Source organism: Ascaphus truei, chromosome 2 (assembly GCF_040206685.1).
Source record: "Ascaphus truei isolate aAscTru1 chromosome 2, aAscTru1.hap1, whole genome shotgun sequence".
NCBI classification, from domain to species: domain Eukaryota; kingdom Metazoa; phylum Chordata; class Amphibia; order Anura; family Ascaphidae; genus Ascaphus; species Ascaphus truei.
The window spans coordinates 92,973,213-93,117,391 of NC_134484.1; the positions used below are offsets into that span (position 1 = coordinate 92,973,213).

Consider the following 144,179-nt stretch of genomic DNA (forward strand, 5'->3'; position numbering starts at 1 on the left):
GCAGTTTGCCAGTTCTGAGCAGATACCATTAGAGTGATATTTGATGTCAGTCAGTCTAGGCTCCATACTAATCCATGACCAATAGGTGTGGATATAGCCTACTGCATACCACTTATTATGGGGATTTTACTATGTTATATATGTGTTTTTAATATTGTGATTATGAAATAAAATTTTATTATTTTTTCTGATCCTCCCGGTTCTTAAAGGGCTAATAGACTGATTCACAGTAATTATCTGTTAGACTGAACACAGTCTCTATACTATTATCCAGCAATGAGTGCTTGAAATAGGGGATATATTTTCTGATCTGTTTCAGATCAATTCTGTAATAAGCCTTACTTTGTTCCCAAAGCATCTGCTACAATTGAGTGTATACACATTATAAGATATATAAGGTGGAAGCGGTCTCATTTCTCTATCTTCAATTTTCAAATTACCAATGAAAAAACTGCAACTCTTACTTTGAGAAACCAGTTCTTTGGACATCACTACCAGTTTACACATTACGTTTAAACATAAGCTCATAAATTATTATTTTTACATTTCATGCTGTTTATAAGTAATTATTGAATGTTATTGCTAAGGGGAGCAATTTTATTTAATGTTATGTCATCATTTGTTTTTCGTGGGGCAATAAGAATTGCTGATTTTACATTTTTTAGTTGAAATGTCATGTTGATTTGTTTGTCAGAATGTATGACTTTAATAATTTAATTTTACTTACATGATGTTGTTTTTTTACCTGTATTAAGAACTTAGTGTTAAATAATTACTAAAGGGAATGAGGCCGCTCAACCTATGGTGTACACAATAATAAAGTATCGATAGCAGGTGCTTATGGGATGATTAACATTTAATTACAGATATGATCCAGAGAGGACCAGAAAAGAATCCCCAAAGAAACAAAAGCACTCATGCCAAATAAAGTAGAGTTAGATAACAATGATCTGACAGGTTCAAATTACCTGCATTACAATGATGAAGCGTAACCCTACGTGAAACGGCCGTCGGGAAGTAACGTCACTAGTTGACGTCATCTGAGGTGGCGACATCCCCGCGATCCTAAGACCCTAGTGAAGACAGGCTTATATATACAGCGGTGCTGGATAAGAGATACACTGGCAATGAACCGCCGAGATCACAGATCATACCATTGGGCATAATGCATTGTCATCTTAGCTAGAAGAGGACTTATAAAGGTCCTAGATGTATATAGTCACTCTATTTCTGAATCGAAATACTGACCCACGATACAGTTCAGTTAGATGTGACAAGTAACTACAGGTTGTATCCATTACAATTAACTCAATACATTGACTGTATATACGAACTGGACACAGTGGTACTGCTATTCAAATTTGTATGCAGCACAGATAATAAAGTTTACCAGCTGCACACTATATAAAGATATACAGCCTGTTGTTTATTTACAACCCAGGGGATTATTTAAGGATCTCATTACTAGTTCGGTAAACAATAGATTATACCGACAGAGATGTCTGTGAGTCAACAGGACATACGTTAACTTGGGTATATTCCTGATACAATTGTTGATCACAATAGCCACCTCCGTTTTGAGGGATTTTATAAGTATGAATGTTATGTTCGTGTTTTTAAATAATTAACTAAATAAAAATTTATTATTTTTCTGATCGGACCTGGTGGGACTCAAAGGGTTACTTAATCCCCATATACATTGTAATGCAGGTAATTTGAACCTGTCAGATCATTGTTATCTAACTCTACTTTATTTGGCATGAGTGCTTTTGTTTCTTTGTTAAATAATTACACAAGCACTAGACATTAATGCTGTTGAACATAGTTTGCAGAAAAGATTAAAAAAAAAGGTTATGAATTGAGAAATATTATACTGTAACGCTTATGTATATAATGTATACCCTGTTCATTTATGTAACTGTATTTGTAACCATGTATTATTTGTCTTAACTCTATGCCAGGACATACTTGAAAACGAGAGGTAACTCTCAATGTATTACTTCGTGGTAAAATATTTTATAAATAAATAAATATGCTCACCACAAACCTGGGCCGGACCGCAGGGCTGAGGTGGGGATGTGAAAACACCGACCTTACACCACGAAGCCGGGTCCGAGTTGCGTAGTCCGTAGTCGTGCGTAGCCAGGTCAGGATTGGAGAAGGCAGAGTAGTACATAGGCAAGCCGGGGTCAAAGCAGGCGGCACAGGAGCAAAGGTCGAGGTCACAGGCAAAAATTCAGCAACAGGAAAAACTTCAGCGAAGGCGCTTCAGCGTAGGTGCTGTGGTGGGTATAGGAATGGAGAACAGTAACAGTGTGGAAGGTAGGCCATGGGAAAAGCAGGAGTACAGACACGCCACAGGAAACACTGAGGAGCAGTGTAGCCTCTTTAGCGCAGTGAAGGCGAAGTCTGCCAGGAATTTAGGAGAAGAGGACAAGGCACAGAAGGTAGTCAGGCCAAACAGAGCTGCATGTAGAAAGCACAGTTACTTGGAGAAAGTATTATGTTCAGCAACTTCCTGGGGGGGAATGGCAGCAGGTAAATAGCACTGGCAGCCAATGGGACCAGAGCTGCATAGGAGGCAGCAACAGGCAGGCTGCAGAGTAATACCAAGAGCAGGTGATTCTGATTGCAGGTTCAGTGAGAGATTTGTCTGGAAACTCTAAAGCACAGGAAGAATGAGTTCCAGCCAAACCCAGGAGCAAATCCCGTACAGTATCCCCTCCTTCAGGAGAGATCTACAGGCGAGCAGGGGCAGGATCCCTTACATATACAAACTCAATATCAGTTTTGAAATATTTAGTCCATTCACGTTAAAACATTTTGGAAACTGATTATTGTAGAGGGAGAGGGGGATTGGCCCGGTATTAAAGGGGTTTCACCCCATATGGCCACCCCTGACCTCACCAGGGAGGCAAGGGGTTAACTGGACTGTGGTCCAGGAATGTGGTTTTTACCTTGCTGCAACATCCAAATGTGTATTCCCCTGTTATAATGTATTGTCACCATTTCAGTGTCTGCACCACACACACACTGGGATCCGTTCGGGAGGAGAAGGGTTAATAGTTAGGAAGTGATTATAGCCCTTTGTTCCATGTTCCCGCCTTTTCAGGCTCCATTTTGCAGTTTCCCATAGGTCGCCATTGCAGCTCCATTGAAACCTATGGCGAATTCGGCTGTTTGGACCCGTTTCCATCGAAGACCAACAGGTGGCGCCCGAGAGGAGGAGCGGCGGTTCCCCATTGTATGTCAAAGGAGCCATTCATTTCAATGGGGATTCCTTGACGCCGACCTCCAGGAACGGGTTGGCAGCCATCCAAACCGCAAACCGCAGAAGCGGATACAATGTCTGAAAAAGAGCTTTTATCACACTAGTTCAAGGTCAAGCACGATTGGCATAGGAAACTTAGGTTCTAGGGCACCCAGGAATAAAATTATTTTTGATCCTAGGAACTCCCACACTCGACCACCCCTGGGTCCGAGAATCAAGGACCCCCGTAAAGGGTCGCACGCGCCAAGAGGGTCGCGCCATTGACTCCAATGGCGGAGAAACGAACAGCGCGACAAAACGGCTAAGTCCAAAAGTATAAAATGTGTAAGCCCATATCTCTGGTTCTGTGAGGACCAGAGGGCTGGGATTTGGGTTGCATGTAGTCACTGTTCCGGCATGACTGCATGGCCATTCCCAGCCCTCTCCGATCAACCAGACGGAGTGTGGGCCAAGGTAAAGAATTGTGGTTTTCCCTATAGACTTCAATGGCGGAGTTGCTCCATTGAAAGCCTATAGCGGCGGAGCCCATTGACTTCAACGGCAGAGTTGCTCCATTGAAAGCCTATAGCGGCAGAGCCCGTTGATTTCAATGGGAGAGTGAAAAGCAGAGATTTATTGTTAGAGCGGAGAATCCTGCATTAAAGTAATAAGGGTTTTAAATTGTATTTGTGTATCTCCGGCCCGGAAGGTCGCAGCGAGTAGAAACTTGGCCACCATGGAGAATCACCTCCGGCATGAGGGACTGGCAAGTTTCAGCCTGCTCGGCCCAACCGAACAGATTATTTTAATATGTCTTGATATTAAAAACTAGATTGTATTTCGAAGCAGGGATAAAAGCCCGCGAAGATTTCTGAATCTGTGGACTGTAAATGCTCAGGGGGCGACCCATTGTCTGCAACAGACCCCCTGATCAAAGGCACAGTCACTCTAGCTGTATACATTAGGGCGGAGAAACACAGGGCTTGGGTGGTCGTAAGTGCTATAATTCACACCTACAGACTAAGGGTTTCCTGACCAGATCCAGGTCTGGTAGACATGTAGGCACCCTGACTTTTGTGTGGGGCTAAAGAAATTAGACCCCCAGGGCCAGAAGCACGCATGTGCCAACTAGCTGGGGGGCATGGGTTATCAATGTTCCCACGTTAGAGATTGGGTGCAGGTAATTGTTCTCCAATGACCTGCACTCAATGATAAGGTATAGGACTGAAATTACATATAAACCAGTGACAGTCCTATACTCTTTGTCTTCAATTTACCAACTACTTGATGCCTGATTGCTGTTGAATTGCTAATCCTGTTTCCTGATTACTTCATCATTCCCATCCCTAAGTAAGTGTCATTTCTTGTCTGTTATTTGTACTATCCTGTGTGTTCACCTTCTTTAAGGAATAAATTCTCTTTATTATATCTAAGTTGTGTTCAGTTCAACCCAGTTATTTGGTGTATATTATATCCTATCACAAGTTACTGTGACAATTGTATTTTACAAGCGCTTTTGGGGGAGTTGATTGTGCTCCTAAGGATTACCTGGCTCTTTCTGCTGTACGTGGGCCCTGTCTTATACAGGCATACCCCACTTTAAGGACACTCACTTTAAGTACACTCGCGAGTAAGTACATATCGCCCAATAGGCAAACGGCAGCTCATGCATGCGCCTGTCAGCACGACCTGAACAGCAATACCGGCTCCCTACCTGTGCCAAAGCTGTACGCAAGCGGGGAGACTATAGAGCCTGTTACACATGTGTTATTTACATCAGTTATGCATGTATATGACGATTGCAGTACAGTACATGCATCGATAAGTGGGAAAAGGTAGTGCTTCACTTTAAGTACATTTTCGCTTTACATACATGCTCCGGTCCCATTGCGTACGTTAATGCGGGGTATGCCTGTACTGTAGTTGTTAGACATGTTGTGTCCTGTGATTTGATTTTGGTGGATTCTGATGTACACATTGATTACTTTCTTGCCGGGTGGAGCGGTTATCCTAATGACAGTTATGTCATATTTTAAAATGCTGCACATCACATTTATTGTAGCTGCTATTTTCTCAGTTGCTGAGGTCTGTCTCTCCATCAATATGCCTTTGTTGATTTACAACAATATACAGTTGTGTGAAAAAGAAAGTACACCCTCTTTGAATGCTATGGTTTTACATATCAGGACATAATAACAATCATCTGTTCCTTAGCAGGTCTTAATATTAGGTAAATACAACCTCAGATGAACAACAACATATGACATATTACACTGTGTCATGATTTATTTAACAAAAATAAAGCCAAAATGTAGAAGCTATTTGTGAAAAACTAAGTACACCCTCACTGCTTCCATAGGATTTAAGATGCTAAGTAGCAGACAGGTGCTGCTAATCAAATGCCCTTGATTCATTGATCATCAGCAAGTGTGACCACGTCTATAAAAGCCGAAGTTTTAGCAGTTTGCTGGTCTGGAGCATTCAGGTGTTTGTTAACACAATTTCAAGGAGGAAAGACATCAGCAATGATCTTAGAGAAGCAATTGTTGCTGCCCATCAATGTGGGAATGGTTAAAAGGCCATTTCCAAACAATTTAAAGTCCATCATTCTACAGTGAGAAAGATTATTCAAAAGTGGAAAACATTCAAGACAGTTGCCAATCTTCCCAGGAGTGGATGTCCCAGAACATTCACCCTAAGGTCAGACAGTGCAATGCTCACAGAAATTGCAAAAAAAAAAAACAAGAGTTACATCTCAGACTCTACAGGACTCAGTTAGCATGTTAAATGTTAAAGTTCATGATAGTACAATTAGAAAAAGACTTAACAAGTATGGTTTGTTTGGAAGGTTTACCAGGAGAAAGCCTCTTCTCTCTAAAAAGAACATGGCAACACGGCTTATGTTTGCAAAGCTGCATCTGACCAAACCACAAGACCTCTGGAACAATGTCCTTTGGACAGACGAGACCAAAATGGAGATGTTTGGCCATAATGCACAGCGCCATGTTTGGCGAAAACCAAACACCGCATATAGTAAATGTTATGTAACTATTAAGTGCATGTTACTTTAAATAATCATCCCATAACATGTATTTCCTTATCAGATTAAATAATAAAATCTCACATGTATATAAACATCTTTAGAAGACAGTAAATGTCATACAGTACAAAAGGGAACCTTTCATTGATTCATATTCTAATATATCTTTGTTATAGATTCATCCTCGCTTGCAGCGCCGTGCCTACCTGTCCACTGAGCTTGTTTTCAGAAGGTAAGCAAATTATATATAACGTCTGTGAACATTTTATCAATAATATTGTTTACGTCACATACAGTACGGTACCTGAAAAATCATATACATGTAACACTGTATGTGACTGACATGACATCACAATATATTTAGAGAACAGATATTAATGATATGGCCTTAATATTAATAATCAATAACTCTATATATAAATTATTTGTACATGTTACGGATATTTTTAGCCCATGTTAATAGACATTTGAACCATATATACTTATTCCACACATGATTACAATATTGTACATACCGTACACATGTACTTTAATGTCACTACATGTACATCTATGAAAGCATCACACATCATGATGTACTGAACCTTTACAGAATAAATTAAATATTACCTTCTTATAGGTCAATCCAGGCATACTGAGCTCCTCTGCACCAGGTAAGCACATTTTTAAAGGAGATATGAAGTAGCGCCAACCAACCTACCAGGACGTAATGCAATATATATCAATAAATACAAATACAATATCAAAAATATAAATTTATAAATGTAAAATAAAAAATGTACTCAGAATCCCGCAGCTAGAGTCCAAGGAGGTAGTTCCAATCCCTTCAGAAATAGATTGTAGAAAGAAGAAATAGTCCTCCAGCGCGTAGACTCAAGTTGTTATCCCAGGCATGCAAGATGGGAAAAGAATGAAAAAAAACAGAAACTCAATGGTATAATAGAAGTTAAACCATATATATACTATACCCTAGATCTAAGTAGCATACACTTACATGTGCCTAGGTCTTACAGGGGTACAGCAGTATATATACTTCAGATCATCCAGTAAAAGTTATCTTGAAAAAAGTAGAGAATAAAGGGCATGGCATAATAAAATTTAATAACAACAGATAGTTAAAACAAGATGCACTCACAAACAGCAAATTCACATGGGCATTTGAATAGCTTTCCAGCATTGTCTTTGTCCACCTCGAACCAACTCTTCCACATCTCTCTCTTCTCCTTTAATGCTGTGGAGTTTGCAGGGTGTCCGTTTCAGCCGTCCTCACTCCCTTAAGTCCTGGTATGGCAGTCCTCGTGGTTCCCAGACTTGTGTTTAGCCAAGTTGGAGCCTTGCAATGCTACTGCTTCCTATGACTCAGTCTGCGCATGCACGCGGACGTCCGAGGGGATGTATGCCTGATTGGACGGTTGCTGTCTCAGTGGACGACGATGGCTTGTAGTGCTCAAAATTCATCAAACATGTTTCGGTAAAACCTTCGTCATTGATGTAGCTCAGTAGGGGGATACGTTATGATTATGTAAACATATATCAACCCCCCCCCCAATCGCAGATGTGGGTGGTGCAAGGAATTACATGTTACCAGGTGTGGTGCGTATACCTGCAGGTTCACAGGAGGCCTGAGCCTCCACTACTGGGAACCTGGGGTGCTTCTCTGGAACGTTCTCTCGTCAGTCAGTGCCTCCACCTATGTAGGGTTCTACAGGAATGTAGAATGGCCCTAGCATAGGAACCCACCCAGAAACCACATACACCATACATATAAACAAATTCATACGATCAGCTAGCACTTAAAGCATATGAAGTGAATGTAAAAAAACTAACTATAAAAGTATAAAATGGCAAGATATCAGCCCACACTAAAATATGAAATAAATCATAATAAAATACAGTTAGATATTCCACAGCAAATTGTAATATGTTAAGTGTACAAATGTTACAAACACTATTGTTCAATAGTCACATACTGTAGCGGTAACATAGAGTAACAGCTGTTTCACAAATAGTATGTGATTGTCCACTGTTAATAGTGTCCAATAACAAGTCATAAATATAGACATATATCTAATACATTTGAATATCGCATGTTAGTTGAAATAAATATTACAGAATATGTATGTAATAATCAGATAAAAGAATAACACCTGACATGTCTATCAATGTCTTTAGAAGACAGTACGTCAGTATGTTACTGCATCACACTTACCATAAAATAGAGAATATTTAACGCATAAATACTCATTTATTTCCTGGTTATAGGTCCATCCTTGCATGCAACGTGACGGCCAACCCGCTCAGTGAGTCCGTGTTCAGCAGCTAAGTAAATGATATGTAACGTGTGTGAACATTTTGACCACACTATTGTTCATTAGTCACATATCTGGAACAGTATATACACAGAGTATGTGAGTAACTAAACATTACGTTCGATTATATTACTAAAAAATGTGATATTATGACTATTTGTTACTGGAAGTGAATATTTGTACGCATCCTAAAAAAATAGTAATAGTTTTGCCCATGCAATGTTACAGTATTGCACTATACAAATGTAACGGGTATTCCCCCCCACCCAATCGCATATAGTGTGTGTGCGGGGAATCTAATGTTACCTGGTGTGGTGCATTATACCTATCAGGCTCCCAGGAGGCCTGAGCCTCCGCTAGTGAGAGCCTGGGGTGAATCTCTGGAACGTTCTCGTCGGTCAGCGCCTCCACCTATGTAGGATTCTATAGGAATGTAGAATGGGCCTAGCATAGGAACCCACCCAGAAACCACATACACCAGGGTTATGGCTTAAAGGTTTACTGAACGAGCAAATAACACAATAACATCACATCACATCATATTGTATAGCAACACAACACAGATTATCATACTTTCACAGTGCAACATCATCAGTATGCACAACAATATATATGCCACCCTCTGCCACTAGCTGGCAGCTATAACCTTGCTCCTAACTGGGCTATAACCTCCTTACACAGTATCCCCAAAGTCCTTGTACCCAAAGTCCCAAGAGTCCACAACCCCACCCACGTGTGGAACAGCGCTGCCCACTAAGATGAAGTGTATAGGTGGTGCACTTGGTGACTTGGATAATACCTGCCCGGTGCTCCTGCAACCGGGTGCGCAGATGACCTTTGCTTGGAATCCCTTGCTCCAGGAGATGATCCAAGATGCCTCCGCCTCAACGGTGGGTGGCTCCCGCATGGAGTGATCCACCTTTATAATGTCTCTTATCTCTGCTAACACAGAGGATGTATTACCTTCACAGCAATTTCCAGGATAGTCACGGTTACTGGCAGGACCCTCACTTGTCTAGGTTCTACAGGACCCTGTCCCTAGTCTAAGGGGAGTCCCTGTAGTAACCACAACCTGAGGTGAGTAGGGCCTAGCTGGGGGCTAAGGGGAGACTTCTGGCCTAGTGCAGGAGGCTACTTTCCTCCCTGCACAAAACACACCCTCCCCTCTCTGTGTCCCAGCTCCTAACTGACAATCCTTGTCTTCACACAACATTGTTGCAACTTTGCAGCATGAGAATCTGTCAACCATATTGGCTGTCTGGCTGCCTGTGACCAGGGTGAAAGTGCAGTCCCCAGAGGCTGCTGGGAATTGTAGTCCTTGGTGGCTCTCTTTAACATTGGGGCCTCGTGCGCGCTGTGTAATGGCCGCCGCCGCTGCTAACTGCGCATGTGCGAACTGGGGGATGTCCCTTTCTAGGGAGCGTTTCTTCTCACTCCCTGTAATGGCTGCCATATCGCACCTGAGGCTATACTGCACGCGCGCAAACTTCTGCGTATGATCAAACGCACAGAAGATGGCGGCGCCCTGTAGCTGATGTCGCCAGGAGCCCCCGGTGACGCAATCACCACTGCAACTGCCCTCCCGCTGTCACAGGTGAGAGAGAACCGAATGTCTGGGGAGCCACAGGGGACCTGGCTACACAAATAATTGCTTTTTTTTTTAAGTTAATACCACATTTTTTGGTTGTTGCAGTTTTACAGTATGTGTCTGGGCCAAAGAGCAATAGCATAATCTCTTATGAGTTAATGCTAGAAACAAGATTTCCTAGAATATGTACACTAATCCACATTCATTAACTCAATATTTCTGTTTTTTCCCTTCTGAAATTCTATGCACTATTTACAAATAAGAGGAATACAACTGTAGCGAATGGAAACAAAAGAAAACAGCGCACAACGCCAAATAGTGAAGCAAATTCAACAATATATTATAGAATTAAAAAGGGGGTAATATATCTGCGTACATGAAAAAAGTTGGTAAAAGGCATGTAGTGTGTATCACACTGTTTACCACTCGGCAGCTGTTAGCTGTAGATTCAGGTGCTTGCTTCCCTCTGCTGCTGCAGCTCAGTTGATTCTGGGGCAGGACGTCAGTCTTTTCACTCCCAAGGGGATTTCCCTTCATGCAGCCAGGTTCAGCAGCTGGTACTGGGGCTCGGTGAAATCGCTCCTGCTTCCTGGCCGATATGAAGCTGCTCCTGTACCTCGGCAGGTGTATCCTCTGCACAGAGGTTAAAGCGCAGCTTGCTGGGGTGCCCTCAGTGTGCCACGATGCCGCTCCGTCGCGGGACACTGTGTAATGACGTCACTGTCTACACAGCAGTGGTGGATTCAATAGGGAAGTTTGAACAGTCTTACAAAGTCTCTCACAAGTGTCCAAAACAGCACACAGGATGAAATAAAAACAGGACAGGCCAATACATAGACAAAGGCCAATGTAAGCAGATATAAGGCAATAGAATGTTACATCTAACTAGAAGTAGTTAATTCTACGAAACTAGTTGAGACAAAGGGGAGGTCCTGCTGACACCATAAGAGGCAGGGCTGTACTCTATTTAGTAGTCTGTTCCTGTGAGTGACAGTCTGTCTGTCCTGGGAGCTGAGAGAGAAAGGAGGACAGCTGTTATGTCCTGTGAGAGGAGGAGTGTGGTGAGGAGTTCTACCCTAGGAGTATGATCCAGGAGACAGGAGGAGACCCTCAGCCAGACTGAGTAGAGCGGATAGCACTATATTGTGTGGATCAATGCCCCTCACCCTGCTGAGGGGGTGAGGGGGGAGAGATCTGGCCTCATCCATAGGGCCTACCTTGGGTGGAGGCAGGGGTATTGCAGCCCCAACCAGGCCATCCTGCAGGGGTACATTCCTGGAGGAAAGGAGAGGAGAGGAACAAGCCTGTACACCTGTGGAGTGCATTGTGCATATGAACTGCTGTGTACTGCTGCTGTTGTGTGCTGCCACTGCTAAGCTGTAAGGACAATAAAGAGCTGCTGCTATTTTACATAAAGACTGTGTGTGTGTGAGAGAGCTGGATCATTCGCCCTGGGACCAGGGTTTTCTCTGTAAGGGTCCTATCCTACATCCCTGGGACTTATGGAGATGGAGGCGCTGCACCGTTGATGAAGGCAAATAACCCAGAAGCCTGGTCCTGTTGTCCCCAATACCAACGCGGGAGACTCAGGCCCTCCTGTTACAAGCAGGTACGCACCACCCAGATACACGTAGCCAGCCCTCACTACACCCTAGAGGGACAATCTGTGTCCGGGGGGGGGGGGGGGGAACATGGGCTACACAACTATGATATAACTAGAAATGAAGTGTGATGCTGCATGTGCAACTGTTTATTAAAGAGAACACAGAAAACGTATCTCCATTAGCTGTGCTAATTTAATTCTTTAAAATTGTTTTAAACTATGTAGAATTAATATTTTGGATGTGTCAATATTAGTAAACCTATCCTCTGTTCATATAGCATCAGTTCCTTTAGTAGCCTTAGAGCAGGGGTGGCCTACTGCTGTCCTCAAGGGCCACCTCAGTCATTGACTGAGTCACAGATTGAGACACCAGTACTGATGCAGGGGTACGATTAAAACCTGACCTGTTGGTGGCCCTTGAGGATTGGCATTGGCCACTCCTGATTTAGAGGAAAGGCAGGGGCAGTACCTTACAGGTCTTCCCCCACAGGTTTAATTTTCTAGTTGTGAATGGTGCAGTACCCTCTCTGTGAATTACATGAAGTAACAACTTTCAAACATGTATGAATCAATATACACAACACCTCTGTAAGCTCAAAATCCAAACCCACCCCATCATACAGGTAAATATCAATGTCAAAAAGGAGTGCTATTGTGTTTGTGACAATGTTTACAACAAAAGACAGCAAATCCCAACGCTACATCCAGCCTGACAAATGTATCTTGTTGGATGGAGGATTGGGATACTGTATTTTGTGTCTTTTGTTGTATGAATAAATATAGCAGTTGGGTAAACTGTAGAAAGTAGGGTTGCTACTGTAGCCAGTAGCCACCAATAATCCAACGATATCATTGTATGAATTTCCTTTAACAGGATAAAGCAAAATCTGTATTGTATTTTTTTTAACTTTGACAAAATAATATGTAATAGCTGCAGCAGTAGCAGAGTTCAAATTGTTTCTCTCTCTAATAGATACAGACACCAACTCAGCTTGTGTATGATTTTTTGAGCATATTTGTCATTTTTTTTTTTTAAAAACCAAGTGGAAATACAAGCAGTGGTAATCTTTACCCCTTTAGTGCAATCGCGCTTCAACATCTAACTACAGTACATGTATTTTCTTCATGCAAACTTCTTTTTCTCATTACTCGATAACAGTATATATATTTTGTAAGTATTTGTTGTTACCATGTGGCGAATCACCTTTACTCCTCATGACATCAATAAATTGATAACAGTATGAATGAAATGTATTTAAAAGAATAAATACAAAAAAGCAATCATAACTTGCATAACAATACTTAATCGCGCTCAAACCATCATAACTAATAATACATTATACTGTTTCAGATAAATCACAAATACAGTCAATGGGGTTTTGCCTCTATTTGTAGGAAATGCACAACAACAAATAATTGGCAATATCATGAATGTTTCAAGATTGGACGTAATACATTTTTATGTCAAATAATATGGTTACGTTTCATATCATTTGTAAGCATCATTTTGATTTATGGCATTTTAATTCAAGCATTCTTTGAGGCATTTTTTTCAAAGTTGGAAGATGTAAAAAATTCCCCTATGAGATTTGAGTTGTCAGGTAATGACTGTTTTATCTCTTCTCGCTATTATTACAGATGCATTGAACTGGACATTAACACGATTACAGCTGTGCCTGGAGTGCTGCGGCATTGTAAAACAGTTTTAAACTTTAGCTAAAGCTACAGCCAAAGTCCACAAAGGAAAATGAAATTATTTATTTTCTCTGCTTTCGAAACAAGGTCTCCCGCATATTAAATGCACACCTGTAGCTTTGACGCTTGCCTAAAGTCCATACAGGGCTTACATTATGCTGGACAATGAGTTACAATGCCGGCTGATAGCATGGCTTAATTTTTGGTGTAGCATTCCTTCTATTGTTTTCATTAACTTCCATTTTGCTGTCTTTTTTTACCATCTTGGATATCTACATTTCTATAATGTTTTTAACGTAAATACTAGTAAACACAGGTTTTCCGAAAGCTTTTTACCTAGAATCCATACTGTACTTTGTATATTTTTATTAGTTAGAATAATGTAACACCCTAATTCCCAGGTTCAGAAGTCACATGGGAAATGTTAGAAAAAGACATGTTCGGTCTCTCAGGCAAAGAACATGGTTGTAGGTTGTTTCGAGGCCAGATGTGCTTGAAGTGAATTAATAACTAGGCGCCAGGGACTTTTGTAGAACTCACATCAAAAATCATTAATAGCAAAAATAAAAACACATAAAATATCTGAAGTGGTGAATCAATCTCTAGGGTGTCCAGGACCTCACCCTAAGGAGATACTAATCTTAGCAGGGAGTTTGCATGAGGAGAGAAGTTCCATAAAGTCAGAGTGTGCGAAAGAAGGGCATACCTCTGCTGCACTATATAGCCAGTTCTACCTTGAGTGGAGCTTTGAGGGTACAGTATATTGCTATCTCTGTCCCAGGCTAGACTCCATAATTTCCCTTTAGTTTATGAAGTATCCTAGTGTATTGTATAAAATAAATTGTACAACAAATAAAAATACCACTTGTAAGCACATTCACATGTCTCAGACAAGCTCACAAACCTGCCTTTCCCCATTTCTTCTTGGCATACAATGCTTACACTGCAGCTAGGGATTCTGGGTAATGACATACGCATGAGAACTTAAATACAGTATAAGCGGAGAACTGAACATTATAATTAAATCTTATACCTTCAAGGAGTAGCTACGCATAAAAGAACTCCACAATGTAACCGTTTATGTCTTAAACTCATTAACTGCTTGGAATTCGACTTTGAGGAAGCTACAATTATATGAGTTGACTTGACTTTATATAATACTAGAGGTAAGAACAGGTTTCCATATTGGCAGGCACATAATGCATTTCCAAAATAAATTCAATTTCAAACTATCTGAGCTAAACTGTACATCCCTGGTAGCACAGGCTAAGATAGTCATTGTGGAAATATGTACTGTACACTGGCGACACGTTTTATTGAAGTGCGGCCGGTTCCGCAAGCCGGGAGATTTCCCGGCTTGCTAGTGGCATCCCCTCGGCGTGCCGCGCGTCACCGATGCGCGGTCACGCGTCATCGGGTGCCTGCGCCCCCTGCACGCGCGTCCAGGGCTCCCCGAGGGAGCCCTGGTGTCCCGCGATGTGGGGGATGGCAGCAGGGGGTTCCGGGGGACCCGGCGGACCCGGCAGCGGGAGGAAGAAAGCCCCGATCGGAGGGCGCTCCTCCGCTGCTTCGGCGCGCGCCCGGCACCCTCCGGCGCGCACCAGGTTACTGCTGCGGCCGAGAACGGGCAAATGCTCGAATAAACTCGGCCGCAGCAGTACATAGTATACATTGTATAAGATAATATCATTTATAGATGGTCCCTTATATTAACAAGTGTTATTCATAAGGGAATTTAGAGAAACAGGGGGAGTTATCATGTAATGCATCCAGGAATAAACTAAGCTCCGATAGAAAAAATCACCAGTGTTTTTAAATCGCCATTTTTTTACAGCGTTGCTATCACGGTATGCAGAAATCCCCGAATACCAGTGATAGCAACATTTGCAAAAATAGCAAGTAGCTAGCGGCGTGATTATCGTCTCTCTGAAAACGAGAAAATGGTGTGGCGAGTAAATAAAAGTTTTTGCCATTGTGCGACAATATCACGAGACAAGCAATTTTTAGGGTGGCCTATTTAAATGGTCGCTTTATTGTACTCTTTCTCTGTGTTGTTGGGAGTGAGTGAGATACAGACAGAGCTAGGTGTTTGGAGGTTTGAGATTGCTAGTGTTGTTGTGAATTTTGATAAGCTTGTCCTCTGTTGTTTTGTTTTCTTTACATATTTTTTGTCTTGTGAGTTTGAAAGTTTTTTGTGAGTGTATCGTTTAATTTCATTCTCTGTTATTTGTGAGTGGTTGAGGTATGGACGGAAGGTATGGGAGTCAGGGGAGTGATGGTGGGGTGACTGGCGGTGTGAGTGGTGGTGTTGAGGTGAGTGGTGTTCGATTGAGTAGGCATGTGAGTGACTGTGGGAGTCAGAGAAGTGATGGTGGGGTTACTGGTGGGGTAACTGGTGGTGGTGGGGTGAGTGGTGGTAGGGTGACTGCTGGTGGTGGTGAGAGTGCAAGGCTCCTGCAGTCTGTTCCATTGGAGAAATGGGAATCCAGTCAGCAGTAGCCGAGCTCAGTGGTTGCAGCTGAGCATAAGAAGCGTGTAGAAAATAAATCTTCATTTTAATGATGAGTGAAACATAGCCCTTGTCACTGGTATTTTGGAACATTATGACCGGCTGTATGGGAACTTAGTAGGTAAGAAATTAATTTGCAATGCCTGTCACAATAATTATTGCCAACTATTAGCTAACATTTCTGCATACACATATAATTGACATTTACATATTAATGTCATTGTTTAGATATCCACATGCTATCATTGAGTGTTGGCAACCAGGTTACAAATCTAGGAATTGTGCAATTGTATGTGTGGCCAGGTCTCCCTATGGGTTCCTCAGCCCCCCCCCCCCCTTACCTACGCTGCCAGCGGGTGGTGCGCGGGTGCCTCTGGTGTGTGTGGGAGCTTAGGCAGGGTGACCGAGTCACCGGCGGCTCCCGTAGCAGGGCATTACCATATTAAAATTGATTGCGCATGCACATAAGGACCTCGCGAGTAGCGCCATTGAGGTAGAGAGACTCTGCGTGGACTACAAGTCCCATCAGGCACAGGGGCAGCAAATAAGGTGACGCCACACAGACAATTGGGCTGCAGCTTCTCTCTCTGCATCACAGAAGATACATTTAGCTTGCTGGGATACGCTAGTCAGCTATAATAGGGACATCTGAGGAGCAGGTAGTGTCCAGGGAGCAGTTCTCCCCTGGACTAGGCCAGATCTTCCCCCTTAGGCCCCAGATAGGCCCCAACTCACTGTAGCTTGTGGCTGCTATAGGGAAAGCCTATAGTCAGGGACCTTTCCCCAGTAGCGGCATATAGTCAGGTACCGCACCGGTGAGATGCCACGCGGTGACTGCGGCCTGTGGTCAGGGACCAGACCAGTGACGTGGTAAAGATGGTAGGAATTCACCCCCACGAGGAGGTGGACGCCATTGCGTCAAAAGGTTTTTCAAATATAAAGAGGAGATGAGCAAACCAGCAGACCTGGCATTAATTGTACACATGCAAAGACACATGTGGCCGAAAAAAATGAAAAATAATATAATAATTGAAGACACGGTTAAACGTGATAAAAGCTGTGTAAGTTTTTATTTTTTTAATCACCATATTTGACTGGCTAAATACCAATTTCAGATAACCCAAATTTCCCGCCAAGAGTAGAGAATCCCCACTTTAAAATTAGGAAAGGTAAAAGAATACTAAATGTCTTGATGTATGGGACGAGGGGAAAAGAACACTATGTACATTTGAAGAAATCAAAAATTAATACAATCTTATAGATAATCATATTTTTGCTTACATGCAGCTAAAGCATTACATAGGTCACATGGCAGCAAAATACCCAGGGTATGGGGAACAAAACAAACTAGTCAAATTAATAACAAACCCAAAGATAAATACATTTATGCTAAAAACTATATACACCACTGATTAGGGAAGGCAAAAAACACTATGGGTATGAAAGAGAGCGATAAATGACCTTCAATCATTAGAAGAAATGCATTTAATTTATTTATTTGTAGCACATGTATCCCCACCCTCTGTGAGATATATGTATACGGTGTACGTGTGGTGCAATACCTGTGGCTCACAGGAGGTCTTAGCCTCCGCTGCAGGGAGCCTGGTGTGTATTCTGGAAAAATCTTCGTCAGTGCCTCCACCTTTAATGGTGCCCCTGATATATCAAACAGCTAATGGGACAGTGTCCCTACCTAAGGGCCTGTCCCTGTAGCAATCACAATCTAAACAGGCGAGTCAGGGCCTAGCTGGGGCGTAGGATGAATCTGGCCTAGTGCAGAGGGTCACGGACCCCCGCCCCTACCTCCTATCCTGACCTTGTCCCAGCACCGACTGGCTTGCTCAGTGCATGAAATGTATCTTTTTCCTCAGTGCAGGGAATTTTGGCACCCTATTGGCTGCTGTGGGCCACCTGGTATCAGCCCCCTAAGGCCCATGGGACTTGTAGTCCCTGCATGGAGCCTTCCCTACCTGTCACCCAACTTGTAATGGCTGCCGGACTCCCTTTTGCGAATGCGCGAACCTCCGCGCATGCATGATGGCCCACAAGTTGGCGACGCCCTGCAAAGTGAGCCTCCAGGAATCTCCGGCGATGTGCTTGCCTGCACAACCACTGTACAACTCCCGCCACGGAGGTAAGGGGGCACTACTGGGAGCCCAAGGGAACCGGGGCTACATATTTATCAAATGTTTTACCAGGAAGTAATACAGTGAGAGTTACCTCTCATTTTCAAGTATGTCCTGGGCATAGAGTTAAGATGACAAATAATACAGGGTTACAAATACAGTTACATAAGTGAACAGGGTATACATTATATACAAGACATAGCATGTACAGTTAGAGATAATATATATTATAGGCGTATGTAACATTTACAGACAAGATTAAAATGTGAGACAGCTTTAGTTTTGAAAGAACTTAAACTGGTGGTGGCTGTGAGTCGATTGTTCCAGTTTTGGGGTGTGCGGTAAGAGAAGGAGGAGCGACCGGATACGTTGCTGAACCTTGGGACCATGAACAGTCTTTTGGAATCAGATCTCGGATAAGTGCTGCATGTGGTAGGGGTGAGGAGCTTGTTCAGATAGACGGGTAGCTTGCCCAGTAAGTATTTGAAGGCAAGACAGTAAAGATGAACTTTGCGCCAAGACTCAAGTGATGACCAATCTAGTTCTTTGAGCATTTTGCAGTGATGTGTGTTGTAGTTGCATTGGAGAACAAAATGGCATATTGAATTATAGAGGGTGTCAAGTTTGCTAAGGTGGGATTGGGGTGCCGAGTCATATACTAGTCTATAATTGGCATTGGTATCTGCTGTGCGATACGCTTTCTGACCAGCAGACTTAGGGGGATTTGTTCCTGTAAAGTACAACTAGTTTGGCATAGGTTTTGGATGTCGGGTTATCAATGTGCATCCTGAATGTTAAATGGGAGTCAAACCATATGCCCAAGTATTTAAATCTAGTAACAGGAGTTAGGGTGGTTTTAGCGTTGGTTCTGATTTGGAGCTCAGTCATTGGAAGCTTTAAATATGTAGCCTTGGTCCCAAATACCATTGTTACAGTCTTGTCAGTGTTTAAAAACAGTTTGTTTTGGGAAATCCAATTTTCAAGTCCCAAAAAGTCAGATTGATGTATGTGTTCAAGGTCCCAGAGGCTATGGCTGTGTGCATATGATTGTGTTACCTGCATACATGTGTATTGAAGCTCCCTTACAAGCTGTAGGAATATCATTGATGAACACTGAGAAGAGAAGGGGCCCCGGAACAGAAATAACCAAAGGTATGGTGGCAGGAATAAAGAGTGTATCTTCAGCCGCCTTATAAGAAATTATTGTAAAATTTATGCACATAGCGTATACAGTATATCGCCATGGCGAAAACATCTATACGATCATCAATTAATGGCAGTTGCCTGAAATGTGAATGAGGGTAGATTTTATTTACTGTGTGTGAAAATGCAGTGACGGCATGGCCTTCAACGGCTCAGCACCTCCTCACTGATATCCTACGGAGGAAGGAGATATAACACACGCTGATCTACTAGTGATCTGCCTATCCTGGTTGCACAGAGCTGGTCCTGGTAACATTTATTATTTTGCATTTAGGCATTGGGTTAGTGAGGGGTTTAGTCTCCTCTACTTAAGATTTTTTTTGGGACTGTATTTTGTGTAGTCCTTTTGCCTGGACTCTATTTTCATCTCAGAGAGGGATGCACACCAAAGGACATTATGGGAAGAAGCACAGCTTACTTTTTAAACCCGTGGGAACGGGCCAGAAGGGGCTCACCCCCCAAAATGTTGCCCCCGATATCCCTCCATATTAACTTTCTCCCTCCCCCTCCCTTTCTGTTTTTTTACTCTACAGTCCCATTCCTCTCCTTTTTTTTTACTGCTTATATGTCCGGTTTTTTTTTTTGGACCTCTACTTTTTAGCACTGATCCTGTGCATGCACTGTGTTTATTTATGAATGCTTATTTGTTTATTTCTGTTCAGTAAAATATTTTCTTTTTTGATGTATTCCTGTGGGCTTGACCTATTATTTCTTGCTTGTGTGCTAGGAACGCTAATTGTTTTGTTTATATATATATTATGATAACCTGCAGATTTATTTATATATGAAGGGAAAAATAATTGTACATCCATATTTAAGCTATAAAGATCTTGGGTATGTCAGAAATATTCATGGCTGCTTCTAATTAAGCATGATTGAGGTGTATTTAAAAGCCCTTCCAGGATGTGATTTTACTCCTTGAAAAAAAGCACAGTTGGGTGTGAAATGCATAGTAAGGATTCTTAGATGAGTCGCTAAATAAATGTTGATTTTTAATTGATATTGGTCTCTTGAAGATTCGTTGCTAGACTTCATCTGAGTTCAACATCTTTTATTGAAAATGCATAACAAAAATTGACACACAGAGATAGAGTTCGATACATCTCATTAAAATCTGTACACCATGGAAGTCCTCCCTTACTCCTCTTGACACTCCCTAAATTACAGAGTAAAGCACATGGAGCAAAGACCTTCATACATTTAGGCAAAGAGACGAAATGGTACAATTTGTGTCCATATGTCACCATATTTACATTGCTAGTAAGAATCCCAGCCCTAGTTGGTTTATCAGAAGACCATCAGTTTATTAAGACCATACAGTGCAAGGACGTATTTTGTTGTACAGTAAGTTTCAATTGACAGAAATTAATGTTAACGTTTTCTAAAGGATGCTCACTTTTGCCCATACAAGTACAAAATATTTTGCCAAAATATGTATTGAATCTGTTATACTGTACATGATATTTGTTTGATTTTATTTGATATATAAACAAAAATGTGAGCTTGACTGTTAAAGAGCACATAGGAGGTACAGCATGTAAGCAACATTATTGCAATGTGTGGCACACCAAAACACCTGCGGAAGCAGCTTTTGTTTTGAATCAGTCACTGGCAAGAAGGGGGTGGGGTTATCACTCTACATCAACAGTGGGAGCGCTCCACAGGTTACAATAACATTGGCTGCACCTGTTTATATGCATCTCTAAGAGAAATGATTGAAGCTTAAACAAGTGATACAATAAATTACATCTACTTATTTGAAAATGATTCTTATTGTGTATTCAAAAAGCACCACCATACTCTGCAGCAGGAAACAATGTGACTGAAAGACAATAAAAATGAACATTACATTAACATACATTGGTACCGTAGGTATGGATGGTCCTACTTACTTCAATGAGCTTACAATCTAACATTAAGTTGTGAAATATTTTCGTTTTTATATCTACTATATATTAAATACTGTTTGTACAAATAATACATTCCTTAAGCTACTTTGTTAGTTCTTGGAACTATTATACTGTATTCTAGTACCAGAATGGAAGATCACCTTTTATAAAGCAAGAATTAAACCAAATCACACAATGTAATGCTTTGTGCAGCAAATAGAGCTCAGTCCAGAAGTTGAAGATAAGTCCTTTTTTGTTTAAAATGTTTGCTCTGTTTCAGTGCCTAACACAGCATGCTGCTCACAAGCTATTGAAAACGTTCTTCCACAACATTGAAAATACTGGTTTCAAAAAGAAATGATCTGCTTACAAAAAATAAATAACAGATGAATGAAATGTCAAGAAATCTAAGGTTTGCTTTGATTTCATAAATGTCATGATTTATATTTCAGATGGTGTGCTGATTATACAAAAATCAATTATACATAGTATCTGATTGTACCAAATATGTGTAGATAATTGAAAGAAGATGTAAAGCAGTGGAGGGAAACAGAATGAAGTTTTGCAAGTTCGTCAGTTATGAAGTATTGCCAGATATGAATATAGTTATTTTGTATGTACAGTCTATAGATATAGTCACATAAAGTAGGGCAGCGTTTCCCTTTTTGCAGTGTAGCTCTGTGAAAACAGTCACTCTACAGAAGCATGCCACTTGGACCCAGGGAATTCTTATTCTTTAGAGACATTCATACAGTCATGTTGTATGTTAAAAATTAGACTGGCAAATGTGTCTAAGAGTGGTTCACAAAGTGCTTAACTTATTTTTTGTGAATTTCCCTGTCACACAATTCCCCCAAGAATTTGTAGATTCACTAAGCCTTTTTAAGGCCAACCCTGAAGTAGGGCTTTTGCAGGGGAGAAGATACAGTATTCAAATTCATATCTAGATATTCATATTTAAATTATTATCTGCATTTAAATAGGCAAATTAGTGTTTTGCATTTTCAAATTAACTTATCACTTGGGTTTCCCAGGTGTGCTCACAGGTATCTCTCCACATGTTGTATAGAGGAGTGTTTGGAGTGGTGTACTGTTCATGTCACTTGGTATTTTACAAAAAGTAGACTTGTTATCTGTCTTATGGCTATGATATAGACATCCATATTCCAAATTTCTGAAACCTAAACTACAGTACAGCTAGGTGAAAAAACCCTGAAATGTTATGCCATGCAATCCCGTTATCACTAGAATCAAGTGAATAAGTACTCTAATAAATTGGTCTCTCTTTTCTCTCTCACTTTTTTGTTATTTAGAAAAAAAAGCTCCTCGAGTACATTGCAACCTACTTTGAAGGCTTGCACATCTCAAGTTAAAATCATGGCACCAAGAAAATATTTCAGGTTGTTTGGTCCAGATACAGAAAAGGAGTGAATGGTCAATAGTGATATTGTCCTTATTTCATAGTTACATAGTTACATATAGTTACATAGTTACATAGTAGATGAGGTTGAAATAAGACATAGGTCCATCAAGTTCAACCCATGCTAAATTTAGACAACAGATACTTTATCCTATACTGTATCTATACTTACTTATTGATCCAGAGGAAGGCAAACAAAAAACCTCATTAAGGGGAAAAATGAATTCCTTCCTGACTCCAAGAATTGGCAATCGGATTAATCCCTGGATCAACATCCTTCCCTTCCTTATTTCAGTTAGGTCAGCTAAGAAATAGAATACGAAATGGATTTGCAAAGATCACATAGCGTTGATGGAAGCTGCTAAAGCTGGAATTAACCCAAAAAACGTTCTGAATTTTTACAGTGGTTGATATATTTTGACATTACAACACATGTCAAAGTATGAACACTATATGCAGCCTCTTTACCATAACACATATGCAAAAAGTCTAACAAACCAAACTCCGTTAACTGTAATTAGTGGTGGTAGCAACTACTATTTAGTAGAATGTATTACACATTAATTGAAATTGAACTGAAAAGTTGGTCACAAAATGGTTGCCTTGAACTTAAACTGTTATTCCAGCTGTGAACTTAGCCCCGCCCCCTGAACTCCCTCAACCAATCAAAAGTCTATACAAACACTATCATTTAATTAACCCTCATCTAATTTAAGGGTAAACAGCAACTCAGTCATGACCCATTCCTGAGGGGTACATCAGTCACTTCTTTCATGAAAATTGCAGCATTTTCTAAGAAACATATTTGTCGGAAAGTAAGACCATTTCCTATAATTTAGTGAAATACTGCTGCAATATACGGTAAAATCAAAGAAAATTATACTCCCAACTACAGTGTATAAATCATCATAAAGTTGATATGAACATATAGGGAGAGATTTAGTTGGGGGCAGTATGGATCACTTTAGAAGATGTGGTATGGCTAAGGTGCTTGAAAGTGGTCTGGAAGAAGCACTACTGCGGAATTTACTGACCAGTCTTATGGAAACCATAGCTGTCTTGTGGAAATGCATTAGCATAGCGGGAATACATCTTCTAGCCACATAGCGTCTTTGAGAAGGCACTTTCCAGACCACCTGCTTTACGTAGGTGCTCGTAAACTATAGCGCATTGCCTTAAAGCTTTTTTAATACCATAGAATTAATGTAAAGCAGTTTATTTATAGGCCTAATAGTTTATAGTCTGTGGTATTTTGTAGATTTTATTATGTGGTCATGGTAGGTATTTTAATAAATGTGTATTGTATTTAGGAATTTCGGTTTGTGGCATTTATTTTTCCAGTTTTCATTTTATAAAGAAAATCTGTGTTTAGTGTTAAATTGACGAAAATTGACACACATTTAAATTCAGTGTTTATCTCTGCACTTTGTTAACTTTACATATTTCCTTTGTATTCTATCTGTGGCTGAGTTGCTGTAAGAGGCTAATCAAATACGAAATCAGTTTTAAATGGAAGTGCAAGATGTGTTTTTTTTTTGGTTCACTTAAAACCGGAATCCATAATTGTATTTTAAAGAAATCATAGCCTTTATTATACTAACTTGTGATCTACGAAAGCCATTTAATTATTTTTAAAGTGTCCCTTTAACACCACACACCTATATGTATATATCATGTACATCAACATTTAAGACATAAGTATATTTGTTCAATTTACCAGTGTGAAAATATTGCATTAAAATATTTATAAGTGAAATACAGAAATCTATCACTTGATTCTCTATAGATTGAGCATTTTTCACAGAAACTAAACAATGCTAAAGTCCTTAATACGTTAGAATAGTATTAAGGCCACTTCTCAGAGAACCCCATTCAGAGCAGGTTTTGGGCATTACAATCACATTATACATTCCCATACAGGACAAGTGCATACATGTTTGCATAGTTATTCTATGGTTTAATTTGTGCCTAAAATCTAATGTTGCTGGTGACTAAAGGAGAGCTGCTTTAGGATTGTACACCCAATCAAGAATTAAGTCCAATTCTGGTCACTGGGAGTTAATACCAGATTGGGTGCAGTAACCTGTACTGGCATTGATAAATGACCGCACTGTACAGATGCAGCGGCCGTTATTCGAACATTTACCTGGGTACATTTTGCATTGTGCCACATGTAGGCTGCGATACTGCTGCGGCCAGCTTCAGTCTCACACTTACCCGTCTTGTCCCGCAACTTTTTTCGGGCTGGCGCCAAGCTTGGCCGCGCGCCAGCCGCATCTTCCCCGCATCCTTCCCCTCGTTCCCCTCCCCTCACGACCTCTGCCTCTGCCCTGCTTCTCCGGGTCCCCCTATGCTTCCCACATCCCCCCATACCCCGCCACCACCTTCGGGGAACCCTGGGCACGCGTCGGAAAAAAAAAACAGCCGCGTCTGCCCGCACATTGCGGTGGCGGCCGCAGAAGACTCAGCTCGGCCGCCACTGTTTATTCACAAGTTTTGACGCTGCCGACATAATGGCCCATCGGATTAACACAGCAGGGGTCTCTGCTGTGTGAGTCCTACCGGAGTCTGCCTCTCTGTAATATACGCGCAGTAAGAGGCCAAATCAGTCACTCTAACTGCGCGCCTTTCACAGGCGATCACGAGGGTTTATTTAATTTTAAATATGACAGTATTGTAGCAGGGGGTCTCGGGAGCTGAACCGCATGGTTTAAAGTCCGGGGACCCCCTGCTTCCTGAGATACAGGCCCCGTTATGGGGTGCCAGTATCTCCTATGCATTGAAATGTTCTGATCATAGGAGATACCGGCACCCCATAAGGGGGCCTGTATCTCGTGAAGTAGGGGGTACCCGGACTTGAAACCAATGCGGTTCAGCTCTGGAGATTCCCTGCTACATTACTGTAATGTTTAAAATAAAATAAAACCCCCGTGATCGCCTGTCAGAGGCACGCAGTTAGAGTGACTGATTCAGCCTATCTCTTACTGTGTGTCTATTACAGAGAGGCAAACCCCGGTAGGACTCACACAGCAGGAACCCCTGCTGTGTTAATCCGTTGGGCCATTATAGTCTACAAAACTTGTGCAGATCACGGGGAGATCTCGAAATCCATTTCGAGATTTGTTCGAATAACGGCCGCTGCATCTGTATGTAGGAATCATGACACAATATTACATTGATGTTTCTGCTTCAATGCAATAGCACTCAAATGGTGCAACATACAGTAACAAAAAATGGAATCAACTATAAATAACTGAATGGAAGATTACAGCTGAAATTTATGCTCACAATTAATTTTTTACTATCTGAAAATTAACTTGGTGTTTAATGATAATTTCTCTATGCGCTTCCAAACAATCAAAGACAATTTACAGTTGTAGCCCAATAAAGGGGGTAATTCAGTAAGTTCCGATTCAAGTCAATGGCAGTTACCCCGATCCGGTGTTGTGATATTCCACATTGGGTGTTTAGTGCATCTCTGGATCGCAGCAATTAAAAGAGAGCAATTTTACTAGGTCAACCCAAAAACACACAGGGTCTATGTGTCAAGGAAATTTTGGAGCAACACCGAGGCAATTTCACACTGTATTAATGCATTTTGCTCCCAATGTGTCCGGTCTGCTCTAGCTGCACATTAGGGAATGTTAGTAATAGGAGTTGGGGAGGAGTTAAATGATGCACATATAATTAGATGAATCACATTCTGCTTCTCTCACCATTCTTTTTGCCATTTATTTGCCCCCAAATTCATCCATATATGAAGTGGCATAAAGCTAAAAGTCTGCATCCGATGTAAGAAACTGTTCTTACATATGCAGTAGCACTACTCAGAAAAAAGAAACGCTGATACATAAACCTCACAGATTGGTATGCTCTTAATGCTGAATCTTTAAATGAAGGTGAAATATAAAATTTACATCATTTAGTTTGTTTTTCGATACAATCATTATTAGCATGCAATTGAAAGAAATTCAAGTCTGGTGTTTTCTCCATATCAATTGAGAATGATCTATGCATAAAAATTGCACAGGTGGATACCTCATTTGCACGAGCTTTTTGCCAGAGAAAGGAGAAATGGACAAGAGAGACAGTGAAAGAGAGACAGTACCGGGTGGTCAGAAAATACCTGTAAACATACCTGAGAGATACCTGGGAAATAGGCAAATAAAAAAATATGTAAAGTGTATTCAGATCATTGTATTGCATATTCCCCAGGTATCTGTCACAGGTGTGTTTCCCACACTCCAGAAAATACTATTTTGCATACTGTACCTGAAGGAATTCCGACTGTGACTTTCTAGTCAATATGCAAACTAGCATGGTAATGATTATGTAACGTTGCGAGTTTCCTTCATTTGCATACACAATATGCATAGCGCAGAATATTGCATAACCGACACCAAATCAAATACTTTTTTTTAATGTTTCGTTCTGTTTGTAAATGCAAGAAGAGCTTAATGCATAAAATACGGCTGTTTTCACCTGGGAGTGCCTTTACTGCAGATTAATGAATAGACACCTAGAAGTGATATAACCTTCCAGTTAGTGAGAATGACTTCCCATAATTGAGATCACCTTTCCATCAGGGTGCTTTGCCACAAAATAAGTTGTTCTCTGATGAGTGAGGCTACATTTCTTGTGAGACCATTCTTCTGGGAGCCATCTTTGAATTAGATCATTTAGTGATACTTCCAATAACTGACATACTCTCAATCAATAAGATGTAAGATAGTTTTGTTGATGCCTCAAGTGTACTCATCCAACTGGAGACAAAAACAGATGCGGTTTCTACTTGCTGTTGCTAGGGTCCCATTACCTTATTGAGTCATTTGGCCTTTCAGGATAATAGTCACAAATCAACTCGTAAATGTTTCTGTTTAATTATTATTTTAGTCATTAAATGTATAATTTATTGTGAAGTACATACATGGTTCTGCTAATACAAACTGAAACTTGTAATTCCTTTTTAGAATCGCCATGTCTTTATCCCACTGTGCTAAACACAGCAAGAACAACATGGTTCTTTTATCACATGATCTACACACACATACAGAAAAACACACACAACTTAAGTTGGATATTTGAGAAACATCATAAAATAACACAATGCATAACTTACATGTATTACATTATTTAAAATAGAAGAAAAAAAAACACTGAAGCTTTACTAATTACAAGATTTAATTACGTCTAACAAGTACACGGGCAAAAATAATGCTCTCAACAAAATAGTAAATATCAAAAGATTGACAGAAAAAAATTCAGCAGCAGGGAAAATTCAACAATATAATTTGCTACCTTTTTAAAGCAGCAATTTCCCGCAAAAATATATATATATTTTTTAAAGCTTACCTGAAGCTGAGGGTCCCTGGGCTCATCCGTGATCCCCTGACCTCTGAGAACCCCCAGATTCGACATATTTGTATTTTTTGTGCCGGTTTTGACACAGAAAACAGCCATGGCTGAGAGACACGAATACAAAGTCAAAGTCCTGATGACTTTGTGACTTTATATTCGTCACAGGAGCAAGGCCTGACCACGCGGCCTTTTTACGTCCACCAGGAAAGTATTCTTGCACCGTAGACAACACAGTTCGGTAATCGGGAACTGGGTTCAGGTAAGTTTTTAGACAAAAAAAAAAAAACGCAAGCAGCGTGCATTGCTGCTTTAAAGCACAACAATACAATTTTTCATAGAAACATAAGTAATATTAGCACTGATTAGCTTTATATACCATCATGTGGTAAAATTAAAAATGAATGCCATTTCCCGATGGAAAATGGTGAGATTGTATATTGAAACGAAATTAATATTAATTGCACTAAACAACAGTATGCTGTACACTTCCTGGCCTGCAGGAATATTTGCCAGGCTATATAAAAAAAAGGGTTGAATGTTTTATGTGGAAATCTCATTGACAATACAAAAAACATTTGGATAGCTCGCGTATCTACCTAAAAGAATATGAACAGTATTTACACAACCTAAAATCCTAGACCTCAGAATCCAACAACAATTAGTATAATAATAATTCTGGCTGCATGACTATTTTTTTGGATGAACTAGCAGCATTCAATGGCCAACTGCAAATGAAAAAAAAAATGATATTTAAAGGTATTATTCTAGCATTGTTCTCTTAATTTAAGACGAACATTTATGTAATGGGAACAAGGATTATTTGTTTTAACATAGCGTTAATGTGGAGGTGCATCCTGGTGGCTTACAATGCCCATACGCTTTCCAAATGTGACTTTATATTGTACTGTGCACTCGCTTTATTGAGCATCTTTTTTACCCTAGATAAAAATACTGAATTTGTGTAATTTGAATACATTATATAGAGCTACATACAGGCGTATCATAGTCAATGTACAATAATTGTGCAGGTTACACCAGTAGGGACTTAGATCAAATACGTCTCAACATTTAAATAATGATATATTTAACTTTTCTGATTTAAATACATGCCAGGGACTCAAACTGCCACAAAGTATTGGGGTCAGATCCAAAAAGTACTATTAAGCCAGAGCTTATAACGTGAAGTTATATAAATCAAGAACACATTTTATGTTTCCTGAGGTTAACACATATCCTCAAAGATATTTCTATGTTAACATGCAATGGCAATTTTGCTTCTCATTAGCATAGACTTAAAGTCAATAATATTACAGTAACTTTCAATAAGATGATACTACTCTTGGCGTTACTCCGATCAAGACCTTTAGCTTGTTTCTCAACTTGAGTGAGACAACTGAGTAGAGGTAAAAAATACTGGAAATAATGCTACAGGTGCGCCGACGAGTATTCTAAAACTTGCCTTAAACTTGCCTGGGAAAATCTGGGGCTATCATGCTGCAACATTTCAGTGACATTTCTGCAGAGACTAAGGGCCCATCGGATTAACACAGCAGGGGTCCCTGGCCGTCCCATTCAGTTTGAATGGGACGGCCAGGGACCCCCGCTGTTAATCCGATGGGCCATTAGTCTCTGCAGAAATGTCACTGAAATGTTGCAGCATGTACCCTGCATGTACCTGGGTCTTGTTGGTGATTGCCCCAGATTTGTTTTAGAATACTCGTCGGCACTACAGTATGTTAGTTAAATCATGCTTAACTCAGGTGTTACACCCATCCAGAACCTGAAAAAGCCCTACTTCATGGTCTGGATCAGAGTAATACAAAGATTAGGTACTGTATGACTAACTAATTTAACATTAAGTCCATGCATTAACCATAATGCACAATTGTGGTTATGCGATAACAGGGTAACAACTCATTTGCATATACTTTGCATTTAATTATTACGGACAGCTGTTATAGGTACTACTATGCTCTTTATGGGAGAAAACATGACAACAAGTTCGATTAACGTCACATTATGTCACTTAAAGCTTTATGGATCCGGGCCTTTGTGTAATAATTTTAGAATTTTCTCCTAAAAAGAGCATCAAAAATCGATGTAGTGCTGAAATAACCCTTTAGAACAACTGTAATCTGAATGTTTTCATTTGTGTGTTTTAATTGATCAGGAAAGGTCTAAATAGCACTACAAGATACAATGGGGACTATTCTAGTAGCTGTGAAAAATGCATAACAGTGTGGAAAGATCCTTTTCCGCTTGGTTATGCAGGTCGTCGTATTGTAAAAACACTTCCCGTATGTCCAAATAGTGCTAGAAGAGCTCATTTAGATTCGATTTCATTCTGGATCTGCAAATCCATGCGATATGGCCATAATGTCTCATTCTCACACATTTTCCAATTTGCTGGTATTCTAAGACCTCTGTTAATGTCCAAAATGTGAAACCAGGTGGAAATACTTGTACATTTGATGTCGCTACCTCAATGGTGGTTTGAGTGCCCCAATAGAGGCAAGATGATCTATTTTAGCTCTATTGGGCTGGGACTCCATAATTTAATTACTTTAATTACTTTGTCAGACACTTTTCTAACTTTTCTCGGTACTCACTACATAATTATGTATATTACTGCAAAAATGACTAGTCAATAATGCCCTGGCTGGAGTAGTTGAATGGCCTATTTGAAGCTGTATGTCTATAACCCAGCAAGGTCATTAGTGGCCAGTAATGCCCTTCATGTCGATTATTAATATAATAGGTTATATGTATGTGTTGTATGACCCTGCTCTGTAGAATTTACAATCTAATTGTGGTGGCACAGGGAGACAAATGGAGATAGAATGAATTGCCATGAATTGACAGGTCACAATGAGCTCATACTTAAATTTGAACCAGCCTCCCCTGCTTCCTCGGCAGTGTAATTGGTTTCAGACTCCTTCAATCACTGAATCACTGTGTGTCTCTGTGTGTGTGTGTGTACAGTATGTATTTATATATATACACACACACACAACAAATATAACACAGCGCTAAAGAAAATAGACAATATTGATGAAATGACATAAGATCAAAAAACTCTAATAGTCTAAATAAAGAAAATATCAATTGCAAGAGAACATAATTATAAGCTGTCAGAAAATATAACTTGGTTAAAAAATATACTAATATATGCAAGAGTCCATGCAATATAAGTGAACACCCCAATGGGTTCTGTTGGAGTAACAGGCTGCCTTCTCCACAGGAACAACAAATCCCATATGTAAATCTAAAGAGGGGGAGGGGGAAAAGAGAGAGAGGCACACTATCCTAGTATAATATTGCTGGAACAATTTAATAAAAAGCTAAAAACAACAACCAAACTCACAAACAACATGAGTAAAAAAGCATTTTTTAGCGTAATACTCAATTCTCCCTGGTTTCTCCTCGTGTCAAGTCCGTGGCACAGTGTTTGTCTGGTGAGCCAGAAACCGGAAGTAATGCGGGTACAACAAAAACACAGTCCTCCGGCAAGAAGAATCTTTGGCTAGAAATTCACCCTTCTCTCTCAATAGATGTTTAACTGGTGAACCGAAACGTCCTTAGCTGAGCTTTAATCCATTGTGTAATGCAGCAGCCTTGATTGGAGCTGAAAATCACCTAACGCGTTTCGTTGCGTTTGTGCAACTTCGTCAGAGGATAAGGCTGTCTTGGATCACCCCACATTTATATACGTGATTAACCAGCAGATATACATTTAATAATAATTACCTAGTACTGTATATAAGATCCATGTAAGTGGTCTATTATCAAAATAGCGGGAGAAACATGACAATCTTATGAAAATGCCCAACATGAATACATAGTAAACAATAGAAAAGTTACTAATAATAATGAATTATTTTCTTTATGCATGTTTAAAATTAAAATCTAAATAATTTAAATACTCTCAATAAAAAAATAACGAGACATTTCTTATCGGTGTCTCGTTATTTTTTCATTGAGAGTATTTAAATTATTTAGATTATATAAATGTAGTGTGATCCAAGACAGCTTATCCTCTGACTAAGTTGCACAAACGTAGCAAAACGTGTTAGGTGATTTTCAGCTCCAATCAAAGCTGCTGCAGTACACCACAACGGATTAAAGCTCAGTTTAGGACGTTCCGGTTCACCAGCTAAACATCTATTGAGAGAGAAGGGTGAATTTCTGTCAGAGATACTTCTTGCCGGAAGACTGAGTTTTTGTTGTACCTGCATTACTACCGGTTTCCGGCTCACCAGACAAACACTGTGCCACGGACTTGACACGAGGAGAGACCGGGGAGTTCATGCAGCCAGGAATGGGGGCTGAGTATTACACTCAAAAATGCTATTTTACGCATGTTGTTTGTGAGTTTGATTGTTATTGTTTTTATTTTTTTATTAAATTGTTCCAGCAATATTATACTAGGAGAATGCACCTCTCTTTTTTATTTATATATATATATATATATATATATATATATATATATATATATATATATATATATATATATATCAACTGTAAATATTACTGTATGTTCATTTGCATGTCTTAGACAGGTCTGCTACCCTGTCTTTCCCCATTATCGCCCAGCATACAGTGCTGGGCGATAATGGGGAAAGACAGGGTTGCAGACCTGTCTAAGACATGCAAATGAACATACAGTAATATTTACAGTTGCTTTATGCTTTACTGTGGAGGATTTTGTCACTTTTTTTTACCCACCATAACCTTAATAATTATATATATATATATATATATATATATATATATATATATATATATCAATATATATATATTGAGCTAGCTGGGAATGTGTGTGTGTTAATCAATTTCTGACTGGTAACAGTTAAATGGAGGTAGGTGGCACCTCCCCCCAGAGTTCACCCCTCCCCACCTTTTTAAATTGGGAGGTTCTGGCATTTTGCTGAATGGACAAGACTCATTGCAGTTGCTTCCCCTCATACAGAGGTAAAAGGAAGGGATCACAGTTTTAGTGTTAGGACCTGCATTAATTTGGTTTACCTTGACGTGGTATGCAGGCTTACAACGCTTTGGCCAAAGGGTTTAACTAAATAACCAAGTAATTACTATTATTATTGAAGTATTTAAACTTTATACTTATTACTATATATATTTTATCAATTTGATGTAGCATTGGGCACCTCTGTCTTTTGTTATATATATATATATATATATATATATATATATATATATATATATATATATATATATATATATATATATATATATATAGCATAGACCTACTAGGCCCAGGCCTAAAGCGGCAAATTTTAAGGTGGGGCAGCAAATTTTGTGGGGACCGGAGCTACGGTTATACCGGCCCCGCTCTTTCCCCCACACCAATTAAACTGATAGCTGGAGTTGAGCCTATGTAAAGATCTGTTACTTCCTCTTGTAACATCGTCCTCCTCCTTCTGCAGCGTCGTGGCATCTTTTCGTCACATGGCGACGCATTGCCATGGCAACGTGATGTCACATGGTGTCCTGTCGACATGCAAAAATGTCGCAACGTGAAGCCGGGACGCTGCAAGAGGAGGAGGCCAGGGCATCAAAATATTAAAACTGGCCTTGTGCAGTGACGAACCATTTGGCAACAGCAGCAAGAAGTGTTTATAAGAATTACATTTTAAATTGTCATTTAAGAGTTTCTTTAGCAGTGGTTTACAGTATCACGTGTTAGAAGTGTCTAGTCTGCTAGATGACTTAGAAATCTTTCTGTCATGTATGGAAAGTCAAAAGTTACAGTATGTAAAATGACATTAGTGTTGGATACATATAACTTCCTTTTATCCTGTACCATAAACAACATCTGCAAAATGGCAGATCCCGTTCTTTCCCCCCCCGCCCCCCCCGAAATGTTTATCACTTAATTATGCTTTTAAAAAAGTTTAAAAAGGACTAAACGTATTTTTTTTTTTTAGAACAAGAAGCGTACTTACAGATGCAGCCACCAGTATTAGAACACTTGTACCTGTGAAATTCTGGGAGGTTCTGGGGCAGTCTCACAGTAAATGCCTCAACATTTCTGTGAGATTCTTAATGTCCCATAGGATTAACATAGCGGGGGTTCCTGCAGTCCCATTCAAAATGAATGGGACTGCAGGGACCCCTGCTGTGTTAATCCGATGGGCCATTAAGAATCTCACCGCAATGTTGCAGCAATGTTGGGGCAATGTTGCAGCAATGTTGGGGCAATGTTGAGGCATTTACTGTGAGACTGCCCCAGAATTTCCAAGGCAAGAGTTGTAATACTTGTGGCTGCTTCTGGATATGTTTTGGAGTGAAGCCTGCATTTAATATATTGTGGATTCTTTATATGTTCAAGTTGCCTATACTGTGGAATACAATTTTGAATAAACTAGTGTCATCACATAACAACAATATTGAATAGAATATAAACTTGTATGAATTAGGGTAGAGGCTACAAAATATATCAAGAATTAACAGCTGACAAAAGTGCCAATATTCATATTACCGAATTTACCCACCAGGATCCACATACTCATTTTTGGGTTAATACAATTTTGGTATTATGTTCTGTACAATAACAATATATCTTTATACAAACTTTAAAACATATACTCAATGATCTGTCATTTTTTAAAGTGCTCATCTTTGAAGGTGCATTCAAATGACAGCAAACACTCTAAACGCCTTGCTTCCCGTCGGATTATGTAAACTGAAAAACAAAATAACAAAATGTAAATCAATAGTAGTTTGTGAGGATAAAAGGTAATCAAATATATTGATACATTTTTCCTGTACATGATACAGTCATGTAATCCACACAGCTTCTATTCTCTCAGTACCACCATTCTTGGCGAGCTACTATAATTTAATTATACGGTATTATAAAAAAATAAAAATAAACAGGAAAGATAAATGTAAAGATAAATATACACCAGTAAATATCTCAGAAACCCATAAAAACAGTGGGATTTATCTCAGGGGAACCCCCAGTTCCCACTCTGTTAAAAATGGGGGCTAAAAACATTGTTGTTGACAGGTTTCAATGTAGTTGTAAAAATCAAAAACAAGCACATCCACAAGGTAATCATTAAATACATTATCAATGCTTGTGTGATTATATAGTAAAGAATAATACCAATGCAGTGTAATATTTTTATATAAATCTATATAACTGAGGAACAATTAGAATTGTATGCGCTTTGTGAGCAGTTCGGAGAATATTTTTATATTTGACTAACCTAGTTTGCATTGTGATATGCGTTTGACATTACAACAGAATTGTTTAGTGCAGATAAATGACCAATACTCCAATGGACAGTGTGCTCTTTAGCAGATATTTAGCATTTTTTTTTTCCTCGCATACCCATAACAAAATAATCTTTAGATGCTTAGAGGAAGGAAGGCAAATATTGCATTATCCACTGTAGGAGAAATAAACCACAGAGCGGTTTTGACCTATAAGCAGCTTGTTAGGGTATGATTTATGAGATTACAGGAGACAAGCAGTTATGGTACCACGGCTCCGGGACTCCAGTAATACCAGCAGTTATACAATTTTATAAATAACAATTGCTAGTCTATTCCAACCTTGCAACAGTCACAGTATAAAGTATGTGCGTGAATTGTTTTAAAGTATTGTTAAAACATGGTTTACATTTGTATTATCTACATTAATTTTCAGACTGGCATTTCAAATATGGATCACCACTGAGACCATTCCTGATAGAGACATTATGGAAAAAACACATCAAGTATATGATATAAAGCAAGAGTGGTCCTTGAACCAATAAGTTATCATTACATGAAATCCAAAAATAGTACATTTTTATTTTTTCCAATAGTTCATACCTTTCTGAAGATATTCCGTTTTGAAATGATGCAACATAATGCTTCTTTTTGTCAATTGGCATAACATCTACATAGCCTCCTTGGTGATTGCGAACTACACCAGCATGCAGTGCTGCCTTGCAGATGCTAGATATCTATAAGTAATAGTAATAAAAAAGTGCAGATCAATTTTCCTCCGTCTAAAGAATCTGTATCAATAACAGGCTTATAATGAAGCCTTAATTTTAAATAAGTATATTTGTGTTCAAATACAACTTTTCTTCAGTATGAAAAGAAGTTTGGTGTGATGAAGACCTCTGAAACTGAATAATCATCAGACTATCCTCTACTTAAAACAGAGAAAAAGGTCAATCCTTCAAATGTGCGATATGAAAATGTCGATTAGATTAATATGTCAAAGGTTCGACCTAATAGGAGAGAACAAAGTTTAATTTGCAAGGGGCATGTAGTTGCACTGTAAAGGGCCTGATGATTTTAATATGCTGTATTTCCATGATATATTTGACAATGCATAAAATACAAAATAAAGTGATAAACATGCTAACCCGACGCAGTGGATGTTCTTTAAAAGGCTTCTCTACTGAACAAAAACATCTTGGAGAACATAAAACATCAACTAAAAAAAAAGATAAATGTTTGTTTAACATTTAAAGACAAACAATTCTTGGTTCTGTCTTCATTTTAGTTTGAACATATCAGTACATATAGGATGTGTCCTAACAGCTAATGTTATTGGTCTCAATCTAAGTAGTTCTTCTAAACAGATATTGTTAAGTAAATGTGACCAGCTTACATTCAAGGCTATCATCTAGCGTTTCAGTTGACTGCCAGAGGTCATAGAATCTTAGACTCCAAGTCAAGAAAAGGTAACTTTTTTAATAGGATGTCATGTACAAAACATTTGTCTGGAGAAATTTGGTGAAAGCCTACAGGGTATTTCAATCAGATGCATGTATCATATATCGTTAGAGTGCACTTTGCATGGATACCCTGTTATTTTAACCCGACAGGTGCCACCGAGAGCAGATTTCTGACTGGATTATAAAGATGTCAAGGATATTCTAAAATCCCCACACTCAACTGTCAAAACATCTATTTAAAAACGTTCACAGGAAGTATTTGGAGTGAATGGTGCTATTATCTGGGGGAAACAAAAATATTTTTTGTGCTTGGTTTTGGCTTTCATGTGCCTCTACAGAATACTGCACTGAACACAACAGTAATTAAGATAACATTTAGATTAAGTATATCTTTCTTTTTTTAAGCATACTTTTTTTTTTTTATAATATAGTTCTATGGCCAGGGGAATCTAACCTTAGTGCAGCTCATGGAATTTATGAGTGAGAAAAGCTAACTTCTACTACCTTATTCACACAATCTTGCTCTTTGGCAAGGCTTCCTAATTTGTAGAACCTTTTTATTTATTTATCAAATGTTTTACCAGGAAGTAATACATTGAGAGTTACCTCTCGTTTTCAGGTATGTCCCGGGCATAGAGTTATGATAACAAATACATGGTTACATTAAATCAACAGGGTTATACATAACATGTAAAGGCATTGCATGAACAGTTACAGATAATATATGATTATAGGCATATGTAACAGTTACAGACCAGATTAAAAGACCTCTTTAGTTTAGAAAGAATTTAGACTGGTGGCAGCTTTGAGAGCCTCCGGTAGATCGTTCCAGGTGTGAGGAGCAACGGTAAGAGAAGGAGGTGCGGCCTGTACACTGGTAAACCTTTAATAGAATAAATTATTCGATTTCTTAAAACTAAAAACTTCTGATATAAAAGAGTAAACCCTGGTAGTATTAATTCCTAACTTTTAGTCATTTTAATTAAATGTAAAGATGTAGGCCCTTATTTACTCAGCAGTGCTATACCATGCAACCCCCTTCCAGACCATTTACATGAATGGGCCAAGATTTATCTTCCAGCACCAGAAGGCAGTCACAAATATGTACAGCAATGTACGACTCTTTCCTTTCAGTACACACAGTAGTAGAATGAGGTACAGTACAAATCAGCTCTATTTATCTCTTTAGTATAAATGGTATATAAATATATATGTTGCTTCTTACTGTAGGTCTATTAGCGTAAGATCACTACTTTATTGTAATGATGAAAGCAAGTACATTTATACAGGTCTTTAAAAGTGAATACTAAATGTAACAAAACACAAACGCTTATAAGAAATGTTCCTAGCTTGTACTATCAGTGCTGATGTATAGACAGCTTAATGTATTTTGCAAGTTAGTATAAACATTTCATACGGTATTACATGACTTTGCATTAGTGCTGTGTTGTAAACCCTCTGGCATTCGTCAGTATTTTACAGGTCATGGAATCTAAATACCCAGCTGCTTAATTATTTTCCTTCTTTTTACTACTCAGCAAAATACCCAAACTCTAAACTACCATATCATTTCTCTACAAAGACCTTTTGAACAAAAGTTAGTCTCTTGCAGTCAAGCCATAAAATCGCACTATACAAGCACTGTTTTGTATAGTAGGCAATGATTAGAAGTGAAAGGTTTTTTAGTTACATTTCATGATATTTGTCCTGCAGATTTGTTAAACGTGCACCTATACTTGCACATCTTTCATATATTTTAAATGCAGCTTTTACACTATTTACGGTATTTTTACTTACCCTTTTTTTATCCTATTTACACGATACAGTAGCCCGGTGTCATTCTTTTGAGAAATATCGATCAAAATATATTTTTGGAGGGGGAGAACCATTTTAATTTTATAGAAACAAATTTACATTTCCCAATTGATACTTTAACTTTTTGCTCATTACTTTTAAGTATAAACCCTGAATTAGTACCTACTCTGCAATGTCATGTTTACATATTTGTACTTATGTATAGACTGAAATATTGAAGGAATAACACATATCATGATCATTCAACCAAAATGATCTGTTTTCCCTTTTGGGAATACAATACTGTCAGTCAAGCAGTGAATGTGTTGCATTAATTAGGACCATAAAGAAAAAGGGTGAATTCAGTGAATCAGAATGAGAAAAAAACATAAGAACAATCATTGTCAATTATATCATTTTTAGTAGTTTATAATAAAAGTGTTATTTACTCATGTTAGCTAAGACTTAACTGTATACAAATATGCGTAATTTTATTGTGCTTTACCACTAAATTACAAATTATACCAAAGGAATCCTGTGATAGAGCAATTTTTTAATTGTAAGGTTATAAATTATGCATTGAATTGGAAGTTGGAACACCCCAGTTAGACCCATCTCAGGGTTTTGTGCTTTTTATATTAAACCACTAAAACAATGTTTGAAAGTTTTAACCTGACACCAAAACGGGAGATTAGATTATGACCTTCTACAAAGGATGTATTATAAATAGTGCTGACAACCGTACATAAACAATTAACAGAAAAAATAAGAATTAAAATAAGATTTCAAGTGTATAATATACATTCTTACAGATCAGTCTGCATATCTTTTATAAATGGTTTTTTTCCAGACTGGTTCCCAAAATAAGGCTACACTTTTCTATTTAATGCCCATCACTAGTTATTGTTGTAGTTCAAGTCTATAAGTACATGGTCCAATTTTATTTAGAACAAAACTATTTACTGTTGGCTTTATATCTGCATATGTTAGATACTTATCATTCTTTTTTTTTTTTATTGCAACAGGTTCATGACATACAGTATGGGGTCTATGCAGAGAGCAGCGCTATTTCGAAATTCGCCATTTTTTGGAGAAAATCGCGCAGAAAACAGCAGAAAATGGCGAGTTCCGAAAAACGCGCCAATTTTTCTTTTCTATTTGTAAAACTCGCCTCGCGGCTGGCGAGAACCTCAATCACGCCAGTTTTAAAAATATCCTAATGCAGAGAGCCGCGAACGGCATCTAGCGGCTGTTCGCGCCAATAAAATGGCGCGATTGTCTCCTTTTTGCCTCGCCAGAAAAAATTGGCAAGAAGCTGCCGCTCGCGGCCATTGCAATGGGAAAAAAAAGGCGCGAATTTGTTTTTACACGTTTCTGAAGCGCGCATCTCGCCAATTTAAACTCGCCACACGCATCCATGTTAAACATAGCAGAATTCGCACTTTTCTGCATATGGAGAATAAAACTCTCCAAAAAAGCTACTTTTTACTAAATTCGCCATTTTTAAAATTCGCTGCTCTCTGCATAGGCCCCATAATCTGATAATCTGAAAACCCCACGCACATAAAGGTTGCAATACTTTAAAGTATGAAAGTTCTGTTGACATCTAAAACAAGGTCAATCCGCTATTGTGTTTAACGTTGCTAATTGGAAGAATTCCTGTTGTGGCAAAATTGTAGACTAATTTACTTCAAAGTAAAAAATGTCGTACACAATGAACTTGTAGCTTTAGTGAGAGTCAGACAAAGCTAATAAGAGCAGATCATTTCGTGCAGATTAATTGTATCCACAAATAGGCCGTAATCAGGCTAAAACTATTTTTGTAACAATAGTTCTTATGCAGTGCTGAAAGTGTATGCAGAATCTTACGCAGAAGAACTTACAGGCACAACATACTTCTGCCACAAATAGCGTACAAAATATATTTAGTGCCTAGAGAACAGGAAGATAAAGTGACTTGGCCAATGCCACAAGGGGCATATACAAGCTGTAAAATTGTTCTGGTTTGTCTGCAAATGTTTTACTGCTAAGGCTTCCCTTCTTCTGCAAGAGTGAATTGTATTTGAATTACATATGAACTTATACTAAGAAATAATTATTTAATGTACAGATAAATAAATCAGCAACATCAACGTGTATTCCAAGGTACATACAGTAAGCAAAAACAAAGGTTTCAGTAAATAATTACAACAAGGAATAATGTACATGTAAGTAATAAAAGGCAGATGGAGTGTGCAAAGAGATGTTCAAATGTACTGTATTTGCTGCAATAATAATAAAAAGCCAATGTTTTCTAGAGTAACATAATTCTGATTAGTGATCAGATTGACGTGCTGTATACTGTAACTTTGATCATAAAGTTATTTAAATAATCGTCTCATTACTTCATAATACATGCATTGCTTTAACAGGCTACTTACATCACTGTAAATTCGGTTTCCAAACACACGTGCATAATGTGGACTTGCTTGTGCACAGTTACGTGGACAATAGACCCTAGGAAAAATAATTTCTCTGTTTAAAGAATATTCCAACTACAATGCCATAAATGCAATACAGAATTATAACAAAAAATACTATAAACTAAATAAGAACATTAAAATAGGAGCATTTCTTTAATATTACAATTTCGGAAGATTTTTAAAATCAAATTAAAATACATGTACAGACGAGGCCACGATTATCCTAACGCTTGCTTTAAACTAGCCGGGTTACATTCAGGGTATGTGCTGGGTATGTGCTGGGCTAGTTTGAGGTACATTTAAGGCATTTCTGCATTGACTAACGACCCATAGGATTAACACAGCAGGGGTCCCGGGCAGTCCCATTCAGTCTGAATGGGACTGCAGGGACCCCCGCTGTTAATCTGATAGGCCATTAATCAATGCAGAAATGCTGGGGCTAGTTTAAGGCACGTTTAAGGCATGTATTCAGGCTATTCTGGGTCTTTTTGGTGATTGCCACTGGTTTGTGTTAGAATAGTCGCAGTCTCTACTGTAGTTATCAATACGGCCACAAAATCCACTTGCCATGTAGGTTAACACAGGGGAGCGCAGTCTTTTTCTCCTGCGTCCCCATGCCGACTGTCCTGCTCTCCACGCGGCCCCCTCCCTCCCTCCTCCTTACCGTGGTTCCCGGCGTCTGGGCATCATGTGTCCATAGCAACGTGATGTCACATGACGCCGCGTTGCGTCTCCAGATGCCGGCTGAACCACGGTAAGTAAGGTTTAGAGAGGCCTTTCGCCGCTTCCCCGGGTATTAATTTAAGTCCCTTAGGGAAGCACGTTGGGCCTCTGTAAACCTCGCGCCCCCCCGCAGTTAATCTCGCACCCTCCCTGGGGGCGTGTCCCCCAGTTTGTGCACTGCTGGGTTAATGCCTAGTTCGGTTTAGTTCTAGATAAGCTATAACAATGACATCCGCCCATATGTAAAGTTTTAAAGTAAAAAAATTAACCAGCTGTATTATATATATGAAAAACACAATTAACAGTGACACATAACAGCTGCACATACCCATTAACAACATATGCTATTGTGATAGACAACCTAACACAATCTATACATTTTCATTTGTCAGGTGCAATATGAATTTTGGTTGTTTCCACAAAAAATAACAAACATTGGGTTAATATGTTAAACATTTAAAACATTCAAAGTATTAAATAGAAATTAAATGTCGTGTTCATTACAGCGAAGCTGTATTGCATATTGCTGTCAAACAGTTGAGTGTAGAGTTGTAGTAACTATATTGGTCCAGGAAAAAAGCTCGTTATCTGCTAGTAGTGAAGGTAGGTAGAGTTTTGTACACTAAATACTGTAAGTCTATCTATTAATCTAATTCATGTAGCGCTAATGTACCCGGCATTCTGCTTTTCTTACCGCAGTTCCGGGGACAGTAAATCTGGCTATATCTGTAAGTTCCAAGGAGAAATTAATAAAAAAATAAGTGGGCAGGTATATATTTATAAGATCACGTCTTTGTGTTTTTATTAAATCAATTCTTTGAGGATTTTAATTTTAATAACTTGGGTCAAGAAGACATTTTAAGCATGTTCTAGGATCTGCAGAGTTCACTTTGTGTGGATCCCACCAGTAAGTCATTTGCCCTTTCAATGCCAGATATACATTGCACCGTAGGCAAGTTTGGCAGCTAAAAGGTTAAGAATATGTGTTCCCCATACATTTTGTTTCTCTAGTGGTGTTGTAGAGGGCCAGGAAGTACTGTATTTAAGACATGACAGAAAAGGTGTAGGGCAGTAATTACTTGAAGTAGGAAATAATTGCTTTTAGGTTTCTTTTCTGTAAACTATATGCTCAAATGATTGCATGGGTGCATTTTAAATCGCTATTGCTTCATGCTACAACATATTAATTTTCCTAGGGGGAGGCAGAACATGAACTGCTCCTGTAATATATAGTTTCTATAGTCAACCACAGATAAAAAAAAGCAACAAAAATGGAGTATGTATCAAATTACTTAATTTAAAACTTCATTCTACAGCGAACTGTAAGTCAAAATACATAAAATAGCCACAGGGAAAAAAAACCTGCGCGTAGGAGGGGATTTCAGCAGACATATAATCATAACAAATAACAGTTTCAAATTCCATCTGCTAGGGAATTTGGAGCTATCCGCTCTGCCTCAAAGGCATTTCATGGATAATTTACACATTTTTCTTTGAAAGATAAACGTACAAATTTCCCTTTGACAGAAAACTTCAAATAAGGATTTGAATGAATAATGTTAAACTTCACTATCGTTATCTTTCTTTTCACTACAGTATGTACCAGTGGAATATTATAATCAGTGGATATATGTTTTGATTACTATGATAAATAATACTCGGTAAGGTGTCTAAAGTGAAATTTCTTTTGGCCTGTGCTGAGCAAGAAGCAGTATTCTCAACAGTTCTTATTATATAATCTATAAAATGTTACCAACAACATACTGTACGCATAATCATTTTAATACACTACTGCAAAGCAACTAGCGGCATCAAAATGCTTACATTTTCAGCAAAATTTGGCACACCACTGATTAATTAGCAATGCAATTAACATGCAATGTCTAAATTACACCTGCATTGTAGTGTGGATAAATTAAATCTCTCTCCATTTTGGATCAAGATGTCTACATGTTCAAAGGATCATAGGATCTGCTACCAATGGAAGTGGCCAACTGTTTTTCTTTGACTACATCTGTATATATATTTTTAACGTTCTCACATTCTACAAAAGTATCTGAGATGCAATTAACTTTGAGCAAATTACCAGGTGCTCAGAGATCTGTAGTTCTTCCTTCCTCTAGTGAACCAGTCTTCTGGGGATGACAGTGCAACAACCTTGTTTTTGGTACTATATATAGTGTACATTATAATTAGCATGTGACTTCTGTATCATAACTTGGTAGAAATGCATGCCATTGACTAACCAATATTTACAGACAAAATATATGAATACATAATATGTTTAAAAGTATTTATATAATGGTAACGACTGATAATCACCTGGGACAATGTGCAGCTGGTTGCTGAAAAGGACATAGCTGTTCCACTGTTGTTTCACATGTTACAGCCTGAACTACAACAAAACCAAAAATATAAATACATTTTATATGTTATGAAATATAATATTATTCATATTACATAGATCAATTTTGCGCGAATAAGATACTCACAAGCAACTTTAGAGATTGTGAAAGAATTTGCAGATTGATATTTGCTGTTGGGAGAGAAAAAAAATCAGCTACAGTTCTTTTTTAAATTAATTGGTGCAAAAAGTTAAACATTTTAGCTGAAGTTATTCATGTTAATAAGTTGTTACTGTTTTCTGAATCTCTTTAGAAAAAAAGCATTATGCTTTATTTAAAGCTTCCTCACACCCCCCACCACGACCCATCACCTGCAGCTGGCAACACTGGGGCTGCAAATCTCCCAGGGAGGGGGGAGTGGGGGGAAGGGTGTAACACTAGTCATATTGATTTGCAATGAACTTGAGATAAAAGTGTAATTCTTTGTGACAAAATTTTTTTTTTAATATCAACAGAAAGTGGTGAAATCTGCAATATCCCATAGCCTTTATGATTGCTTCATTTTTTTAACAGCTTACCCAATTGATTGGACTCCATTTCTATGTGATTTGATGAAATAATTTTTTCTTCCTTGCCTTGTGACATCTACCCATCCTCCGTCGTTGTCTATTACACCAGAATGTACAGCAGCTCTGCAAATACTTGATTGCTGAAACAAATAAAATAAACTGCTGATTTCTTCTTCATTCTCCATTCAATTTCCCCCCAAAATTTGTTTTGATAAAGGTAAATAGTTATAGTAGATGAGTGAAAATAGAAATACTGTATGTCCATCAAGCTCAACCTAAGCTAAATTTAGACAACAGATACTTATCCTATATTTGTATTTAGAGTATTTTTAGCCAGAGGAAGGCAAACAAAAACCCCAGTGAAACATCATCCAATGATGTTTCATAGGGGGGGGGGAATAAATTCCTTCCTGACTTCAAATAACTGCAATCAGATTTTTCCTGGATTAACATTCTTACCAGGTTTACTTATTTTGTAAATCCCTATTCCTTTCTAAAAAGATGTCCAACTTTTTTTTTTGGAGATATCTATTGTATCTGCCATCACAGTCTCAATGGGTAATGAATTCCACATTTTAACTGCCCTTACTGTAAAGAACCCTTTTCTTTGTTACTGGTGAAATCTCCTTTCCTCCAACCATAAGGGATGGCCCTGTGTCTTTTGTACTGCCCTTGGGATGAATAGTTCTTTTGAAAACTCTTTATATTGACCAAGAATATGTTTATAAATAGGTATCATATTCCCTCTTTGACACCTTTTTCGAATGTAAACAAATCTAATTTAGCTAGCCTCTCCTCATAAGTCACATTTTCCATCCTCTTCATTAATATGGTGGCTCGTCTCTGTACTTTTTCTAGTTCCATAAGGTCTGTTTTATGGAGTGGCGCCTAAAACTGTACTCCATATTCAAGCTGTGGTCTTCCTAATGCTTTATAGAGGGGCATAATTATACTTACTTGCCTTCCATCCATTAGGCCTCAGGCATGGTCAGCGCCCGTGCTGAGGCGCGCTGCTGCTCGGCAGTGAGCCCCTGCAGCCGCAATGAGAGCGGCTTTAGCAGGGGCTCGCTTACGCAAGTGTGCGGAAGCGTAAGTCTTAGTAAAATGTAAAATTTTCGCGCTCATGGGAGCGCAGGGCCGGTCACATGAGCGGTTCGCCCAATGAGGGCGAACCAGCTCCGTGACGTCACTGGCCCGCCCCCCGACGGCACGCTAACCAAGGCCAGGGAAAGCACTTGCTTTCCCTCAGCCTCAGCGCGCCTCCGCATGGGCTGAGGCACCATGGACTCGGCCTTACCCGTTTGATGCAAGATAAGATGGTATTTGCCTTGGCAGCTACTGCATGAATACAGTTACTGCACTCCTAAATCCTTCTCCATCAAGGATTCCCCTAATTTTGCCACATTTAATTTGTAAGTTGCCTGCTTATTATTGCTTCCCACATGCATAACCTTAAATGTATCTGTATTAAACCTCATCTTCAATTTACCTGCCCAAGTTGCCAGTCTATCCAGTCCTCCTGGGGTAAAATTACATCCTGCTCTGATTTTACTACCTTACAGAAATGGACAAATGGATTTATCCACCATCTCCTTAATTCTTACAATAGCATAAGAAAATAATACTTTGTAATCCAAATAGTTTATCTGCAGTCTGTCCTCTGACCTGCTGTTTTTTTAAACATTTATTTACATAGCAAAAACAACATATACAGTGCTCTACAGAAATATTATATAAGTTAGAATACATTAAAATATAACGCAACATTGATTTGGATGCATCAAACCTTTACCAACCCAAGTTGTTGGGAGACTTGAAGAGGGTATCTGTTAGTTCATTGTTTTATAGCATGGCTAGGAGGGTAAGAAAATGCATCATATGTGAGTTTTGTAGTAATATTAAAAAGCAGGGCTGGAAAAATATCCCTGGTCCAATGTGGGAAGCAATTTATCTATGGCAGAAACTGGTGCAGGAAAGATCATAGCTGTGCTGAATGTCTTCACACTTCTGCTTCCCAAAGTCGTACCCCACAATGCCTTGCATAGCACTAAGCAACGCTATATGGGGCGTGACCTTGCGGAGCAGAACACTGACTGACAGGTCTGCTACAGCTGCTGTTAATTACCTCCACATGTTCCCCCCAATCTTCCACTCGGCCTAGACGGATCGAGCAGTAGAGTTTTCCAGCCCTGTTAAATAATTACAGAACTAAAAAGTTTCAGTAAAAGGAGCTTTAAGTACAGTGAGGATAAAAAAGTTGCAAAGATGTGGAACTGCAATTGTTAAAGAAATCCAACGTGTGGAAGTAATAGATACACAGAGGACAAGGTGGAGACAGCCCTGGCAAGACACAATCTTAACAGAGACAAACTAAATCTGAAATATAAGGAAGGGGAAAAAAAAAATCGTACGAGTGAGGAGGTAAAGGTTGTAGTTTAAACTAATTATTATTCTTTATCACTCTAGAAATATACTCTACAGTATACAGTATATATATACTTTAAAACTAAAGAAAAAAAGGAAATATTGTTCATAACTGGGCAAACGTAAAGCTCCTACCAGAATTAGACAAGCGAAGTTATTTCATCTGCTCAATTAAATTAATTACACAGTATACCTTACACACATAATGAAATAACTGTATGTTATAGTGTACACAGTTAACGAGTTATTGTTTGCAAAGTGTTCTAACTAGTGACAGAAGCATAATACAACATATACAAAATATTTACCATTTCATAATGTACACTTCCAATAACTTTGGCATTGTTCTCCAAACAGCCAGCAGAACATTCATATCTGTCAATTGACATAGTAAATAAAAGGAAATTATTTAACAATAGCAACTTCATTCTGTTCTTAAACATGCTTTCCTACAACAGTTCAATGTCCTAATTGTTCCATTTGTTTATTTATATTATTATTACTACTCAGTGACTAATCAGGTCAATGCTCAAGGTACACTTCTATTTTAATATTTATACAACCGGGGGCAACAGTCTGATGCACGAAACCTGCAATTATTTACTAATCTATGCAATCATATTATGATACAGATGTAGCAAGACTTAGGGGCCTATGCAGAGAGCAGCGAATTTAAAAATTGGCGAATTTATTAAAAAGTAGCTTTTTTGGAGAGTTTTAATCTCCATATGCAGAAAAGTGCGAATTCTGCTATGTTTAACATGGATGCGTGTGGCGAGTTTAAATTGGCGAGATGCGCGCTTCAGAAATGTGTTAAAACAAATTCGCGCCTTTTTTTTTCCCTTTGCAATGGCCGCGAGCGGCAGTTTTTTCTGGCGAGGCAAAACGGAGACAATCGCGCCATTTTATTGGCGCGAACAGCCGCTAGATGCCGTTCGCGCCTCTCTGCATTAGGATATTTTTAAAACTGGCGAGATTGAGGTTCTCGCCAGCCGCGAGGCGAGTTTTACAAATAGAAAAGAAAAATTGGCGCGTTTTTCGGAACTCGCCATTTTCTGCTGCTTTCTGCGCGATTTTCTCCAAAAAATGGCGAATTTCGAAATAGCGCTGCTCTCTGCATAGGCCCCTTAGTGTGAGCGTTGCTTCCCGTGGTCCAGCGATTGTGGCCCTTATGGATTAATGCTGCAGGGGGTCCAATTCAGAAACATGGACCCCCCGCTGGGTAATCATGGCAGACACTGTCCCCAGCACCGCAGAATTTTGCTTGTTCGGCCACTGCGCTCGGGACAGTAAGTCTTTCTACATCTGTAGAGAAGGATTTCCTATTCCTTTCCCAATGTCAGGGCGTCAACGGGCTGCAACCCTGCGATCACTACACAAGTAATAACACAGTTAGATTGTTCATAGTGGTCTTGTGCTGCGGACAAATCACAATTCCAGGGGTAAACTTAAGTATGTGAATATATGAAAAAATAAATCACCTGTTACAGGTTGTTCCTTTACACTGGTCCCTCAATCGAACTTCACATGACACAATTTGAGCTACAATTAGAAAATAATCATATAATCAATACAATAAATACATATATTATTATAAAGACATATTAGATACTCAAAATAATCTATAATCATTTAACTTGGGCTATATTTCACCTATTAGGTGGAGTTTGGTACAATCTTTGAATATTTTTGCTACTGCATCATAAAGGGAACATAAATAAAATCCAAGGATATTCTTAAACACACAATCAGAAATGACTCTACAAGGACAAAATCCATGTCGTGTTCACTTCCTGTTTAAGAAAAATAAAGACATTCCTTGTCTTGCTTGTATTACTACACGTGTTGCCCTATCATTTATTTCATGGTAGATATTCATCTCATTACCACACATTTAATACATAAAATGTACAGTATAATCCCAACGATCAACATTCATTCTGGAATGTCCTTGCTGTTAGTTAAACCAACTATGCGAGAAACAGAGAGAGACGAGGTAGAATAAAAATATATTTCACAAAATAGTTTTCCAAGAAACGAAGCATGTTGGAGAAATGGAATCTGCGATATTTAGAATAACACAGCCCAAGTTCTTTGTAATGTTTTCAGGTATGATCAGGCATCAAATTTGCTTAGGGTTTTATATCGGCTCCTTTAACTGAACGATATTAAAATTTGTATAAATGTATTACATGCAATTCAACTTATTGTCTCTGTAATTATTTATTACTTGCGAAGTGTAACCGTGATACATCAGCTGTTTCCAAAAATTGATATTTGTAGAAAAAAGAAGGCATTTCCAATTTCTCATTCAAAACAGCTACTGGCAGCCCTAGACGCTTAAGTTATAAGCCCGTTTAATGAAAATAAAAATACTTACACATTTGTTCGGTACTAACAACTTCATTGTTACTATAACCATCAGTCCTAGTAGAAGATGTTGGGGAGTGAGTTCTAGCTCTGCTCTGTGAAGTTGTATCCAGTACTTTTGAACGTTGTCTTTCAATCTCATTGGTCTCTTCCTCTGGTTCAGGAAGGGGATAATGCCTGTCTGAACCTTCTGTGAAAGTGAATACAAATAGCATGACATTGTGTTAAAGGCAGAGTAAATGAGTACTTCAGTATTAGGTGATACTTTTTTTATTTGGACTAACAACTGTTATTATAAGACAAGCTTTCGAGAGTTCTCTCTTTTGCTCAGGTTAGGTAATAGCGATAAATCTCGAACACTTGTCTTATAACATCATTTATTACATGCAGCAATGCTATATTCAACTCTTACAAAAGTTATGTATTTAAAATTCTGTAAAAGATGTTAATTTTGCCTTCAAAATGAATCTGCAGCAATAGCCTCATCAGCAGCAACATTTTCATTGCATTTGCATTTTGGGAAGGCCCCACGCTCCCAGCAGTATATTTTATAACCTCAAGTGACCTTATTTGATCTCTAGGAACAAGCCTACCAGACCAGTAATAAGCATCTTCCCTGCACTGCTGCCAACTGTGTAAATCTCAGCCTAATTACTAGTTGTGGTTTTAGAAAGAAGACTCTGGTTCACTGGAGACTGAGGTGAGACCACCAAACTATTTCTCCAAGGGACATCAAGATGGCCATTAATCCTTGTGTCAGGAGGTATGACTCCAGTGCTGAAGAGCATTACAAAATAGGTGTTATTCTGTATGAATACACAGAAATATAAAATACTCAGCTCTTTCACAGCAATAGGTAAATATTCTTATCCACAGCTGAACCATTGGTTATTTAGAAAAACAATGCCTACGTGCTATTTTTAAACGTTGGCTATTCAATAAAATAATTTGAACAGTGACTGTATTCATTTTGCATACAGTATGCATGACGAACTTGCAAAGTTTTCCATTAATAATGGCAAAATCTTCCTTTAAAACAGGAATATACAGTTATCCATTTCTTACACAAGTAAAGTGTATGTCAATATCTTAAACACATGTAATTATTTCTATTTATCAAAGTCATTTTTTTAGAGTCATTCTGTACTAAAATAGTTTTTCATGTCCTAAACGTTCCATTTCTGATTCCCATTGATGAATGTTGCAATAGGCATCCAATTATAATCTGAGTTGTTAATTAAATTGGCACTGGTATTATCACTCTATTTTAATACAGGTATGTAATACTTTTTTCAAATGGAGGTTATTCATTTAACTGCAAGAGTGCCAGTCTGGGACTATCACATTGAAAATGGGAGAAATATTTTCAATGTAAAAGAATCTTGTAAATAATCCTAATATTATTTTGCCCTTACACAAGAGAACATATCAAACTGTAAAACTGTATATTGACCTGGCTCAGATTCTGCCTTTGTCATGTTTATCAGAGACAGATAAGGGTAAATATACAGTACCAAGCACATTGTTGTAACACTATCATTTTATCAATGCATAACGTAACATAGTTTTTCATTTTCATAATTAATACAGTTCATTTGTAGAGTTTAAAAGACTTCAGCCTAAAACTTTGAGACATATTTAAATGAAATAAGCAGGGGGATTACTGAAAAGAAACGTAGACCTTGATATTTACCATTTTCATACATTAATCAAAGTAAATTACACCAGAAATACTTTTATTTCTTCAAATACCATAGTATTCAGCATTAGACATATAGAGACAACAATGAGACGTCCTCTTTCCCCACATGTAATTTGCCTAAATTAGGTTCAACTAAAATGCATATCTAAATTAAACCAAACAAGCATCATTGAGATTTATTCTATAATCTGCGGAAACACAGAATCGGAACTATGGCACTTTAGAGAATACGGCCCATTATGTCACAGACAATTTGGTAATTTACCCAAGGGTATATGGAATGCACATTTTTATAGGCTCATTGTAATGTTATTGAATGTGCTGTTATGCCCAGGTGCTAGTGATCGCAATAACCTAGTGGCTAAAGGACGTCCTAAATCACTAATCAAAAGGTACTGTAAGATTTGCAAATACAGTTTTGAAAGTTGAGGTGCATTTCTGTACTTCATAAATGTTTAAATGTTTCAATGATACAGCTACTGTACATGCTAAAAAAAATAGCTGTCATCATTTTATGTTCAGTGGGTTAAGATTTTCTTGGTAGAAAGCACATAAAAAATATCACTTGTTAGCACATTCACGTATCTCAGATAGGTCTGCAACCCTGCTTTTACCATTATCTCTTAGCATGCAATGCTTTCACTACAGCTACTGTAGGGATTCTGGGAAATTACATGCAAAAGGTTACACAGTGGTAGAAAGCAATGCATCATATAAAAAGAGCAAACGTTTGTATTTAACTACACTTTACATTAACCAAAACAATTTCTCATATAAATAGATATGGATGTTATGCCTGTTCTAATTACCGACTATGCAGTATTAGAATACCATAGGACTTTTCCATTGACTGACAAGTACATTACATTACATACCTTTGAAACAAAGATTGTCCTTGCAGCCTCCTCCATAGCTGGGCGGGCAAGACGAGCAAGAACGGCCATTTTTATAGGGAGCATGGCCCCACCAATTACCCCTTAAAAAATAAAGTAATAATACAATAAATGTACAATACTTTATTTGCTCCATACAGATGTGACAGTCAATATTGCACCTGCTGGGGAATTAGTCACATACCTTTTTTGTATTAGCTATGCCCCTTTTACACGCGTGGCTAATGATACATTAGATACTACAATGGCACCTGTTCCCGGTGGCGCTAGATGTGTGTGTGCCATTGCAATGCGTCAGCGGGAGCAATAATGGCTGCTACATCTGTATATGATATTTTTTAAAGTGTTGTTGGGGGAATGAGGGGGAAGGGGAAGAATGTTTTTTTATCCATACTATTGCTAAACAATTGTAATAAAATTAATATAAACTGCAATGTTGCATTTTAATAGTAAATACTTCAAATCCTTTCTGCAAGAGTGTCCCCCAGGGGTTGCAGCAAAGAGTAATGAAAGAGTGCTGGATTTCAAGCTTTTCATTAGCAAAGGATTTAAAGGTTACAGCATAAAATATAAAAACATATTTAACCATTTGCTACTATTTGATTTTCTAACTTGAAGTTTTGCTAATTTTTCTTCTCTCTCAAAATACTAAGGCCCTGATCCACAAAAGGGTGCTAAGCTTTATCACGTCTTTACTCCCATTCATTTGATGCATCCTTTTGTGCATCTGGGCCTACTGTAAGTGAGCAGTTCAAATGCTTCATTGGCAATTATTTAACCCAGCTTAGAGGGCAGTGTGACGGTGAAGGGGTAACCAGGCTATCAATAAAGGTATTATGCCCGGCTGGTTACCTCTGAGCCCTGTTTCAGATTTTAGAGTGTCAACTCTTCAACCTGTGTATTGTACCTGCAGTCAATGTAATTGTATGGCAATAAGGATTTTATGTGTGTTTTACCTTTCCAGGAGTGCTAACCAGTGGAGATTTTTAGGCTATGAGTTTCCGGGGGAACTTTGCAGTAAAAGTGTTGTCAGAATATGTCTAGGTAGAAGGGGTCCAGGGTTGCTGGTCACCCCAAAAATGTATCCGGGAATCAGGTCAGATTCCCGGGGACATATAGACACCTCACTCCGGTTAAAATCCTCCCTTGAAAACAGTTACACGACTCACCGCCAGGTTGCCCTGCTTCAGCACAGACCAGAAAGGTAAAGGAGGGCATAGGGATTTATGTATCCCGGGTACAGTCAAGGTTCCCTAAGTTAGTGAGGGTCCCCCAGCATATGCCCAGGTACCCAAAAATCAGTTTAGCGGTTCTGGGGGGTTTCTCCAACTGCATATTAAGTTTTGAGAGGTTCTATGAAACCTAAGTCCTAGTTCCAGTAAAGGAAAGATATACAGCCCTGGGAGTGTGCCTAAGCGTTTTTTTGGTTCTAAAGAAAATTAGGTTTTCTTAAGGGAAGGAGCTACCGTACAACTCTGAGATTGAAGCTAAGCATCTTTTCATTTCACTGTGGGACTTAGACAAAAAAATCGGAAATATTTGTCATATTTCATAAAATGTTTAATAGCCAATGTGGCTATAAGGTTTTTACAGTCTAAGTCAGGTTTACAGTGGATGAGGGATATGGCTAGTGGGAATAAAAGTATGTAGTCCCATTCAACCCCTCATAGCCCAAAAGACAGACAAGGTAAAAGTGTAATAGTATATTTTTATTAAACTGAGATGTTTGTAAATGTATTATACTTATAAGCAGGGACTTTTAAAGATGTACTCTGAGGGGGGCTAGTGGGCTACCAATTTGTGGTGCCACCGAGTCTGCCCTAGGTCCGTACTTCAAAGCCACAGATACTGCCAGAGGTGTTAAAGCCATTTGGGCAGGATGGTTAGCTGGAGTACCCACGTCCGGGAAACAATGCCGGCTATCACGACTAGCATTTGCCTTCCCAGACTTGGAGGCACCCAACCCAGCGGGTGGCTTCTGAATATCAAGTGGCTAAGGTGGAAAACTCACGCATGCCCTCGTTACATTCAGAAGAACCGCTTGCCCGCTTTGGAAGACTGGCAGCCCTCTGATTGGCTGGTTGTAAAGTTCCCAGGCTCGGATTGGTTGTAGTATTTTATGAATGAATCTCAAATACTATAAGAAACCCATCAGCCAATCCGGACCTCAGATTCACACAGATTCTAAGCGCCAAGACAGCAGGGGCAAATTTGAACTCACCAAAATATGCTCTTGGAGAAATAGATGCGAGCCTGCGTCAGAAATTTCAAGGCTGAAAATTCCCACTTTTCGGGGGCCAAGTTCTGAGAAAGGAACGTAGCGGTTGCTGCTGGAACTACACGCCGAAGAGAGTACCAGGACTTTTGGTACTATCTCCCGGTCAAGGGATTTTGGCATCTCCGAAAGAGATACAGCGGAGGCGTCAGGAACTTCATGTCGATTTGAGTTCCAGGACTTTTCAGGCTAAGTCCCGGTCAACCTAAATACTCTGTTTTTTGGACTACTTCAATTAGGAAAGTTTAGTTTTGTAGGCCAGACCCCCAGTATGTGTTTTCTCCTGTATATTGTAATTCATTGTGTGTATGTCTGTTTCTAAGGAATAAATCGCAATTTGTTTTACATCTTGGTTTTGCTCAGTGATATGATCCTAATATAAAAGTGTAAATCCCTGGTCTCCGGTGACAGGCAGTGAAATGAGTCAGGATAGATTCAACTGTCCCCCCACCCACCCTCCAAGATGTAGCGCTTAGATGGGACTTTACAGCAGGAAACATATCCTGGGGAATATTTCTTAAATATACTGCAGCTAAAATCAATAACAAAGACAGAAGGAGGTGTACAGGAGAAAGACAAGGGATTAGGAAAAGCAGTAACAAAGTTATTTGGACTATTTAAGGTATGTACACAATGCTCATAGTTTAGGAAATAAAATACCAGAACTACAGTAATTGCAATAACGTCAAGTTACAATAGAGAAATTGTGGCTATTAAAAATTCACTGCACAATGATCATCATTACTGGTAAAATGTTTATACTAGGTTAATCTCTATTTTGAAAGGATGTGGCAGGAAAGAAGAACAACATACTGTAAAAGCTACTGAAATACAAGGTACTGGAGAAAAGAATGAGATTTTGAGTAACCTTCAAAACTGGCGAGATAGTTGTTCTTTCTTTTCGGATGATCTACAGACCTTCAGGACAGGAAGAGTGGACAAGGTTTTAATGGAGGTTATCTCTAAAAATGGTAGTTAAAGGAGATAATGATATTTATGGAAGAGTTTAATCTGCCTGATGTGGACTGGAGTTGCCAGTTCAACCAGAAGCAGGGACGCTGGAATTTTTTCAGGGGGCATCTCTTAAGCAATTAGTGAGAGAGCCTAAGCACTAAAAAATATATACAAAATGAGACTTAATACATATTACTATAAGGTGTAATTGTCAGTGATAACATTGCTTCCAGTGATCATAAACCAGTGTGGTTTAATATATAGACAGAGGCTAAGTCACACTGCACAAAATGTAAGGTTTTATATTTTGGGAGGGCTGACTTTTCAGAGATGGGGAGATATTTAAGGGACAGTTTGGCAGGGTGAAGTTATGTAAGTGGCGTGCAAAAGCAGTGGGAAAAACTAAACGATGCAGTGCTAAAAACAACAAACTTGTGTGCCAGGCAGGTTAGTTAAAGCACAAGGAAAGAACATTGATATGTTTCTCATACCAACTTGGTAGGTATTGTAAAGACAAGAAGCTTAAAGAAAATATAGATTCGAAAGAAAGATGATAAAGAACTATAGTATATCAAGTCATGCAGAAGTAGGCTGAGCAAGTAATCAGATGTGCAAAGGCCCAAGCAGAAAAGAAAACAGACTTTTTCAATTAAGATGTGAAATTAAAACTGGTGATCCGTAATTTTTTATTGTTGACATTACAAAAGGTCTAGAAGGGAATGTATACCTTTTTTCAGATAACACAAAGATCTGCAACAGGGTTCACAGTTCATGGAGGTAAACACAATTATTCATTAGGTAGATTAGAGTTGTAGATTTGGTAGATTAGTGGTCAGGGGTGTGGCAACTACAATGTAATGCCCCAAAAGTTTAAAATAGTGCATTTGGGTCACAAAACTCCAAAGGCAGAATACAGGATAAAGTGAATTTAATGTCAAAATCTATAGAGGAAAGGGACATGGGAGTCATTATATTATCACATTTAAAAATGGTGAAACAATGCAACAAAGCAATAGGACAAACCAGCAGGACGCTAAAATGTATAGGGAGAGAAATTCGCAGCAGAAAGATATTATTGGTAAGACCTGAGCTGGAGTACAATCTGTGTTCAGTTCTGGAGGCCATACTGTATCTCAAGAAGTACATAAATGAATTAGAGATTGCGCAAATAATTTATACTGTACAAATAAGGTGCATGGTCTACATAATAAAACTCAGAGATAACTAAAGGACATCAACATGTACAGCTTGGAGGAGATAAACGAGAGGGAATATGAATGAAAGAGTTTTAACAAGGTACAGGAGGGAGGGAAGCAAACTTTGAAGAAGAAAGAAGAGGTCTTGTTCTGAAGGTGGAGAGTGACAGCCTCAGGCGAAATGTGCGCAGGTGCTTCTTTACAGAAATGGATTTGTGGACTAGCCTCCCAACAAAAGGTGCTTGAGGTTAAGACAGTAAATTTTAAAATGCTTGTGATAGACATATGGTTATCCTAACAATGAAAGAAAGCCACGAATCAAATAGGGTTTGAGTTATACATGTAACCCGATTTACTGTCCCCAGAGCTGTGGGAAGAAAAGCAAAATGCTTCAGTGAAAGCTGTGGCTGCCTGCAGGGGGTCCGTTCTTACGAATGGGAACCCCCATGGAGAGTTTTCCTGAGACCGGGGGAAGCCACAGTTAGGATTCCACTGCTTCCCCCGGCAGAAGGAACATTAAGTGTAGATACATCTGTAGGCCGAATGGAAAATCGGCAGAAAAGATGGGCCAAGTGGTTATTTTCTGCCGTCAAATTATGTTTAAATATTTTATTTTAAAGACTACTGTACATACACATGAAAGACTGTTCACAAGTAAGATGGCTACATGTATTTGGTATTGCTAGCACAATGAGTAATACTAGAACTCTGTATTCTTTCTTGTTTCTCTATCTGTAACTTTGTTAATGTGTGATCTCACAAGTGGCCATTTAAAATGGCCATTCCATGAATCTTGGATCTTTAATCTTTTTCATCATATAGATACATATGCTATGTACTGGAGAACAATATATATTTTCACATATTTACTAATCAGTGTTATGCCATAAGATACCTTCTGGATGTCGATGCACCTCGCTGCCCATTGAAGTGGTTGGGCATTAATGTGGTTGGGCATTAAAGTAGGTCCCAGTGCATAAAGGTGTCTTAAGGCAGAACCCCGCTTTGTAAATATGATCCATAATATCATCCATATAAGCAGTGGTTGACAAATCATCAAAAAATCTACTCGCCACACAAAAAAATCTACTCGCCACCTAGTAACAAACGTGTGCTGCTTGGGCCAATATTTACTCGCCCGGGGGTTATATCCACTAGCCCGGGGCGAGCAAATGTATAGGTTTGTCGAACACTGCATATAAGGATGAATGTCACACATTTATACTTCAATAAATAATGTGCATATTACTAATTAAAATTATATTATATATACACTTACTTTGGAGAGTAATTGCACACTAGGTACACGGCTTTTGGCCAGATCTGCCCCCAAATGTTCATGTTATGACACAAGTTTATGGCACAGCCAATTCTGCTACTTGTTGCCCATACCAACTAGATAACAGGATAAAAAGATTAGGAACATCATTTAATTATACACATAAACATTTATATACAATTCTGTACAAAGTAGAACAATATAAATACAGATCAATAACTAACTTAGGTTATTGGGACCCACGTGGTAAAGGTTACATTTGCTTGGTGATGTTCATATGGCTTACCAATACCAAAATGACACATTTCTATAATGACTTGTGAGCAAAGGGATACTGTAGTTTACTTATACATGATATTCTGGGTAAGCAACTTGGTCTTGCTCTATTTTGATTCCAACAGACTGTGCATGTTAACCGTAAAAACTCCTACCAAAAAGGGAAAGGTTTGTCTGTATAAATAATACCAGGTTCCTGTCCATGGTATATATCTTGATCCTTGTGCTCTTCTACTGTATATTTTAACATTTACCTTCTCATGTTACTCAATTACTTAATCATTTCTTATGCTCTTTGACCCTCACATTTGCTACATATTATATGCTGTTATGTGTAGTAATGATTTTTATTTGGAGAATCTCTTTAAAAAAAAAAAAAGAAATGGCCAGCCCAACAATCATGCCATATCAATTTCCAACAACTGTATACAGAACATCCACAGGTATATATACATCCATATAGCTTTTTACCATTTTCAACAAAGTGCTTTAATTTGTTTCTGTTAGTATTCTAAAATGAATAATTGGCCTGTTCAAAAGGCTAAATATTATATAAAAATTAATCATATTGAATAAAAGACGTACCTGTGTATAATGGGTGCAAACAGGACCAGAGCACCTGAATGGACAATATGGATTGCATTCTTGTGGATAAGGGAATGTGTAGTCTCTCACTTCATCATACCAAGCCTGGACATGATATGTTGGTGGCCTGTATCTATTTTGATGCATGAATGCAAATAAAAATGTCATTTTCTTAACCATTTACAGTCTGAACATTAAAAGTTGTGTAAAATGAATTTGAAGACAAATATTGAATACTACTATATATACCTCCCCCAGTGAGCACCCAAATTTTGTCCAATGGATGGAAGCAGGTTTGCAGGCCCATGTTCCCATAAACAAGATTCTGCCCAGGCTTCTGCAGATCTTTCAAGCTCCACATCCCATATCTGAGAAAAGAAAGAATATTTTCATTAAATCTCTATGTAGCTGAAGTACAAATGTAAACAATTCTCCCAGCAAAACAAATGAAAAAAAGATGTCCTGAGGCTGGAACTGGATACAAGCTGCTACTTCCCTGTGTTCCTGCTATGTACTTTGCTACACTAAAGGTGTGTTTGCATCTTACAGAATGCGAGTGAGATTGCTATATTTTTATGTTTGCACATTACAATTTTTACATACTATACGATATATGGATAGTGCTTGTGTTGTAGAGCTCACCAGTGCGTTCTTTTTTTCTCAGAATGTACCAAACGGTTGATTTGGCCTCTCCTAATGTTCCTGCTATCTCTCTGATGGATTTTCTTTTTTTTTTTACAGCCTAAGGATGCCCTGGTTCACTTGCATTGAGAGCTCCTTTACCGCATGTTGTGGGTTCACAGCAACAGCTTCCAAATGCGAATGCCACACCTGGAATCAACTCCAGACATTTTACCTGCTTAATTGATGATGAAATAATGAAGGAATAGCCCACACCTGTCCATGAAACAGCTTTTGAGTCAATTGTCCAATTACTTTTGGTCCCTTGAAAAAGTGGGGGCTACATATTAAAGAGATGTAATTCCTAAACCCTTCCTCCAATTTGGATGTGAATACCCTCAAATTAAAGCGGATAGACTGCACTTTAAGCCCATATTCATTATTTAACTGTAACTTGAATTTATTTTGGTACACAGCCAAAATAACAAAACTTGTATCAGTGTCCAAATATTTCCGAACCTAACTGTATCTGTATATATAGTTTAAATTACATAATACAAGTCTGAACATTAGATGCATGGTTTAGTTCTGTACGAAAACTATAAATGTACAGTGAGATGGCATATCAAGATCTTGCAGTAATGTGACATCAAACCGAAGTAACAGTGTGCCGGTCTTTACAAGGTTTGCAGCCCTTTGTAGAAAAAAGGGAAAAGGCATCCGGAGCAGCAGCAATGAACTAGTAATGATGTCGATACGAACCCAAAGTCTGATTATTGGCTTTATTTGTACACGCAAATAGGACAGGCAAATTCCATGTCCTCCCTCTACGCATTTCACGTCACACCATTGCTTCATTAAGGAGTAGGGTGTAATGGACTGAACACATTTAAAAAAAAAAAAAAGCCAGCGAAATCGCAGGTGCATATAATCAAGTAAAACCAAAACAAACAAGCAGCAACCAATCGTGCTCCGGTAGGTGTTAACCCAACGAATGTATCATCATGTAAGCACGGTGGATACAATCAACTATGGGTAACTAATTTCCCAAGCATCTATTAGTTTGAAAAATACATTCAATATTAGAAGGCATAATTTAAACCTTTAAATGTTATCATAATGATGTGTAATATTATTTAATTGAACAGTGAAAAATATTTCACTACAATGAAAAAGATGCCATTATAGAGTCATCAAATAACAAAGATCTTCTGTTTAGATACTGCATGCCCAATTAAAATATCCACCTAGCTTGTGATATACTGTACAGTATAGATAATTAGTATCCTGTTCATCCGAGAGAGAGACAATGTATCCAATTGTGAGATTTCACTGTAGCGAAATACATCCATAGCATAAATTGAAACGATTAAGATATAGTTCGTATCTATATTTGCTATATCATTATTATAGTCACTCTATGTCTTAATGACCATGTTTCTATGTCAGAAGGATGTTGCAATATTAACCTAACAGTTGCTGGCTGAAAAGATATACTAAAAACCGCAATGCATCCAATGCAGCAAGTACACCTCTAGAGATACCTCTACAGTATATTGGGTCTGGTAAAGATTGGTAGTGATCAAAATCAAAATCATAAATGACCACATAACCATAACAACATTTTTCAAATCTCATTACTTGTAAGTAAATGAGCTTTATATTTCCATTAAACCAGATTAAGATATATACTGTACTTGAGGAATTGAGCAGAAACCAGAGAATAAAAAGAAGAAAAAGGAAAGAAACGGGAAAGAGAGGTGGGGAGTGGGGGGGTAGGGGAGGGAGTGGGGGAGTGGGGGGGCGAGGGGAGGGAAAATAGAAAAGACAGGAAAAGTGGAGGAGAGGGAAGGGGGAGGGGAGGAAGGGAGAAGGAAATGGAAATTAAAAAAAAGAAAAAGAAAGATGGATAAGGAAAAAGCTGCTCAAGAAAAAGGTGTTACGTACTTTCCATGCGCTGGTTGTTAAACCTACGTATTATTTATGACAACCGCTGATCAGAAGATATACCACAAAATTGGTCTGACAAGATATAAATATATTCATCTTAAAGATCTGTGTGTTATCCTTATTATGTAAGGTTTTGGTTTTAATTACATGCGAACAAATTTTCTTCAAACGCGGCTAGTCCTTTTAAACAGAATTTGCGGCCACTGGTGCATTGTGTGTGTCCTGCTGCAACTCGCTACCAGGAGAAATACAGTCTGCTTTATCTGTGTATATATATTTATATATATATATATATATATATATATATATATACAGTGTTCGACAAACCTATACATTTGCACGTCCCGGGGGCGAGTGGATTTAACATCGTGGCGAGCTCCTATTGGCCCAAGCAGCACATGTGTAGTACTAGGTGGCGAGTAGATTTTTTTGTTCGGCGAGTAGATTTTTTGGTGATTTGTCGACCACTGTGTGTATATATATATATATATATATATATATATATATATATATATATATATATATATATATATATATATATATATATATATATATATATATATATATATATATATATATATATATATATATATATATCACACACACAGATAAAGCAGACTGTATTTCTCCTGGTAGCGAGTTGCAGCAGGACACACAAATGCACCAGTGGCAGCAAATTCTGTTTAAAAGGACTAGCCGCGTTTGAAGAAAATTTGTTCGCATGTAATTAAAACCAAAACCTTACATAATAAGGATAACACACACACACACATATATATATAGCAAATGTTGCAGTCGGCACTCCAAAGGTCAGCATCAGCTTACAGGTGCATGTCCCATACAAATAGAATAAAGATACGAAACCGTTGTTACACGAGACCAGGAGATAGCACTCAAATCTTGATGTACAAGGTTTGTATTTTAAGGCAAAAACAAGGCACACATGTGTGAGAAGTTTCGGTCCCCAAACGGGACTTTTCTCAAGTATAGGTATATATATGTAGCCCTCTTTGCTATGGCTCTACAGTAACTACTGGTACTGCACACACCTGTTGGCTCAGGAAGATCTGGGCCTCCGCTAGCTGGGAGCCTGGGGTAATAGTAATAGTATTGGCAGCGCCTCCACTTACCCAGGATCCCCAATGAGTGAGATTTCCCTAGGCAAGAACAATAGCAACACACAGTAGTAACTCTCATAGGAGAAATGTCACTGTCCCGTCACCGCGTGCCCTCACACAGTGTCCATATGAAGTATAGATATGTATATAAGCTCAGTCCCTTGGTCACTCAACCCAGTGTCCCCAAAGAGTCTTTCCCAAGGCGGGATCAGCGCCTATTTGTACAGGTGTTGGTGCACTTTAGTAAATACCTTCCGGTCACTGGGGTGACCAGCAACAACTTCAAAAAGGATCTGCCGATCCAGCGCAGTCTCTCACACGTGGATGATGCACAGCAGCCTGGGCCCAAACGACTGTCACCAACCGCAGCAGCTCCGCAACACTGTATCCCTATCTGACTATGCAGTAAGGTTAGGTATCGCTACCAATATAGGGCGTCCCTGCAGCACCACAAGCTATGGTGACTCAGGGAATACACTGGGGCCTGAGGGGAAATCTGGCCTACGCAGGCGGGTCACTGACCCCCTGCACACACACACTACCTCTCCCCTTGCGCCTCCGGTGTCCTCTGGCTAGCGTGGTCTCTCCCCCACGCTTCCCTTTCCTGCCTCTCGCAATTCCTGCGTTCTCATTCGCTCCCTGGCGTCAGGTGATTTCGCTGAGGCTCCTGGGGGTTGTAGTTACTTGCTGAGCCTCTTTTTGATTGGCCAGCCATTCGCACGCTTTGCACTGCGCATTCGAGAACTCTCTCCGCTCTGACAGTCGCTTCTGACAATTACGCAACAATATGGCGGCGCCCTGTGCTGCCGAGCCGCTGCGGAACCTTCCCTGCAGAGACACGCTGCAGCGAAGGTAGATCAGCGAAGTAAATCAACGATATGCAATATAACAGCGAAGGTAGAAGCAAACTGAGACATCCCTACATATATATATAGTTTAAATTACATAATACAAGTCTGAACATTGGATGCATGATTTAGTTCTATACAAAAAATGTAAATATACCGTGAGATGGCATATCAAGATCTTACAGTAATGTGACCTCAAACTGAAGTAACAGTGTGCCAGCCCTTACTAAGGTTTGCAGCCCATTGAACTGGAAAGCTTGATTTTTGCTGAAGATGTTTCATTCAGTATGGGTTGTGATAAAGTACATTAAAGTTGAGTCCCTTATGAAGTGTCACAAGATGTTAGAAATGAATGGACAAATCCAAAGCAGGTGCCTACAGATTAAAAAAAGTAAAGTAGGATCTGTAATTGCAATAATTCGGAACCAATGTTAATTGTCAACTTAATTAGAGTTGTTCAAGGTGAAATAATTGGTCTATAGAAGATTATATCCAGCCACTCGTGTTTGGATTTATAATTCCTATCATAATTTAAAATTGCTGCAATTTTGTCTGCTCATTTTACCATAAGCATTTTGATTTGGGACACAGACATGGATTATTTTAAAATAGAGAGTTGGCAGAATACATTAAATTGTACAATGTAATTATTTATAAAGTATATAAGCATTACATTAATAATAAAAATAAAAAAACAGCAGAAACATTATTAGATTCTAGAAGAGCTTTATCTTACACAAAGTTTCCTAAAAAGATAATGCCAAGTTAAGCATTTTATGGACTTCTACAGTTAATAGAGCTTATTTAATAAAGTTTGAAAGTGCCAATTGGGCACTACCGCATGTAGATACCTCTTCACTTGAACCCAATTAAAATTTATTGAATAATCCATAATATATTTTATATTGCTTAAATTAACTATATTTGAGTTGACTTGAAATGTAAGGTTATTCAGCACATATAATATAATAGGATGCATCCCAATCCCTGGTCCTACCTGTTGTGAAGGTGGCGGAGGCAGCATCAGAGGCAGCAGCTCGACGGCGGCAGGGGAGGAGACCGCAGCTCTGCGGCAGCGGAGGAGACAGCAGCGTGACTGGAGTGAGGGACAACTTCCGCTGCCTCCCCCGAGCTGCTGCTTCCATTACCCACACCACTGGTAGGGACCAGGGGAGAGAGAAGGAGAGAGAGGAGGGAGGACAGTGAGAGAGAAGCAACAAGAGTGAGGGAGGAGAGTGAGTGAGGGAGACGGAGAGTGAGGGAGAGAGGAGGAACGTGAGTGGGAGAGAAGGCGAGTGAGTGAGGAGGGCAACAGGGGGAGAATTAAAAAAGAAGGGGTGAGAGTGAGTCAAGTGGCCCTCCAGCCAAAATAATTGCCCACTCCTGCTATAAGCCCTTTACAGAAATTTGATACAGAAACCCAATGGTTGCAAAATGATATCTAAATGAAATCAATAAATGTGCAACATAAGAAGATGTCAGAAATGGGCACTCACAACTTTGTGATGTAGCAATAGGAAATCTAGTGCAGATACAGGTAAGATGAGGATCTGTGGACACATCAAGATAGTCGAAGAGAACACCAAGTTCTGGTGCACTCCAGACGGATTCTACAAAATTCAGCTTGACTTAATCATAAAGAAATGTATTGATGCAGAGTGAAGTTACAGTGGCAGAAGCACAACGTTTCAGGTTAAACCTTTAGTCCTGATGAAGAGTTAGCCTGGAATATTATGCTTCTGCAACTGTAATATCACTCTGTCAATACATTTATTTATGATTAAGCCAAGCTGAATATTGTGGAATACATCTGTAGTGCTCAAGAACTTGCTACAGCAGAAGGTCTTCGTGTTCTCTTCAATACATCCCAGCTTCTGCACCTATATAAAAAAAAAGTATGGCTAAGGAAGTTAAAGAGAAGAGTTCAAATATTCTAGTCGAAAAATTAAGCTACCCAATATCAAAAGAAGGCAAATCGCGAATATACATTTTAGGTGTATAATTTAACAATACACACAAAAAAATCTATGTGTGAATGATTAAACACTTTCTATATAAAGTACATTGTTGCAATTTCTTGCTAAGCCCTAGTACAACTCCTTACTAATCCTCCTCCATCTGCCTTTGACTCCTCTCCAGTTATAAGGGATGCATCTCTCCTGCTGTTCTTCTCAACCTCAACCACACGCAGCCTCGACTCCATTCCCTCACATCTCCTGAAACCTCTCACTTCTACCATGATCCACATCCTCACTAACATCTTTAACACCTCTTTGTTCTGGTACTTTTCCATCTTTTTTTAAACAAGCTATTGTTCAACCTATTCTTAAGTAGTACCACAGAATAACATACTAGTCCCTACATCGACTTCTCACGTCTCCCTCTTGCTTCTAAACTTCTGGAACAAATTTTTTTGTTACACATATATGTACTACCTCAACTTCCATAACCTATTTGACCATCTCCAATCCAGCTTCGGTACAGCATACTCAACAAAAAACACACTCGGCAAGCCAATATGAACTCCATATTGCCAAATATCGCGGAATCTACTCCATTCTGATTCTGGACTTCTCAACTTTCAATACTGTTGATCACCCTATTCTCCTCTTGGCATCCATGGCACTGCCATCTTCTGATTCTCCTCCTACCTCTCTCATCGTTCCTTCAGTGTCTTCTTTGCCAACTCCTCCTCAATCTCTATGGAATGCTCTGTAGGCTGTAGACTGTCGACATTCAAGGCTCGATTTTAGGCTCTTTACTCTTCTCTCTTTATACTCTGATTGACTCCTATGAATTAACCTATAATCTCTATGCTACTGATACACAACTATATTTATCTATACCTGACCTTACACCTGTAGTCTAGCAAAAATTACAGTGTGCCTATCAGCAATATCGACCTGGATGGCCCTTTTTTACCTTTATAATAAGGGAACCTTGTAACTGGCTATGGACAGGTTTTAACTGCACTAAATAACAAATATGTATATGTTTAATTTATTTAACCCCTTCAGGGCACTTCACAAAGTTTAGTCCATAGGACAATATGAAATTGCATATACTGCATGGACACTGGAAGGTGGAAGTTTATCCCGAAGATAAGGCTAAGACAGCCTTTGTCACAGAGTATGGACTATGCAAACAAAACAGACCTTTCAAGCCCTTTGGACTGAAAAAAGCAAAAGTGTTCTTGTGTGGAATATAAATGAAGATGAACTCGAATCCCCAGAAGAACGTGCACCTCAAGAGATGGGAGACAAAACACAATATACACTACCATAGTGCATTACCCAAGAGCCAGCATACCCAAGTCACCTGTCCACTGTTGGCTCCATCTTGGGAGTGACTCTACCACAACTAGCAGAAGCCCTAACCATGTCTTCCCAGTCTCAGAACTATAGGAAGCTCAAGGCTTTCTCTGGGGTAACACCCACTCCCGCAGGAGAAGAAGGGATTGCTGCCTGGTGAGAACACACCATAAAGGTGTTGGAAGAATGGTCCTGACCAAAGCAGTGCCTGCGACCTCCCACCTCCACAATCGTGAGAATGCATTGGGAGGAAAACATGGTTGTAATGGGTTGGATGCTGGTAGACTTTCTACATGAGGCCTACGGTCTGGAGGATGACGAAAGTGAGTTATGGGCCAGATACTATGGCCTCCGCCAGAAAGGAGGTGAGGAGCTGTCGGCATTCATCCACCGCATACAATTGGTGTTGTGGCCGCTCACTCACCCGCAGACTCATCCCTGCCTCCGGTGTGGATGCAGCCCGACATAAGCAGTTTCTACGAGGGGCCGGTCCAAACCACCATATAGCCAATATGCTTCGGTGTGGCATCATGCAAGGGAGTCCCCCTATGTTCACGGGACTCTTGAATCAAGTAAAGGTGCATGAGGCGCACGCTCGGCTGCATGCGCCAAAGAAAAATAAAGAGACCAAGGGGACGTCGGCCCCGAAGCCCACAAAATCATGAAGTGCCGATGCAAGCCTCCACCCAAGGCACTTGTCTCTGCACCCAGAACACCCTGATGAGGATCTCCTACCTCCAGGACCGAAGCGAATCAGAGTGACGTCATCTGCTACAACTGTGGCCAGAAGGGTCACTTCTCTCAGAACTCCGGGCGCCCTATTGGCTACTGTGGGCCATGTGTCTAGCACTCCCAGAGCCTTCTGGGAGATGTAGCTCCCATGCGGAGCTTGGTCTGTAATGGCCACCGCTCTCTGGTGATATTGCGCATGTGCAACTCTCCTCCAAATGGCAGCTGCAACTAGGAAGCCACCGTGCATGCGAAAGACATCACTGCGCATGCATGCGCATATTCAAGGTGGCAGCCCCCTACCTGCGTCCCACCGCAGAGCCTCCGTAGCACTGCCCGCACTCCCTTTCAGCTTCCCTGCACCTACGGCGGTCTACCCACAACCTCCGGCGGCACCCGCACCAGGGTCCAGTGGGGACTGGGCTATATACAAATTACAATATAACATGTATAATACATATGAACAATGTATTACCCTGGTATTGCAGATAACACTCTTCTGGTCTTAGGCATAATGCATTTATTTGTCCCTACTTAAAGTAATTTTAGTGCATCACTTTTAAAACTCTTTCCTCTTGTTCTTTCACTAATATTTTTTTCTTTAGGCAATTTCCCGCTTGCTGATTTTTTTCCTCATCCAGGAAAAGGTTTTATATTCTCCTCTATACTTATCTTGGCCCTTCTTCCCTACCCCAGGCTTGCCACCTTGGCCTCAGAGAAACTTCTCTCACCTCTTCAACTGAGCTACTTCAACTTGAGAAAAGTATCTGTCCTATTTTCATATGTTTTTAAATTACAGGGGCAGAAACAAGGATTCTTGTTTTGTAACATAGCAACACACTAGTGATCATTCTCTCTTCTTTTCCTAGTACATTCTCCAAATCTTAGGAAAGTTGATGAAAAAAAAGAAAAAAGACAAAATACTATTTATAGATGTATAGTATTTAATCTTTATAAATAATATATAATATATATAAAATACGGTTTTCGACTCATTAATTAACATACTTATTTAACATCACTTGTATTTTGCCCATTCAAATTATTTTACTAAACAATGAATTCAAAGTAAAAATAATAAAAGTAAAATGTTCCAGGAAGTTTCACATTTCTTTTTATGAATGTTTGGAATGTCTTAAAATGAAAATGTTCCAATGGACAAGAATAAAAGAAAAAAAAACTATTTCTTCCTATTCATTCTAGTCTCCTACTGCAGCCAAATTAGAGAGAAAAAATACAAATTATTTGTAAATGTTTCCTTTCGGAAGCTGATTTATAGGAATATATATGTATATACTGTATACTGTGTGCAATTAAACAGCTACTGTAACCCTGAGGGGCCTATGTATCAAGGCAAAACTGATGCAATTCTGGAGCAAAAAAACCCCAAACATGCATGACGAACTATATCCGAGACTTTTTTTTTTTTTATTTGATATATTTGTTTTATTTATTTTTTTAACAGAACTGCAAGATTTTGGGATTGTACATGGGAGCAGATTCATCCAGCTCCTATGCAACTGCCATTGTATTGAATGGTAGATAACGCTACACAGGTGTTATACCTCACATTCGAGGTTGATGAATCTGCCCCATAGATGCCAAAAAGATTAACAAAAAAGGTATGGATATCAACATTGGCGGATTTAGCTTTTTGTTGCCTGTAGGCTGGGGAGTGGACCTCCTCCTCACCATACGTCATGACGCCGCACTGTCATGGCAACACAACGTCATGTAACGCCACGTTGTCATGGCAATGCGACATCATGTGACATTGTTTCGCCATGACGACGCACCGCTACAGGAGGGGGCTTGCTACAGAAAAGGGGAGGCAAACAAACAAATTACCTCCCCCCAAAAATGCCACTGTAGGTTATAGCCTTCTCCGCTCTATGGGGAATCCACCCCTGGATATCAAGTCAGTTCATATGCTTGCAAAATGTTTGACAGTGAGGTTTGTGGAGAGTGCTCTATGTGAGTTACTTTTATTGGAAGGCAAAATCAGCTTCTCTAAATGTATTCAGGCTGTAGTAACAACTTATCTGAGCCAACAAAATATGAAAGCTTTTAGAAGTGATGGAGAAAAACAAATCAGTCTTTCTGATTCCCTGCATGAATTTGATCTGTTAAATCATATCTAAAGGCTATAAACCAAAACCACTAGGATTTCGGCAAGAGGAAGTAAGGACTCTCTCTGGATTTTCCCAAGCATGTGATTAGGAATCGATTTTCTGTTGGCAGCAATCTGAGCTTTATTCAGGCTTAAGATAAACTTGGTTCCCCTACCAACACAGACAGGGATAAAAAAATAATAATAATATAGCAGTAGAAATGCTACATACTGAAAAAAGGAAGGAAAGAAATACCAGCTTAATATAAGCATGCAGTATTCAATTAGTTGTCTGAATGCACAAAAAAGCATGTGCTGTACCTAAGGTAATGTTATTTTCTTTTTAAGAATAAAAATCATTTGTTGTATTGAGGTTAGCAAAGTAGCAACATATAGAAAAGTAACAATATATATAGAAAATATTGAAAAATTAAAGACATGCAAAATTACCACAATCACTATGAAAAATATATAGGGAGAAAAAAGAAAAATAAATAAAAAAAGAAAAGCCCTGCTTACAAATATAAACATGGTCAATATGGACCAGACTGACACCTTGGTAAAGAGAGTCGATGTTTTGGGCCCACAATGTCCCTCTATCAAAGAGACAGCTCTACTGCAGTGAAAGCTTCTTATCAAATGGGAATACAGGCCTATCTTTGAAACAATCTCATAAAAAACAATAAATCGTGTAAACGGTATCCAGTTCTTGAAGAAAGATTCTGATTACTGATATTTGGGACTTAAAACATCAGAATGCTATTTAAACATAGTATTCTTAATTATTTGTTTATTTTCTTATGGCAGAAGGTTAACTTTTCCTCCAAAAATAGCAGAGAAATCAGATTTATGCAATTTTATACAGTAGAAAATCTACCATAGGGACGCACAAAGATTAAGGGGAACGGTTTTAGTACAACTGTTTACCACAAAATGTTCCTTTAGATACACAAATTATTTGCTCTGACATATGAAATAAACATATGCATAGAAATATATTTATTTTTGTTTAAACAGTTGAACTCAATGTACAACTGCTGTTGAATATATATATGCTTCCAAGCATGAAATACTTCCTTTAGAGAATCACAGATGAATGCACGTGTGCAGAAAAAGTTAAAAGTTTATATTAACAATGACAACTTATTCTTTTCTTGGTTCTTCATCACAGCGTATTGTGTTTTGGGTTGAGACTCACGGATAGTACAATGCATTTGCAAACCTATTAATTTATTTTATTGATATCATTTATAGAGTTCAGTGCAGTGCAATTTCATTATGTATTATTACAGATGAGAGCATGTATATAAACTCTAAAAAACGGATGTAGGGCTTAATTAAGGGACATTACAGGGTAGTACAGTATTGCCTGCTACCTTTTTAGTTTAAAAAAAAAAAAAAAAAAAAAAAAAACACAGACAAAATGCTCTACTGTTCATTTTCATCACCATATTATTGTTTCAGTGACAGGATTGCACTTCATACATCTCTAAATCCAATAATGCCAGGTAAAACTAGCTCCAATTTCAGTTGAAAGACAAGGCTCTAATATTACAAGAAGAATTGTTGGGTGTTAGAAGCATGACTGTTTTTTTGAAGAATGACATGCATTAACTACTTCTTAAAATATCTGTTAGCTACGATCACTCTTTTGTTGCTCTGCTTCACTATCCTTTTTCTAAATTAATTCGTGGGAAAACACAGTTATGATAACAGACCACAGAGTAAAATGTGCATTAACCTAATGCAGAAATGAAGTAGGTAAATGGACAAGATCGCTAAACCGTGTATGTTTTGTATAGTCAAATCTCAAAAAAAAAAAAATGTTTTGCCATATGCAGATATATAATTGATTTAATGATGGGATTCACTGGACTTACTGGAACCAAACATGAGATGACTTTGAAAGAAAAATTAACTTTGCTCACCACAAAACCCCTTAAGCACATCAGTTCATAGATGGCTACTGAAAGCAGCTTTAACATACTGTATGAGCTATAGAGATGTCCAAACTTTTCACTGAAGTTCACGAAACTGAAGTTAAAAATGTAATGAAAAGCTTCAACCTATGCAAATACAATTTTGCAAGCATTAAGAGTCAATGTGTAAGGTCCCGTGACCATTTATATACTTTATTTATTTATAAAATATTTTAACAGGAAGTAATACATTGAGAGTTACCTCTCGTTTTCAAGTATGTCCTGGGCATAGAGTGAAGACAAATAATACATGGTTACAAATACAGTTACATAAGTGAACAGGGTATACATTATATACAAGACATTGCATGCACAGCTAAAGAAAATATATATTATAGGCGTATGTAACAGTTACAGACCAGATTAAAATGTGAGACAGCCTTAGATTTGGAAGAACTTAAACTTTAGTTTTGAAATAACTTAGACTGGTGGTGGCTGTGAGAGTCTCCGTCAGACTGTTCCAGTTTTGGGGTGCACGGTAAGAAAAGGCGGAGCAGCCGGATACTTTGGTGAGCCTTGGGAACATGAACAGTCTTTTGGAATCTGATCTCAGATGATAAGTGCTGCATGTGGTAGGGGTGAGGAGCTTGTTCAGATAGATGGGCTCTGAAAGTATTTGAAGGCAAGACAGGAAAGGTGGACTTTGCGCCTAGACTCGAGTGATGACCAATCTAGTTCTTTGAGCATTTCGCAGTGATGTGTGTTGTAGATGCATTGGAGAACAAAACAGCATATTGAGTTGTAAAGGGTGTCAAGTTTGCTAAGGTGGTTTTGGGGTTCCGAGCCATATACTATGTCTCCATAGTCGATAATTGGCATTAGCATCTGCTGTGCGATACGCTTTCTGACCAGCAGACTTAGGGAGGATTTGTTCCTGTAAAGTACACCTAGTTTGGCATAGGTTTTGGATGTCAGGGTATCAATGTGCATCCCGAATGTTAAGTGGGAGTCAAACCATATGCACACGTATTTAAAACTAATATAGTTTTGGTCCCAAATACCATTGTTACAGTCTTGTCAGTGTTTAAAAACAGTTTGTTTTGGGAAATCCAGTTCTCGAGTCTCAAACAGTCAGACTGAAGTATGTGATCAAGGTCAGAGAGGCTATGGCTGTGTGCATATAGGATTGTGTCATCTGCATACATGTGTATTGAAGCTTCCTTACAAGCTGTGGGAAGAGCATTAATGAACAATGAGAAAAGTAGGGCCCCAGAACAGAGCCTTGCGGGACACCACATGTGATATCCAGGGGGTTGGAGTTAGAGCCTGAGATGGACACATGTTGGGATCTACCTGATAGGTAGAACTGAAACCAGTTTAAAGCATGCTTCCCTATTCCAGAGCTCTGGAGTTTTTTAAGCAGGATAGCATGATCAACAGTATCAAAAGCCTTTGCAAAATCTAGGAATATTGCACAAGTGAGTTGTCCCCGTTCCATTCCACACTGGATTTCATTGCAAACGTTTAGCAGGGTAGTTACCGTGGATTGTTTGGGGCGGAAGCCAGATTGGAATTGGCTAGGGAAATTTGTTTGGTATAGTAATTGCTAAATTGGGAGTGGACACATTTTTCCATGACTTTGGATAATATTGGGAGAAGAGAGATTGGCCTGTAGTTTGAGACAGTGTTTTTGTCCCCACTTTTGAAGATTGGGACAACTCTGCAGTTTTCACAAAATTATTTTGAAATGTGAAATTTTTACACAATAGATTACATTCTGGCAACATGTTGACCATTGTGATTTTTTTTTTTTTTAACAACTCACTTTATCAATATGATGGTCTTCCTTAGAAAAATACAACAATCCTTAAATTAAACTTTTCACCATTTTGCTTCCTGTGTAAAATTCGGTATTTTAATGTTTTTTTAAGCTAAACAACAATGGGATATAAAGTCTGAATCCACAATTTCCCTGTACAGGCGGTCCATGCTATCTGTCGTATCACTTTTCAACAAACAGAATATCCGACACATTCAAATGAGCTCTTTTCCAATGCCGAAAATGCCTTATCCGACGCCCACCACCCTTCAAATAGAGTTCCACTTTACAATGCTTTTAATATCCAACACTAGTTTCCAGAATGCATTCTGTTGGATAACCGTTTATATACAACAGTTTAGAAATAGTCCTATTATCAGAGATTAGGTAAGAAATGTAAAATCCCTCCAATGCATTAGGCTACTATGGAAATATTAAAAGTTAAAAAATTATTTTAAAAATACTTGTACTTTAGGGCACATGCGGGGTTGAGACCATTTAAGCTTCATAATGTTTAACATCAACTCTTACCGAAGAACGAATCCCTATCTAAATTCCAAAACCTCAATGATGTCCGACAGAGATAGACAATCATACACAACAGTAGAGATGGGCAAAACTGTCAAAAATCCGATCTGCAAATAATCTGCACTGTTGTGTCCAGATCGGATTTTGGTAACAAGAATCCGAACTCGGATTGGGCACTAAACAAATTCAGATTTGATCTTAAATCCGTTTTACCCAAACCCTGAAATATGGCATAATCACGGTCTAGTTATTAGCATGCAGGTATATCCCATGAATGTCAGGTGTCCTCCATTTTGTGCACAAGAAACATTGAACTGGCAACCCAGAAGTGGTCTGCTTTTAAAAGTATGTTGTAACAGAAGGGCTTCCCAGGAGCTGATTTAGTTTATACGGCTAGAGCTTCTGCTGAATAAGAAGTTAAGGGTCCTGATCCTTTTGGGATTGACACCAGTACCCACTTCCTCACAAGGGGCCTTAGGTTTGTCAATATAGGTATTATGGAAATCTTTTTTTAGGAAGTGTGGCATGAGTCATTTATATGTACTTTGCATATCTCATTAGCATTTCTCCCAGGTATCTAAGGTAGGTTTCAGGTGATATATACTTGGGACTCCCTTTATCCCAATACTCTGCAGAGTAAAATTTCCCCAAACATTTCACCCATCTCTAATCAACAGATGAGATTTACACCAGCTGCTGATCAATATTAAGAATGGCTTTCAGCAAGATGTCAAGAAGACCCTGAATGAGCTGAAGTCAGATCTCTCTAGTCTATGTGAAAGAACAGATAACTGCAAGTATAAAAGGAATGAGTTAATATGGGCTCAAACTTCCATCGACCAAAACAAGGTGATGCAAACAAGGACTTTGACAAGATGTACCCTTCACATCTGTGGTGTCCTGGAGACTAGCTACTGGAGCCCCTTCTGTTTAGACTCTTCCGCCGCATAATTCCCATTCTTACTGACATGCAACTTTCCCTTGATTGGGCGCATCGAGCTTTGGGTCCATAGTCACCTGATGAAAACAACAATCCACAAAACATTATATTGTGTTTTATTTTCTTAAAAAAAAGGAATCCATAATCTTCGAGTAGAGAACCAACCATATGTAAATTTTTGAAGGATACAAGATTCTGATATTTTCTGATCTCTCCCTAATCACTCTAACTAAACGGAGGAAGTTGATTATGCCACTCTTAACAGAAACTCAAATTTATAGGTAGATACTATTCTGGCTTACAACCTCCAGAAACAGAATCCAAACAGCTCTGTAATCCCAGAATGACCATTGAAGTCTCTCTCAGACTTTGGGTTGCAGAAAACCTTTCTGTTGGAATGTCATTGATTATCTCTTGCAAAATAAGAATATAGCTGAACAATTACAAAATGAAATTCCAGAAAACTCCTCTGAAAGAAAAATTACAACCTATCAGCTCACACTGCATCAAAAGCACATAAAGCTGTCCATAGGAATTCAGAACGTTGAATACCAAAGCAACCCCTATAATTGCTTACTACCTGTATTTATCGGATAAATCATCTTCTACGATTTAATTTTCTCCTGCTGCTTCCTCAATGATCCTGGCTTTCTCCCTAGACCACAATAACTCTAGATTTTCCCTTTGGACGAACAGAGGGGCAGTTAGACTTTTAGACCCACTAGATCAAAATAAAATCAAAGGACTATTACTCTCTCCATTCTTAATTTCAGTTTCCTAACCCCAGTGCGTCACTGTGTAGCCTCCTTAAACCTCTCTATGCAATTACGGCCATTTCAGTGTTTAAAAATGTTTGTAGGAGAGACCAGTTAAGGTAAGCCCTCATTTACCTACTTTCCCAAATGTTGGTTCCATTTGGGACCAAGATTTAATTTTCCTTGGAGATAGATATTGGGGAAACTTAGACGAGGACTGTACTCACATTTTTCTTAACCCTGATAAGTTTTTTTACCTGTACTACAATTAAGGAAAACAGCTATACCTGATTAGATCATTAGTATCCCACTACCCCCTTCCCAAAAGCATAAGAAGATTTATAAGACTAGATCCCCTCTTTGTATCAATGTTTGTTTATGCAGATCTGGTGATCCTGTCCTAAAACTGAAAGTTTTTTGGCTATAATCTATAACTTTATGAGTACTGTATTTAAAAATAAAAAAGCACCCTTGTAATTGCTTTTGGAAAAATCTATACAAGATTTCACTTCACACTTGGCAAAATATTTTTTTTACATTCAGTCTGCAGCACTCTGGTCTACACCCCTTCTATGGAGCAGGTTTATTCTATTATATGAAAAGTAATGACTAACATTGTACCTTTGACATACTGATCTTCTAAAATATATATATATATATATATATATATATAATAAGGTGCGGACACTTTCACTGGACTGGAGCAAAACTAAAGTTTCTCCCATCTTTGGAACCTTTATTCAAAGGATATCAAGTCTTTAAAATTCCTACGTAAACAAAATGAACGACTCTTCTTTTTCTGGGTTTTATAGGAAATGTTATGAGAAACATTATTTGATATATTGTGAAAATGTCACTTTAGTTTGGAGCATGCATCTCTGTCATGATAATATCATGAGATATTACGTGTTCTAATCAATTTGGTGCTTCAGGGGTTAATATAGCAACAGTTTGATTTTAAAAATACAATATATTGGTTTTATGACAGGTCAAGACTTTTCCTGGGTCTGTCCAGCGCTTCAAAGAGGACTTCATTGGTGGGTTATCACTTATGGCCCACTAAAAGTACAATGTGTTGTATGGAGCTGATAGAGCCTCGAGATAAAATCAGTTGTTTTGCCAGAGATGGGATTAAAATATGTCTCTCTCTTGATAACTTTCTAAGTATGATGCTTTCAGAGCTACTTTCTAAGTATGATGCTTTCAGAGCTACTTACAAAGGCATTCTCTGGAGGATTCTGCAACGTTCAGGGTGTGTGGCTAACAAAGTATTTCACACAAGAGTGAATTTATTAAAAATAAGACTATCCAGGGATATCTGAACTATATACTTTAGAATCGAGGCTATGTGTAATCGTTGCAAGGAGACGGATGCAGTGAGGCCAGACAAGTGAGGTTTAGAAGGTAGCCACAGACAGTTATCCATTTCTCACTCAAACTTTGGAGCAAGACAGTCATAATAATCTTGTTACATCAGTCATAAATCACCTGAATCTATTGATGACTCGTGCCTAGGTATTAGAGAAAGGAAGTAATGAGTGTGTTTTGTATTTTGAGGCAAAAACAAACGTCGTTAGTTAGGAGTTTTTTTTCTCTGTCATAAAACCGTCAACCTAGCAGCTGATTTATGACAGGGTGGGCTTATGCTTTTTCAACGAGGAAAAAATAGTACATAAGTCTTAGCAAGGTACAGCTCAACCCCGTTATAGCGAGATCCGATACAACGCCGATCCACTTACAACGCGGTCTAACCGTGGCTCCCGTTGAATTTTTTTGGGGGTCAAACTTTAATAACACACACAAACACACACACACCCGTACCTCTGCCGGGGGAGGAGATAGTCTGGGGATTAGTAGGAAGAATCTCACCTTCACCAAATCACGAGAGCTCTTTGGTGTATATTGAATAAGCCCCTAATACTAAGAGCTAGGAGAATATAAGTGTCTCAATATTTTCTTTTTAATAGTGTAGTGATATTGTGCACAGTGTTGGGAATGTACTTAATATTTCTCTTTATAATCAGATTAAACTCCAAGCATTTGGGACCCTAGTAAATATATCATGAAGTCCTCCCCCTTTCTTGGGAAGATTTAAGCTCCATTCGTTTGAAGGGGGGCTGGCTCCGGAATTCACGGGCTTCTCTCCTGCACTGCTGCGGGGACGCACGCACACTCCCCCTCCTCTCTGGAAGCAGATGAAGCAGAGAGAGCTGCAGATTCCGAGTAAGTGATCGTGGCGGCCATTTTTTTCCAGCGATCCCGGTTATAACGCGATCTGATCGGGTGGACCCCGAGCACCGCGTTATAATGAGGTTCAGCTGTATTATGAAAATCAGAATTCCGCAGAGGTGTGTATTGGACCAAACACGTGAATTCTCATATGTCTACACCAATGACCTCTCTGGGGAAAACTTATGGCATGTGGTAAAGTATTGTATAGGGATTTCTGTTTTATGTTTTAAACTGTTATTTTAAGAAACTGTCCTGCATTTACTGTGATTATAAGTTCTTGTAATTATCTTTTTCTGTAATCTGAAGCACTGTATTATATATATATATATATATATATATATATATATATATATACACATACAGTGTTCGACAAACCTATACATTTGCACGCCCCGGGCGAGTGGATTTAACATCGTGACGAGCTCCTATTGGCCCAAGCAGCACATGTTTGGTACTAGGTGGCGAGTAGATTTTTTTGTTCGGCGAGTAGATTTTTTTGTTATATATACATGTAGAGGTATCAGTACCGTGTTAGCCGAGCTTCAATAATCAAAAAATAAATAGACGATACCGTTCTGTGGCTAACGAAATGCTTTTATTTGTGCGAGCTTTCGAGATACACGGATCTCTTCTTCCGGCGATGTTACAATGAATGAAGCAAGCAAAGGGTATACTTAAAAACAGTGTCTCTTGGAATGTTATCTGTGCTTGTCTCTCCCCCCCCCCCCCCTGTGTGGATATGATTTATGGCTGGAGGTGTAAATGGTTCCTGAAAGTTAGTGATGTAAGAGTGTGTGTGTATCTGTGTGAATATAAATGAATGGAGAGCCCACAGTGTATACAGTGCTTTACAAAAGGTGTGTGGAGTGGGAGTTAATATAAATGGTGTGGGTAGGTGTGGAAATGTGAGAGATTGTAGCAAAACTAAAAGTGTGTGTAGATACTATGTGGTCCCTATTGGTGTATAGGGATGGGAAAACAAGGAGTATATGTGTGTGTAAGAGACAGCTGTGTGTGCATACATATAGCACAGTATGTACAGACATGGCCTTTAGCGGTCATGGGAAGAATGTTCACTTGTGTCAGTAATGACTCATAAAATTTCAATCTCTGTTTAGGCCACCGCTAAGTGTCCCGAACAGTTGCATAAATTTGTATTCATGCAACCGTCTCTCTTTTGGTGTTTTAAGATTACCTTTGAGTATGGCAACCCTCAGATCGTTCATCTTATGGCCAGAGTCAGGGAAATGTTCGCCGACAGGACTGTCTCTTGTTCCGCGAATGATGCTGTGGCGATGCAGGTTCATTCTCTTGTTTAGCCCCTGCCCGTCTCACCTATGTAGTAGCAGCCCCCTGGGCATTTCATGCACATGATGAGGTACACAACATTGCTGGAGGAACAGGTGAATCTTCCTCTGATTTTGTATTCCTGATTCCTGTGTGGTATTTGTATTGTGTCCGCTGTGTAGAGCACTGCGCAGGTTTTGCATCTTGCGTCCTGGCATGGTTTTGTCCCGCATTCAGTTGTGCTGCTGAATACTTTACGCCTCACTATAATATTCTTGAGATTATGAGGTTGTCTGTATGATAAGCAAACAAACAAACGAAAGGTTCCCCCCTGAATGCACTCAGATCGATCTAATTGATATGATGTAGCAAATTAAAATAATTTAATGTATCAATAATAAACGTAAAATAGCAGTTGTACAGAGGGGTGTGGTAGACAAGTCCAGGGCCACCCCTGAATTACATACCAAATATGTTACCGTATTTGCCGTATTGCTTACATATACGGAATGAAGGTAAAGAGAAACACTACACCTAAACACACTGGTATATAGCCTCAGTCTATATAGATCAACTCCTGCAGAACTAAGCGCAAACCTATAATAAGGCAGCTCTTATATTTAATAAACCAGCAGTCTCAAGTAGTGTAAAACTGTCAATACAAAATCTGGAGGAGATGATACCTTAAAGGGTAATCTTAAAATACCGTTAGGTACTGGCAGCAATGAATAGCCAGACCAGGGAAGTGTGATGGTGTAGGTACAGAAATCAGCATGAAATCACAGTATCAACACACCCAATTCAATCTGTATGGTCAACATGATGAAGTGGGAAGAACAACTAGCAGAAGTGTAAAGTCCTAGAAAGGGCTAGCACAACATGTGCAAATGTATAGCCCTGAGCCTCAGGGCTATACATTTGCACATGTTGTGCTAGCCCTTTCTAGGACAATACACTTCTGCTAGTTGTTCCTCCCACTTCATCATGTTGACCATACAGATTGAATTGGGTGTGTTGATACTGTGATTTCATGCTGATTTCTGTACCTACACCATCACACTTCCCTGGTCTGGCTATTCATTGCTGCCAGTACCTATCGGTATTTTAAGATTACCCTTTAAGGTATCATCTCCTCCAGATTTTGTATTGACAGTTTTACACTACTTGAGACTGCCGGTTTATTAAATATAAGAGCTGCCTTATTATAGGTTTGCGCTTAGTTCTGCAGGAGTTGATCTATATAGACTGAGGCTATATACCAATGTGTTTAGGTGTAGTGTTTCTCTTTACCTTCATTCCGTATATGTAAGCAATACGGCAAATACGGTAACATATTTGGTATGTAATTCAGGGGTGGCCCTGGACTTGTCTACCACACCCCTCTATACAACTGCTATTTTACTTTTATTATTGATACATTAAATTATTTTAATTTGCCACATCATATCAATTAGATCGATCTGAGTGCATTCAGGGGGGAACCTTTCGTTTGTTTGTTTGCTTATCCCTCTGTCCCCTTTTGACCCGGAAACGATCTCTGACTATCTACTTACCTATTATTCTATGTACTTCAGCTGATGCGGGAGCTTTCCCCTTTTCCCTTCCCCTTATTTCATTTTGTCTGTATGATAATAAGGGTGCTTCAGGGAAGACCTGTTGCAGTCTTGTATCTTCCTGGAGGATCGGTTGTAGTTCCCTGGCGATCTTGCGTAGGGCTCCTAGGTGTGGGTTATATGTGACCACCAAAGGTACCCCGTCACTTGTCTCTTTCTGTTTGTGTTCAAGGAGATCACTTCTTGGTATTCTGGTGGCTTTGTGAATTTGCTGGTCTACAATTCTGTGGTTATATCCACGGTTTATAAAATCTGATCTCAAGGCTTTAATCCGCTGGTCTCTGTCTGCTGTGTCGGAGCATATCCGGTTGTATCGTATGGCTTGACTGTAGATGGTTGCATTTTTGGTGTGTGTCGGGTGGAAGCTGTTGTCCCTCAAATAGTTAGCTCTGTAGGTTTGCGGTATACAGAAGTCTGTAGTTGGTTGTTCTTTATGGTGATGGTGGTGTCTAGGAAATGTACTTCTTCCGGGGAATGGGTGAGTTTGAGGTTGATGGTCGGGTGGAACGTATTGAAGTTGTCATAGAACTGTAGGAGGTCCTGTTCGCAGAGGTCCTAATCAGTAGGATGTCATCGATGTAGCGAAGGTATGTAAGGGGTTTCAAGTGACAGGTGGAAAGAAAGTCACTTTCCAGTTTTGCGCAGAACAGATTGGCATACTGTGGTGCCATCTGAGTACCCATAGCAGTCCCGGTTGTCTGGAGGTATGTGTCATTTCCAAGTGTGAAGTAGTTATGGGTCAGAATAAATTCGATGCATTTAGTCACTGTCTCTGTGAGTGGCTCCTGCGGTACCAGAAAGTATCTGCAGGCTGAAATCCCATCCTCGTGGGGGATGTTTGTATAAAGTGACTCTACATCCATGGTTGCTAGTAGTGTTCCTGTAGGGAGGGGGCCAATGGCATTCAGTTTGTTTAGCAGGTCGGTGGTGTCCTGGATATAGCTGGGTGTGTTCCTGACAAGTGGTTTTAGAATGCCCTCCACCCAGCCAGAAATATTCTCAGTAAGTGTGCCAGATCCAGAGATAATAGGGCGCCCAGGGTTACCCTCTTTGTGAATTTTAGGGAGCATGTAGAATGTGCTAGGTTTTGGGTTAGCTGGTATCAGGTCCAGAATTTGTTCTCTTGTGCGGATCGGGAGTGTTTTAATGATCCTGCTGAGTTCTCTCATGTATTTTGTAGTTGGATCCTCCTGCAGTTGAGTGTAATACTTTGAATCAGAGAGTTGCCTGTGCGCTTCCCGCAGGTAGTCTGTGGTGTTCATTATGACCACTGCTCCTCCCTTGTCCGCAGGTTTAATTGTTATGTTGTGGTTGGCCTTTAGCGATTCTATGGCTCTCCTCTCCATCAGTGTCAGATTATATGTTTGTTTCCTTACTTTGTCCAGGATGGTGGTTTTGGCTCTGTGTCTGAAGCTTTCAATGTACCGGTCCATTGTGGGGTTGCGCCCAGTTTGTGGGATCCAGTTGGATTTTTGCTTCTCCCTGCTCATGTGCAGTGGCTCTCCTTCTGCAGTGTTGGCATAATCTTGGTTGTGTCTGTTGTGGAAGAACTCCTTAAGACGCAGCCTTCTGAAGAATTCTTCCAGGTCACTGCACAGCTCAATCTTGTCCATAGGCTTGGTAGGGCAGAATGTGAGACCCTTTGATAATACTGAGGACTCTGCTTGATTAGGTGTGTAGTCTGAGAGGTTAACAGTGCAGTCCTGCTGTTGGTGACTGTAAATGTTGATTGATATATATATATATATATATATATATATATATATATATATATATATATATATATATAAAGAAAATAAAAAAGAAGCGCAAGCTCCATAGCGTGATACTGTAAGGAAATTTAATAAAAAATTTAAAATTAAAAAAGGTCCCTTGGACATGCACTCACAAGAGATCCATTAATAAATAGCATTGATGAGATAAATCTCAATCGTGGAGTCGTCACTACCAGGGTGTGAAGCAATCCGTTGATGTACAAATAATTGAGTCCCAACATGATGTATAATAGAGGTGAGCAGGCATACACAGTATAAGTCTCACAATGCAGGGGAAGAGAGGCAGGCAGGGAGGAGGAAGGCTGGGGGAATCTCACTGAACTCAGCCGTGATGATGACACGCAGTTCTGGGTCCCTCACCAATCACCTTACCAGTTAATTTTTGATTAAATTTCCTTACAGTATAACGTTATGGAGCTTGCGCTTCTTTTTCTTTTCTTTTCTTTCTTTGTTAGGTATTACCGGTGTGGCAACACCAACACTGAAGCTGCCGTCTGCTCCTGGTCAGATTGACTATTCTTTTCGTCATTTGACTTTACCTACATTCATTCGTCGTTTGGTTTGATTATATTTTATCTTATTTTATATTTGCATTGTGATTGTGTGCGGGTAGAGGTGGTCTTTCCCCTATTATATTGGTTAATTTCTATTCCTATTTCAGGGTGCATTTTTGGCACAGTATATTCATCTCATAGCCCACTCTTACGGCACGCAAAAAGGGCACATTTGTAGCGCTACTATATTGTTTGTGTCTTTATATATATATATATATATATATATATATATATATATATATATATATATATATAATATATATATTATTATAGTGATATTATCACTGTCCTCTAGGGGCTGGAACAGTGAAGTAAGTGTGCATTCCAGTCTACACAGAGTTAATCTCCTCAGAGAAAGAGCAGCAGCTGAAATTTGATTAATCAGGGGCTGGGCTCCTCAGTGAAATGAGAAAGTGCTTTAAAAGACTGAAAGCTGCCATGCACAGAGAGAGATTGTTTTCCCAAGAGAAGGGAGGAGATAGAAGTGCTCCCCAGCTGCGGAAGCTGGTAAAAAAGAGGACCTACAAAGGAGAGTTTCTATTGGCTCAGGTGGGGCTGATTTCCCTTAAGAAGGAAAGGACACAATATCGTGCTGAAGCAGAGACGTCTTCTCTATAAGGACTGAGATAAGCAGAACCCTTACTATTGTATGCAGAGACTGTGTTACATTTTTGCATATGCCAGGGCATGTTTTGGCTTGGGAACCAGCTAAGCTGGCCATGCAGTTAATGAGGGCGAAAGCTACGGTGTAGTTAGCTTTCCCTAAAGGGAATAGGAGTTTATTTTAATATTTGGCTTTCTTAAAGGGACAGTGGGCTTGTCGGTATATGATTTAACCCTTTAAATAAACCCCTGTATAGAAAATACAGTGTTTCTGGCCTTAAATTGGGATAAAAGAGACTGCAACGTGGTGTGGGCATCACAATATATTTTGGGGCCCTGAATGAACTGTTGCACGCTCTGGAGAGAGTATTTACATTTTCGACCCATTTTGCTACAACAGATTTTTGTGGGGTTAAGTGCATAGTTCTTTCTATAATAAACAGGGACCAAAGACCCTGGCAGATATATTAATTTACATATTTTGTATATTTCTTGGGTGGTGGCAGTGGATAGACATGATTGCAATTGAGTAAGGGGTTAATATTAACTCATTGAAAGTAGGAGAAAGGTGAGTTGGCTAGAGTAGCCATGTGTATTAATCCTAGTGCTCAATTGTGTGCTGTTCGTGATAGATCATATATGGGAACAGATTGTTGGGAGATATTTTTAATTTGAGGGACCTTTGCGAAGGTGAAAATTGGGCAAGCTTGCGAGCTGTATATTAACCCTTGTCCCATATGCAGGTCACGTGCGCTATACGTGACAATCTTATACTCCATTCACTCTAATTTCCTTCCACTTTGTCACTTTTATACTTTGTTTAATGTCTACTGTGGTTGTCTTATTCCCTTTGTTCTAATATTTTTTTCTAAAAAAAACATCAAACAAAAATCTGAGTTTAAAATGTTTTTATTCTTGTCTGATGTTTGTTTTGAAAAATAGTATACATTACCTATTAAACATTTTACTTTGGGCCTGAGAGGGACTAAAGCACTTGGATTAACTTAATATATACAGTAGTACTGTGATTCACTGTTCATTCAGAAGTATAAAATATGTGAATAGATCTGAAAGAAATGTAAAAGAATGTGCCCATTTCTCAATGATTTAATGAGCTGCAATGTTAAGGGGAAGATGTTTTTTAGATCACTTGTTCTGAATGTATTTATAAAACCCAATACATAGCCTGAATGACCCAAAAGTTTGTACAAACAAATATAAAAAATCTGCTATGTTAACTTCTATAACTAAACGTGGTTGAACTTAAAGTTGTTATTATTACTCTGTACAGGCGGTACTCAATTTCCTGTGTTTCACTTTTCGACGAACTATCTGCATATTTATTTATTTTATTTATAAAAATGTTTTACCTGGAAGTAATACATTGAGAGATACCTCTCGTTTTCATGTATGTCCTGGCACAGAGTTATAAAAATGCATGGTTACATTAAAAGGACAGGGTTATACAGTCAATTCACAGACATTTCATGGACAGATAGAGTTGGAAAATTGGGTACAAGGGATAAAGGGCTTGTGAGTTTCAGATTGAAATAAAGCAGCTTTAACATCACCAAACATCAGCGAACGGCAGCAAACGGCAGCAAACGGCAGCAAACGGCAGCAAACGGCAGCAAACGGCAGCAAACGGCAGCAAACGGCAGCAAACGGCAGCAAACGGCTCACACCCTTTAGCTGCGCCAAATGCTGTCTGCCATTGGGGCAACGCAGATGTACATTGGGGTGGTTCAGATTCAATGCAGCTGTGAATACAAAAAGTTCTTTGTCTTCTTGGCTCATTAACATTCCAGTAAGTGGAAAAGAATGGGCTTTTCACGCTCGAGTTGTCCAGTGAAGTCAGTCCCCCCCCTTGCTGCTAATCGTGTGGAAGCGACTCCTCAAAAACGCTCCTAAAGGGAGCTCCAGATAAAGTCCCCAAAGACAAAAAAAGGGATGCACACAGAGCGCACCGGAGGTTAATGAACATAAAATGTAACTACTGTGACAATAATCTAAACAACACCTGCTATGTAGGCAAATATTGATTTATTAATAATAAAAGGGGGCCACCATAGACCACACAGACACACAAAACAAATGTTACCTAGACCGCTAAAATGCACCTAAAGTACCCATGCACTGTACAGACATAGCTAACAATACATTCACACACATATAAAGAACAAATTAGGGGCTTACCCTAAAAAAAAACAATACACAACATATGCGCAGAAAACAAGGGGTGCTTGGTCTAAAAATAAACAGGACCGAGAATCAGATAAGAGTTGGAGAAAAGAATCTAATCCCAGATGTGGAGATAATGGAAATAAAGATGGGAATTGGTCGACGTTGGGTCGGAGTGGGAGGTATGAGGGTAGAAGTAATAGGAACCCTAAGTATCAAAAAAAGAGACGAGAACAAGAGGGACAAGCATATCTCATTTGAGCTACCAGTAGCAAGTGGGTTTCAGAAACTGAGCGAGACTCACAGTGACAGTGACTATGATGGGGTTATTGATTTTTTTCAGAAGGTAGACAACAAAAGACACAGGAGGCCGAGCTGGGATTTGGACGACCTCCCCTTCAAACCTTTAGTTCAACAAAACACAAGAAAAAGGTATTACTCAGAAGAGGTAAGAGAGGAGGGGGAAAGTCATCCCACCAAGATAGGGTCCCTGAGCCAGAAGAACTAAAGTCTAATGGACCTCCGGTGCGCTCTGTGTGCATCCTATCTTACCTGAAGTTTCTCACGCTAATATTACAAGCAAATTTAAAACTTTAATATAACGAGACTCAATTTACATACATAAATAACAAAAATCAAATTCTAAATGGTTATTCAGTAATAATCTAGAAAAACTTGTGAACTCACTGGGAAATGTAAAAACGGGAAACCATAGTTTTATGTAGATAATATGGACAGCAAATGTAAACACACTTAAACACACTGATACAATCATTAAACTGTTTTAGTTCTAAAGCACAAGAAAATGTTTCTACAATGAATGGTGTTGGCAGACACTAATCCACTATGATGGTGCAATGAATGAAAGTATCCATATTCTTACCCTAGCATATAGTCTGTGTGATGATGGAATGCACCAAGGGAGGAATTCATCAAACGTTTAATGACCCATAGCCAAAAGTCAGAAGCCTTTACACATGCTTAACTCCTTTGTGGCTATAGAGGTTTGCAACTAATTTTAGAGCAGTGTTGTAGGCCTGAAGGGGTTAACTTATTATTTGCAAAATGCCAGAACACATTAAGTCAGTCTTACAATTAAGATTGTTTAAACAGAGTGGCTAAATCTCTTAAAATGGAAGGTTAGAGTAGACAAAAAAAGTTAATTGAGGCAGTATTTTGTTCCTGAACCAACTCATGGAAAATACCACCACAATATTTTTACTTCAATTTATTACCAGCACAGTGTACGTGGTAATACATGGAGAGATACAATTACAAAAATAAAAAGGTTAAAATATGTTGAAAAAACACTTAAAACCTTTTCTAAAAACTAGAACTTAAAAACTCTACCTACTCTGAATATGAAATGTTGACCTCTTTTAGCTCACTATTAAACCAGCGAATAATGTAACTCAGCGGTGTGCAAAGTCGGGGGTGGGGGCGTTTAGGGGGGGCGTGGGCGGTTGCAGAGGTCCTGCGCTCTTCCCCGAGGCATTTAAATTAAATGCCGGGGGATCGCTTGAGGCCTCTGAAACTCACTTACTGGTGTTCAGACGAGTTGCTGTGACAGCGTCAAATTACGTCGCGGTGTCATGCGGAGTGACGTCACATGTCCGTCTCCATCGCAACAGGTTCACGTGACATCACGTCACATGACCCCGCGGCGTCATTTGCCGCTGCCAAACTAGGTAGAGGGTCGCAAGAGCGCGTGGGAGAAGGCAGGGGGCTCCAAAATTTTGCGCTCCCCTAATGTAACTGGTATTTTTTCCCCACTCGGTACAAACTTTGACATAACTGGAGTTACTCTAAAATGTTAAACATACAGTATTTCCCTTCCACAGTACAATAGCTTAAAAATAGCAGAAGAAATACAATTAGATACGAAAAAGGATGTCTGAGAACTAGAACAAAGTGAGGAACTGTGAACAGGTTCATGTACTGTACTGGATTTGTTATTAATTCGGGATTGGGGAATAAACTGCATGCTACACACCTTGAGAGGATAGAGATTTCTGTTACGGACATGTCAATTGGGTGTAATCCAAAAATAATCAAAATATGGTGCAAGTGAAAAGGGAAGAGAATGTTTTGTATTCTTATTCCTTTTTGCCTAAGTTTTTTTTTTTTAGAACCCCCCCCCAAAAAAAACAGTAAATACACATGTCCAAATTGGAGTCATAATCATATTTAAAATTCAATTGATATTTGTATGTCCTACAGTAAATTTAGGACATCAAGCATCTGCATGAAATCATTTTTTGGCTTCCTTGAACAAATCATCCATAAATGTATTTATTTTTATACAGTAAATTACGTTTACCAATTTAGCAGGGAGTTTGAAATTCTCACTACTTGTCAATCACTGTTTCCTCAACACATCTCCATTTTCTTCTGACACATGATTATAGTATCATCCACAACTTAAAACAAACTTAAAGAAGTGAAAGGGCAAGTAGACATCTTGCATTTGAGAGTTCTGCACGTCCTTAACACGTTAACTCACGTTAATAAAATTAATACATATACTTGTACTGTAACTGTATGATGTATGTGCCTTAAAAATGACTTTACCGTTGGTCCATAGTGCTGCTTCAAGAGGCTGATATTTTAATGTTTCTAAATGCATATACTGTAGCCAAATGATTAAGGCATGTTTTTAGTACATGCACACTATTATTAAGCCTTATTTATGAAAGAGGAGTAGCGACAGCACAAGTATTAAGCATAGGGTGACCATTCGTCCCGGTTTTGCCAGGACAGTCCCGTTTTTTCCGGGAGAGTCCCGGTTTTTGCTGGGCTGTCCCGGTTGCCCGTTCGTCCCGGGAATGTCCCGGTTTTTCTCCCTGGTGCGCGGGGGAGTCGGTGACGATGCGCGGGGGGAGGGGTGCGCTGCGATGCGCGGGGGGAGCGAGCGGCGGCACCGAGGAGGATGCGGCAGCCGGGTAGTATTTTTTCCATGTTAGAATGCCGGGGGGCTGGGCTTTAGAGAGTTGAAGCAGGGAATTGGTTGGAGGTCAGAGGATCTCGGGGGCGGGGCTTAGTACCAGGGCCGGATGGAGTGAGCTGCTTCTCTGTGTTTGTGTGTGTGTGTCCTGTCTGTCTGTGTGTGTCATAGGAGGAGAGGAGGGAGAGGTATGAGGAGAGGGAGATATGAGGAGCTGAGGGGAAGGTATGAGAAGGGGGAGATATGAGGAGCTGAGGGGAAAGTATGAGGGGAGGGGCAGGTATGAGGAGGGATGGGGAAGGTATGAGGAGGGATGGGGCAGGTATGAGGAGGGGAGGGGAAGGTATGAAGAGGGATGGGGATGGTATGAGGAGGGGAGGGGAAGGTATGAGGAGGGATGGGGAAGGTATGAGGAGGGATGGGGAAGGTATGAGGGGAGGGGAAGGTATGAGGGGAGGGGAAGGTATGAGGGGGGAGAGGGTAGGTATGAGGAAAGGATGGGGGGAGAGGTATGAGGAGCGGAAGGTATGAGGAGAGGAGGGGAGGTATATGGAGAGTTGGGGGAGGTATGAGGGGAGGAGAAGAGGGGGAGGTATAAGGAGAGGGGGAAGTATAAGGGGGCAGGTATGAGGAGAGGAGGGGGAAGTATGAGGAGGGGAGTGGCTGTGTGTGTTTGTCAGTGTGTGTGTTTGTCAGTGTGTGTGTGTGTGTGTGTGTGTGTGTGTGTGTGTGTGTGTGTGTGTGTGTGTGTGTGTGTGTGTGTGTGTGTGTGTGTGTGTGTGTGTGTGTGTGTGTGACTGTGTGAGCACGTATATTGGGGAGGGAGGTTGAGTGTGGGGAAGGAAAAAAAATACATGGGGGTGGGATTGTAAGAGAGAGTGGGGAAGGAATGGGTGACTGGGGAGTGTAAGGTGGGGTGAGAATGAGGAGGTGTGTGAGAAGGGGGGGTTCTCGCAAGGCCACCAAAACGTGGGTAGGGGGCCCCGGTGAAAACGTTCTTCCTGGGCACCGGGAAAGCTGCCTGCGGCCCTGCATGGCAGTGATGTCACTGACTGCCACGAGGAGAGCAAGAGACCCTATTTTGCAAAGTGTAATATACTGTACACACAAGGTCAGGAATGTCACATTTTTAAAAGTATTCATTTTAATTAATGCATACATTTTTTTATTTAATTTTAATTTATGTCAATTAACTATTTATTTAATTTTAATTTGTTAATTATTTTAATTGTAATTAATGTCTTCATTATTTATATACACACAAACACACACTGCAGGGCCCACCTCCTATACACACAGACACAGATGCCACATTGGCAATGGGGTGCGTCACGTGATGTAATTTGTTTTATAAATAATTTTTTATTGTGTCCCGGTTTTTCATTTTGAAAATCTGGTCACCCTAATTAAGCAGCATATCTACTGCTACAGTATTTTTCAAACAAAGTTTTTGGGAGTTAGGAAACAGTAGTTAAAAAAATGATTTTCAATTAAAATACTTGAATAAACGTTTTTTCATGTTTATTGGTCGGTAGGTCAACTTTTTCACTAGATAGCAAACCCTATTACAACTGTTAAATGATATTTGTATATTCCCACTGTTTTCAATTAGTAAATGTAGTACTGTTTTAGATCACTTTTATAAATAACTTGGAAAACATTTTGATAATAAAACCTGTGAAGGCATTTCCCAACTTACACATGCAGTGGCCATTATTTTAAGAAATAACTGGGTACATCCGGCGTTGCGTCACATGGTGGACCCGAGATGCTCAGTTTCAGACTAATGGCCCGCCGGAGAAGCACAGCAGGGGTCCCTGCTATGTGAATGCTACTGGGGTCTGCCTTTATATAATAGACGCGCAGTAAGAGATAGGCTGAATCAGTCACTCTAACTGTGCACCTCTCACAGGCGATCACGGGGGTTTTATTAAAATTCTAACATTACAGTAATGTAGCAGGGGGTCTCCGGAGCTCAGTTTATTTATTTAAGTGTAGGACATGTTTTATTTTTTTTCATACAGGGTTGGTACCTTTAGGTTTGTGGGGACCTGTGGAGACCACCTGAAGACCCCCGGATGCCCACGGGTACCACCTGCGGACCTGCGGGGCAGAACCGGGGGCACCACAGCTGTGAACCGAGGGCCCCAGACACCTGTGGGGATGACCCGGGGACCCCCAGACACCCGCGGGACGACCTGTGGACCCCATTGGGGCCCCACAGTGACCACCTGGAGGCCCATGGCGCCTAGCGGGGGCCACCCGGAGACCCTCAGACACCCACGGGTATCCCCCAGGGTACACTGTACGGCCTGCAGACACCCGTCGGGACCACCGGGACCCCCGTCGGCCTGGGGTATTAATCCTGTGTGCAAAATAATAAATCATGATTTTATGGGGGGACACAGGGGGCGAGTTGTGTATTAGTGGGTGGGTAGTACAGTGCATATTGTAATGTAATCTGCTACATTACTGTGTCTTAACACTTTCATTGCCTTAGCAGGCATTGCATGGCCGCTAAGGTAATGAAGCTTCTTAAATTTTTATTTGTATTTATTGTGTGTGTGAGCAGGGGGTCTCCTGAGCTGAACAAAGTTTATTTCAGCCTCGGGGACCCCCTACTTCCCGAGATACAGGCCCCGGTATCCCCTCGGCTTTGTTTAGATCCCACGGTCATGTGACCCACAGGATTTTTACATGGCGGGGATACCGGCACCCAATAATGGAGCCTGTATCTCGGGAAGTAGGGGGTCTCCCGACCTGAAATTAATGCGGTTCAGCTCCGGAGACCCCCTGCTACATGTTGGAATTTTAATAAAACCCATGCGATCGCCTGTGAGAGGCGCGCAGTTAGAGTGACTGATTCAGCCTCTTACTGCACGTTTATTACAGAGAGGCTGACCCTAGTAGGACTCACACAGCAGGGACCCCTGCTGTGTTATGTTGTGTTACTCCAGCGGGCCATTAGTCTGTCACGGCGCAACTCGCAAGGATCTCGGGCATATCCCGAAATTCAATTTCGAAAATTCTTAAAATAACGGCCACTGCATCTGTATAATGCATGAGGAAGTTTCATGCCGCTATATTTTTTCTATTTCCTTAGGGAATAATGTTGCTTTGGACTAGTACAGTAAAACATCTTTAAATAAGAATAGCATTCTTTTACATAGACATTATTATAGCATGTTCTTGTATAGCGCTGCTAGTTTTACATAGCGCTTTACAGAGAGATTTTGCGGGCACAGGTCCCTGCCCCGTGGAGCTTACAATCTATGTTTTTGGTGCCTGAGGCACAGGGAGATAAAGTGACTTGCCCAAGGTCACAAGGAGCCGACACTGGGAATTGAACCAGGCTCCCCTGCTGCAAACTCTGTGCCAGTCTGTGTCTTTACTCACTGAGCCACTCCCTCTCCTCAAGCATGCATTATCAGGTATAAAGTATTTTTAATCAAATGACTATAGTTGTATAAATATTAACAGACTGTATGATGTACAAGGCATTTAAAATAAAGTATAGTATAGAATAGTATAAATCTTTGCAGGGCATATACAAATCTAGGCCAGGCTCTAAATATATGTTACCCTCTCTAAAATGCATGCAGCACTCATGCACCCTGCCCCCGTCAGACTCCTCGCCAAGTGTACTCAGCATGTGACTAATGAGGTACATGAAAGTGGCCAATGACAATGGACCCGGAGAAGAAGGGAGTTAGGGAGAGAGGAGTCTTTTAGAGAGGTTGGCGGAACATGTGGGGGCAGAGCTGCTACAGCCTGCAGGATCTTAGGACTGACCGGGAGAGACCGGGAGCCAGTCAAAGAACCGCCGAGTTACGGATGCTGGCTGCAGGGAGTTCGGCCGATCACACAAAGGGGTCCAGCGCAGCGTCCATCAGAGAGCAGTCAGAGGCATGGACACCGTCAGAGGAGATCCTCAACAGTAGTCAAATAAAGTTGTAGCCATGCTTGACAACCAGAGTAGATAAAAGCTACACACACCCGCACAGCGTTTATTGGGGAGCGTTATGTTTCTCTGTAATGTGAATGTGTATAATAATCCTTCTGCTGAGGGTCATAAGGTACCAGAGTATCAATTTCTAATTACTATATAAGTACCATTATAATATAAACATTCCTGTAGTCTTTATTGCTTTTGTTTAACCTACAGTAGGACCACGGTGGAATAACAGATAGAGAAGGAGGACTCAGGCCCCCACCTCAGCACTAAGTGTTAGTTTAAGGCAAATAAGAGGGGTTACATATATCTTTTATAAGCCTTATAAACAATTTTGACATACAGTAAGAAATGCAGGTACAGTAATCCTAAACTTCATACAGCAAATCATTATAATCCGACGCTTGAGAGAAAATATAAAGGCTGCTGCCATAAACCCAGTATACTTGCATAAAGCCGGATCCAATATTTCTGTCAGATACCTTGAAAGCATTATAGATTGAATTATGTATTATGCATAACTGAACATTATAACTTCCAATGTTTATGATTTCTTTCTAAACATTAAAAATGTCTAAATATTTAAAATAAAATTTTTACATTTATATTAAAATTACAAACCAATTGCAAACCTCTAAAAATAATTAAAAGCTAAAATGACAATAAATATTGTTAGTGCAGAGGAAAATGCAACATATTGTTGATTTAAATGCACTGAAAAAGAAGAAGAGAGCACTGATCGCCATTTAAAAAAAACGTTTACTGTCGGTTTTTGTTTTTTAACTTACCCTAGGAGATCCCATTATGCCCTTTCCAATGCTGTTTTTATTTTTTACATCGGATGTTCTGGTCAGGAGATCCACGTGTATGAAATATTAAGGCCCAGATCCCAAAAAGATGCTGGGCGTTTCTCTTTAAGATCTGGGCCGGAGAGGTTAAGATAGAGCTCTTCCCAGACTTTATTTAGTGCAGTCCACAGGTTACCATGGTAACTTCAGCTAAATGTTAAGAAAAGGATTTTTAACACCAGGATCCATTATTGACTTAACGCGGCGTGAACTTAGGTTAACACATCAAAGCTCAGTAGCACAGTGTTAAGTGCAACTTTCAGTTATAATGGATGTTCCTGCTAATAATATGCAAAAGAGATGTTTACTCTAACAACGCTTATCCACATGATATCTCCATTATAGTTAATATAGAGCACCAACAATGTATTACTTGGTAGAGAGGAGCCCTACCTTACTATATATATAGCACTTGGGACCGCTAGTATGGTAGGGCTCCTCTCTACCAAGTAATACATTGTTGGTGCTCTGTATTAACTATAATGGAGATATCATGTGGATAAGCGTATATAAATCCTCTTAACCACACTTTTTTACAAGAAGTGGAGACACACCTGTGCACAAAAAGGAGCACACCTGAGATACCTGGCATATATGCTAATAGGATATGCAAAGTATATTGAATGCCTCCTTTTAGCATATATCACAGGTGTGATCCTTTTTGTGCATAGGTGTCTCTCCACCAGTTGTATAAAGGTGGGTTTAAGGGGAGATATATAGCACTTGGCATTCTAATAAGGACTCTCTCACTCTCTCTCAAACCTCATATTTCAGGGTCTAGAGCAGTGATTCCCTACAGGGGGTTCAGGAACCCCTGGGGGGTTAGAAAAAGAGAATATGTAATTGTGTATCCCAGCCAGTATAGTGGGTTTCTGATCTTCTGTGGGGACTGCAAATTTAGTAAGGCCCCAAACTGCACCGTAGTAGGGGGTGGTATAGCTGTCAATTACAGCAGGAGCTTCCAAAGTCAGTCCCCACAATGCTTTGCATCAACAGTGGCAAGGGATTGTGGGGTGTGATTTTTGAAGCTCCCACAATAATTTGTAGTTATACCTCTTCTGAACTTGCAGACATCATCACCAAGGAGGTATTTTGTCTGCATGGACTGCCTTTATAGATCGTTTCAGACAGCGGGTCTCCATTCATTTAGAAATTTTGGAAGGCGTTCTGCAGGCGATTGGGGTTTGATCTCCATTTCTCAAATGCTTACCACCCATAATCTAATGGGCAAACTGAGCGCACCAATCAATCCCTGAAGCAATACCTCAGGTGCTATACCAACGAACATCAGAACGATTGGGCAGAACTCCTACCATTGTCAGAGTTTGCCCGCAACAGTCTGTCACATGACTCCCTGGTCTGTTCCCCATTTTTCGCAGCTTGTGTTATCATCCCCGTGTCCTTCCCCTTCATTCTCCACCAGTAGGTGTCCCAGTGGCTGATACCAGGGTACAGAACTTACAGGACCTTTGGAAGGGGATTCAGGCAACCCTTCGCTCGGCTACCGAGAGACAAAAGAGATCAGCGGATAAGCACCGGAGGCCATCACACCCATACTCTGTCATGGATAAGGTATGGCTCTCAATGCGAAACATCCGTTTACACCAGCCTTCTGCTAAACTCGGACCACTGTTCATTGGTCCGTACAACATTACCCAGAAAATCAATGAAGTCACCTTTCAACTGGAGCTCCCCTCATTAAAAATTCCCACCACTTTCCATGTGTCCCTCCTGAAACCTGTGATGAAGAATCGTTTTTCTGAGGATCCTCCCCCTCTGAGTCCGGTAAATGTTGAGGGTCAAATTGAATATGAGTGTGACATATATTTGACTCTTGTAACTCCAGAGGATTGATTCAATATCTGGTTGATTGGAAGGGGTACGGTCCTGAGGAGAGGAGTTGGGTGAAGTTTCAGGATCTTCATGCTCCAGCCCTGGTCAAGGCGTTACCCCGTCGTCAGCCAGAAAAAACAGGACCTGGTCGGTCCGGAGTTTGACCTTGAATTGGGGGATACTATAAGGGATCTGTCTGAAACACCCTGGATAACTGCTGACAGGAAGTGATGTCATCTTGTCTAAAGCTACCACGGACATCTTGCTTCACGGCAAATCCTGCCCTTACTCCCTTGACAGGAAGTACGCCTCTCTCTGGCCTTTAAATAGCAGGCAGTTGCCCTTCGGCTGTGCTCTTGCAAAATACTTGTTACCTTGTCCTGTCTGTGCTCTGCCTTGCCTTTGTTTTGCCTGATGCCTGTCTTGACCTTGGAACTGAACCTGACTGCCCTTTGCCTGCCGCCTGCCTTGACCTCGGAACCGGACCTGACTACCCTTTGCCTGCCGCAACCTCGAAATCGGACCGGACTACCCTTTGCCTGCCACGACCCCGGAACCGTACCCGACTACCCCTGCATCCTAGGCCTCTGATCCCAGGCCAAGGTCGGTGTATTACTCCCTACCTCTGCCCTGCGGGTCCGTATCCTGTCTTGCAGTCAGCAACGTTACAGTACACATTACGTCATTGCCCCTTGCTCATTTTTTAGGGGCTGTATGTGGTCAGCACTCATTGCATACCTCACTAAAGGGATGCACCGTACCTCACTGAAAAAGCGGGCCCGCTGCCTTCCTGTCCCATCCGTCCCGATGTCCAGAACAGAAACAACATCACGTGATCACTCAGAATAGCGGTCCCGTGATGTGGAAGTGCCTGAGGGCCCATGGCCATGGAGGTGGCACGACCCTCCAGCACTGAAACATGATATTCTTTATAGCAAATGCTATGTTTACATTGGATAGTTACTTTTAACAGTTTTACTTGATCAAGTACATTTCTAATATAGACCTGAAATTAAAAGGAATTTAATACAAGTATTGTATATACAAAATGACAAAAATTAATTTACAGAAGATTGGCTGCTAAATAAGGGGAGAATCCTACAGTATACATCCCATTTTAACATTATGAATTATTCCTATAACAAACGTCCAGTTCATAACGTGTCACATAACATGCAAGCAAAATCACTGCAATGTACCCTGATACTTTGAAACATGTTCGCACTGTTACTTAGCATTAGATTAAAAGGCTCATAATCTCCTCAATACATATCCAAAATGCATTTAAATCTCTAGATTAGAGGGAGGTTTTTTGCATCTTTATTTTCAGATCAATGATTTCTTGGAATTCAAGAAAGAACAGGTCCTACTGTGGATCTATGAAAAATAGAAATACTGTCGCTCTCCTATGTGTAGTATACTCTGTTAATAGGAACAGATTGGGTGCATACGGGTAGATAATAGTAGAAAAAGGGGAAGGTATGAGAAACCAAAAAGCAACCTATGTGCACTCACAATCACAAAAGTGGGCTAGGAAATATTCAATCCTGGGGGAAACCCCCTATATGCCCACTCACAAATATGGTAGTTAAAATACTTTATTTAACATATATACAACAGATTAATATCCGGGATAAAAATAACAGGGAAAGAAAAACACAGGGGAGGAGAAAATTATAAGTCTATAGCTGCCATGCAGCACATCTCAGACCTCTGTAATTTACAGATCTAATGCAAACAGGGTAGAAGGTAAGGAGCATGGAGGTATATGATCTAACAATCTTAGTACGACGAGGTGTTGGATCAAGGTAGTATTTGGATGTCCAAACGCCGAATATATACCATACAAGGTGTGTGTGTGTATATATATATATATATATATATATATATATATCTATCTATCCAATGTTGTGCATAGTATATCACTGGATACAGCGAGACCTCAGTACTTAGGCAATGTGCTCATTCCATACCGACACATAATATACAGAGTGTGGTATATAGAGATTGTCACGCTGTGATATAATATCATGCCTCTGTATATAGTGTGTATGGTTGTCATTAGTATAAAGCATGGAGTATGTCAGAGAATAGCGGTTTGTAACTAGAGAGTACTTGCCACTAGTAAGAATCCCTATTATTGGTGCACAACAGACCATAAAATATATAGATCCAATGATGCTCACACTGAGTCTGTTAAAATAATATACTTTATTAAGACCAAATGTCTACACAATATTTTATAGTTAATTAAAGTTAAAATTGGTTTCCTTGCTAGGTATTTTGTTTGTATATATTAGTGCTCAAAGTCTCTGCAGCTCAAGTTCTTGACACTGATAGATATTTTGTTGGGGGGTCAAAGAGTCATACATCATCTCACTATCACCCAGATTGTACAATCATATAGTCAGATGGTGTGTGTTTAAGATACTAAGACGATAAAGGGACCTGGATTTATATTAGTGAAATCCAATAACATATATTGAAGGTTCCACTTTATCACTTGATCTCTTGGAATCCTTACAATACTTGGTTAATGGCATAATAGACAACACACTAGCAAAAAGTGTTCTACAGGAAAGGGGTATAGATGTATCCCTCGTTAAGTCCGTTAGGTTGTAATGTCTGCAAGGTGAAAATCCAACGGCATTCCCGTTGTAACAAGTGTTTATCCCAGTTCCCTTTTCTTGGGCCCCATGGTATATGTTCAATCCCACAAAAAGTGAGAGATCCATGATCGCCATTATGATGTTGGTGGATGTGACGTGCAATCGGGGTATCTAGTTCATTCCGAATCTAACATAGATGTTCTAATACCCTTGTCTTTAGGGCTCTATGGGTTTTACCCACGTATCTCATGAGATGAGGTAAATAACCCAGTGGTCTGGCAATTGATGACATTTTTAATTCCATGTACTTTAGGGATTACCGGGTCTGGGATTTCTTTGGTGGCTTTCATAAATGGACATGCCCGGCATCTGCCGCATAGATATTACCCGATTGGTTTCATGCCACCTAGCTATGTCTTCTTACTTTTTGCTAAAAAATGGCTATGAACCAGTCTATCCTTCAGATTTCTGGCTCTTCTGCAGGTCATAGTTGGTGTCTCTTTCAAGACCTTCTGCAGATCAGGGTCACTGCGTAAGATGTGCCAGTGTTTACTAAAGATGTTACGTAGCTCACTCCATTGATTGTTGAACGTACCAATGTACCTTATGACTTTATCGTCTGTTGTTGCCATATGCTGTCTGTCACTCAATAAGCTTGTCCGTGATGTATATTTAGCCCTTACATATGCCTTGTGTACAGAATTCTTGGTATAGCCACGTTGTATGAACCTAGAGTTCATATCACCAGACATAGGGTGCTCCACCCCAGTAGAACTTCATCCAGAATTAAAACATAAAGCCCCATAGTAAAGTGAATGGGAGTAGGTATTGGTGAAAAATAATGACCTGTGAGTCACTCCAACGGATATAATCAATGTAGTATCTACTGAAAACAATCCAAATGAGAGTACTCCCCTATAGCAGTCATAAGGAATAGTTATAAGTCCCTTACCCACTCCACTGATCACTGGGACCCGGTAATACCTAAAGTACATGGTATTAAAAATGTCATCAATTGCAGGCCACTGGGGTTATTTACCTAATCTCATCATATTTACCTATTTACTTACCCCTGGGATTGAAAATATACCATGGGGCCCAAGAAAAGGGAACTGGGATAAACACTTGTTACAACGGGAATGCCATTGGATTTTCACCTTGCAGACATTACAACCTAACGGACTTAACGAGGGATACATCTATACCCCTTTCCTGTAGAACACTTTTTGCTAGTGTGTTGTCTATTATGCCATTAACCAAGGATTCCAAGAGATCAAGTGATAAAGTGGAACCTACAATATATGTTATTGGATTTCACTAAAACGAGGTCCCTTTATCTCCTTAGTATCTTAAACACACACCATCTGACTATATGAGTGTACAATCTGGGTGATAGTGAGATGATGTATGACTCTGAAAGACACTATCTCTATGTGTAGCATGTGTATATTTAATCACATGCTCACTACATCTACAGAAGATTAGTGTAGTCTAGATGTACAAATGAGCGTCTTTACGCCATTAGATAGTGAACAATCTAAAAATAGAGGGATCCGGGAATACAGTGGGGTCCTAAACTCCTTAGTGTCCGTTTTGACTCTTAGATGCGGACACTTTAAGGCTCATACACTCCTACACTATGTCTCTAACAACATAGTATTCTCTCAGAGTACATACAGCTAACATGTATCCATGCCATTGAAGCAAAACGTGTGCTAATGCATCACTAAGAAGTAAAGATGCAGAGATAACAAGCACTTTCATTAATTTGGAATGGCTATGCGACATTCGCTGAATTCCTCTCTAATATCACCTAGTTTGGACACCAGCACTCATAGGGATCCATACTATACTAGGTCACATCTATACTTGATCACTGTTTCATAGGTGCAGGTAGGGTTTGTCCCTAACCTAGTGTAATTAACTTCTGTAACACACATTAGGGTACAACATTGGTACTGATGAGTCCTAATATCTATTCACATTGAGATGGGGACCATTGTTTAATAAATAGGAACAACCATAACAGGCTTAGAAGAGGTTAACACCCGAGATACGTATATAAGCGTCATTGCCTTGGTTGTACCGTCCCTCTTGTCCGCGATTGGCCAAAAGAGATATACACGCCTCTATCAATGCGGTTAAGTATTCTTTGGAGTGACTGGATATCACTCCTCCTACCTTGACAAAGCACCTTGCGGACGTGAAACGTACGTCGATTTTACTGACGTCACGATCGTGACGTCATCAGGGAGCGCAGGAGTGGAGCTGTGAGGGGGAGTATACGGAGGATTCATAGCTTACAGGTCATATCAATCTGCTATTTGGGGCTAACGATTATCTGTATACCCCCATGCTTTATACTAATGACAACCATACACACTATATACAGAGGCATGATATTATATCACAGCGTGACAATCTCTATATACCACACTCTGTATATTATGTGTAGGTATGGAATGAGCACATTGCCTAAGTACTGAGGTCTCGCTGTATCCAGTGATATACTGTGTACAACATTGGATAGATATATATATATATATACATACACACACCTTTTGAGGTATATATTCGGCGTTTGGACATCCAAATACTACTGTACCTTGATCCAACACCTCGTTGTACTAAGATTGATAGATCATGCTCCTTACCTTCTCCCCTGTTTGCATTAGATCTGTAAATTACAGAGGTCTGAGATGTGCTGCATGGCAGCTATAGACTTATAATTTTCTCCACCCCTGTGTTTTTCTTTCCCTGTTATTTTTAACCCGGATATAGTCTGTTGTATATATGTTAAATAAAGTATTTTAACTACCATATTTGTGAGTGGGCATATAGGGGGTTTCCCCCAGGATTGAATATTTCCTATCCCACTTTTGTGATCGTGAGTGCACATAGGTTGCTTTTTGGTTTCTCATACCTCCCCCATTTTCCTACTGTGGATCACTTGGTTTACCAAGTTACATCCTTGCCAAATATGACCCTCAGTTTTTTCGCTTATTAAATTGTTGCATAGTAATAGTTGCGATCACAGAGAATGGTGAAATATATGAAAATGCTCAGTTCTTCAGTTCTAGAGTTAAAAGTAATTTTCTAATCAATACCATGAACAGTATATATATATATTGTTGTTAACTTAACAGTATATTTTAAGTTACTACATTTTCCAATAAAAGCAATGTTATACATTTAACACGCTGCATATACTTTAAAATTCCAGGTTTGTGTTATTGTTATTATTACATTAAAGGAATACAATGTTCACTATAAAGTAATACATTACTTAAATATTACTATTTAAAATGTAAAAAAATACACATCAAACTAAAATGTTATTAAAGTGACATGATGTTAAATACTGTATTATAAGAAAACGTAGAGCAGGGGATGGCAATTTACACAGGTTCTATTTGGTAATGGTGGATATAATACAGATGTAGCGCAATTTAGGGGCTGATTCTAACTCCCATTCAAGTCAATAGAAGATTTCGGCCAATTATACTACGACTAGCGCACTATATAGAATCAGTCCGTTAGTGTTCTCTTTTTTGCGACTTCAAGCGCCATCATCTCCTTGCAGACAGCGACACTATGCCTTCAAGAAAGGGAAAAGCAGCAGAGATTTCACCACTGTGAACTTGTATTTGATATAGTGTGGCTCAGAAAGCACTGAGTCACAATACATCTGTAAGTTTTGTGACACCATGAAATCATTATCAATGTCTGGCAGCTACAAAACTGCCACAAAAAAAGCCCCATGCTGTATCTAATGTGTGTGTGTGTGTGTGTGTGTGTGTGTGTGTGTGTGTGTGTGTGTGTGTGTGTGTGTGTGTGTGTGTGTGTGTGTGTGTGTGTGTGTGTGTGTGTGTGTGTGTGTGTGTATCTGTACAGTGTTAGCTGAGCTTAATAATCAAAAACAGTAGCACAGTAACAATGCCGGAAGAAGAGATCAGTGTATCTCAAAAGCTTGCACAAATAAAAGCATTTTGTTAGCCACAGAACAGTATTGTCTATTCGTCTTTGACCAATATTATATATATATATTTTTTAATATATATATATATATATATATATATATATATATATATATATTGCATATATAGTGCAACTATAATAGTACAGTAAACTGAGATTTTGCAACCTGTTGAGAAGTTCTGTAGTTATTAAAAGGTTAACATCCACTACCCTACTACAGCTGTATTTTTATATACATACAGTGTGATAGTTTGGGTTCTCCAGAAACAGAAGGAACTTTTAAAGTTAAAAGCCACTACAAAATGAAACATATATTCAAGACAGAAAAAAAAAATCTTACCATAAACTCCATATTAGAGGCAGGAGGATACACTTCACCTCGTAATTTATTATGCAGATCAAGGATAACCTTCATATCACTTTCTGTTATGGCTCTTTTTCCTCTTTGCTTGGCAACCCACCACTCGCCATCTTCATCCATGTACTTTTCCAGGAGCCCTTCTAATTGAGTTGCATTAGGAATAACCATTGCAGCAACTGTTTGAGCTATGAATAGCAAGACAGTTACTCTGAGCCACTCCTGTGCTGCACACTTCATGGTGAATGACCTGAGAAGACTATGGGGATATCTCCAAGAGAAGCCTTACTTCCAGCACTTCCAGGTCTGCTGTCTGTAAATCCAGAAGGGAGGGAGATCGGAGTTAAATTAACTGACTCACTGAATTTGCTACATTACGGTCAAACTGTAGTGTGGGAAAGAAGGCTGTCCTACTGTTGTGGTTTCTTGGGAGAGTCAATGACATTTAGGATTTACACCAAGTCATTGAAATGATAACTTATCTGTAGCTATGTACAGACTGTGAAGTGTTTCCTTTAGAATGTCCTGCCAAGCACACTTAACTGGACTTGGTAGCAAGACAAATAAAGTTCCGACATGATACACAAAGAGAGTAAATAAGATCAATCCAAATCAGAAAGGCAGGGCAGGACGTTTTTGACATACTGTAGAACTAACGAAGAAACATTGCAACAGAAAACCACGCTTTCAAATTAAGATTATTGTTAGTTTGCAAATTGCAATGCAATCAGAGGAGCAGTGCATTGCAAGTCCTTTCAAAAATATTTCACTTAACATTCACATAGCTTTTCTTTAAATGTACATGTGAAGCGTGGTATAGAAATGCACTCACTACCTACAGCAACAAAATACAAATGAGCAGATAATTTAGAATACAGATGCACAAATCTGAAATAGGCACATAAAGATTACCCTTCAAATGAATACACTACTGTATATTAAAAGGATCACTATGTAGAACTGACATGTTTCCTTGAAAACCTATACAGTATTATCAAAATATAAACACAGGTATTTAGTTACCATCCACTGTAATTTCCATAACAAAAGTGCATAGCTGTTTGATGATAAGAATGTTCCTTACATTAAATACTGCAACTAGCGGAAAGCAATTCACGTAATTCAAGTAAGAAGCAACGCCTTGAAGCGTTTCCGATTACTTACTGCTGCTGGGGTATTGCGTGCAGCAAACACTGCTGTGCGGAAGCTCAGTGCTGGGGGCCTCAGAGCGCTTTGTTGGGGGGCAGCGGCAGCAGCAGCAGCAAAGCTTGTCACTCAATGATCGCACCGGCTCTGGGAGCGCGGCTTTCAAAGCAGAACAAGAGCTGTTTTGGCTGAGGGAGGAGCCTGGACGCTGGAAGGGTGGCAGCATGAATTGGGAGTCATGGATCCGAAAGGCTAAGCACTGGGAGTGACTTACAAGCAGAGACGTAACCAAATAGCAAGAAGGGAGCTGGGACTAGTATCCTATCTATTGACAAGTGCCTTATATAAGTTATAATAACGTTTTATGAACAATTTTTCAGGTGGGTGGCCAAGTGTGTTGGGTCCACTAATTGTCCTATCACAGTGATCCTTTATTCATCATACCGTATGATGCAATTAGTCAAGCACCTTAAATGTTCAGCAAGGTCAATGAATGCACCCATAAAAATAAGGGCAATTGCACATATTAGTACTACAACTATACATGTACAATGTACTGTATCTGCAGTTACTATCATGGTGGCATTGTTAGTAAGTTCTATTTCAATTTTCTATTTTCCTCTTTGCTTTGCATACTGTACAGTATATTTCCATGTATGGTTTTACATGTCAAATACACTATGCTCACATAATAATGTGTTCCCCCCATTCCCTTCAGACGAGTCTGTGGCACCATAAGGTGACTTGGAACCCTGATTTAATGATCACTAATTGACATTTTGCTAAATGGTCAGAAAAGTAATAGCATGTACCTTATTGCTGGACAGGGATCTAACAGCGTTCTCGGTTCCCAGGACTAGAGACTCCACCCAGGGCCCTAGGTTTTTGAGGCGAAAGATGGCTGACAAGTTATTTGGCGGGGGTAGGAAGTAGCAGGTTCTGAACGTATAACAGAGGGGGTGGAGAAGGGGGAATTCTGGGCCCAAACTGTAGACCGGGGATGGGGGGACCAAGGAACAAACTGTTTAACGTGGGGTGGCCCTGACTCAGTGGTAGGCAACATGATATACCTTATACCATAGCCGTGGTAGAACGCCTGACGAAGCCGTGCTGACCAACGGCGAAACGCGTAGAGTGTTTCAGCAAGAGATCTGTGAGAGAGCGCCAGGAGCGCATCTGCACCACCGAGTCCGGAGGTTCCAGCCGCACCGGAAGTGACGTGTGACCCCCGGCGTGGATGCGGAAGTATTCCGGAGAGCAGTGCGGTACACAGGGGAGATCGCGACCCGCTGTGCACCTGCTACATGTTATACACTGCGCTTGAAAATCTTCATAAGTGTAAGCATTGAATTGTATTTCACTGTGTATCAATAGATTTTTTCGTTCTACACATTGGTTTGTTCTTTTTCATTTGTGAATATTGCTGCACATCTATGGGAACATCCACCCCTTGAGTTGGATGACTGCTTGATATTTCTACTCTATTGTGAGTAGCCATTTGCGAGCCCATTTACTGCTAATTATTCTGTTAACATTACTACACTATGTGATGTTTCTTTATTTTTATGGTACCTACGATGCTCCCCTGGTCCTTGTGGAAGAACATGATATACCTCAAAGCCTGCATGTGCGGCACTTAAGCCCTCAAAAGGGCAGCACATTACATACATACATATATATACATATATATTTATATATATATATATATATATATATATATATATATATATATATATACATACACTAGCTGATATACCCGGCGTTGCCCAGGATGTAAATCCGTAATAGGTAGTATTAGTTATAAATACGGGAACAATAGGTTGACTATTTGGTGAAAAGGTTGTACAGCTAAACCCCGTTATAGCGCGGTCCTCGGGGGCCACCCGATCCAACCGCGCTAGAACCGGGGTCGCTCTAATTTTGTTTTTTAAATGTCCACCGCGCGCCTGATCAGGAGGGAGTGAGGAGGGAAGGAAGGAAGGAAGAGGTGGCCGGAAGCCCTACACGTCCCCTAGCAACGGCGAGTCCAGCCGCAACCTGCTCCTTACCTCCCACCACCGGCATCCATTTCCTCCCCCCCCAGGCCCCCACACCTACCGGCCCTCCCCGGCATAGCCCACGCGGGCATCCGAGTCCCAGCCTGCTCCTCACTCATCCCCCCCTCCTCCCGACACCACCCCCTCCTCCCGACACCCCCTCCCTCCTCCCGACACCCCCCCTCCTCCTGATGCCAGCTCCGCTCCGATCTCAGCAGCCGACACCAAAGGTAGGGAGTGGGAGGTGTGGTGTAGTGTGCTGTGAGTGCTGTGAGAGTGTGCTGTGAGAGTGTGCTGTGAGAGCTGTGTGCTGTGAGAGTGTGCTGTGAGTGCTGTGTGCTGTGAGAGTGTGCTGTGTGCTGTGAGAGCTGTGTGCTGTGAGAGTGTGCTGTGAGTGCTGTGTGCTGTGAGAGTGTGCTGTGAGAGTGTGCTGTGAGTGCTGAGTGCTGTGAGAGTGTGCTGTGAGTGCTGTGAGCAGTGTGCAGTGAGAGTGTGTGCTGTGAGCAGTGTGCAGTGAGAGTGTGTGCTGTGAGCAGTGTGCTGGGAATGTGTGCAGTGTGTGCAGTGAGAGTGTGTGCAGTGAGAGTGTGCAGTGAGAGTGTGCAGTGAGAGTGTGTGCAGTGAGAGTGTGTGCAGTGAGCAGTGTGCAGTGAGAGTGAGTGCTGGGAGTGTGTGCAGTGAGAGTGTGTGCAGTGGTGCAGTGAGTGTGTACAGTGAGAGTGTGTACAGTGAGAGTGTGTACAGTGAGAGTGTGTGCATTGAGAGTGTGTGCAGTGAGAGTGTGTGCAGTGTGCAGTGAGAGTGTGTGCAGTGAGTGCTGGGAGTGTGTGCTGGGAGTGTGTGCAGTGTGCAGTGTGCAGTGAGAGTGTGTGCAGTGAGAGTGTGCAGTGTGGCGGTGTGCAGTGTGCAAAAAAAAAAAATTAATTATTATTTTTTTTTTTTAAACGGGAGCCACGTGAAAACCGCATTATAACCGAATTCGCGTTATAACGGGTCGCGCTATAACGGGGTTCAGCTGTATAATGATGTTGAAAAGAAACATGGAAGAAAATGTAATACAATGTTGTTTAAAAATGGTTTATTGTAAAAACACCACAGTACAATGTATATTTTGGTAACATAAGTGATGTAAAAATGTGAGGTGTGTGTGTCCCGCTAGGGTGTGAGCGGGTGTGAGGCGGCGGGTGAGTGTTCAGTATGGGTGGCGGGTGGGTAGTGAGTGCTGGCTTTGGGTGGGGCTCCCGCTAGGGTGTGAGCTGGTGTGAGGCGGCAGGTGTCTGGTGAGTGCGTGCGGCGGCTGGTCAGTGATGTCGGTGCATAATGGTGTGAGTGCAGCGGGTGGGTGTGAGGCGGGAGGCGCCGGGTGGGTGGTGAGTGGGTGCGGCGGCTGGTCAGTGATGTCGGTGCATAGGGGCGGGAGGCGGCAGGTGTGTGTCGGGTGAGTGAGAGGCGACGGGTGTGAGTCGAGTGTGGTGGGTGGGTGAGAGGCGGCAGGTGTCTGTTAAGTGCGGGCGGCGGCTGTGGGGCGCAGGGGTGTGAGGCGGCGGGTGGGTGAAAGGGGGAGGTGGCATGAGTGCGGATGGTGGGAGTGCGGGTGGCGGGTGGGTGAAAGGCGGAGGGCGGCGGGAGTGCGGGTGGCGGGTGGGTGAAAGGCGGAGGGCGGCGGGAGTGCGGGCGGTGAGTTGGTGTATGGCAGGGGGAAGGCGGGGGGTGGAGGGGAAGGCATGGGTGGGGGAAGACAGGGGCGGGGGATGGAAAGGGGGGGGGAATGCAGGGGCGGGGGTAAGGGGAAAAAACTGATCTGGGGGGGGTCAAAAACGGAGCTGGGGGGAGGGGAAAAACAGAGCTGGGGGGGGCAAAACGGAGCTGGGGGAGGCAAATACTCAGATACTGGGGGAGGCAAATACTCAGTTAAGCCCCCCCCCGCAGCAGCAGCAGCCAGCGCCACCACCACCCCCAGGGAGCATTTCCTCACCTCAGGCGGCAGCAGCACTGTGGCCGGGGGTTGGGAAGCCCTGGGCTAGAGCGCACCGGCCAATGAGAGCCATGGGGGGGGCGGGACACACGGGAGGGGCGAGACACACTGGCCAATGAGAGCTGAGGGAGGGTGGGCGGACCGATGGACCAATCAAATTGTCTACAGACACTCACAACCAAGATTTTCAGTTTTATATATATAAATAGTGAAAGGCGGGGTTGCAGACCTGTCTAAGACAAGCAAATGAGCTTACAGTAATATTTCCATTTGCTATATGCTTTGCAGTGGAGGGTTTTTGTCACTTTTTTTACCCACCATAACTGAACTAAGAATGGTAAACACCATCCTCATTGCTTCATTTTTGCATAGCCGGTATAACCAACCCCACACTGATAAGACCCATCAAGGTCGAAACGGCTGTCTGTGGGTGGGTTTACTGGCTATGCATCTTAACCCTGGCTGTGCTCAAAGCTGTGACCATGCAGCAAGCTTAAGCCTATAGGGAACCTGTGGCAGGACGGCCTGTAGCCGAGGTCAGGGAACAGTCCACACGTGTAGTTTCAGGATAAATGAAAACGTTCAGTGGCTTTATTTCTCCACAGCAACATAACATGCGGGTACACTGTCCCTTTAAGCAAATAAATCCTGCTCCACGTTGGGAGAAAACTGACTAACACAGCAGTCCTAGCTAGCAGGCTGGCTGGCTAAACCATACCCAAACCGTAAGAGTCTTTTTAAGCAGTCATGCAAACAAATTAAAGAAATCTTACTTTGGCTGCAGTAAGTAGTGTGCTGTATCCTTCTGGCTAGCAGCACATCTATCCATGTGCTCTCATCTGAGACAGGCAGCTACTGCTGGTAACAAGATCCTTATCTACCTTGCTGGCTCTCAGGTGTCAGCTTACATCATGATTAGCTAGCTTCCACCTGAGTTAACCCTTATGAGTGCTGGATGAAGCACTCAGACATATGTTTCCCAGGCATAACTGATAGGGGTTGACTTCACCCTGTCACAGAACCATGTTAAAAATTGTTTTGAAGCAAAAGGTGGCACTGTGTGCTCATTTGCATGTCATTTCCCAGAATCCCTTGCTGCAGTGGAAGTGCTGTGTGCTGGGTGATAATGATGAAAGGCAGGGTTGCAGACCTGTCTAAGACATGCAAATGAGCATACAGTAATATTTTCATTTGATATATATATATATATATATATAGGGATGTTGCACCCAGGGCAGGAGCTTCTCCCCCTGCCACTCTTCAGTCAGTTTCTTAATGCCACACACTGAGGAATACTGTTCCACTCCTCTACAGTACTTACTAATCATTATCCCTGTAATTAGGCTTTCCTGGAAACAGGGTCACGAATGATGTATGATTAGTTCCAGTAAGCTTAACTCGTGTCTCACCTCTTCCAAAGCACAAACAAGTCCTTTTCTCTTTCTTAATTTTATTGAGGGAAAATCACAGGGAGATAGGTGCTTGTAGATGTAATGTAGATAGAGAGTGCTTCTCTGTTTGAAGTGCAGTGTATCAATGATGAGACAGTGTAAAACAAAAAGGCCGTGCTGGGGCAAATAGGCAGCTACTCACTCAGAGTCCAGGGTGAAAAGGAAGTGCCAGTGTATTCTGGGTAGCAAGATAGCCTGGGGACAGACCATCTGTCAGCAAGGCAGAGGGGGTGAGGGCAGACTAACTCATTTTGACAGAAAGGCTGAGGTTGCTGTAGCAACTCACTGGCATAATGCAGAGACAGGGATCGCAACACTGTGTCTAACACACAAGCACTGTGAGTGCACAGAGCAAAATACATGCAGCTGGAATGAGAACCTGACAAGCAGAAACTGCAAAGGAAAGGGGGGGTGAAACAGAAATGTGGTTCTTGTTCCATGGCACTCCCCGTCTGGTATCTGGAGATACCACTATATAACTTGAATGTGTGGAACATATGTGCAATGCAAACAAATATACCATAATAATGCAAAGTCCATGTCCACATAACGAGGTGATACCGGCCGGTACCACTGGCGTTGAAATCCCTTGGCAAAGTCTTTCAGTAAAGGATGTTGGGTGGATGAACCGGTCCAGGTTAGCTGGGTTCACCACAATGTCTCTCTGTGAAAGTCTCTGGCACTGTTTCTTTTTAAACTTATGGAAGAACAGTCCTTTTGTCTCTGTGGTTTTACCTACAGAGTGCATCCCCTTGTAGGTATGCCATTTGTGGCAGCCTGTCGCTCTGACACCTGGCGTTTGGCAGAAGGAGATGGCCTTTGGCTCCTTGCGGAAGCGGATCGACACTCCTGGAAGACCAGTTGTCGAATCTAGTCCAGTAAAGAGGGCGTCATTTGGGGAGACTCCCTGGAACTGAGCACTGGGGCTGAACACTACACGGATTTGATCGGGTTCCTGAGGGTGGTAGACCCCAGATGACTGGAGGTACCAGCATTCTTCACCTTTCTTTATTAGAGGTGCTGGCTTTGCGTGGCCGGTAAGGAATATTTTCTGGATGAAGGCCACAAAGTTGTTGTTGGTCTCCGGTTCCCTTTGTAGGTCGCAGAGGTGCGAAGTGAACCTAGAGATGGCATGTTCTCCATTGTTCGGGAGGCGTCTTCTTGGTGAACGGAATGGTAGCGGGTTCACCCAACTGCCCGGTCCATCTTTGACGCGCTCCTTGACCGTTAACATCGGGAATCCTCTATCTCCCATCGATGGTGTTTGCTTTTCGTCGTCCCTTGTGGTCTGGAACGCTGTGCACCCTAAGTCATTGGTGCATTCCTCTTGCAAGAGAACGTCTCCACGTATTTTGGTAATACGCCTTTGTGTCTCTTTGTTGACTGCCATCAGGAGGTTGTTCTCTCTCTGGATATGACGAAAAACAGTCTCTTTTGTCCTTGTAAATCCCTTTGTGAAATGTCTCTGCGACTGTCTCTTTTTTGACGTGTGAGAGGACAGTCTTTTTGACACTGTGGCTTCACCTGCAGGGCGCCATCTTTTGCAGCTATGCCAGCCGTGACAGCTGGCTGCTTTATCGCTTGATACTCTGTGTAGAGGAACAACTGTACATCTTAGCCGTGCCATTGCTCGCGGGAGGATCGTCCGATTGTTTATTGTCTTTTGGACGATCCCTTTGTCGGTTACCTTTGGGAGGTTACTTTCTTCCTTCAGTGGAGTCGACTCATCATCCTTGGTTGTCTGAACCACTAAGCATCCCAGGCCATTGTCACATACCCCTGATGTGAGGATGTTCTTGTCGATCTCAGGGGTATGACCTTGTCTCTTCTCTTCACTTGGCCCTCCTGTCACTTAGAGATGGCCAAGACATGGTTCAGAGAGGGATGTGTGTCCACATTCTGTTATCACAGTTCTGCGGGCGTCAACATAGTCTTGTCCGTGCTCTTTGTCAGTGCACGCATTGCCCACTATCAACCATCCTAGGTCAAGTCTTTGGGCGTATGGTGCGTTGTGGGGTCCGTTATGCTGTTTACGGACTTTATGTACCCTCATGATGTCCCTACCGAGCAGCAGCAAGATCTTGGTGCCTTGTTCTACCGGCAGGATGTAGTTGGCTATTCCTCTGAGGTGCGGGTGATGGTGTGCCACGTCTGGTGTGGGAATCTCGTCCCTGTTTGTGGCCATGTGGTTGCACTCGATGAGTGTGGGGAGAGCTATCTTCACTCTGTTATCGAAGGTAAGGGGAGAGGGTAGAGCACTGCCAAGAAAATGCAAAGGGCTGGGGCAAAAATAAACTATTTATTAGGCATGTTAGCCAAAAAGACAAACACAGATTAAAACTCTGACGCGTTTCCCGCCGTGGAGGCGCTTTAATTTCTTTGATAAAGCGCCTCCACGGTGGGAAACGCGTCAGAGTTTTAATCTGTGTTTGTCTTTTTGGCTAACATGCCTAATAAATAGTTTATTTTTGCCCAGCCCTTTGCTTTTTCTTGGCAGTGCTCTACCCTCTACCCTTACCTTCTATACATCACTAATTGATATAGCAGCACGCCTATCCGGTTACGCAGATACAGAGCAGCTGGTTCATCTGAGGATTTTCTCCAGAGCTGCACAGTGGATCTGGTTCCAAGCCAGTGTGGGATCGGTGCTTCAGCCTCTTGCCTGCACTCCAGGAGAAGATGCATCTGACGGAGACGACTACAATGGAGGCGTAGATCGCCGGCCGGTTCCCCTACAGCCACCACCTGTTCCATCACCTCAGCAGCTACATCGCGGGAGGATCAGCTGGCACCCGGTTAGACGGCGGGAGGCTCTGTTTTTACAGGTCTCTACTACCATCAGCTGGTCTCTTGGACACCGGGTGACCGTCCCCGCTGCTTGAGTGAGGAAGGTGAACTCCCTCTGAGCCCCGTGAGTGCGGGGGAGTATACCATCGATCGGCTGGAGGGCTATCCCGACGGAGTGCAGGTGAGGTGGGGGCTACACAGACCTCACACACACCATCGGCTTTCATTACGGGACACTTGCAATTTACCTTTTATGCACACCGGGTTTTGCTATTATTGCTATTATAACTATAGCACATTTTTCAAGACATTGCAGTATTGCAGCATCAGCCTGGGGGTCCCCCCCCCTTCTTTCTCTTTCACTCTGTTATCCACTGAACATATCACGTAACCGCTTGCTCTTCTCCCTGTTGACTCAGTTGACCCTGCACAGGTTCTGAGGGTGTAGGGTGAGGCATTGTCTTGTAAGTTGAATAAGTTGAAGAACTCCGTCTTCGCCAATGATCTGTTGCTTTGGTCGTCGAGGATTGCATACATCCGAATAGCCTTCTCAGGTTGTCCCTGGGGGTGCACTGCGACAAGGCATATTTTAGAGCAGGACATTTGTCACTTTCTTTTCCGCAAACCTCAGTGCGCTGAGACGTGACGGATGTTGGCTCTCCTTCCTCCCCGCCATGCTCCGCTACGGAGGATGGGTTGTTTAGTTGGTGGAGTGTCAGCGCCTCTGGATGTAAAGATTTTATGTGCTTGTCACTTTTGCACACTGTACATTTGATTTCTTCTTTACAGTCTCTGGCTAGGTGAGTCGTGGAACCGCAGCACCTGAAGCAAACTCTGAATTCTCCAAGTAACCTCTTGCGTTCCTCTAGGGACTTCATCCTGAACCCAAAGCACTTGTTAAGTGGGTGTGGCTTCTTGTGTACGGGACATTCCCTGTTTGGGTCCCTTGGTTCCTCGTCTCCAGCGACCGACTGATCAGGAGTAGTTTGAGTCGTGGGGGACACGTCAGTCCTGTGGACCGAGATGGGTGTTTGAGTGTTACCGTATCTTGCCACTGGTCTCTCATTCCTCAGGCCGCTTGCACTGTGTGTGGTTTGCGCACCCAAGATGAAACTGGGATTGTTCCTTGTCCTTGCCGCTTCGAGGATGAAGCTCAAGAAGAATGAGAATGGGGGGAAGGTGACTTGCTTCTCCCTTTTGTATTTGGAGCCTTGTGAAATCCATCTTTCTTGGAGGTTGTAGGGTAGCTTCTCCAAGATGGGTCTCACTCCACGAGCTGAGTCCAAGACGTTGAGACCTGTTAAGGAATGGTCTTTCCTTGCAAACTCCAGCTCTTGCAGCAGGTCCCCGAGCTCTCGTAACTTCGAGTAGTCTCTAGTTGTGATCTTGGGAAAGCTGTTCCTCTTTTGAAGAGCGAATCCTCGATTGCTTCGGGGCTACCATAGCACTCTTCTAGCCTTTCCCACACTAGGTCAAGACCTACTTGGGGGTGGTTCGCGTTTGCCATCCGAAGCCTCTTCGCGTGCTCCCTGGATTCGTTTCCCAGCCATTTGAATAGCAGGTTGAGCTCTTCCCTTGCTGAGAAGCCCAGGCTGTTGATTGCGTCCTTGAACGTGAACTTCCACGTCCGGTAGTTCTCAGGACGGTCGTCAAAGTTGATGAGTCCTGTCTGCACCAGGTCACGCCGGATCATGTACTTGGCAATGTCTGTCAGGCCTGAGGCATCGGCGTGCTGGTCACGTTCTGAGGTAGTTGCTGGGAGGGTCCGTGCGGTCGCCTCTTCTTTGGCGTGGACGCGTGCTGACTGCTGTGTTCTCCCGTGTGGGTGTACCTGGATTGCGAGCCTGTTGTGGTGCATCCGTGTACGCGCTGGCGTGTGGATCACTGTTGCGGCTGTAGCTGTCCCAGGCAGCATGTACCATTGAAGGAACAGCGTCTTTTCCTCGTGGACCTAGCAAGTCTTCGGTGTCTGTGGAGTCACTCCCTCCGTGTTGAGATGGTGCGCTGGTATTTACAATGAAGAGGCTCCTTGCGTAGTCTTCAGTGCGTTGGGCTGGATCCTCTGAGGCTATCCATCTGTACGGTTGCTCCCCGCCGTCCTGTCTCGCGGCTGCTTCTAGGACTTCAGCTTGGGCTATGGCGGCGGCGGCTTCCTTCTCTTGGTTTAGGGCCTCTAGGTTAACGTCCACCTCTGTCTTTTTCCGTGCAGTGGCTGCAGCGGCGGTTGCAGCGGCTGTCTGCTCCTCCTCTTCTAAGCGGGCCCATTCTAGTTTCAAGGCTGCCTCTTTCTGAGCGTATGCAGCCCTGGCACGTGCGGCCTCTGCGGTGGCTCACGCCTTGGTGGTGTTTGCGCTTGACGCGTGAGATTGCGCTGATCTTGCTGACCTTGATGAGTGCCTGGATGCGCTGGAGCGCTGTGATGCAGTTTCCAGCAAAAGGTCTTTCCTCTTACTCTCGGCTTCCGTGATAGAGGTTCGCACGCGGCTGTCACGTGTCAAGTCAATGTTATGCTGTAAGTCCCTTTCTTGCAGGCTTTCGCCGGTGTTAGTCCTGGCCAAGTAAGTGACGTATGCCTCGGACAGATCTTGGTAGCGTGCGTGATCTATCTTTAATTGAGTTATTGCCTGCTCGAGCTGTTGTACATAATTGCCAGTGCCGGCGACATTGCGTATCCCAAGTGTGGTTGTTTCCCAGGCCAACTCTAATTTAGCGCGGTGCGCTTCAATGTCAGTCTCATATATTTCGCGGGCCTTTTGTGTCAGTGTGACTGTCCGTTTAGGCATTGCGTCTGCCTGCGCCTGTTGCAGTTGCGCAGCGGTCTCTGTGTCTGAGTGATCACTCTCCTGCGTGATGTCTGGTGAGGCTCTGAGTTCTGCCATGCTGTAGATGTGTGTAGGCCTTTAGCCAGTGCGTGTGGCGTGCGGTCTTTTACCTGTGTCAGCGATGGGCGACTGTCTCAGATGATGCCGAGCGGTGTCCTGCAGCGTTCAGCGTAGGGGTAGCTGTACTCACAGTTGTCCGGTGGCTCTGAACCGTGTCCTGGCAGGTGTCCGGTGGCATGGCCCTTGGTGGCGCTAGCCGTGAGGACGTACGCAGGGTAAGGTGAGATGGATGCACTATGCACTCTCACTATGCAGAGGGTGAACTCAGACAGAGAAAGGCAATCAGATTTTGTGATTTTGTGTAAGAAGCACTGTCTGTCTGCAAAGCTGCTGCCTTGTGTGCAAGGTTGTTTGCTGGCTGTGCCCAGTGTAAATCTGCTTGCTTGTTTGTAAGGCTGCAGGCTGTATGCAGTTTGCTGTATAAGTTTGCTGCCCTGTCTGCTGCCCTGTCTGGCAGTGTAAAGCTGTTAGCTTGTCCTGGGGTGCAGAGACTATTCTGTTCAAAGCACAAACAAGTCCTTTTTTCTTTCTTAATTTTATTGAGGGAAAATCACAGGGAGATAGGTGCTTGTAGATGTAATGTAGATAGAGAGTGCTTCTCTGTTTGAAGTGCAGTGTATCAATGATGAGACAGTGTAAAACAAAAAGGCCGTGCTGGGGCAAATAGGCACTACTCACTCAGAGTCCAGGGTGAAAAGGAAGTGCCAGTGTATTCTGGGTAGCAAGATAGCCTGGGGACAGACCATCTGTCAGCAAGGCAGAGGGGGAGAGGGCAGACTAACCCATTCTGACAGAAAGGCTGAGGTTGCTGTAGCAACTCACTGGCATAATGCAGAGACAGGGATCGCAACACTGTGTCTAACACACAAGCACTGTGAGTGCACAGAGCAAAATACATGCAGCTGGAATGAGAACCTGACAAGCAGAAACTGCAAAGGAAAGGGGGGGGGGGGTGAAACAGAAATGTGGTTCTTGTTCCATGACATAGGCAGCTCACGGAGTTATGATCCACACCAGCAACATCTCTACACATTGGGGATAGTGGTAGGGAGCTGATTCAGTGGCCAGATATTGGGGGCTGCATGCTTAGCCCACGAGGGCCGCATTCACCCCCTGGGCCACCTGTTATCCACCAATGCCCTAGTTGTTCACCCGGGGTCATAGTTGTTGAGATTTGTATGGGTGGTCCTGGCCCTAAGTGGAGACAAATTAGCAGCCTGCCCTGCAGCAGTTGGGCCTTTCTGGAGGGGCCTAAATTACAGGTTCAAACTACTCTGCCACAGGGCCCGAGATAGCTCCTATCCCCCCACCCTCCTACCCCCACCCCCAGCTCTTTTGCTGGAGAGTACAATTGAGTTGATCATATTTTGGTTCTAAAGTCTTTAAGGGTTTTTGTTTTGAAATATAAGGTTCTGTTAGGTTTCTAATTTTACACACCTGGTTTTGCCTATATCTACATTATCTAGGCTTAATACCCCAACGGCTTCCACTGCATTTAAGCTAAAGGAACAAATAGAAGGTTTAAAAAAGGAAGATTGTATTCCATAAAAACTTCCCTCTGTTTGCATACCTAAAATACAGTATATCAATATTTAAAAAAATACAGTAGAAATAGCTTACCAAACCTAGAGTGGTTTTATTAATCACAGTACCACTGCTTTGTTTTAGCTAATTTGATCACTGGCCCCTTATGACGGTTAAATGTTTATTATTATTTTTTTCTCCTAAAAATAATTGGACTGTAGATTTCCAATATTAAAAATAGTGGTACTTATTATGCTAAAAATTGTTACACTCCAGTCCAGAGGCGGAACTAGGTATTTATGAGCCCGGGGCAAGTTTCATCAACTGTGCCTCCTGCTCAATTTATAGAACTCCCCTCTCTCCATTTCCCTTTGGACCCTCTCAATCTACTTCTCCTTCCCCCTTATTTATCTCCCCTCTTTCTCTCCCCTACTCTCTCTCCCCATTCTATCTCTCTCTTTTCCCCTTTTTACCTCTTCCCCCTCTTGTCTCTCTCCCACCTTCTTTATTTTTTATCCCCTTCTTTCATCCCCCTTTCACTCTCTTTTCCCCCTTTCACTGTCTCTTACCCCCTTCTATTGTCCCTCCTACAGTCTCCCGCTTTTCTCTCTCTTCCTCCCTTCTCTCTCACTTCCCCACTTTCCCTCTCTTCCTCCCTCTCACTCTACCTCTTGGACCCCTTCTCTCTCTCTCTCTCTCTCTCTCTCTCTCTCTCTCTCTCTCTCTCTCTCTCTCTCTCTCTCTCTCTCTCTCTCTCTCTCTCTCTCTCTCTCTCTTTCTCTCTCTCTCTCTCTCTCTCTCTCTCTCTCTCCTCTCCTTCTCTCTCTATTCCCCCATTTTCACACCCCTTTGTCTCTCCCCCTGTCTCTGTCATCCCCCTTTCTCTTTTCCTCCCTTTCTCTCTATCTCTTCCTTCCTTTCTTTCTCTCTTACCCCATTCTTTCACTTTAACCCCATTTCTCTCTTTCCCCTCTTTCTTTCTCTCCCCCCTTTCTCACTCACTTCCCCCTTTCTCTCTCTCTCCCCATCTCTCCATTTCCTGCACACCTCACTCTCCCTCCCTCACTCCCACCTTGTCTCTCCCCACCTTCTCTCTCTTTCTTCCCTCCATTCTTTCCCCCTTTCTCCCTTCCCCGCTTTCTCTTCCCCTCTTTCTCTCCCTTCCCCCCTCTCTCTCCATTTCCCTCTCGCCACTCTCACTCTACCGTCTTGCACCTTGTCTTTCCCCCCTTCTCTCTCTCTCCCATTTCTCCCCAATTTCTCTCCCTCTCCCCTTTCTCTCTCCTCCCTTCTCTATCTTTCCCCTTTCACTCTTTATTCCCCCTTTTCCCTCTCTTACTTTCTCTCTCCATTTCTCTCTCTTTCCCCTTTCTCTCTCCCTTCCCTCCTCTCTCCCTTTTACCATTCTCACTCTTTCTGTCTTGCCCCTTGTCTCTCTTCCTGTCTTGCTCCCACCTTTCTCTCCCTCTCTTCCCACGTTTCTCTCACCATTCTCTCTCTTACTCCTTTCTCTCTCTCTCTTCTACACATTTGCTCTCTCTTAACCCCTTCTCTCACCATCATCCCTCTTTCACGCTGTCTTCCCTCTTTATCTCTCTCTTTCCCCCTTTCTCTCCCTCTTCCCCCTTTCTCTCACCCCTCTCACTTTTCCTCTCTCTTTGCATCTTATCTCACCCTCTTTCTCTTTCTTTCCTTTCTCTCTCACCTCCTTTCTCTCAGTTAACCCCTTTCTCTCTCTTACTCCCTTTCTCTCTCTTCCCCCTTTCTCTCTATCTTCCCCCTCTCCCCATTTCCCTCTCACTCTCCCTCCCCCTTTCTCTCTTCCCTACTCTCTGTCTTCCCCCTTTTCTCTCTCTTTCTTCCATCCTTTCTCTCCACCTTTCTTTCTCCCTTTCCCGCTTTATCTTACCCCCTTTCTCTCACTCTCTTCCTCCCTTTCTCTCTCACCCCCTTCCTCTCTCTTCACCCCCTTTCTCTGTTTTCTGCTCCCCCATCTTACTCTACCTGTCTTGCCCCTTGTCTCTCCTCCTTTCTTTTTCTTACACATTTCTCTCCCCCATTTGTCTCTCTCACGCCCTTTTCTCTCCTCCCTTCTCTATGTTCCCCCATTTCCCTCTCTTCCCACTTTTCCCTCTTACCCTCATCTCTCTCTTTCCTCATCTCGCTCTCATCCTTTTTTCTTTCACCCCCTTTCTCTCTCACCCCTCCTCTCTTGCCAATTGTCTCTCTCCCCATCTCTCGCCCAGTTTTTTCTTTCTCACTTCCCACATTTATCTCTCTCCCCCCATTCTCTCTCACCCTTTCCCTCTCTCTTCAACCCATTTGCTGTCTCTTAACCCCTTTTCTCATGCACCCGTTTTGCTCCCTCTTCCCCTCTCACTTTCCCTCACTCTACCTCTCTTGCTCCTTACCTCCCCCTTTCTCTCTTTCTTTCCCCTTTCTCTCTCCCTTTATCCTTCTCTCTCACTCCCTTCTCTCTCTCTTCCCCCCTTCACACCCTCTTTCCATCTTCACTCCTTCTTCCACCCTTCTCTGTCTCCCCCTTTCTCTCTCTACCCCCTTCTCTCTCCCACACATTCTGTCTTCTCCCTTACTCACTGTCATGGTAGACCAGGTCTTTTAACACCATTTATATTTAAGGGATCAGTCACAAGGCAAAACAAGGCAGCAAAATAAAATGAGGTTTACTGGGATAAGACCTTGGAAACACACAAAAATACAAGAATATACACACTTACGGGGGTCTGAGGAATGAGATCTGCGTTTCCTAGGTGCAGGGTGCCCGCTTGCATGGCCTTACCCTGAACAGAACCTTGTTCCGTATGTCCTGGACCAAAATCCAACAGAAAATCCTGATCAGGACCTAGTCCTGAATCCCCTGGAAATTATTCTGGCAGAAAATTCAGACCGCAGTTGCTACAACGATTTGTAGAACTTGGCCGCGAAAGACTGGACTTAGGCACTCCTTCTCGATGGTGACATACCTCCTGAGGCAACAGCTTGCGGCTCAGGTAGACGATTGGGTGCTCTCCCCCATCCTCGCCTACCTGGCTGGGTACAGCACCGACACCATCGTCCGAAGCAACGGTCTGCACCATGAACCACTTGCTGTAGTCAGGGGCTGCCAGGATGGGAGCACTAGGCAGGGCAGACTTCAGAGCCTGAAATGCCTCCTCGCAAGTGGGAGACCAGGTAACCAGAACCGAGAGTTTCTTTTTGGTCAGGTCAGTCAGGGGTTGGCCAGGGCGCTGTACTGGGGGACAAACTTCCTATAGAAGCCAGCGGTGCCTAGAAATGCCATAACCTGCTTCTTTGTCCGGGGCACTGGCCACTTGAGAATTGACTCTACCTTAGCCAGCTCCATCTTGAGATGCCCTCCCCCTAATCTGTGCCAGAGGTTCAGTACCTCTGCCATCCCAACTAGACACTTAGATGGTTTGATTGTCAACCCTGCTTCTGCTATCCGTTTCAGCACCGCTGCTACTGTACATGCACTAGATGGGATTCCCATGAATTACTAAAGAAAGCTATGGCATCCAGGTATGCCCTTGCGAAACCCTGCATCTCTTCCAGTAGCCTATTGACCAGGCGTTGGAATGTAGCCGTTACATTCTTCAACCCGAATGGCATAGCTAGAAACTCATATAGGTCACTCGGAGTGATGAAAGCTGACTTCTCCTGCGCCTCCTGGGTCAGTGGGATTTGCCAGTACCCCCTGGACAAATCCATGGTAGTCAGAAACTGTGAGGATTCGGGGATCGCGGCGCTCACAGCGCGACCCCATCTCACTTCCTTTACCTCCTGCTGCTGCCGTGGTGCGTCCCCGTCGCCGGCACCGGTCATCTCCCGCTGCCCTGGGGGTTCCCCACCGTCTCTGGCGGTCCGCCTCTGCTACGCAGCCGCCTCTCTCTCATGCAGCTGCCATTTGTCCAGGGCACGCGCGTGAAGATAATTTATTCACTGCACTAGTAGTGAAACCACGCCCCCAACTGACGTACAGGCTATTTCCCCAGACCAAACTTACTCACCTGCCTGCCAATCAAGGGGGCCTATCCAAGACAGCTCCACGCACTCCCCCAGGTCTGCCCCCGCTTCTGATTGGTCAGCCGCACGTTATTTTGCCTGTCCTGCCACTCACTCATTGCTCGACATAGTCTCCGCTTGCGGATGTCTACTCTGGCACTTTCTCTCTTCATTTACTCAGGTCACGACTCGGCTTGGCGGACGGCAATCTCTGGCTCATGACCCCTGCTTGGACACCGACCTTCCGGAATTCTCCTATCCCTGACCTTGGCTAACGGCAACGACTCGACTCTTCTTTACCGGAACTGCATGTATTGCTATAGCTATCACCACCTGGCCTGGCAACGCCTAAAACACCACACTACGGACACGCTCCTTTTGCTGCGGGTGCGTGCACATATACATCCCCACCTCAGAAATAGGGACGGGTCTGGTCTGCGGGCAGCACCGGCGTAACATTATGTCGAGCCCACAAGACGCAGACCAGACTGATCTGGCCTCCATGATGACGGCCATGTATCAACAAATCCAGGCCTTAACAGATCAAGTGGCTCTCCTCACCCAACAAGTACAGGACCTTACTTTTCAGGCACCACCTGTGGCTGCACCACCGGCGCAGGCAGAACCGGTATCCATCTTGTCCCCAGGTCCAAAGATTCCGGCCCGAAGCTGTACGCAGGGGATCCGCACGACTGTCGTGGTTTCCTCAACCAATGCGAGATCCAGTTTGAGATGGCCCGCAACAGTATTCCACTGGTCGTAAGAAGGTGGCTTATGTCTACAGCCTACTCACAGGTAAAGCGCTGGCATGGGCCTCCCTGATTTTGGAACTGCGTCCCGAGATCACCCGAGAATATGCAGCCTTTAGACGAGACTTTCGACAGGTCTTCAATACCCCCGCACACCAAGAAATTGTTTGACTCCCTGCTTCAGCTTTCATAGAGACGTCGGCCTGTGGCCCAATACGCCTTGGAGTTCAGGACCATAGCAGCTGAGACATGATGGGATCAGGAGGCTTTAGTTTCTGTCTTCTGGCAATGCTTATCGGATTCTGTGAAGGATGAACTTGCTTCACAACCCAGACCAAGACTTCTGGAGGACCTTATCTCTCATGCCATTCGTATGGATCAGTGTCTTCAGGTACGCCGCGCTTAGCGCCAGCTACCCCGGTCTACGCCCTTCCGTGCCCCTTTTTCCAGGTTCTCTACTACCACGGGACCCGCCCGCTACCCGCTCTGGAGGCCCCGGAGCCGATGCAACTCGGAGTCCAGCGTACTCGGCTACCCTTACGACAATTGCGCCCAACCGGAGGGTCGTGTTACCATTACGGATCGTCCGAGCATCTGACCCGTGAATGTCCTGGAAACGACCAAGCCCAGTGAGTATGAAGGGGCTCTCCCTGGGTGCTAGATCTCCTTGTCCCCTTTCCAGGAAGGAACTTCCAAAAAGACTGACCATTCCCGTTTCTCTCTCTGGTCCTACCTTCTGCACATCCACAGCAACATTTATCGATTCCGGCGCAGGAGGGAACTTCGTGGACCAGACCTTCTCTGAACAGAACCAGATTCCACTCTTTAAGAAGAAGTCTCCCGTTGCCTTGGTCGGGATAGACAATCGTCCGCTCACCGCGGCATATATCTCCTTGGAGACTGGCCCCATCACCCTTTCTTCTCATTCCCACAAGGAAACCCTGGACTTTGTGATCCATGCAACTGCGACATCGGTCACCCTTGGCCTGCCTTGGTTACATAAGCACAACTGCACATTGATTGGGTATCTCAAAATCCCACTGTCTGGAGGTCAAGGTCAGAGGAATCTTCTCCATCTACGGTACTCCCACCTAGACTGCTGGCTAACACATCCAATCCTAAGGGAGATTTACCGACCCCGTACGCGGATTTTCTAGATGTCTTCAGTAAGTCGCAATCCGAGTTACTACCCCCTCATCGTTCATACGACTGTCCGATTTACCTGGTACCTGGATACACCTTGCCCAAGTCCAAATCCTACCCTCTCTGTTTGCCCGAGATGGAAGCCATGGACGAATATATTTGCGAGAATTTGAAGCAGGGCTTTATACGGCATTCCAATTCTCCTGCGGGGGCTGGATTCTTCTTCGTTAAGAAGAAGGATGGGACTCTTAGACCGTGTATAGATTACCGGGGCCTGAACCACATTACAGTAAAGAATAGTTATCCACTCCCACTCATCTCTGAGCCCTTTGATAGACTCCAAGGGGCCAACCTCTTTACCAAGCTTGACCTTCGCGGGGCATAAAATCTCATTCGCATCTGGGAGGGCGACGAATGGAAAACTGCCTTCAACACCCGTAGCGGCCACTACGAATATCTCGTGATGCCCTTCGACTTATGCAATGCGCCGGCGGTTTTTCAGGACTTTATCAATGATATCTTTCGGGATGTCCTTAACCGTTTTGTAATTGTTTATCTGGATGACATCTTTATTTTTTCCAAGAACCTACAGGACCATATCATCCATATGAAGTTTGTTCTCTCTCGACTCCGAGAGAACCGTTTGTTTGCCAAAATGGAGAAGTGCCTTTTACACCAGTCTACCACCTCTTTTCTTGGGTACATTATCTCCAACAGAGGCTTGGCCATGGACCCAGAGAAACTTAAAGCCGTAGTGGATTGGCCACAACCCGATTCCCTCAAGTCTATTCAACGATTTCTAGGGTTCTCTAACTATTACCGGAAATTTATTCGCAACTTTTCCACCATCATTGCTTCGATCACGGCACTGACTCAAAAAGGAGCTGACCCTTCATCTTGGTCTCCTGAGGCAGTCTCAGCTTTCAAAACATTGAAACAAGCTTTCGTCTCTGCTCCCATCCTCCGACATCCGAACATTCATTTTTCATTCACCCTAGAGGTTGACGCTTCGAACTATGGGGCTGGCGCAGTCCTATCCCAGAGATTTTCTCCCCAGTACAAACTTCACCTTTGCGGTTTCTTCTCTAAGAAGTTTTCTCCAGCGAGGAGAAACTATGATGTGGGCAATAGGGACCTTCTGGCTGTCAAATTGGCTCTTCAGGAATGGAGGCACTTTCTGGAAGGGACAAAAGAGCCATTCACGATTCTCACGGACCATAAAAACCTTTTGTACATCGAGAATGCCCGTCGCTTAGGTCCCTGCCAGGCCCGCTGGTCGTTATTTTTCTCCAGGTTTAATTTTATTTTATCATACATTCCCGGCACCAAAAACTTTAAGGCGGATGCCCTCTCTAGACAATATTCTTTGGAAGAGAGACCAGAAAAAACTACTGAGTCCATCCTTTCTAAACAAAGGATCCTCGCAGTCGCTGCATTCATGAATCTTGAGAAGATCATCAAGTCTCAAAGACACCTTCCGACTGGTCTAGAGGTTCCGAAGGACACCTTGTACGTAGAGCCCAAGTTCATTCCTGAGATACTCGATTGGGGACATGCTTCCCGCTCGGCAGGACATCCTGGATTCAAGAAAACTTTGGATCTCATCCGTCGCAACTTCTGGTGGCCCAATATGGCCAAGTCCATTCTTGAATTTACTCGGGCCTGTCCGGTATGTGCACGCAATAAGATTCCTCGTCAAACCCCAGGTTCTTCTTTTACCTTTACCCGTTCCGGAGCGCCCCATGTCCCACATTTCCATGGACTTTATTGTCGAATTGCCTAGGTCGAATGGCATGAACACCATTCTAGTAGTGGTGGATCGGTTTTCCAAGGTGGCTCATTTCATCCCTCTCAAAGGATTACCCTCCTCACCCGCCCTAGCCGATATTTTCTCCAAAGAGATTTTCCGGATACATGGCATTCCTACATCCATCGTATCTGATCGGGGCTCTCAATTCGTCTCCAGATTCTGGAGGACTTTAGCCAGAAGACTGGGCATCTCTTCTTCCTTTTCTTCAGGATATCACCCCCAATCTAATGGGAAGACCGAGAGAGTTAATCAATCCCTCGAGAAATATTTAAGGTGCTTCGTCTCTGACTCTCTGGATGACTGGGCGGAATTACTTCACTGGGCTGAGTATGCTTTAATTCCTCCAGGAATGAGTCCACTCATGAGACGCCCTTCTTTATTAATTACGGATTCCACCAGGCTCGCCTACCTATTTCTAATATCTCCTCTGGAGTACCAGCTGTGAACGAACACATCTCCCTCCTACAGGACTCTTGGTCTAGAATTCAATCGGCACTTCAAAAGGCCTCCCTGACATCTAAAACCCAGGCTGACGTCATCGCCAACCTGCACCCAACTACAAGCCTGGGGACAAGGTTTGGTTATCTACCAAGAATATCCATCTCAAAACCCCTTCCCCCAAATTGGCACCTAGGTTTCTGGGTCCATTTCCTATCATGGAGCAGGTAAACCCGGTGTCCTTCCAACTTCAATTACCTCAAAGCATGAGAATCCCTAATGTCTTTCACACTTCGCTTCTCAAGCCGTTCATCTCCAGTTCCCTCTTTCCGGACCACACTCTTAAACCAGTCCCAGTGATCATACAGGGCAACGAAGAGTATGAGGTCCAAGCTTTACTAGATTCCTGTCTTTCGAGAGGTAAGGTCCACTTCTTGGTCCATTGGAAGGGCTTTGGACCCGAGGAAAGGTCGTGGGTACCTCTTAAAGACATTCACGCACCCGGACTTCTCAAACATTTCCGAAAGAAGTTTCCGTCCAAACCATGGGAGGATCGTCCTGAGGCCGTCCTTGAAGGGGGGGTACTGTGAGGATTCAGGGATTGCGGCGCTCACAGCGCGACCCCTCCTCACTTCCTTTACCTCCTGCTGTTGCCATGGTGCGTCCCCCTCGACAGCGCCAGCCATCTCCCGATGCCCTATGGGTTCCCTGCCGTCTCGGCGGTCCGCCTCTGCTCCGCGGCCGCCTCTCTCTCATGCGGCTGCCATTTGTCCCTGGTACGCGTGTGGACAGCGCACGCCAGGTGAAGATAATTTATTCACTGCACTAGCAGTGAAATCACGCCCCCAACTGACGTACAGGCTATTTCCCCAGACCAAACTTACTCACCTGCCTGCCAATCAAGGGGACCTATCCAAGACAGCTCCACGCACTCCTCCAGGTCTGCCCCCACTTCTGATTGGTCAGCCGCACTTTACAGCTTGTCCTGCCACTCACTCATTGCTCGACATAGTCTCCGCTTGCGGATGTCTACTCTTGCACTTTCTCTCTTCATTCTCTCAGGTCACGACTCGACTTGGCGGACGGCAATCTCTGGCTCACGATCACTGCTTGGACACCGACCTTCCGGAATTCTCCTATCCCTGACCTTGGCTAACGGCAATGACTCAACTCTTCTTTACTGGAACCGGCAAGTATTGCTATAGCTATCACCACCTGGCCTGGCAATGCCTAAAACACCACACTCCGGACACGCTCCCTTTGCTGCGGGTGCGTGCACATATACGTCCCCACCTCAGTAATAGGGACGGGTCTGTTCTGAGGGCAGCACCGGCGTAACAGATACCTTGCCCCCGTGATCTCATCTAAAAGCTTGTCCATTGAGGGGTATGGGAAAGGCATCTGACACGTCTGAGCGCGAGCTACCGGTAGTCCACACAGAGCCAATATTCCCATCCTTCTTGGGTACTAAGACTACTGGTGAAGCCCAAGGACTCTGAGACAGCACAATTACCCTAGGGTCAGTATCTCTTCTACTTCCTCCTCTATACTACGCTTCACCTCTACTGACACCCGATAGGCATTCTTACGCAGAGGTCTCTGATCCCCGGTGTAGACTGGGTGACCTGTGATGTGGGTTCTGCCCGGCTTATCCATGAACAGGTCCTGGTACTAATCTAGCATAGCTCGTGCCTGCACCTGCTGGGGTGCCTCGAGCTGGGGACCTATCCCTACCTCCTCTACGGTGCCCCCTTGCCTAGCTACCCCTTGGAGGTCGGGCAGAGCTGGGCTGGCCGGGTCCTCCATCGGGGGGCTACAGATAGCCAGCACCGATGCCACACTCTGGAAGTACTCCTTTAGCATATTTATGGTGTAGGTTCTATGTCTTCCTGTCTCCTGTCCAACTGTACAACATAGTTGCACTTGTTCATCTGCCGGAGAACTGTATACAGGTCAGCGCAGGCAGCTATGAGTTTGTTCTGCCGAGTGGGCTTCAAAACAAGCACTTCCTGCCCAGGGATGAACTCTCTATTCAGGGCATTCTGAGCATACCAAGTCTTTTGCTTGGTCTGAGCATCCCTGAGGTTAGCCTGTTCTAACCCCATGAGTCGGTCTAGCTGGTCTCTGAGAGTTACTACATACTGTAGCACCGTAGCACCGAAGTAGTAGTCTACCCTTCCCATCCCTCACGGAACAGGTCAAGTGGTCCATATAGAAGCTCGAAGGGTGAAAACCCAGTAGATTCTTGCGGTAGCTCATGGTAGGCAAACAGCAAGTGCTGCAGATGAATCTCCCAGTCTTTCCCTTCAGCCTCTATATAGTTTTGTAGCATCTGCTTCAGGGTATCATTGAACCGCTCACACAGTCCATTTGTCTGGGGGTGGTAAGGGGTCGTGCGGAGGGTTGTCACCCCACACGCCTTCCAGAGACAGTAGAGCAATTCAGATATGAATTGACTCCCCTAATCTGTTAGAATCTCGCTGGGGAATCCTACCCTAGAGAAAATCCCTATCAGAGCTCCTGCCACTTACTCCACTTCAATCGAGGACAGTGCCACAGCCATAGGGTATCGGGTCACAAAATTGACCACCGTAAGGATATAGCGCTTCCCCATCCAGCTAGGGACCATAAGGGGTCCCACTATGTCACCAGTACCCTCTGGAAAGGTTCAGCTATCACCGTAGTGGTCTCAGGTGGACACTCACATGGTCACCCAACTTGCTTACCCGCTGGCAGGCATCACAGGAGCGACAAAAATCTGCCACTGCCCGCGATGCCCCCGAACAGTAGAAACGCTGCAATAGCTGGGCTCTTTTGCGGGAGACCCTCTAATGCCCCGCTTGTGGGATGGAGTGGGCTATCTGTAAAAACTGCTGCCTATACTCCCCAGGTATCACTAACTGCCTCCTACCAGTCCATACCCTATCTGGAGCTCTGGGTAATTGCTCTCTGTACAAGAGCCCATGCTCCAGAGATAATGATCCGACCCACTCTCAAAGGCAGACGCAATACGCCTGAAGTCTTATGCCCTCTAAGCTGGGATCGGACCTCACTTCTTCTCTGAACTGTGTACCCAGCTCGGGCCACTCACCCTCAGTCCCTAAGTAAGAGGATGGAGAAACAGGAATAATGGCAGGAAGGTCAGGACACAAGTACAGACTCGGCCTGGCTTAACTGGTCATCTCCACAAGAACCACAGGAATCGGTGGTCCCAAATGCAGGGGGACGGTGATCTCCTCAGTGGGCAGGGGTTCCAAAGGCTGAATTGATCAGACCGGGTGTCTGGCAATCTCCAATGGTCACTAGTCGCAGATGCTTCCTTCGGACGTCGTTGGCTTGCAGCCCGATGGCTGCAATTGGGTGCCCATCTGTCTCCTCCGCTGTGCCACCTGTTGGGATCGCCATCTGGGTCCTCTGCTGGACCTTGTTGGACGGCTCCTTGCTGCTCCTCAGTTGGTGCCAGTCCTACAGAGGCAACTGGTTTTCCTGCTAGAGTGCGTTGCCCCAGAGGAGGATACCTGGAACGCCGCGGGTTAGGGCATTGAGGCTCCATGTGCCCGGTCCGGTGGCACTGATAGCACCAGACCTCATGCACAAAGCCCACAGGCTTGGCTTCAATTTCCTCAGCAATGGGCTTGGTCTTCCAAGTTGGGACAGCATGGGAATTGGCTGCTGGCTTATCTGCCCGATTGGCAGGAGTCGCAGTCGGTGGTGCCACCTGTGTCCAATGCTCAGGTCGGGTGGTCACAAAATCATCTGCCAGTGTGGCTTCTTCCTCATTAGCTGGCTTGCAGTCAAGTACCCACTCCCAGACTTCTGGCAAGCACCTCTGGTAGAACTGCTCACGGAAGATCAGGTCGAGCAGCTCCGTAGAGGTACGGCATTGCACCCCTCTACCCACCAAGTACCGCAGTGAACAAGCTGGGCCATATAGTCCACATGAGTGTCCCAGGCAGTCTTGTCATCTGACCGGAACCACTCCCGGTACATCTCGGGAGTAATGTGGTACTACCTGAGCAGGACCATCTTGATGTACTCGTAACTTTCAGCGGCATCTGAGTTGATCACCTCGTATGCCTTCTGTGCCCGGCCAGTCAGCTGGGGGACAATAACTTGACCCACTTGGCTGGTGGGAGAGAGTACCACCAGCACTGCTTCTCAAAGCTCCAGAAGTACCCATCTATATCTGTGACCCCATCAATAAATTTACCAAGACTCTGATGAATTATCTTGGGGCGATGGTAGTGGGTTTAGTCCAAAAAGGTATTGGGCATGGCTGCTGCTGGGCGATGCTTCAGGGACTACATCAACTGTATTTTATCTGCAACACTACCTCCTGGCCCCAGGAAACCTATCATAGCCGCAAGATCCTCAGGTGAATGAACCAGGGTCCCCCAGACCTTGGGTACCCCTTGAGACATCGGGGCGCCCTGTACCGGTCCCATGGCTCCTTTCCCCACGTTCCGCAAAACCAGCAGCTTCTGCTGGGTTAGCATCTTCGTGTTCCTCCAGTATGGCTACCAGCTGAGCTCTGCTGTGGCACTCCATTTGCAGACCATAGGTCTCGCACTTGGGTGAGCGGGAAATATAATTGTTGCCAAGAGGATCAGACTATATGGCTGCATCTTCTCTGGCTAGCTCGTTGCCTCCTGCTGGGCTGGCTCCACCAGGTCTGGAACTGACAAAAGGGTGTCCCTTTGTAGTCTGGACATGGCCATTCACATTTTATCGCTCACCAAATACTTTCACACCTCTGGACAGCCTCTCCCTTTTGTACCCCTTTTGCTGGCACCGTAACTGATCACCCGGGCAAGCTACATAGAGCCTTATAACAAATGTATAAAACATTGAAACACATATTTTAATACATGGGGGACCGTTGGGGAGACTCATGTCAGTGCAGGATATAGGACTGGGATACTGGGTCTCGAAAAGCAGGAGTCTAGGGGACACAGGGCAGTCCCAGTGTAATTCTACTCGCGTACCAGCAAATCATGCCTGCACGTCGGGTAGAATTAAGGTACTACCGGTTGCCCCGGTTCACGAACTCCTACAACCAAATGAAGTGCATTCTTACCCAAATATCCCACCTAAAACTTAAACACAGAAAGTTTCACGAGTCTGGGGTACAGGGAACATGAAAAACAGGGTCATTTTATTCTCCAACATGTATCATCCCTGATCCCTGGCTTATGGAGGTACCAGGGACCCTACAGGTTCAGGGGTAACCAGAGGTCTTAAACCTTTATTAAAGCTTTATTAGATAGCCTAGATACCCCTCTCTTTCCCCCATTCTCTCTCTCTACCCCACCTTTTCACCTCCTTTCTCTCTCTCTTTCCCTGTCTCACTCTTCTCACATTTCTCTCTTCCCCCTTTATCTCTCTTACTTCCCCTTCTCTCCCCCATCTTTTCTCTTCCTCCCTTTCTCTCTATCTCTCTCTTGCTCTCTTTTTCTCTACCCCCTTTCACTCTCTCTCCCTCATTTTCTTTCTCCCTCTTCCCCCCTTTTTCTTCCCCATCTCTTTTTCTTCTCCCTTTCCATTTTCTCCCCTTTTTTCTCTTCCCCTTCCTCATTTCTCTCACTACTTTCTCATTCTCCCCCTCTCTGTTACACATCCCTTCTCTTTCTCCCCCCCCCTCCCTTCACTCACCTGCTCTCACTCTGTCCCTCTCTCTCTCACTTCCCCTTTCTGCCTTCTCCTCCCTTGGCCCAACCTATGAAAGGCAGATTTTTCAGTCGATAAAAGATTTTGATCTGGTCACACGACGGCTGGGTTAGCCAATGAAAACGAACCGCTTGCGTGGCGTCACGGCCACGCCTGCCCATAGCGATAACCTACAGGCTACAGGTTTGCGCAACGCCTTGCACTCTGTCGTGCGCCCGCCTATTATATCCAAGGCTTTAGCCTCTTCACTCTTCTTCTTTGCGGTTTAGCAACACATTGCTGGAAATGTTCAATTTGTTAAACAGACCTTGTTTTCCAAAGGCATGTACCCTGTTTATGTATGTATGTATTTATTTTACAGAACAGGAAGGTGGTGCTTTTTTACATGTATATATTTGTTGATTTTTAAAAGATGTACAAAGAAACAATGTTGCAAATAAAAACGAATTCATAGCATCGAATAGTTCACACTTCAACCAAGGCTAGTAGTGCAGTACAGTGAAGTGGTAATAATTTTAATGGTACTGCATACACCTATCTTTGGATGTTAGTAGTTACAAAAGTCGCACCCTTGCAAAATTGGGGCAAAACCAGTCAAAACAACAGCATCAGACTTATTAAAAGAAAAGCTCTAATTGATTTCAGTCACATTCATTTTTTCTCTTTTTTTATATATGGTGCTCTATTTTGCACTGGTTTCTCCCCAGTTTTGCATCCTGTAGGCTTTATAAAAATAGACCCCTTTGTGTTCACCAATCTACAATTACACTCTCTTTTTAGAGAGGAAATAGATCTATAATATGTAAGATAGTCCCCCCTTTTCTGTTCTAGTAACCATATGTAACCCTTCTATGGTACCCCACCCGACATGAGATTGGGGGGTACACGAGGGAGAGAACTCTTCTTGGCTTGCTATCTCTCTCAGCTCTCTCTGAAGACTAACTGACACACTAAATTTAGGAAACATGCCTCAATTTGAATAGCCTCAGGGAGTGTCTCTAACTTTGAATCATTACAACTCAAAGCTGGATACCGATTGGCTCACACACATCACGGGGTGTTCCAACCCATATCCACCCTTTGGATTAACATGCTCAAAGGTTGCTTAGGCCCGCCCCTGAATATTGCTACAATACTCAGAGCTGAAATGCAAAACAGGCCAACTGAAGGAATTAACCTTTCCACTGCCTGTTCTAACAGGACTGACAGAGGAAAGGCCCAGAATTAGCAATAGCTGCCGAAGGCCAGGCTATATACTCCCTCTGGTAAAACTCCAACCGTCCCGGCTTGGACTTACAGCAGGTATAACCTGTACCATACTGTGCAACACCTGTAAATCACATAAGCTGAAATGCATTAACTCCTATACATTTCAGCTGGACAGAACTGACATAACTACTGCATATACACAGATATATGGCAATACAGTGATTAACTAAACAGAACCATTTCTACTACAGCAGTAATAGAACACATTAATAGTAATGAGCAGGGTCAGGCTTTCTGACCATTCTACCCTGACTGCCAGGCACTTTAGTTGAATAACATCTTCTATGCCCAGAAGAAGGAATACATTCTACCCTGTCCATGTAGATGCTACACTCCACTTTCCATTCCCTTAGCAACCTCTGTATTGCAGCTTGTTCTGCAGCCTTGCACTGACCCTCCTCCCCTTGTGGTGATACCCTTAACATAGTTGTGACATGCATGACAGGTATATTACCACTATTACTCATGGGGGCATCAGGCAATACAGTTGACACAGGCATAGGGATCACAGAGTTAACACTAGGGCTGACAGCATCAGGGAGAACTGGAACAGGGCAGGGCGGACCGGGCACATTACAGTCACTTGAGCGGGAGACTAAAGAGACCTCCCGAAGCGGAGCCATAACAGTGTCCACAGTCCCGGCAAGGCTCTGTAGGCCAGAGCCTCTAGCAGCACTTAATTCAGCCGCAACAGCGGCTGCAACATTATGGGAGCGCTGTTCTTCTTTTATCCCCCGACAGGGCAGGGAAAAATAGTCCACAGACTCAGTACTCACCGGGGAGGCAGCAGCAGAAGTTACACCCATCCGGACGGTTTTGCGGCCTTCCCTTCTCCCGGTGATGGAGCAGCAACAAGTGCACTGGGGCTGGCATTCCGAGTAGTGCCGGCCGGCACTCCCGGAAGAAATTCTCCCAGCAGCCCCAGCGCGTCGTAGTGGCGTTCCGCCTCTTTCACATACGTGACAGCCCTGGCGCGGGCCTCGCGCATCTCTTTGCGGCGTAGGGTAAGGGATGTCACCTCGCGGACATCAGGATTGGTGCCAGCCTCAGGTACAGGCACTGGTAGAATGAGCGGCAATTCGGGAGCGTTGGAGGACCCGGCCGTTACCTCATGGGTTGTAGCACCCACGCTGGCAGCGTGGATCTGTTGGAAGGCACCAGCAACGGTCACTGGAAACTGCAGCTCCGCAGCATACTCGGGTACGGTTGAGGTAATGGCAGGGACCTCAGTGATGTCATCAGCCTCTGACTCGCAGATTTCTCCATCCTGGAGCAGCCTACCAGAGCGCAGTTGGAGGCACCATGCGGTGTGAAGGTGGTGCATCTCCGTGGGCTCAGATGGGTGGCTACTCGGTAAGTGACACACTGAACACGGTTCTGGAGCGAGGTGATATCGCCAGGGTTTGGGAAAGCACTCACCCAAACTCTTCTGTAGATGCTGACAGATTTTTCAGCACACTGGCCCAAAGTTCACACTAGGCCATATTCTCTCATATCCGCCTTCCGAAGGAGAGTGCAAAGCGTGAGGACAACCGATCTGTGCACGAGTACCGGAAGACCTACCGCTGCTGTTTACCAACCCTCCTGTAACAACAGCAAACTAACTGGAGAAGATTGCAGACTGACTATCAAACACTTGAAAAGCCGGTCTGTCGAATCTGGAGATATCCCTTCCCTATGCCATTTTTTGTTGGCCGTATGTGAGTTCCCAATCTCTTTTAATTTTGTTCGTTTATTAAACAGTGTTATACTATGTACCCTTTTCTTTTCTATATTTGAGGTAATACCCAGAGTCCTCCCTAACACTACAGAAGACATTATATCCCCATGTAAGGGTGTTTAAATATACAGTCATATATTTGTTACTACACTCCTGATACTTCTGATTGTGTCCCCTCACCCCCTTCCCCTTTTTTCCATCTATATTACATGTACCTCGGAGTCACAAGTGGAGACAAGCGCCGGAGGATCCACCCCGTTCCTCCAGAATTAGCAATAGCTGGCGAAGGCCAGGCTATACATAGATTAGTACAAAGGCTTAAAAAATGTTTGTTTACAAGCAGTGTGCTCTATTACCTTTATGATCAGTGCAGGTTCTTTTCTCAATGCACTAACTTACTGTATGTAAGAATCTTTTTTTATTTTATAAATAAAGGAAATTGCGTTGGTGAAACTGATATGACATCAACAGAAGTTGTTTAAATAAGGAATGAATCAATGAACAGACCTTCTGCATTTAATGTGTTCCCTAGGTGACCACATTTTGTTTATGCACCTGTTTTCACTTTTGGAGCTGCACATAAATTAACTTAACATAGTTTTGGGTGATGTCAAGATCAACTCACCTCCTTGTAAAACTTTATTAGGCTGAAGCAAACAATAAGCTTTTAAATGTAATGACTTGTTACATGTATGTATACATTGTGTTAATGAATATTACTAATTAGAACAAAGACTGCAGCATTATTGGATGGTATCAAACAAACACTAAACAAACTTGTGTCTCTGTCATCGGGAACTGACACCTAATTTAAGGACACCAATTTGAAGAACATTTCTTATGGGTTCTAAAAGGCACCATTAGCAAAGGTGAAATTAACTTTTCTAATTGATCCCATTCTTACCGTAATGAATAAACTGAAGTGTTAAAGGGTAAAAACACTTTGTAGGTAATTTGTATTAAAGTCTCTCTGCAGCAAAACTGGGACAGAAAAACTACACCAAAATTAGCAATAAAAAGCTTTCTCATTGAAATCAACGGGATTTTTTTTGTGGGGGGGACGGGGTGTTTTAATACTGTACAGACTGTCCTAAATTATTCACCCCATTAAAATATATTTAAGGCTTGTAAGAGAGTGAATCATTTATGGACACCCTGAAAATTTTGTGCTGCATTTTTGCACCAGTTTTGCAACCAGAAGTCTTTGATAAATAACATCCTTACTGTTTAAAAAGGGTAAAATGATAAGATAAGGAGTTAAAGGAAAAACAAGGGATGAAGGGTACATACCGTAATAGCATTTAAAATAATGCTTCACAAGTATTTGGCAAGGATTTATGTGGGGGGGGGGGGAGGTGGAGTTGAGGAAAAGGAGCAATTTAAAGCAGTCACATGTGAAATACAATAAAAAGAATAACATTAATGAAATTACAATAATGTTGTTTCAATGTAAAAGTGTGGGTCATTAACATTTGTTTGCCAAGGATTCTAAACTTTTATGACATTTAGAGCACTCATCCTTAAGAAAACGTGTTCATCTCCATAATCATAGTACTGTATAGAGAGATATATATATATTTTTTAGCTTGTGCCATCGATGGGACAACTGGACCAATTCAGTTGGCTTCAATACAACATTTGTGAAAATATGGGTACTGCATTTTCTAGCGCTATTTCTAGCCTTTGGAGTCAGTTTATTGAGAAAGGAAACCCAGGGATCCAGGGTCAAAGTCAGACCTAGAATCCCGTTGGTAATAGTATATATCCTAAACCAAAGAGGGACGATTTTAGGGCAGTACCACATTATGTGAAACATGGAGCCGTTTTGTCCATAACACCTAAACCGCATGAGGAAAGGGTATTGATAATAGCATTTAATAGTACTGGTGTAGGGTACCAATGATGCATTTTCTTTGTTAATAATGCATACTGTATCTAGATTTTAGCTGTTTTGTCACAAAATTAATCCCAGACTTCAAGGTGAAGGGTTTGGTTAATTCATTTCCCCGTCTGTGCATAATATTGCTTTTAATATCTTTTTCTGGGAAAATAATTAATTGATTAAGGACAGAAGAGACTTCTAATAAGAGAAAAATAAAAATGAAGAAGAAATGCATTTGAAGAAATCTAATCAGTCCCCTATTACAGTACAATAGGTAGGTTTATATTCTCTTTCATCTCTCCAAATGATTTAAGATTTTAAGGATCACTGCCTCCCTCGAGTTAGAAAAATCTTTTTGGGAAATGCCAAGAGCAAAGTCTGGGCTATTAAGGATGGGGGCCATAGTACAATTTAGAACTTTGAATTTATATTCATATTTTCCATAACTGTAAGTCATGTTTAAAGGTCAGATCTTGGTCCATGATTCTCACCGAATAGAATGGATATTATTTTGGGATTATTTGTCATGTAAACTCTTGTCCAAAATTTGCTTTGTTTCCTTTTTTAGAAAACCTCTGAGCAGTCCACTTTAATGTTTATTCTGTTCTTTGTAATAGGCAGATGTTTAGTGTTCCACTAACCATTAACAGCTATTGTAGAAGAGTTTCATATGGACTGCATTTAGGTTTTGTAGTCTTACTGTGCCTATTTTCTTGTGGACGCAATATTGATTATTGTTCCCTGTATTACCACTTTCTAGGCTTCCCAAAGTATGGGTGAAGACATTTCTAGAGATTTATTTTAAAAGAAGTTGATTCTCAATGTAAACGTTGTAGCAGTGTATTTTACATTTTAAATTAGTAGTTCAATAGTTGCGTGATCAGACTATGTATATAACATAGGGAATTAGCTCAACATCTATGAGGAAAAGATCAATGCGGGAATAAGATTTATGAGCTATTGAATACAAGCTGTTGTTTATGTCAATACTGTGAATACTTCTCCAGATATCCACCAGAAGAGTCTTTGATAGCTCTGCATAGTAACTTGGCATTTTTACCATCTGACGTCTGGCTATCTCTTTCAGAGATGGAGTTTGTCTTCATTTAGGGTAGTGTTAAAGTTCCCTCCTAATATGACATACAGTATTCTTCTTATTTTATTCAGTAACAATAAATAATTATCAAAAAAAATCTTGGTTGAATTACAGTAGGTGCATACTTACAAAGTGATTTACAAAATTATTTCCTAGCATACCAAGTATAATAAGGAACCCATCAGCCTTAAGTTTAAATAACACATTATTATTAAACAATATTGCGACACCTTTTTTTTTAACTTGAGCGGATGCAAGATAAATGTTTTGTAACAAAATGTCGGTGCCAGGGGCAAGAGGTTCATGGACACTTTCTGAAATTGATCGGTGGACGCTACATAATATTAGCTTGAAGTAACCTCCCAGAGCATTAAACAAAAAGTAATTGAAAAGCTCATCTCAGGGGCTAATCACTTTTTCAGCAAACGAGTCAATTGAATGGGAGATCCTGGAGATGGCGGCGGCTCGTCCTGTCCTTCCCACGTGACCTCAGACTTCTACCTGGCTAGGGAAAAAGACACAGTTATCACCAAAAAAAATCTTGAGGATCTGTTTAAAAAATATACAGAGCTTACTTCAATCCACTGGGGCTGAAATTAAAGCTGAAATGGTTTAATTAGCTGAGAGAACTATGGAGTTGGAGTATATGAAGGAGGAGTCGCTCCAGATTCAAGCTAAAACTGACGATGAGGTCCTAAAATGTAAAGTTTAAATTCGGAAAATAAAGGATAGGTATTGAAGACCTGGGGAATAGGGAGAGCAGGCAGAATCTCTGAATAAGTAATGGGCCAGAGACTTTTATGGAAGACAACCTTTAACCCTTTCTAAAAAGGCTATTTTCACATATAGACCAGACTATGGAAGAAAACCTCATGCTAGCAAACAGGGCCTTCTGCTCATTAGGCCCGCTTTCCGATGATGCTCACAAGAGTAGAGATAGTTAAGATGCATTATTATGATTCAAAGGAAAAGATCATTAACAGTTCAGGTAACAAAGGCGACATTAACTTTGACAATGCATCAATTCAAGTTTTCAACGACCTGTAAAGTGTGAAGATTTATAGACGCCATCAATTGCCCCCAATAACTTCGTTACTATGGGAGAAAGGTCAAAGGTATAGATGAGGTTTAGCCTTTGGGGTACCCCATGATTACAAGAGATGGAAAGCAATTCTCTATCAGGCACCTGGAGGAGGTGGAATCCTTCCTAAGCACTTTGGGGCTTGAGCCCAAGAAATAGAGTAAAAGAATAAGCTAGGCAGTAAAGACCACTGCAAGTAGGCAGGAGGTGAAGAGGTATGCCCCCATTTTTTTCCAGGTGAAGAGGCTGTGCTTTTGTCAGTGGGACCTAGCCTTATGGTACGGAGCAAGCCCTGGCTTTGAGGTGAATGCTGGTGTCCAGTGTGCCCTAGATGGGTGATCCCCGTGTAGAGTTTATGACCCGTATTGCCGTTCAAGTGCAGTTCATCAGGTCAATATGGGGGAGCTTTACACACTTCTCACCCTTCTCCCCTTTTTATTTCTTGTCCTCCCCCAAAATCCCCTTTCCTCCATTAATCCTTCATACCCCACCATCACCACCTAACTCAAAATTACTTACGTTTCTGGTATCCAGGATCTCAGACTATGGCCAACATCAGCTCACTACAGTATGCTCATCTATGAGAAAACAAAATGTTCTGTGATAAATGAGCTTACATTAATTATTCCTCATCGCTACTCAGATACCAACAGAACTAATTTAATTAAATGTTAAGGAATTGAATTCTAACAAAAAACACAGACTGGATCTTACAGAGTTTAAAAACTTGAAGGAGATACCATTTTTCTTCAAGAGACTCATTTGACTCTCAAGATCCTTCAAATAATTTCAGAGGTACATTTTCCATAACCTTTTACTCCTCTTATATTGGCAAGAAGAAATGAGTATCCATTTGAATTAAGTATGGAATAATGTTTCAACCACAGAAAGTTATAAAATATCCAGAGGGCAGATATCTATTAATTCATGGCCTTCTTTCAGGTATAAAAATAATTTTGGTTAAAGATCGACAAGCTGATTTGTTCACTGTAACCCTAGAATCCATCAAAGATTGTTATTTGCGAAACATTATTGTGGGAAGCGAAATTAACATGGCCAATACCCGGGTTTAGATAAATCCAGTTCCCCAGATCAAGCACATTCTGCTATGACAATTAACATGTCCAAAGAATTAAAAAATTGATTAAGGCATTCATCCTGGTAAATATGTGACCTTCAAAACATAAGGTTCAAAGGGACAAAAAATTTTTTCGGCCTGTATAAATAATGCTTACTCTAGAATAGACCATATTCTTGTCTCTCCTGATATACTGGAAGGGGTTTCCCAAGCTTCTATAGGCCCTATAACATGGTCTGATTCTATCCCCATATACCTAACTTTTATGCCCCCTTTTACATGGCCAAGATGGCATCAATGGAGATTGAACGACTCCTTACTGTCAGGATCGCAACTAGGTCCCACCTCTCGGACGCGTCACACAACAATACCTGCGGCACACGCAGACCTCGATATGCACATGCACGCCACCCGAACACCGCGCTCACGGAGTCTTCTTCCAGTCATGGTGCCACGGCGCTTGGTCCCGCTGGCGACACGCCCGCCTCATGTCATGCCACCCCTGCGCATGCACGCCGTGCAGCAGGTAATCTCAAGAAAGGTATCAGCTGCCTCTCACCTGCAGCCAATCTTGCTTCCTCCTATCGGCTGGTATCCTATGTGTGACATCACTTTCCTGCTGCCCCATGATTTGTTCCTGAGCATAAACTGTTGTTAATGTATTGTGCTTGCTGCTTCCTGCTTTTGCCTGTTCCTGTTCCTTGTGAGAAAGAGATGTATATCTATGGTGCTCAACATATACAATGGAAAATAAAAAATATAAAATATATATAATTTATACAACCGGACTGAAGATTTGTATCAGATCCAGGACCGTGCTCCTGAAGGTATTACTCGTGCTTGAAACAAAAACAAACAGAGTGCATAGCGTAATACTGCGTGGTATATCAAAACTAGCATATATATAAACAAATAAAACAAATAGCTGAGCTAGACAACAGGTGAACAGATAATAATACACATTTAATAAAAAGGACATGTAAAAAAGGATCATATAAAAAAATGACATAACAATAAATTATATGATATATAGTGAGACAAGTCCCACTGGGACCTCTGCTGCTTTGGAAGAAATGCCCACTCACCAGACAAATGGTAGTGGCAGGCAGTGCATGCAAATGAGCATACAGTTATATTTCCATTTGCTATATGCTTTGCTGTGGAGGGTTTTTGTCACTTTTTTTACTCACCATAACTGAACTAAGTATGGTAAAACCCATCCTCATTGTTTCAGCTTTGCATAGCCAGTGTAACCAACCCCACACTAATGAGACCCATTAAGGTTGAAACAGCTGTCTGTGGGTGGGTTTACTGGCTATGCATCTTAACCCTGGCTGTGCTTAAAGCTGTGACCATGCAGCAAGCTTAAGCCTATAAGGAACCATGTTTAAAATGGTTTTGAAGCAAAAAGTGGCACTGTGTGCTCATTTGCATGTCATTTCCCAGAATCCCTTGCTGCAGTGGAAGTGCTGTGTGCTGGGTGATAATGGTGAAAGGCGGGGTTGCAGACCTGCCTTAGACATGCAAATGAGCATACAGATATTTCCATTTGATATATATATATATATATATATATATATATATATATATATATGTATATATATATATATATATAAATATATGTAACACAAAAAAAGTCTGCAACAGACCATAAATAAGAAGTGCTAAAACCAGTAAAGTAAAGTGTACAGAATCAACACTACTGGCGGTGCTAGGGATGATAAATATGTGAAAACAAAAACAAAGAGAAAAAAGATCCCAAAATAGCACTCTAGCGCAGTGGTTCCCAAACTGTGCGCCGCGGCGCCCTGGTGCGCCGTGGCTTGGCTAGAGGGGCACCGCGATCAGGGCCGCCAGCAGTGGGGAACAAGGGATACTAATTTAAAAAAAAAAAAAAAAAACCTCTGAACCCGGCGCCGGGTCACCCTGCTGGCAGCGTCACCGTGCTGGCAGCGCCAGAAGTAAGCAAGAGGGAGGCCCGGAGTCCCCACAGGAGGAGCAGCACCGGAGACATCTGTCTCTCCCAGCAGCACTGCAGTCCTCCCCCCTCTGCAGCACACCAGCTCTCCCCCCCCATTTGGCACAGGCACCGGCAGCACTGACTCCCACCCCTGCATCACCGGCACGCCCCCCCACAAGCCACCGGTCTGATTTTTATATGTATATATATGTGTGTGTGATTGTATGTATATGTGTGTATGTGTGTGTGTGTATATATGTGTGTGTGTGTATATATATGTGTGTGTATATATGTGTGTGTATATATATATGTGTGTGTATATGTGTGTGTGTGTGTATATGTGTGTGTGTATATGTGTGTGTGTGTATATATATGTGTGTGTGTGTGTGTGTGTGTGTGTGTGTGTGTGTGTGTGTGTGTGTGTGTGTGTGTGTGTGTGTGTGTGTGTGTGTGTGTGTGTGTGTGTGTGTGTTTATATATATATACAAAAACACAGAAAAAACAGGCGCACTCATAGCGTAAAATTGTATAACAATAAATTTATGGAATAAGGGATAAAAATACACACTCACAAACAGAGCTGAATAAAATGCATTTTTGAGTACAACTCAGCCCGTTCAGACGCAGGAACCCAAAGAGGAGGACTTCGGTGTGATGTCCGCGGTGTGTCTTGCCACAATAGCCCCTCTATGTCCCAGCAGGGACCGAAAGCCACGAGGGACGCCGCCTTCCCCTTGCTCCGGCGCTACACAGTGCATACACTGAATCAAATCTCGCGTGAGCTCGATGACGTCAGTGAGGTTTCAGCCGGAGAGAGTTCACAGTGTAAACAGGAACTTAGTGAATAAAACAGATAATGCGCTCATTAGTGGTATATAAATGTTAAGTGATATTGTGAACAAATTAATATACAACCTTAATAGGGAGGTTTTATGCTGCAGTTTCTGGGGGATGGCTCAGCTGTCCAACTAATACAGAAAAAAGAAAAAAACAGCGCAAAAAAACCTCATGGTGTAGTATTTAAAGAATATTTATAGAATAAAAAAGGTGATTATTGCACGTACATCAGGATAAAGCATATAACAACAGGACATGTTTTGGACATGTTACCACTCTAGGAAACTGCTCCGTGTAGGCTCACTGTCTCTCTGGATGGTCCTCTTATCTTCAATAACCGTCCCAGCAAGGGGTGCGCACCTCATTAGGAATTCACCCCACAGTGTGAGTCTCTGGTCTTCAGCGGGTCACTCGGCGGGAAGTTCAAACCTCTGTGAGGGATCTCCCGTCAGCTGTAATTGCAACAAGCGCTGTGTTCACACAGGCCGTTCCGGGTTGAGCCGCAGTCGTCCTGACGTCATCAGACGGCGTCCTTGTATCACTCCCGCCTGCTCGCGGATGGTGTAAGCGGTGAAAGTCCAAAAACATGTGCAGGAAATATGCTATATGTATAGACCACAATGGGTATTGATAAGAATAAAGATGGAACGCGCCCTCTCCTACGCGTTTCGTAATCGATACTTCTTCAGGGAATAACGGAGGGGGTGTAAGGGGCGGTTCTTATACACATGAACCTAGTCTGATTGGCCACAATAAATTGACAGACAATCCCTACCTGGGGAGCCAATATTGCACATCAAATCAGGGTCTATGCACAGCACAACATTAAATAAAATACACATCATTTAATTTTAATACACATTTTGTAGTAAATCAAAACTTCTAAAAAATAAAGAGACAAAAGTTAGTAACATATTAAAAACAATACAAATATGAATACTATCGCTATCTCAGATTTAATGTTATGTGAATGAATATAATGGTTTAAAAGACAAAAGGGACTGGTTTTTAACACACAAATAGTGACTTTTGAGAGAAAGGAAAAGCCAGTAAAAATTATTTATTTAAAAATGTAAAGAATATATATATATGGGTTACATCAGTACTAAAAAGTTAAAAAGGAGGAATTAAAAAAGAGACCACACATCAATCTCTTCATTAAGACCTAGTGGAGATAGAGTTTGAAGTTTGTATATCCACAAGCTTTCTTGCTTGGACAATTTCTTGTCTCTATCTCCACCACGTCTCCCTGCCTGAACAATTTGGATACCTATATACGTCATATAGGAAGGGTCTGAATTATGCTTAAGTTTAAAATGCCTGGATACGCTATGTTGCTCAAAGCCTATTTTGATGTTTCTAGCGTGTTCTAATATCCTGACTCTTAAAAATCTTTTTGTCCGCCCTACGTATTGGTATCCACAGGGACACTGTAAAAGATATACCACATGTGTTGACTTGCAGGAAATGCAGTCTTTGACAGTAAAATTTTCTTTAGTAGTGTTAGATTGAAAAGTTTTTCTATTTTGATTTAACATTTTGCAGGCTTTGCATTTACCACAGCAATAGTTACCGTTGGGTTTACAGGGCATCCATGGAATCTCCAAAGGTGTTTGTATTTGAGATCCGATGTCGCTCGGTGCCAGATAATGTTTTAGAGTTTTTGCCCGACGGTAAATAAAGCTAGGTTTCTGGTTGAGGGAAGGACCTAGAATCGGGTCATTACATAAGATGTTCCAATTTTTATTAATTATTTTCTGAATACTAGTACTAACAGAGCTAAATTCTGTAATAAAGGGTACATTTAATTTCTCCTCATTTATTACTGTTTTTGTTTGTTTTTTCTGGACTAGTAAAGAATCCCTCTCCATTTTCTCAACTTTCTCTAGAGAACAGAGTAGCAAAGTCTTGTTATACCCACGCTCAATGAACCTTTCAAATAGAGCGGCAGATTGAGCTTCAAAGTCAGTTTGGAGGCTGCAATTCCGCTTTAAGCGCATAAACTGACTTAGGGGTATATTGTCAATCCATGATCTTTTATGATTACTGGATGACAATAAAAAGCTGTTCGCGTCCACCTTTTTGAAGAATGTTTTGGTGTTAACTGTTTCACCAACTCTAGATACCAAACTGAGGTCTAGAAAATCTATCTGGTTCACACTGGTCTCAGATGTAAATCTCAAATTCAGATTGTTATCATTCAGATAGATCTTAAAGAGTTCTAACGTGTCATCATCACCCTCCCAGACACACAAGACATCATCGATATATCTCTGCCATACAATAACCCTATCTCTAAACGGGTTATTATGCCATATAAAGTTATCTTCCCATACCCCCATGTATATGTTTGCATAACTGGGGGCAAAACGCGTCCCCATGGCTGTGCCACACACTTGTAAATAGAACTGATTCATAAATAGAAAATAGTTGTGTGACAAAATAAAATTGATGGCTTCGATAATAAATTCACAATTTGAAGGGTGAAGATCTATATCTTTTGATAATGTCTCCTTAATTGCCCCAATCCCTTTATCATGGGGAATACATGTATAAAGGGATTGAACATCGAATGTTGCCCATCTGTACCCATCCTGCCATTTTATTGTTTTGACCAGATTGAAAACAGCAGTGGTATCTTTAATATAAGATAGGAGTACCTTCACATATTTCTGAAGAAAAAAATCTACGTACTGTGACAAATTCGAAGTTAAAGAACCAATTCCGGAGATAATAGGTCTACCCGGTGGATCGATTGATGTCTTGTGTATCTTAGGAAGATGGTAATACACTGGTATAGTGGGGAATGCAATATTTAGAAATTGATACTCTGATTTGTTCAAAACTGTGGACGCAACGGCTTCATCAAGAAGGCCCTGCAATTCTAACACAAATTGTTTTGTAGGATCTGTGCTGAGTCTGGTATAGTACACCTGATCGTTCAATATGCGCATCGCCTCAGACTCATAGCTGACACGGTCATGGATCACTACACCTCCACCTTTATCAGCCTGTCTTATTATCAGATCCTTTCTGTCTTGTAGCTCTTTCAAAGCTAAATGTTCCTGATAGCTAAGGTTATGTGGTATATCTGATGATTTAAAATGTTTTACCAATGATGTAAACTCATTATTTACTATATTAAAAAACGAATCAATAAAACTCCCTTTGCTTTGGGCTAGGTAAAATTTGGAAGGTGCTCTAAAATTGCTATGTTGGCATAAGTTAGTAGGGTCTTCTTCATCAGGGCCAGGATTCTCAGAAATAATAATTGGATCTATTCCTACTTCTTTTTTGAGGAAATGCCTTTTCAGTGTCAGATTCCTAGTGAACCTATGTAGGTCCGAAAATAACTGGAACCCGTTGGGACCACTTGATTGAGAGAATTTAAGACCCTTACTTAATACCAACTTTTGGCATAATGATAATTCGACCTTGGATAGATTAAAAATACCTTTAAAAGATTCGTTTAGTTCGATTCCCTTCTTTGTTTTGGTCTTACACCCTCCTCTTGTACCTCTTCTGGTGAGTGGTGTCTTTTCTGTGACCTGGGAGTCTCTAAAATTCTTTTCTCTTTCTCTCTTGTCAGGCTCCCTTTCTCTTTTGGGCCCAAGTATCTTAACTTGAGTTCCTCCAGAAAAAGGGATTTTTTGGGAGATTCTTTTTCAGAG

The 144,179-nt window shown here is 41.7% G+C and overlaps 1 protein-coding gene across 1 annotated transcript; it reads right to left on the minus strand.

The window, feature by feature from the left end:
- Nucleotides 1–34,144: 34,144 nt before the first annotated feature.
- Nucleotides 34,145–103,262, minus strand: CRISPLD1 (cysteine rich secretory protein LCCL domain containing 1). The gene is made up of 15 exons (XM_075583189.1): nucleotides 103,119–103,262; nucleotides 101,937–102,267; nucleotides 58,789–58,907; nucleotides 58,540–58,672; nucleotides 57,679–57,794; nucleotides 51,957–52,057; nucleotides 49,390–49,569; nucleotides 48,491–48,551; nucleotides 47,318–47,384; nucleotides 44,595–44,725; nucleotides 44,164–44,207; nucleotides 43,994–44,066; nucleotides 40,907–40,982; nucleotides 35,833–35,966; nucleotides 34,145–34,693 (listed from the first exon to the last, which is right to left on the minus strand). Exons 2-15 carry the CDS (start codon nucleotides 102,192–102,194, stop codon nucleotides 34,642–34,644), a joined length of 1,545 nt encoding a protein of 514 aa, XP_075439304.1. The 5' UTR covers nucleotides 102,195–102,267; nucleotides 103,119–103,262; the 3' UTR covers nucleotides 34,145–34,641.
- Nucleotides 103,263–144,179: the final 40,917 nt, after the last annotated feature.

What these genes read in the sequence shown, in the direction of transcription:
- CRISPLD1 (XM_075583189.1), bottom strand. Translation starts at nt 102,194, where the DNA reads ATGAAGTGTGCAGCACAGGAGTGGCTCAGAGTAACTGTCTTGCTATTC. An exon ending in TGTTAGTACCGAACAAATGT is followed by an intron (nt 48,552 to 49,389) that starts GTAAGTATTTTT and finishes TTCTAATTGTAG; the next exon opens with CTCAAATTGTGTCATGTGAA. An exon ending in AATGGAGTCCAATCAATTGG is followed by an intron (nt 44,208 to 44,594) that starts GTAAGCTGTTAA and finishes CTCTCCCAACAG; the next exon opens with CAAATATCAATCTGCAAATT.